Consider the following 133,055-nt stretch of genomic DNA (forward strand, 5'->3'; position numbering starts at 1 on the left):
ATGATCTCAGACAAGACACTAGGACTTCCCATGCTGCTCTTACCTCATCTATAACAAAGAATGGTGGTTGTTGTGTGAAGCTGGTGGGATTTGGATTAAGTGAAAAGAGATGGCATCTGGGAAGGGAGCCAGCACATGGCCTAGCATATTGGTGATGCCCCAGAATGGAAATTTCTTCCTCCCTTGCTTTCCTCTTCTTAGGACAAGAACATGCCCTTTCAGATGCTTCCTGCCAACACACTCAGACAGCCTCATTCTCATCAAAATTAATGATCCAGGAATTTACCTGTGTCTAAACACTCTATGATTGTATCCTTGGCAAAGAGGAAGCACTTGGCTGACGGTAGTGGTCCAAGGGTTCCAAATATTGACTCTTCTAATTTGTCTCAAAGAATATCCATCCAACTGCAGGTCAGGCCTCAAGCTGGAGCAGACTGGGATTGGGTAAGAGTCTCCCCTTCCCCATCATGATTTTATCCACTCTAATTGCCTCTCAGTCCAGACTTCTAGCCTCCCAAGTTTTCAGCTTCAAGTGATTCATCTCAAAGGCCACCTCCATGAGCCCCTCATCTGCTCTCTAATTGGAGACGGGGGGGTGCTGGAGGCCCCAGTGCCTTAATTGCATTTGTTAATGGGTAGGTGCAATTATTGCTGCCACACTCCTGCACACTGCCAGGCAGACAAAGATGATTAAGGGGATCTTTAAAACTCTAGCTCCCTGCAGCCCTCTCCACTAATTGAGCAATGGAGGAAGCGATATTGAGCTCCATCGCTCCTTTTTTTAAATTAACTCCTGGCTCCAAAGTCCTCCTTGGAGCAGTGCATTGGCCACATGGCTCAGAGCATTCAGTTCCAAACCCATCCATCACCTGTCACTTAGGCATGGGGCCCAGCCAGATCATCAGTGAGTCTATCCATCACCCACAGGCTGGGAGTGGGCTGGGGGAGGAGAGGTGCCTTCATGGCCCCCAGAGGGTGATATCATCCAGCCTGACTCTAGCACCTGACTTAACCAAGAGGTGGCCTAAAGGGGTTTCACTGTCCTTCTTAGCCTTAAGCATCTATGCTCAGCCCCGTTCTGGGTCATGGCAATTAGCTCCTGACTGGTCCCCTGCTTCCGAATTCAGTGTGTTCTCTACTAGGCAGCCAGAGTGATCAGCTAGAAATACAAATAGGATGAGCACTAATGTTAGAAACCCGCCAATAATTTCCCAATTTATTCAGAATGCAATTCAAGTTCCATGCCATTGCTTATAAGGCACTGGCGGCCTGATACCTCTCCATCCTCAGCCTGTCTCCCTCTAGTCCTTGCTCACTAACTTCTACATTGGTCTCCTAATTCCACCCTTCCAGTCATACCAAGCTCTTCCAGCCTCAGGGCGTTTGTCCTGCTCTTTCTTCTGCTTGGAAGAGGTGGTCTTCATCCTTCTCATAATTGGCCTCTTCTTCCATCACCCATTGCTTGAGAGGCCTGCTGTCCTTCTGTGACTCCCTTGCTTTAAGTAGTTTCCCACCTTCTTATTTAAAAACACAAGAACAACAACAACAAAAATCCTTGTTTGTTTCCTTCAAAGTAGATGTCACAGAGCTGAGGAGATAGCTCACTTGCCTAGCATGCACAAGGCCCTGGGTTCCATCCCAGCACCACACACACACACACACACACACACACACACACACAAAAAAAAGACAGGTTTTTTTTTCTTTCTTATTTAAATTTTGTTCTTTTGCTGTTTGTATTTCACTAGACTATAAGCTCCCTGAGGTCAGGATCCTTCTCTTAGTTCATCACTGTATCTCAAATGCCTATTGGAGTGCTTGACACTTTCTTATTAATCCAGCAAATATTTATTGGTATACTGTGTGTCAGACACTCTTTTAGGCACCAGTGATGGACAAAAGGGAAAAAAAAAAAGTCCCACATTCCTGGATCTCATGCCCTAGAGGGGACGGGAAAGATAGGAATAGACCATTAGCATAAGAAGTCAGTCACATAGGTAATAGAGCTCTTTCTACCAACCAAGGCTGGCTGTGATCAGGGAAATTAGATCCAGGTATCAAGAAAAGGAGAGAGAGAGGATATTGGGATGTGGGAGGTCAGTTATCAAGGTCGATTAACACTGAGGCATGGTGTTTTGTTCCCATGAAAATGAAGGCTGTTGGCTTCCAGCTTCCTTCTTCTGGAGTCCCTTTTCCAACCACTGCCACCTTCTGAGTGGATCTAGCTCTTCTCGGTGACACCCACTCTTCATGCTCCTCACATTTTCCTCATTCCCAGCTTCTGACCATGGAAGGCTGGTGCAGTCAGCTGAGCTTGGAGTTTGGCCTGTCCAGCATTCACTCCCCGTTCTTCTGAAAATTGCTTTCTAATTTTTCTTTGGGGACCAATTCCTACCCCCCATTGGATGTAGATTTGATAGGACTGCCAGTCAGTAGGCTGCTAGGCCCAAGCTCTTCTCGAAAACTGAATCCAAAATGGAGAGACATAAAGATTTCAAACTGGAAGCTAATTCATTCTGATGAAATAATCATCCGCTGCTGGCACCTACGCCCTCCAAGTCGTTCTGCTTCCTGGCCTTTCCCATCATGTGTTTCCAACTTTTCTTTTCCTTCGGAAGCTGCACAGACGTTCTTCAATACATCCATTTTGTTGTTGTTGTTGTTCCTGTTGCAGTGAGCTTGTTCCAATAAATCCTTCTTGTTTCTGATCATGGGAGCTGGTTTCTGTTGCTTGCAACCAGAGATCCTGACTGGCACTGACCATCCTGACTGTCTTGGAAGAGACTGATGGGGACAAACCCATCCTCTTGTTTGCTAGCTAGTAAACTTGGCCAAGTTGGGTGAAATTGATGATATGTTTTGGGGCCTCAATTTCTTTGTCAGTAAAACGAAGACAATGCTGTCACGTTCCTCATAATTATCATGAGGATTTAAAGACTTGAAGTGTGCATTTACAACTGCCTGGCAGTCCCCTCATCCCCTCCTCTTCCCAGCCTCTCACGCAAGTGAGGGAGGAGATGTGGTACAGCAGGGACAGCAGGTCCCACAGAGGTTGCTATGGGAACCCAGCCACATGTGCGGCATCCCTGGGGTGCCGGGAGGGGCTAGGCAGCTGCTGGGGGCCGGCTGCAATGACTCTGCCTTTTGGAGCAGAAAGCCTCAGCTGTTCCAGGGCTCCCAGGTCCCCCACTCAGCTCGGTTCACAGAACTCCAAACAGAGCAGCTGTTCAGCTTCAGAAACCGGAGGAAGAACTACTCTGCGCGCTCTTCGCGCTCTTTGCTTCCAGTCTCAGGGGAGGCTGGGAGTGAGGAAGAGCATTACTGGGCTCAGAATCCTCAGACTAGAGACAAGACTGAAGAAGCCATTTAGCCAATCAATCCAACAACAGACCTTCAATGATTCAGTTCTGGGAGCCCAGCACTGAACTGGAGGCAGTGAGGGAGGCAGAGAACCAGGAAACATTAATGGAAGGATTTCAGTGAAGACAAAAATAGAAATTAAAAATGGCAACCACAGCTATTATTTGTGGGGCACCCACCCTGTGTTCACCAGGCTGTTAAGTTCTTCCTTCTTTCTTTCTTTTATATATATATATAATATATATATATATATATATAATATATATATATATATATATATATATATATATTTTTTTTAGTTGTCAATGGACCTTTATTTTATTTATATGCGGTGCTGAGAATTGAACCCAGTGCCTCACACATGCTGGGAAGCGCTCTACCACTGAGCCACCACCCCATCCCAAAGTTCTTTATTTATATTCACCTCTACACCCCACGCCATGCACTCTGCTGGGAGGTGTCTGTGTGCCCTTTTTACCCGTGTGGACAAAGAGCTCAGAGAAGTTGCTGGGCAGGCCTAAGTGTGACCTAGCCAGGAAAGATTGCCTGAGTAATCCTAACTTTAGTCTAGTTCATCTATTCACTTCTATCAAAAACGTGTTGAGCACGCTGCATGTTTTGGGCTCTGTACACGCCATGCTTGGAGTTGGGTGGGATAGGCTCATGGGCACACAAGTGACCACGATACTGGCAAAGGGCCAGGAAGGGATGTGAGAGCAATGGGACAAATGGGACAAACCAAGGGATGTGAGAGCAGTGGGACAAATCCTTGAATGTCAGGGTGGAGTGGGGAGATACTGGCAGCACTGGGACTTCCAGGCTGGATGAGTGGCAGGTCAGCAAAGGAGAAGGTGGGAGGGGTGGAGAGAAGCAAGGGCGTTAAGCTTCCTGCAGGGCATCTTTATCCTGGGGGCCCCCAGCTGTGCAGGGGAGACTGTTCATGAGCTGAAGCCTAGCTGTATATGGAATGCTAAGTATCTGAATTGCATTCTGTAGGAAAAAGGAAGACCTCTGCAGAGTTGTAAGCACTGGAATCATTTGTTCAGATTTGCTGATATCCAGTTGCCTTCTGCCCTGGTGTGTTAGGATGGACTGAAATGTGAGCCAGAAGTGGGGCAGGAATCCTCTCTGGAGATGGCTGTCCTGTAGTCTAGGCAGGGGCTAAAGGGACTAAGGCTGTGGCAGAGAGGAAGAGGGATGATTAGGAGGGACACTTCAGGTGTGGAATTAGTAGACTCTTGTTGGCAGGAAACTGAGGTGAAACTGCTCCTTTCAGAAACAGAGTGGCTCTCTGCAGTGCTTGTGGGCATAGGGATGTGTCTGTCTACCCGCATGTCACATGAGTGCATGCATGAGAGCATGCACGTGTCTGGACACACTCTGGTGGTCCTCTAGGTACCTCTGTGTGTGGGAGTCTGTGCTCTCCAGCATGTCTGCATTTGCAAGTCTGTGCCTATGGCCTGGGTGTCCGCCTGCTGCTCCCAGTGCAGCAGTGAGGCTCAGCCCTGCCTGTTGTGCTCCCAGCTCATCGCAGGATTCTGTGTGCCAGGCACCCCCAGGGACTTAAACTGCTGCTTTAGAGACTCCTGCTGCTAAAGCAGGATGCATCTTCCATCCCTGTGTGATGCTGCCACAGGAACCCCAGGCAGTTCTTCAAAGGGAGCTACTGGGGGTGGAAAGAAAGTAAACATCAGGATTAAACCGGGAACCCTGCTCCTGGCCGGGGGAACCTCCCCGCAACATGCAACACCAAAGGCTTTGATTTGACAACTGCAATTTCCTCGGGCCAGGAACCCAGGGCTAAGGGGTTTCTAGGAGCTGCTGTCTGCCACCCAGCAGGTTCCCATAGCCTGGGAGTCCCCTTTCCACCGTGGAACAGGCTGCCGATGGCCTGCCCTCAGTGGCAAGGACAGAGGAGCCCTCCCTTCCTTTCTTCCTTTCCTCCATCCCTCCCTCCTTTCCTTCCCTTCCCTCCAGCACCTTCCCTTCAACTTTCTTCTCTTCCCTCTTCTTTTATCCTTTCCTCCTCCTCTAACCACCATTTCTAGAGGACACCCAGGGCTTTAAACTGACTCACCTCTGTGCGCTAACTCTGAAGTTCAGTGGGTCTGTGATCTGGGGTAAGGGTGCCTGTTTTAAAATATAGCTACTCGCATTTCACAGGGTTGTTTGTCGGGATTAAGAAAATCCAGGTACACAAGTGCCCATCACAGCGCCAGATATGCTGGAGGAGCCCAGCAGTTGGTAGCTAGCTTTATACCACTGTGACAAAATAACTGAGATAATCAACTTATGAAGAGGAAAGGTTTATTTGGCTCACAGTTTTGGGGGTTTCAGTCCATAGTCATTTGGCCCTAGTGCTTTGGGCTTACGGTGACATAGGACATCACCAGTGGAGCAAATGAGGCAGGAGGCCTGTTCACCCCATGGTGGCTAGGCAACAAAGAGACAAAGGAAGGCCCTGATCCCAATATCTCCTTCCAGGGGACACCCCCAATGACTTAACTTCCTTCCACTAGGCCCCACCCCCTAAAGGTTCCACTGCCTCTCAGTTGTGCCACAAGGTGGGACCAAGCCTTCAATTTATGGGCCTGTAGGGGACACTCAAGATGCAAACTCTGGCACCATTAGAATTGCCATTATTGTTGTATGGTGGCATTTGCCCATCTCAATTTGCTTCCCCCCAAAAGTAAACAAAGAACACAGTAAAATTCGTATAAAAAGGAAAGTACTAGGGTACTTAGGGGGGCTCAGAAGAGCAGAGGCCCAGCCTTCCTGGAAGACAGAGGGCAGGGGGATCAGAAAGAGCTTTCTGGAAGAGGTGACTCTCAAGTCTTAAGGACAGCTGGATCTCACCAGGTGAGCCTGGCCTCGGGTCCTGTGTGGGAAGTCTGCCTACAGGCTGTGATACAGGCAGGTCACGGGGTAACGGGCACCAGACGAAGGGTGCTGGACTGAGGGGCTGAAGGAAATCTTTCTAGCCTGAGAGACCCTTCCTGGCATAGCACAAGTCCAAGGACACGTCGACGCGGAGTATCAAAGCGTGACCATTGCAGCCCAAGTCAGGGAGCTCTGGGGCTGAGCCAGCTCCTGGACCTCCAGGCCTCAGCTGTCATTTCATTCACTGCTGTACACATTTCCACTGTGCAGATTACCATCTTTATTTATCCTTTCACCACTGATGGGCATGTGGGTAGTTTCTGGTTTATGACTTCCACAAATAACTGTATATGAACGTTCTTGTACATGACTTTCAATGGATGCACAGATAAACTTCTATTAGGTATATACCCAGGTTCAGGATTTCTGGGGTAGGTATGACTATATACAACTTTAGTGACACTTCCAAATGGTTTTTCTTTCTTTATTTATTTCTTTTGGTACTGGGGGATTGAACTCAGGAGCACTTAACCACTGAGCCACATCCCCTGCCCTTTTTTTGCATTTGATTTAGAGATAGGGTCTCACTGAGTTGCTCAGTGCCTCACTTCATTGCTGAGGCTGGCTTTGAACTCACAATCCTCCTGCCTCAGCCTCCTGAGCTGTTTCACTGGCTCCTGGCTTCAAATGATTTTTCTAAGGGGACTGTACCAATTCATCCTCTCACCAGCAGTACAGGAGAATTCCAGTTACTCCGGTCTTGAAATTTCAGCAGCTCTGTCCTAGCTCCTTCATGAAGTGGCTGTCCTAATTATTTAGCCTCTGTGTTTATATTGGGGGTTTTGCCTTGTTGATGTGTTGGGGCTCTTTATATATATGCAAATTGTTTGTCAAATTCCCATGATCTTGAGACTCAAATATCCCACGGAAATGCAGGGCCTGACATTACCAACAGTGAGTGGTACCAAACTGCTCTCTCCCCTCTCTGGTGTGGGAAACCCATCCAGAAAGAGTCCACCTCAGCAAGGTTGCTCTCTCCTTCTGCCTACCAACTCCCTCCAGCTGGGAGAAGCTGAACTATAAAGAGGATATGCAGAAAAGAACCAGGAGCCAAGATCTGAAGTTTTCACAGGGGGTGGGGGTTATGGAACGAGATAGCCTTCCTCTTTCTGGGCAGTAACAGATGGATAGCATCTGGCCTGTAGGTAAGGAGGTGAGTAACCCTAGATTGTGCTCAGGGAAGCTCACAGACTCAAGACTCCTGGCAGAGGCTGTAGGCAATCAAAGCACCTTCTCCCTTCCAGAGAAAGTGCACTGAGCCAGGGGGCATTAGAGGGAGATGAACAGGAAAAACCAGGGCAACCAGAATTCCTTGGGGGCAATGTGAATGGACAGGACTCATATCAGTGGACAGGACTCAGTGCAGGACTCTTCCTCTCCTCAGGTCTCTGACCCTTAGCATCATAAGTGCTCCGTATATCCCTTCAAGGAAGTAAAGGGCATGTAGAACCTTCCAGAAGGAAGCTCAGTGAGAGAAGGGTGTGTTAGTTAACTGTTCATCTCCGTGACCAAAATACCTGACAATAAACAGCTTAGAGGAAGAAAGGACATGGTTTTAGAGGTCAATCTATGGTTGGGTGACTCCATTACTTTGGGCCTAACATGAGACAGAGCATCATAATGGAAAGGCTTAGTGGAGCGAAGCGTCTGGACTCATGGCAGCCAGGAAGTAAAAGAGAGAGAGAGGGAGAGGAAGAGGAAGGGGCTGGGGAGACCCTTCCAGGGTACACCACCAGTGACTACTTCCTCCAAGTTGGTCCCACCTCCCAGTAGTCCTTTCATATTATTAACCCATTAGATGGATTAATTCACAGATGAGGTTAGACCCCTCACGATCTAATCATATCCTAAGAGCCCCGTGTTCATTGCACTGGGGACTAAGTCTTCAGCAAATGAGCTTTGTGGGACAGTGCGACTCCAGACCATAACAATGCCCATCAGCCTGGCCAGAATGAATGAAGCTCATCATGGTATGAATAATTGCTCTATTTCTTGAGCATCTACCTTTTGCCATACCAGGCTTGTCTACATACCAGCAGCTCATTTAATCCACTAAGAGTCTCCATCTTACAGATAGATGCAAGTAGGTAACTTGCCCAAGGTCAAAAAGATGGAATTCATATCCCGTTCCATCAGATTCCAAAGCCTCTGTGCTTTTCCTCTAAACCATGCAGCATTTTGTGAAAGGAACCATGGAGATGCTTCAGTACAGATCTCATTCTTTTCCTTCTAGGGAAGGAAACCTGGAGGCCAAAGAGAAGTGACCTTGGGAGGAGGAATGAGGGGATAGAAGTCACCAAAGAACCTCCCCCTGCCTGCAGACTGCCTCACCTCCTTCTCCTCTTCCTCCTCCTCCTCTTCCTCCTCCTCCTCCTCCCTCCCTCCTTTCCTTCTTCACAACAGTTCCCGGGCATCTACTGTGTGCTGAGGCCAAAGCCAACAATGCAGCTCACACTTCCCTGTAGAAGATAACCAACTGAGGGGGCCTGGGGCGGGGCCCCTCCCTCCGGGCTGTGCTCTGGTCTCAGAGCCCGGTGTTAGTGCTGCTGGGTGAGACTGAGCCACAGGCTGCGTTGCCAAGCACCCCTGGAGGTGCCTCCTTCCCTGCGTGGCTTTTGTTTTGTGAAAACTTGTTTTCAGGGGAATCTGCTGGCTTGTGTGTGTGTGTGTGGGGGGGGAGGCTGGAGGGGTGACACAGAAGCAGCTAGAGCTTCCTAACCAGAAAAGGGGCGGACTTGGGAGGAAGAGATGGTGTCCTGGCAGAACCTCAGAGGACAGTGTTCAGCAAGGCTAAGGCTGCTTGTCACCCAGGCTCCTGAACTTGGCAAAGATGCAAATAACACACACGTACACACACACACACACACACACACACATACACACACATCTGCAAATGCATGCACCCCCACACAGAGGCAAGAGATGAACTGGGAAGGGACACTGCCAAGCGTCCAGTTATCAAGGGACTAGGAATCTTAGGTGACAGCCGTGATCTTGGCAGCCAGTAAGGACCTACTCTGAACTATGTGGATTCTGAAACCCTTGCTGGAGCTAGAGGAGCCCCGCGGTGCACCCCTTCATCACCTCGCTCTCGGCCGTCCACATTGAAACTTTCCCAGTCTCTGAACTGTCATATTTCTGAGTTTCCTGGTTTGATCCTCCACTCCCTGACCCTGGGGTCGGCCTCAACCCAGAATCCATATCTGCTTTTCCAGCCCACACACCCAACCATGAGTCCTTTAGACGGAGGCTGGGGGCGATGATAAAAGGCCTCCTTCACCTGGAGGCTGTGAGGTGAAATGAGGTCATCCGTGTCCACCGTTGAGTGCAGTGCCTGGGACTGGAAAGGGGCTGACCATCATGAGCCCTGGGCTGACTTCCTTCCCCAGCACAGGGCAGCGGGTGTGGAGGGACATGGCACATTCATGGCTTGACCACAGACAGGTGCAGCAGTGGGGTCCTGGGCGGGTCGCTGAACAAAAAAGTGACCTGGAATCTAGGACATGTATGTGACCACACCCACCAGGCTGAGGGGCCTGAGATCCCCGCATAGGCCGCGGGAAGCTGCGCTGTCTCTAGGCAGGAATGTGCATTTTGGAAAGACTCTGCGGCCACTGTGTACAAGACAGATCTAAAGCAGGGACAGGAACCACGGGGCCACGTCTGTCCCTGGATTATGCAGGTGGCACTTCAGCATCTGGGCAGGTAAGTTATGGAGCAGGGGAGCTGGGCTCAGTGGCAGATGCCCATAGTCCCAACAACTCAGGAGACTGAGGCAGGAGGAGCACTTGAGCCCAGACTGGGCAACAGAGTGAGACCCCCATCTTCTAATAAATAAAATATATTTAAAAAACAAATAAAGGAGAAGGGGAGTCTAACCTATTTTCCTAACCTATTTTCACTATTTTTAGTGAGTAAGCAACTTTAACACACAATTAATTCTACTGTCAGGGAGAAAAAAGAAAAAAACTGCAAAGAGATTGCACAATAGAAAATCTACCAATGGAGCTCCGTAGGTGGGAGTGATTCCGGCACAGGAAAGAAAGTGTCTTATTTTGTGAGATCCTGACACATCTTCTCCCATTGACCCCTGGAGGCCTCTTCTTCAGCTTGTGCATTAATTAGGGCTCTTCATGCTGCAAGTAGCAAAAGAAACAAATAAAACCTCAGCTTCAGCCAGCTTAAACAGAAAAAGGAAAATGATCGGTTTGCAAAACTGAAAAGCCTAGAGTGAGGGCTGGTTTCAGGCGAAGTTTGATCTGGTGACTCTATGTCACTTTGGGCTCATTTCTCTCTGCCCTGTTGTATACAATTCAGGCTTCATCCTTAGGCCTCCTTTTGTGGAAAGAACCTCTGGCAACTCCAGGCTACTCTCAAAATGACCAGAGGTTGCATGGGGGCCTGGCTTCACATCTGGACTTTCCTCTTTCTAAGAAAAGGGGGATTTCTCTTCTGGCGAAGGATTCCCTTTTTCCCAGAACAGCCTCCCCTTTTCTCCCCTCACTCCCACCCACATCTTTTCATTTCCCATTAGCTCTGAGGGTCACATAGCCATCTCTAAACCTGCCAGGCAATGGCTTAGCCTGTCTTAGCCCTGTCACCCTGTCTCAGCCACCTGGATGACAAGGAGCCCTGCAGCGTGGGATGAGCTCTGGGGTAACCCCAGAGCCCGCTTTTTCTTGTATTCCTTTCCCTCTCCTTAGACTTAGCATCTCCCCTACCCCCTTCTGAAAGTGCAGGCTCGTCTCTGTGCCATCTTGGTTTTTCCTCTCCTATCTCGCCCTCTCCCATCTTCCTTGGCCACCCATTTATTGGTGACTGCTGAATCCACGTCTCAGTCCAATGGTGCTCCTGGGCCACGAAGTCAGATCCAACGCCTGCAGGACCTTCCACTAGGATGGACGTCCCACTGGGGCATGAAACCCAACACTCTAAACCTCGGTTCATTCTCACACCCAGCAAACCACCCAGCTCCACAGCTGCTTCTTTTGATGCAGTGTTAGCATTACCACTGATTAGGGACCTGGCCACCCTTGACTCCTTCCTCTCCCCCTTGTCCCCAAATCTAATCAATCCCCAGGCCATGAGTCTCATTCCCATCCACTTCTTCCTTTCCTTTCTATCCAGCCCCTATAAGGTCCTCAGCAAGGATGGGTAGTTTCCATTTTTCTGTGGCCCTATTCCATGCTCTGCAGAGCCACCTCGCCGCCCCTCTGGATGCCACAGTGGCCTGGCCCTGTGGGAAGACTTCATATTCTCATCACTGCAGCGCTGAGGAGAGCCCAGGACAAGGGTGCTTCAGGGCTTCCTCAGAAACCTGGAGCCTAACAAACGAATGAATGAATTCTTGCTGGGAACTGATCATCTCCGAGGGCCTGGGGAGACCAGAGGGGCCTCTGGCAACCTGTGCTGACCTCCCGGGTGTCCCCTGCCTCATTCAAACTCCCTGGCAAGGGTGTAGGGAGGCTGCTGCTGTGAGACCGCGGGGAGAGGAAAGAATTCTCCCACCCCATGAAGCCCTGGATCCTGGGTTCCCTGCGATCCGCTTTCCCTTTAAGCCCGAGCATGCGGCCCAGCTTCCACAAGAGCAGCTCAATGTTGAATCGCTCCACTTTTTGTCAACTAGTACATTGCCACAGGGGCTCTGGGAACAGAGTGTGCTTGTTCTTGCCCACCCCGTCACGGGCGGTAGGCATGTGGGTTAACGGCACCTAGGATTTTATCTGCAGCAGAGATGCTAAAATGTGCATCGGGGAGAGGAAAATGTGCCCCTGTGAAAGGAGTCTTAAAAGCTCACAAGCTCCATCCACCTTCTCCAATTTGGTGGAGACGGCAAATTGGTGGCAAATATAGGAAGATGGTTGTGTGCTCTGTGTTCCTCCAAGAGGTTTCTGTAGTCTCGTTGGCTCGGTCTTGCCACTCTCCTGTTAAATAAGAGCCTTCTCCAGTCCTTGATAGGCTTAGAAATAAGGAGAAGGAAGATGAGAACTTGGCTTTGTGGTGTTCCTGCTTGGCTCACTTGTGCAGGACACCTCATAAGCTTTACCTTATTTAAGTCTCATGGAAACCCTGACAACAAGCATTCTTACCACCCCCATTTTTACAGATGAAAAGACAAAAGCTCAGAGAAGTCCCCTGACTTTGCCTGAGGTTGAATGGTTGGTGAGTGGCAAAACTGGGACCTGATTGCAAATCTGTTTCCCATATCCCTGGAGGGACCAGACTGAGGACACAATCATGGTCACATCCAAGACCTTAGCAACTCTTGGGAGAGATCTCAGTGCCCAGGGGCTTGGAGCCTATCACACTACTTTTGACTCTGGTTCCCAAGGAGAAGCCTGAGTAGTAAACCTCACAGAACCCCTCTGTCTTCCAAATGGCAGGAATTTGAACTGCATATATCATGGTAGACTTTGTCAGATTTCTCCCTACATGCTCCGCTTTACATTATGCCCAATGGAACTATTTTTTTTTTTTTTTATTTAAAGAAAGTTACCAAGAAGAAAACCAAAAGTGAACCATAATATCACTGGTCAGATAAACTTGTCAACCATTAAAAATCTAAAAACATAATTAAAAATTCAAAAAACAGAGAAAGTTTTAGAAATTAAATACCATTTCTCTCAAAGGCTTCTTTGCTAATATTTTCTTACAATTCCTTTCAGTAAAAAAGAACAGGTATGATCCTGTAAGTATGACTCTCTTTTATATTTCACACAAATAGCCCCTTCGGTGTTCTGCAGCTTATTCTTCTTCACTCAGACACACTAGAGAGAATCTTTCTATTAAGTAGCACAGAGAAACCCACCTTTCTTTCCCTAATTGCTATGTGTTCAAATTTTTTGCTCATTAAAAAAAGAAAAATGTGCCCTGGGGTCTTTTTCTTATTAAATTCTTTATAAGTCAATCAGTTTTTCTTCAACTTTGTGTGTTGTAAATATATTTACCTTGTTTTTCACTTCCATAACTTCAAGTGACAGCATTTCTTCTTTCTAGTGTAATAGTCTGTTTTATGTTACTATAACAGAATACCTGATGCAGGATACTTTATCAAGAAAAGAGGTCTATTTAGCTTACAATTTTGGAGGCTGAAAGACCAGGACTGGGTGGATCAATCTGCTCAGCCTATGACAAGGGCTTCCCTTGATGTATCACAATATGGCATATAAGCAGGAAGGGCAATGACCAAGCAGAAAGGGGCAAACACATGGGGTGGCCTTACTTTATAACACCCTGTTCTTGTGGTTCTAATCTAGTCTCAAGAAAATTAGAACTCCTTCAAGACAGCATCAATCCCTGCTAAGGTGGTACCCCTTGTCCTAACCACCTTCATCCAGGCCCTACCTTTTAAAGTCCCACCACCTCAGCACTGTCACACTGAGGCCAAGCTTCCAGCTCACCTTTGGGGACTCCCTCAAACCACAGCAGGTAACCTCACAAGGACCACAGAGAAGGGGAAGGGGGCTGAATTAGCTTCCTACTGCTGCCGTATCAAATTACCACAAACCTAATAGCTTTAAACAGCTGGGATTTATTGTCGTACAACCCAGGAGGTCTGAAATCTCAAATGGGTCAGGGCCGAGAGCCTTCTCCGGGCTCTGGAGAACCCTTTCTCAGCCTTTAATGCCAACCATCTTCAGTGTCTCTGACCTCAACGTCTGTTCTTACGCGTCGTCGAGGCTCCGGACCTCCTCTTACGAGGCCCTGTGATGACACTGGCCACTCAGGTAACCCAGGACCATCTCCCCATCCCCTCGTCCTGAATTTGATCACAGCAGCAACGACCCTTTTGTAAAGTAACACAGTCACAAATCCCAAGGATTAGGACAGGGACATCTTTGGGAAGCCATTATTCAGGGAAGAAGAGGAGGAGGGCCAGGGGAGGGCAGTAATTTGCTCCCAAGTGGAGCTGTCCCCTCACCTCTGAAGTTCTGGAACTTTCTATACTCAGTGAGACCTAATCTTCCGAAAGGTGACATCCTTGCTCTACCAGGGCTCTCTCTTCACTAGATTCATTTCTTATTCACCTCCCCTCCCACCCTCACACACACAGCTTGGGGCAATTTATGGGAATCCAGGACCTGTGCCAAGAGATTCCCACTCCCAGCTGGGTCTCACCCGCTGGCTAGGATAGAGCTCCTGCAAGCAGTGGCCAAGCTTGGTTGTGGTTGTGGTTGTTACATCTCACAACATGCCTGGCACAGCATTTTATAAGTGAGGAGAGAGAGAAGGGAGGAGGCAAAGAGGAGGGAGGCGCTGCTCCCCCAGCCCTGCCCCTCCCCCAGCTCAGGCGGCCTCCTTCCCCTAGGTGATGAGACATCCCAGAGGACATTGCCCACAGGCAGGTGTTCAAGCAAAGTCTGTGGGACCATCATGCCCTGGTTGCCACTGAGCCACCAGTGCCCTATTTTCTATTTAGCAGAACCTGGAACCAGGAGAGGGGTAAAGTCCAGCCTCTTGGAATTCTGCTGGGAGGGGAAAGTGAGGGAGGCGAGGGCAGCTCATATAGAGTGGTGAGGGGCTCAGCTACTGGGTCTTATTCAGAAGGCAGGGGGATGGCCTGGGTGACTCTCAAGATCCCTACCATCTCTGTTCATTACCACGCTGTCCTCAACCTTGTAAATCTCTCTCCAGCTTCTTTGAATCCTTCAGCCTTAAAGCCGCCCAGAGTAGTTGGCCATGGATTTTGATTATAAAACAGCACATACTTCTTATTACTAACAAACAAACAAACAAACAAAACATTCAGGAAAGCTTAAATCAGCAGGAAAATATGATACCCAGCTGGGTACGGCAGCGCACACCTGTAATCCCAGCAGCTCAGGAAGCTGAGCTAGGAGGATTATGAGTGGAGGCCAGCCTCAGCAATTTAGCAAGGCCCTAAGCAACATAGTGAGACCTTGTCTCTAAATAAAAAATAAAAATGTCTGGGGATGTGGCTCAATGATTAAGTACCCCTGGGTTTAATCCCTGGTACCAAAATACATATATATTATGGAAAAAAACAGGATACAAAATTGTGTAATTTCAAGCATGTTGAAAATAAGTGTGATTGAGTGAAATGAGACTTCTTTATATATATAAATATATATATTTATATATATAAAGCTCACAATCCAGATACCTGGAGAGAACCATGGTTAATATGTTAGCCTATTTCCTTCTAGCCCTTTTATTTATCTGTTTGTTTATTTATCTTGCAGTACTGGGGCTAGAACCCAGGGCCTTGCATATGCTAGGCAAGTACTTATTACTGAGATACAGCCCCAGCTCTTTCTATTTTTTTATTTTAAGACAGGCTCTTGCTAAGCTGCCCAGCTGGCTTCTAGCTTGCCATCTACCTGCCTTGGCCTTCTTAGCAGCTAGGGTTTTAGCTGTTTGCCATCTGGTCGACTCTTCTAGTCTTTTTTCTGTGCATATGTATTTGTAAATTCTGGGACAGGGTTCTTCCTGGGCTCTCCCACTACCTCCAGGTGCTTTGTCCCCTGGGGCATGACTGCTTCCCACCCTCTGTGAGTGGCTGTTTGTGAGGGGGGCTGCTTCAGTACTGCCTCTCCCTGCAACCAGGGACAGCCTGCAGTTACCTGGACCTGAGGGAAGGTGTCAGACCTTCTCCAGGTGTTTTAGAATTGGAGTCCCATTTGGAGGGCAGCAGGCAGAGGAGGTGGCTCCTGAGGCGCTGTGGATTTTCACAGGTCTCCTGTATTGGTCTCTTTGCTTTCTCTTCCCTCTTCCTGTGCCACCTCTGGATTTTTACCTTCCCCAGATGTCCAGCCTGCCCCCTTCTGGGAACCACCTCTGTTCCTGAAACTATGGAGAGACTCTTGAATCCCCCCTGGGCCTCCCACATCTCCTAGCCTATGGGCTTCAATGGTCTCATCTTTCCTCCACCACTGCCAGTTGCTACAGAAGAGGGACACAGGGGAAGAGGGGGTTCTCAGGAGCAGGGCTGGAAGGTCTTCCCCTTAAACTCTAGCCATAAGCCCAAGAGTGCATCTAAAATAAGATATAGCTCACTATCCAAAGACTAATGTCTTCCAGGAAAAAAAAAAAACAAAACTATGTGATCCACATAAGACATTAATATTCCTCCTATTAACTATACGCATAATTCTATTTCCTATGAGCAAATACTCTGACCTTATTAGCCCAAGAGAACATTGACTTCCTCTCTCTGTCCAAGGCTGGATGACAAGACATCCTTCATTAACTTGACAAAAAAGCATATTGCACTCAAGTTGCCAAACCTTTTAATCGTTTGGAAGGGAAATAGGAGTGGGTGAGGGATGGCAGAGAGGGCAGGGTGAGAAGTCTCATTTCACTCAATCACACTTATTTTTAACATGCTTGAAATTACACAATTTTGTATCCTGGGTTTTTTTTTCCATAATATCATAAGCATTTCCTGAAGATTTTGAAGACTCCACACCCTGCCTTATATAAGCACCGTTTTAAATGAATGTAAAACATTCCATTGGAAAGCACAGCCATGGTTCTAGAGTCATTTTTAGGAAGAGAGAGTCCTAAAGACCGGAAGATCCAATATATTTCTGCAAAGAAAAAAACCTTAAGAGCCCCAAGAGGCAGCTTCGTAAGGGCTGGGGACTTTCCAAATAAATCGCTAATAGGAAACCGCTTACGTCAGATGATTGGAAATATCACTGTAGATTGTCAAAGCTGTGTGCAGAAGGCATTGAGGCCAGCCCTGCCTGTAACCACATAGAGTCAAATGACATCGTAGAAGGAGTTAAGGTAAAGTCTAAAGCCAGATACAAAAGATACAGCATCTATCTGGCTGGGGGAAATAGCTCAGTGGCATAGTGTTTGCTTAGCAAGTGTGAGGCCCTGGGTATGATCTCCAGTACCAGCAGAGGGAAAGGCTACAGTATCTGGGTTATTGTGCCTGCAGCTGTCAGACTACTCAATGGAGTGGAACTGAAGACATTTTATCTGGGACACTCACAGGCAGCTGTTTTACTAGACATAAGCAGACAGGATTGAAGTAGCAGATTTCTAATGTTGAACCCTGACAGTCAGTGAGATTGTGTAGTTGTATAGCCCTGACTACACATGATAAAAAGAAAGCAAATGGCAAAGATTTATTGCAACTGATTCAAGAATAAGATTTCACTTCTTCTGTTTTTCTTCACTCAGGATAGCCTCAGAGAGAAAAAGCCCTCTACTCAACTTCTGTAGCTTAGGGACCCCCAAAAACCTTTCTGGAGGCAGGAGGTGGACTGTCTTAGGTTCCCCAGCCTCTGTCCCCGGAAGTTAGGAATCGATGTTCCTTGGTCAGGACTTTGCAGGAAACACTGGCATGTGGACAATTCTACAGAGCATTTTATATCACCAGTTTCTTTGGTTTTGTTTCATTTTGTTTTGTTGAACAAATCTTATCTTCAGGTTTCATCAAGGGGAGTTGGTTAATAGGACAGAAATTTTGAAAGGACAAGGAACTTAATATCTGCCTGTCACAGATCTTCTTAAAAGTTGTCAGTTATCTGCAGGGGACCTTCAAAGGAGGGGTAAGCAGTTTATTGCCTCACTAGGACTCCCTATGACTCTCCTAGAGGGTGCAGCCAAACAGAGGTGACTTGGAAACTGGCAGAAAGTAAAGAATGGAACAACTGCCTTGTGACAGCACCAGCAGCAGCCACAGCCAGCCTGGAAAGATGTCTCTTCCTCGTGATGTATCCCCACCCCAGCATACCTCTGATCAGCCCTAGACCCAAGGTACATAGGTACCACCTCTACCTATGTCCTGTCCCTCCCCAGCACCAACTCTTCAGTGCAAGAGCCACCTCTTAACTGGTTTACCAGCCCCTGGTCTTTCTGCCTCCTCATTTCCACACCATGGCCAACCCAATCTGTCTAATCTGGGAACTGATATGGAGATGGTATAAAGATAGCGACACCTCCTTCCTTTTCTGGAAATAATCCAAAAGTAAAAAGCAGTTGAGAAATAAAATCACAAGTTCCATTTTTAGTGAAAATATCAGATACCCAAAGCACAAAAGGGGTGAAAGAGTCACCCAAATCAATGGAGCCTCAGCAGAGATATCCCAGGAGGAAGTGGAGCACGGACGCCTGTGGTCAATGTCTGGTGGCTGCAAAACACTCACCCGGAAAGGGAGGGGCATGCGTGGACGTGGAACGCAGACCTCCTTATTTGGAGGGGGTCAGTTACTGATGGCATGAGCTCTGCTGGATTGGGACTAAAGAGGGCATCACCCAGACAAGCTGTTTTTGCAGGAAGTGGTTGTCTCCGTGGCAACGGGAGGAGAGCCGAGCTGTGGCATTGGGCAAAGCCTTACCACTGGCAGGAGAGAATTCAGAGATAAGTGAACTTTCATCAGCCTTGGGTCAAAAGAAAACAAGAAGACAATGTTGGCCTCTCTCACACATGAGGTTCATGGGGAAAATAAAATTAAAAAAAAATCCCTTGTGAGGGGCACCTTGGCACACACTGTAAACCCTGTGGCTGGGAAGGCTGAGGCAGGAGGACTGTAAGTTCATAGCCAGCCTCAGCAACTTAGCAAGACCTTGTCTCGAAATGAAAAAGATATAAAAAGGTTTATGGATGTGGCTCAGTGGTTAAGCACCCCTGGGTTTAATCCCCAGTACCAAAAATAAAAAATAAAAATCCCTTGCTTCAGTGATGAGTAATTTATATGAAGATTGGCAAGGGAAAAGGGGGGGGGTGGCAAAATAAGAAAAAAACAAAACTGCAGGTAGAAAAAGATCCAGTAACACATATTTCCTGGAGAAGTAGAAATTTCTAACCAGAAAATTATGAGAATTTAGCAAAATAATCTCCACCCCCCAAAGAAAACACACACTTGAGAGATCTGAGAAGAAGTAATAAGCAACAGGAGGAAGTGAATCCTGAGCTGGCAGAGGTCTGAGAAGTGGTGGAAGAAAAAGAAAACCTTCTCACTTGCATTTTGACAATGAAGCCTACCATCTCGAAAAGAGTACAATGGAGAATAAACACTGTCAAAACCACAGAGAGAGCTAGCAAGAGCAATAAGGAAAGCAAGCACATTAAATGAAATGAAGGACAGATTAGAGAAAGTGACAGGTGTGTATGAAAGGCAAAAAGATTTGTTTGTGTGTGCATTAGGTGTCTCTGAAAGGGCACACAAGAAATTGGGAATGTTGGCTGTTCTCGGGAGGAAAATTGCTTTCAGGGTAGGGTGGAAGGGTGGGAGGAGGGCAGGGGTAGAAGGAAAATGTTTCACTTCCACTATTTTTTTTCAACTGTGATCTGTATGAATATATTAGCTCATCAAAAAAAAAAAAGAATTCAAATGAAGCACTCCCACTCCCCTCCATCGCACTTTGTTGAAAAATGGCTCATCAGTAGGGTGATCATAGAATTTATTGGCCAACAGGACACCTGAGGTTGAAAGAAGGAGCTACAGAAGGAGACCAGGACTAAGGTGACTGTGATCTGGCCCTGGCTTCCCTCACCAGCCTCACCCCACCTTCCAGCCCTCAGCTCCCACCTAGCCATCCTGACTCCAGGCAGCTGCCTTGATCCTTCCAGACTCTCCCCCCAAGCTGCTTCTTCAGGACAGCACTCTTCTGCCCCCAAGTCCCTCTGACACCTAAATTTTGGCTTATTCTTCATATCCTTTGGGTCCCAATTTCTCTCCCAGTGTTTGCATAGTTCATGAACTCTAAAATGCACCTCCCCCTGATTTTTTACAACTCTGACATTGGAATAGGTCTTACACTCCATGGTGTGTCACTATTCAATCAGCAGCAGTTGTCTTAATGATTCATAAATGAATGGGACATCGTCCAACAGAAGGCAGATTCAATGACCTGTGTTATCACACTGTACCCTAAAGCCAGTTCCATGACTTTTCACCAACTGGGGTATCTCCAAGGACAAGACTGTGTTATTTTTTTACAAAATTCCCAGGGGCACTTGCTGGAAACCAGTAGTTACACAATGAATGTTTTCTGAATGTATATAAATAAAGCATATAGCTTTACTAACTTCACTGAAAACATTGCAGTTTTCTATCAAGATCCTAGAGCTTAACTAACTCTACAAGACTTAAATGAAGCAGAAAATGTTAGGGGGAAAAAAAAGTCATCTAGGGGTAGGGGAACTTCTCCTAGATATTTCTGAACATTGTTTTCTCCTAAGCAGGTCTGTTTTTCTAAGGGCCTTCAGATCTCAAAATGTCCAAACTTGATGACTGAAAGAAATCAAGTTCCATATAGAATGAATATTTAGGTTTCTAACACTAGGACTTTAGATCTATACAGGGAAATAAAATACAAGTATTTTGTATATGTATGTATATCTGCTTTAGGGGAGAGGCCTAAGTAAAAATTATTTTAAGAAGTGCTCTAGTTGATTCCCATGATCTTGGATGCCTAGGCTATAGCAGAGGTTTGGAACTTTGGCTGCATGGTAGAACCACATAGAGTTTTGAAAACATTTATTACCCAGCCTCCTCCCCTATAAATTCTGATTGCATACATCCACATGCGTCCTAAGCATTTGTCTTCATTTAAAGTTCACTGGATAATGGTAGTGGGCAGTCAGGCTGAGAACCCAGGGCCCCACAACCTCTGGGATGATTGGAGATCAGAATTTAGAACTTGCTGCCTCCTATATCCAGGAATCAGGCATCAGGCTCCTACGTACAGCTGCCTGCTCATGTTCAAGATGAAATGTCTTCAAATCCAGTAACTCACCTAGTTCTGGTGCCTTCTGCATCTGGTTTATACATTCACCTTGGCTCCTCCTAGGATGGGCTTCCAGTGCAGAATCAAGTCTGAAAGGCAACCCCCACTGTAACATTCCAGCTAGATCTGGCCTCAAAACTGCCTATGTGCAGCTGTGACAACCTGGAGCAATACTTCCCATCACCTACCACAAGCCATTCTCCATTAGCAAATACTTGGAAAGTCCCCAGGGTATCATTTCCATTAGTGACTTCATTTTGAAATTCCATCAAGCCTACCAGGTGCTATATGCACACACCTTAAAGAAAGCAAGTGTTTTCCTCCTCCTCTAGCTCAAATTTTTCTAAAATCACTTCACTTGGTCTCTGAGGAACATTGAAGGAGATGAGAAGATTGGAGCTGCAGAACACCTGGCATGAACAGTGCCAGCATTTTTTTCCTATGACCAGTCCCTGAAGTCCCTGGTACTCTGAGACATCGTATCTTAACAGGACACAATAGGAGCTTCTTATCCAAGCTCCACACTCCAGTTGGAGCTGTGTGACTTCTGTGAGCCTTTGTCTCTCTGTCAGTATTGGGGTGAGGACTGGAGGTGATTTAACTAAAGCAATAAGTAGGGCACGGTGCACGTAGTAGGTGGCTATGATTGCTATTACCTCCCCTCTGCCTTTCAGTATTTCTCTTCCTGAGAAATGCTTATACTGGATATTTTTTTAAATGTCATTGCTCAATGAGCTAGAAAAGGCAGCCCTGCTGATTAGAATGCTGGTTTGCAGGAAACAGAGTAGTGGTGTTGACATTTGCAGAAAGCTTTCTAGCTAAACTTTAAACACTGCAGATCTAATCCTGCTGGCTTCGCCTGTTAGTGATATTTCTATGGCTTTAATGGACATACCAGTTCAATCAGACCCTCAGGGAAAGGGCAGGATAATTGGTTTCCTTTAGGGTTTCAGCAAAATCAGGTGGACACCAAATCCCTTTGAGCATGAAGGAAACAAATGTGTATTGAGCGTTACCTGTCTCCTGTACATAGGAGGTGCTCAATAAGTGCTGGCAAACTGAATTCTGTGAAAGAATGAATTTACTGCATAGGCCAGAGTGGACTGCATTGTTCTTCCATACTAATTGTTTGCTGTGGATAATTGGCTAATTTCAGATATCCATGTCTTTATTTGAGCACAGCGGTGTGTCAGGTCCCATGCTAGTTCTGGGGACATAACTAAACAAAACAGACAAGGTCTTTCTGCCTTCTGAGACCTCAGTGCAGAGAGGGGGACAGGGCGGAAACAGGAATATAGTGTGACAAGTCCCATGACAATGAAAGCCCTGGAGACCTCACCAGCCTGGCGGGGCCACTGGAACCGAGAAGCAGGAAGATGCGTGGGCAGTGGGAAGGCAGGTTGCTCTAGAAGTTAGCAGGAAGGAGGATGGGAGAGCTGTCAGCCCTCAAAGGAACTGGAAACAGGCTAGTAGAACTGGTGCTGGGAAAGGTGGGAGGGCAAGTGAGAGGGGGAGACCCCCACCAGCTTTGCCAACCTTGCCTGGTGGTAGACAGGCAGGTTAGTGCACCCTAAGGCACAAGCAAAATGTTCTGCTATTGCTTTTAAAATACTTAGTGAGGAAATCAGCTCTTTAGTAAAGAGTATGGCTTTAATTTTAAATTACACCCACAGAGATGATGGGTCTATGCGTTCAGGGCTGGTGAAGTTCTCCATCAGTCTCCACCGGTAGCTCCTTAAAAGCAACCAGAGCTACTGAAGCAAGTAGGTGGTAAACAAATAAAACAAACAAAATATCCAGCATGGCTTTCTCTGTCTCTGTCTCATCTGGTTCAAGGGGAAGCTGGTTCGCTAATGCTGATGGCTGTGGAGATGGACATGTGGTGCGACCTCTTTCCACTTTTCCACCAGTCTCCTGGGAGGACCGGGCAAGAGTTGGGTACTTGGTTCTATCTGGGAGCTTGTGCCTGAGAGCCTGAGATCTGGGGTCTGTCACATCTGGCCTGAGTCCAGGCTTCTCCCCTCACCCCACTCTCCTTCTCCAGGGAGGTTCAGGCAGGGTTGTGGCCCTGAAGCTGGATCTCAGGGTAGGGGTCCCTCTTCCCCACTGCTGGCAGCCACTTCCCCTCTGCTAGGACCTTTTAGGGGTGCAAGCTGGCCTGATCCTCTGGTTGCCGCCCCCTCCAGTCTCATCTGTGCCCAGGGCTTGATTCTTCCCTAGGCTTTTAATGTAAAACCTGCCTGGCCCCATGGAGCCTGGAGATTCCTGGTGGGATGCTGCTGTCCTGGCTGAGTGGGCATTGCCAGTGCCCTGACACCCACCCTACTCCAGGCTCACCATTATTTTCCCTTCACTTGCCTGGCGACCCCCAGCCCACCACCGCTCTGCACAGCACCCCAGCCCTTAGGTTGTAGACACCCCCCCACCCCTGCTAGCACTCACATCCCCATGTCAAATCAGGCTTTTCCCATCCTGCAGGCACCTATGCCCCAAAGAAGTGGCTCCTTCTCCTTCTCCTTAAAGTAAGGTGCCTGCAGTCACCATGACCATGCAGTCACATCGTTGTACAATCCTGTCTACCATCCTTCTTCCTTCCACCTTGTCAGCTTGCCTGCCTGCCCCTCTCTTTTTATGATTTTCCCTTGTTTATCACAGAGAATGCACAAATCCCTTTTCATTGTAAGACATTGAAACAATACATGAGATTTCAAAGCAAACTGAAAATCATATTGCCACTCCTCACCCCCAATTCCACTTCCCTCCTCAGGGGCAAAACCACCTAGTAGTTTGGTATACATGTTCCTCACATTCGCACCCATATGAATATACACATCTGAGGATATACAATATGGGTGTACCACATATAAGTATATATGTACAAGTACATATAACTTTGTATTTTTATTTAGTTGGGATGGTACCACAAGTGTCTCTATTTTCATGTACTAACATGTACTGCCAATAACATAACATACATGTTCTTTGCACTATAGCACATCCATAACTGTGGATTTATTGTGGTTTATAATGTCCTGTTATTGACATTTTTGGTGTTTCTAATTTTTTTTTTTTTGCTATTACAAGGAAGTGGTGACTATTGTAGTTATATCTTGTTGCCCAACTCATTACCCTCAAACTTAGAGGTTTAACACTATAATAAATATTCATTATTGCTGGCAATTATTTTTTCAGTAGTGGGGATTGAACCCGGGGTCTATGCATGCTAGGCAAACACTCTGCCAGTGAGCCACATCCCCCAGTCCTGGATCACAAATTTTGCCAGCCAGGAATTTGAGATCTGCTTGGCTGGTGGGTTGTGGCTCAGCATTTTTCATGAGGCTGCAGCTGGTGCAGGTGGGTCTGCAGTCACTGAGTTTACCGAGGGCAGAGGATCTACTTCCTCACAGGGCTGGCCAGTGGGTGTTGGGTGTTTGCCGTTGGTGGGAGGCCTCATCCCCCCACCCCTAGGGTCTTCCCTAAAGCTGATGGAGTACCTCCACAACATGGTGGCTGGCTTCCCTCAGGGCCATTCAAGAGAGAGCAAAGTAGAAACGGCAGTGCCTCTCTGACCCAGCCACAGAACTCCACCTTGTCACCTCCAACTCCTCTAGACATTAGAAGCGAGTCACTAAGTCCAGTTTTTTTGAGGGAAGAAGGTCAAAGGATTTGAACATGTCCAGGATAATCCTTCTACAGAATCTTTGTGTGCTTGTGTGACTATTCCCTCAGGATAGGTTTCTAGAGGTGGAATTGCTGGGTTAAGTGACATAGACAAAAATTATGAAAATTAAAAGTTGTCTATGTCAGAAATTATTCATTCCTCCTATCCCCTATCCATTCACTCTCTTTTTAAAATAATGAATCTCCTGAGTTTTAGCTGGGCAAGGTCAAAAATATGTTTTCCAGCCTCTCTAGCTGCTAGGTGGGTGAATGAAACTAAGTTCTGGCCAATGGGAAGTATAATGGGTGCTCAGTACCCCTGGAGTCCTGCATCCATGAACTCAGCCAAGAGCAGACAGAAAATATTCAGGGGGAAAACTGTATCTGTTCTGAGTGAAGTGATGGATTGTATTCCTTGACATTATTTCCTAAACAATACAGCATTACAACCATCTACTTAGCATTTATATTGTATTAGGTGTTATAGACAATCTAGAGAAAATTCAAAGGATATAGATTATATGCAAATATTATACCATTTTATATGAGGGAGTATATAACATCCCTGGTATCCTCTGATTTGGATCTTCAAGGCCCAGAACAGTCCTGTGCAGGTGCTTGCCTAGCTAGTGTGAAGCAGCCCTGAAGCTTCTGCTATCCTTCCCCTGTCCCCATGGATAAGCAGTTGTGAACAGATGTGGTGGTGGGAGCCAGCTAATTCCAGGGGGTGCTAGAAACACCCTTGATGATAGTGTTGCAGCACTTATAAAAATACTTTTATTCCTGGATAACCTTGTGGCATAGAGCCATCCTTCTTCCCAGAACTTTCTACGGGCTTAGACTTTAATGTTAAAAACAAAAACTTCACCAATTTTTTTGTTTAAGCCACTGTTATTTACAGATGACTTGCCCTCTAGAAAGGCCTTACCAACAATGTATGAGTATCCATTTTCCTCCTGGCCCACGCTGTATCTCACCGATTTTTATAAATTTACTAATCTGCTGGGCTCCATCTTCACTTATGATTTTTTTTTGGGGGGGTAGGATACCAAGATTGAATCCAGGGGCACTTAACCACTAAGCCACATCCCCAGTCTCCCCCAACAAACACACACTTTTTTTCTTTCTTATTGTGAGACAGGCTCTTGCTAAGTTGCTGAGACTGGCTTGGAATTTGTGACCCTCCTGCCTCAGCCTCCTGAGCCACTGGGATTACAGGCCTGTGCCACTGTACCTGGCCACTTATGGCTTTATAATCTCCTTCATGTGCTGCTCTACCCAATGCTAGGGACAGGCTGAAGAACAGTCTGATGAAATTTTTTTAAAAAGAAACCAACCATAATCTGTGTTGGTAGAAAGCACAGCAGTCTATTCAGACTGTTGCTTTGGGGAGAGAGAGTCCTCTAGCTAAGATGGTGCACAGCACCGCTGAAAGGCTCTGCAGAGATGCGGGCTTGCATGCAAAGGCCTCCCAGCCTGCCCAGGATGTGGAAGGACACAGTCACTCAGATGACTGCCCAGTGGGTGGCGCTGACTCAGGGACCTGGAGGAGGGAGTAGGATGGGGGGAGGGGGGGGCCGGGGAACAGTTAGCCTCCCAAGTCAGGGGCTCACAGATTCCTTAAGCTGCTCTGGTGAGAAGCAGGGAGAAGGGATGGAAATATCCAGAAGGGATGGCAAATGGCTGAGAGTGGGATTGCTCCATTGATCCCCTTCCTGCCACCTTCTGTGTTGACTTCTGCACGGAATGTCCTGTGTGAGCCCAGGCACTGTCTGTGGGGCTGGGATCCCTGAAGAACTGTAGGGTACCTGACGATGCCAACAGCATGGGCTTTGGTCCCCTCACCTGGAGAGTGACTCCAGGGGCAGGAGTGCAGGCCACTGTGAGGACAGAGGAAGTGAAGCCTGCCTGGTGCCTGGTGCCTGGGTCACCAGATCCTCTGTGAAGGCAGCTGTCTTATTCAAGAAAGCTGTGGAGGGGAGACCATCCCCCAGCCCCACTTCCTTCCTGGGCCCTCTGTCCCCTCATTGGTAACTCTCATAAACTTATTTTAATGCCCACCCCACCTGCAGAAAGCATCCTGCTTTGGTAAAAGATCGCATAAACTCCTTCTTACTGAGGTGGGAGGGCAGGTGGATGCCCTCGTTTTCCTGGTGCACTGGTACCTGAGTGGGGCCGTGCTGTGTGGGATTATACAAGAGGAATGAAAATCTAATTATGAAATTCCAGGCATCATCAAAGCCAAGTGGAAAGCATGCAGGCCAGTTGGGGGTGCTTCACGGATGCTATTGAAGTCGTAATTTTGAGGGAGCTGCCCGAGTCTCCTCTACTTCTCCCCCTTCCATTTGCTCCTGTCTCTTTGCTCCCCTTTCCCCCTCCTCTCCCCTCTCCTCTCTTTCCTCTGTCTTTTCCTTGCCCACACGGCCATCTGAGTCCCTGATGATTCAATTTGATTACGTTACCATAGGCAGGTGTGTGTCTTGTTTAGTCACATTAAAAATAAATCACTTGGCCACACACAGTCGATACATCAATCTGTTACTTCCCTCTGCTTTCCAGGAACAGATTGCTCAAAACCCAAACGACTGTTGGGTGAAATGTGAGCAAGGAGAGGAGTGAGAAGGAGGGAAAGCCCTTCCAAGCCCACCCTGCAGGCTTATGCACTCAGGGAGGGAGCCGGTCATGCGCACAACCATGCCAGTAGCAGAGTCCTGGCTGCATGCTTTGGACCAAGGACGGTGAGCTGAGAGGAAGCTGATTTGGAGGGGAGCTGCGATTTGGGTTCAGTTAACACTTACTATGTGCTGGGCCCTGTGCTTCCTTTTGCATCTTTCTTCTAAGGAGAATTTGGGATCCTGGCTGAGAAACTCTGGGCAATATCATCTTTCAGGACCTCAGTTTATTTAGACTAAATACCATTAAATCAGTTCCTAATCATTCTTTGGGTATGAAAGAAAAGTCTTGGAGTTAGAAAAATCTAGCTTTACTACTTTAGGCCAATTACTTAACATTGCTGAACCTCAGTTTCTTTATCCTTAAAATGGGGGTAGAAATCAAGAGCAAATGAGATTATATATTTAAGAGACCTTTTTAAAATAGGCAGCCAGGATCTGGTCATGGAGGTGCACACCTTTAATCCCAGCCACTCAGGAGGCTAAGGAGGGAGAATCCAAATTCAAGGCCAGTCTAGGCAACTTAGACTGCAAAAAAAAATTTTAAAATAAATTAATAAGAATAATATCACCATTAATAATATGGCAGTTAGATAAGATGGTGTTTAAGCCTCTTTCATAATATACAAACACCTCCATCCTCTTAGGTTTTTTAAAATTTTTTCAGGTGTGGTATCACTGTTCTAGGAGGGATGTGTGTGTGTGTGTGTGTGTGTGTGTGTGTGTGTGTGTGTCTATTTTCTTCTTGTTCTTGATGAAAATAGTCTGAGGGAGAGACAGTTTAGACTTTGGAGAAATCTTAGCATTATAAAAAACCAGATTCCAACCTCCACAAACTTCTCCTAGGATTCAGTCAAGAGGTTACAAAGGTCCCAAGATGTCCCGTGGTAAACCAGAACTCTGCTTTAACCACTAAAATGTAGTGGAGTGACAAAGGGACAGTTCTGCACTTAAGCCTTAAGAAGCCTTGTGTGTTTGTGAATCCATGAGCCAATATGTGAGAAGCTCAGTCTCTCTGTGCTGGAGAGACCATATAGAAAGGACCTGTGGAAAGAAAGACCTTGAGATCATACAGAAAGAGGGAGAGGGATGCTCCCAGCCTCCTGACAGACAGCCTTTCAGCACCCCCCTAAGGCACCAGCCAGGTGAGGCACCATCCTGGATGCTCTTGCCCACTCCTGCCCCCAGGTGACCTCAGTCCCAGCCTAACACTCCTGCAACACAAGAACTTTCCAGCAGATCCCAATCAATCTATGCACTTGTGTGAGATGATACAATGATTGTGTCAGCCCAGAGTCATGGTGTGTGCCTAGAGTCCCAGCTACCGGGGAGGCTGAGGCCAGAGGATGACTTGAAACTCATAAGTTGGAGGCCAGTATGGGCAACAGAGGGAGACCCCATCTCCAAATAAAACAAAACAAACAAAAAAGTTTGCCTAAGCCAGGTATGGTGGCACATGCCTGTATTCCCAGCTGCTTGGGAGGCTGAGACAGAAAGATCACGAGTTCAAAGCTCAGCCTCAGCAAAGGCAAGGCTAAACAATTCAGTGAGACCTTGTCTCTAAATAAAATACAAAATAGGGCTGGGGATGTGGCTCAGTGGTTAAGTACCCCTGGGTTAAATCCCTGGTAGAAAGAAGGGAAAGAAGGAAGGAAGGGAGGGAGGGAGGGAGGGAGGGAGGGAGGGAGGGAGGGAGGGAGGAAGAGGGGGAAGGAAGGGAAGGAGGGAGCAAAAGGGGGAGGGAGGGAGGAGGGAGGAAGGGAAGAAAGCAAAGGGCAGGTGACATTTCAGAGAATGGGGAAGTATTATAGCATCATAGCAAGAAAATGAGGAGCATGTGGAGAGGTGATGAGACATTTCAAGTGGAATATTAGTTGGATATAAAAATAGTGGGGCTCAAAGCGGTGCTTGCCATGCTAGGTTCTAGGTCTGCAGTGGGGAACCTTAGGAAAGTCGGTTAGTTCGTGATCCCATCTAGTGGCAATATAACTTGCTAATGGCAGACAATCCCTTCACAGCCGAGTTCTAAATGCCCATGATTGTAGAGTCTTTGAGGACTCCTCTTTGGCACCCACTGGTGAGCTCAGGAAGATGTACACAACCTGTTTATAGAACGCCCTTGTTTGCCTCCTCCAAGGACAGCTGAGGGATGAGGAGGGTGTCAGGGCCCCTCCTTGTGGCTGATGAGGAGCAGAGACATAAAAGGCTGTGGAAGCAGCAGCTGAAATCAGAGCTAATTGGTTGGCAATTAGCAGGTTAATGGCTCACATCAGGGATATGGCAGCCATATGGCAGGGAGTGACTTTCAAGTTTCCTCCTCTGTGCCTCTCTCCCCTCCTGGTGTTTGGTGGAGTTTTGAAGCTCTCCTATCTGAGAAGACCTGGGTTCTGCTGAGCTCCTTGACCCTAGGAGTCAAGGCAAGGCCAGAAGGTGAGGCCAGAACTAAGGAACTTGAACTTGGAAGAAAAGGAGCAGCTGGGCATTCCCCTGAGGAGCAGGGTACAAGGGCAAATTGGAGTGGGATGGGACAAGGGTCCCAGCTCTAGGCAGAGAAAGTCTAAGCAGAGAGCCAGGTGGCTCATGACAGCATGGCTGTCACATTTTAGAGCAGTGCCTTAATTCATGGTTCCACTCAGCTCATTGCATCTATCATCTCAGCAAACACTGTTGAGTTTTTTAGAATTGGTGAGTTAGGAACATGTTTTATTGTGACAGGGACCTAAGCAATGTAGATTGACATTCCCTTAGTCCATAAAGAACTATTGGGTGGTGACCTCGTGCTAGGGACTGTTTTAGGAGCTATGGACCCAACAGGGAGAAAAGCAAACTTCCTGCCCTCGGACAGCAAGAAGACTGCACCAATTAGGGCAGGTCCCTGAATGCCCAGGGATTCTGTGTCCTGGTGATAGGATGTCTCAGGTAGGCGAGAGGTCTCAGTCAAGACAGGAAGCAGAAGGAGGTGGCCCCCAGCCTCACCTGTTCCTTGCACAAAGAGAGTCAAAGCCTTCCTATGTCCCCCAGCAAATACTCCCTTATTTGTCATTGCTAGGGAGAACTGGGCACGTGGCTGTATTAACATGTTTGTGATTAGTTTATCTGGTCACTATTATCACCTGGGGCTCCCTGGACCAAGTCAGAGGTCAGTTTGCAAGGGAGAAGCGGGTGGAGATTGGGCAGGTGGTCAGGTGGACTGGCTGCCTCTGATTATGGGGTGAGACACTGGCAAGAGGAAATGTTCCATGGGAAAATATTCCATTGGGAATATTAAATCAATTGTTAAAAAAAAAAGCATTAGATACAGTTCCCGGTGAGACAAAAAGTGCTTAGTGAAGTAGGGTACAGTGACGCACACCTGTGATCCCAGCGATCAGGAGGCTGAGGCAGCAAGATCTCAAGTAGAAAGCCAGTCCTGGCAACTTAGTGAGGCACTAAGCAACTTAGACCCTGTCTCAAAATGATAAGTAAAAAAGAAAAAAAAAGAAAAAGAAAAAGAAAAATGGCTGGGGATGTGGCTCTGTGGTAAGGTGCCCCTGGGTTAAATCCCCAGTATCAAAAACAATTCTCTAGCAAGTGCCTCCTGTTTGCTAAGGTCTCTTCCAGTGCTTTATAAGGACCTGTGAAGGCCATAGACAGGATCCAGCCTCAGGGGATGGATGTCTGGAAGTGAATGAAGACTGACAAGAGATGACATGTAGACCTGAGACGATCTGTGCCCAGGAGACTGCGGAGAGGGATTTGGCGGGAACGGGTATCAAATAAAAGCACCATCCAGACAGCCCTAACAGGCACATTCCCTGCCTTTCCTGCCCACAGCCCTCCTGGGGAACCTGCGCAGCCCTGTGGGGGCCAGCTCCAGGCGCATCTCCCTCCCTGCCACAGCTGATGGGACCAGACATGCCCTTGTTTGAAAAGCTCTAAGTGGCTTCTCCATTGCTTCAGGTTAGAGTCAGAACTGCCCACGCCATATTCCCTTCCCAGCTGTCTCCTCCCCTGGCTTCAGCCCCTGCCCCAATGTGCCTCCGTGCCTCGAACAAGCCAGGGCCTGTGTGCACAACCTGGCCTCCCCCACTCTGCTTCCCTGTGGGAAAGTCCCAATTCTCTGACCCCGCCCCACCCTTGACTCCTGCTTCCTTCCCATGAGGCACTGCGCTGGCATCTGCATCAAGTGTTGGCACCATGGGCCTGTGTTAGTCAGCTCCTCTCCTGCTGTGATCGAAAGACCCGGCCAGAACAACTGTAGAGGAGGAACAGTTTATTCAGGGGCTCACAGCTTCAGGGTCTTAGTCCATAGAAGGCCAGCTCCATTCCTTGGGGCTCGAGGTGAGGCAGAACATCATGGCGGAGTGTGGTGGAAGGAAGCCATTCACATGGTGATCAGATGCCTACTGGGAGAGAGACACTCCACTTTCCAGACACAAAATATATATCCCATAGCCATGGCCCCCATGAGCCACTTCCTCCAACCACACCCCACGTGCCCCACTCACCACTCGATTAATTAACTGATTAGGGTGACCCAATCATTGTTCCTCCAAACTTTGCATTGTCTCACGGGTGAGCTTTTGAAGGATGGTTACATCTGAACCATCACAGGCCCCCGTGTTTCTCCCTTGCTCTATGCCTCGTGGGGCATCCGTGCTGCTTGGCCCATCACCTATGTTTGTGGGGAGCCTGGATGAATGAATGGCTCTCTCATGGCGAACCCACCTGATTTGAGAGAGGTTTGTGGGGGGAACGGGAGGGCGGCATGGAGAAGGGGTTTTCCTCGACAGCCTCAGTGGGCTCTGGGGAGCCGGTGATTTTGAGGCCTTCTCCTTTCTGCCCCGAAAGCCAACTCATTTCCTGCTCATATCACTATCTTGTCCTCATCAGCAGAGCTGAAATCCCTCAGGTACTTTTCCTTGTTCTCTTCTGAAGAAGAGGAAGAGAGCCAGCAACCAGAGGGCCTGGAAACATGGCTCAGATGTGACAAACAGGCAGGAGGTTTCAGTAGCAGTCAGGAGAGAAGAATACACATTATCCCCCCAATTCACAGGGCCACGCCGACCAACTGGAGGGCTGCTCCGATCCCCTCCTGCCTCTGGCAGCCAGGATCAGCAGTGCTTGGACACCTGGAGGGGGCTGTCGCTGTGCCCTGGGGCCCTCCCTGCTGAAAAGGGGTGAGGTAGAAAAGTCCTAACACCTGGGAAATTCTTTAATCGCCATTATCCTTGAATTAACATTGATCAAGGATTGGGACAGGCGGGGGACTAGGCACGGCTTTGACCCCACCTAACCAACCCCCACCCCAGTGCCAAGAGGATGATCAGGATTTATTGACCCTTCCCTGTGCCCAATTCTAGGTAGTTTGCACTCATCCAGGTCCCCACCTGCACCCCAAACCTAGACACTCACACCGAGGAACACACACCCCGGTTCATAGTCCCCCACATGGGGAAATAAAATGTGGCACTCAAAGCCACTGACGAAACTCTGCCCCTCTGTCTGGCCTGCTTGGCTCCATGCTTATTTTGCAAGGGCCTCTTCTGCAAAGGGCTTGTGAATGAAAAGAAATTAGATCTAGTTCTCACCCCAAGATGATTGTAATTACAATTTAATGAGCAGGGACATGTCTACACATAAAATTACAATAAACTAAGGTTTAAAGGACATAATAAAAACAAAAACAGGAAGAAAGCAATGTGCTGTAATAATTTTGTCATTCATCGTTTAAAAAGCACTTGCTGGGCCGAGGCCTGGGATCCAGGCCTGAGTGCATCTTGGGCCACCCTCTGGTCAGATGAGGGAGTCCAGGCAACAAAGCCTTGGAACAAACAAGCCCTAGGCCCCTTCAGACCACATCTCTCTCTTTCTTACATTTGGCTCCAGCCGGTGGAAAAAGGCAGGTCAGTGAGCCTTATCTCCAGCCTTTGGGCTTCCTGTCCTCTTATGGAGTCTCTCTGGCCTCCCTCCTCTGTGGTGGTTGGCAGAGGGCCCCAGGCTCCTGGACAGGTTGCTCACATGCATGGCTATCCACAGATCCCACACCCACAGCACTCACCTGCCTCAGAGCTCTGCTGGGTGATTGATGGGACTACTCTTGCTCCTGGTCCCAGAGAGCTCCTTTGAATAATAACTTGGCACAATCACTCTCTCTGTCTTTTTTCTCTCTCTTTTTGCTTTCCCTATTCCCTATTCATTTGCTCTTTCTAAGTCATCGGGCTCCTTTGAGTTAGAAGAAGAAAGAGCCGAACAAGGAAGAGGAGGAGGAGGAGGTGACACAGAGGAAGTGGGGAACCATCAGCCTCACTCCCTTGTTTTTCAGGGTAGGAGCTGGAGAGAGCTATCACTAGCCTTCCTTGTCTGGGGACTTTAAGGTGGAGTGCCAGTCAGATTTGCAAATGAAACCTCACCTCTGGTGAAGAAAGCAAGTGTGGGCCATCTGGGAGGTGGGGGGCAGGTAAGGCAGCTGCCTCCTCTACCCTGTAATTCTGGGCCTGCCTGGTGCAGGGATAGTGGAATCTCTCTCACCCTAAAAGTGGAGCCACAGAGAAGGTGGGGGCAGAAAGGGATGGAGGTTCAAGGCAATCACATTAGCTCACCAACACTTTTGTTGATCACCAGGCACTGGGGAGACAAAGATGAATAAGATGCCTGCCCTCAGGGAGTTCACGGGCAAGTTAAGAGGTCAGCACGATACCACTCCCACCACAGGACTGTGGGAGCAGGTGGGTTATTGGACAACGGGAGAGATGGCAAACAGTGTTTTTGTTTGTTTGTTTTTGAGGGAGGGTATCAGAGATTGAACTCAAGGGCACTCGGCCACTGAGCCACATCCCCAGCCCTATTTTGTATTTTATTCAGAGACAGGGTTTCACTAAGTTCTTTGCACCTCGCCGTTGCTGAGGCTGGCTTTGAACTAGTGATCCTCCTGTCTCAGTACCACCCCCCATCCTGGGTTGTTGGGATTACAGGTAAGGCAGCTGTGCATCACTGCACCTGGCTGCAAGCAAGTCTTTACAGATAATGATGTTGTGAAATCTCCATCTGGTGGTAGGTAAGGATGCTCCACATGTCAGGTTCTGCAGACACAGAGGCTTGAAGGTGTGAAATGAGGGAGACCCTTGGGGATGGTACTTAGAACAGGAAGAGCAGGATGGGCTTTGGCAAGACATGAGAGGCAGGCAAAGGCCAGGTAATAACACAGGTTATTAAAATAGTAGATCTTGATCAAATGCTTAATGGGGAGGGTTTGTGTGGCAGACACAGGAATTGGATGATTACAGGAGGTGAGCCACCAACAGGAAGATGTGTGATCAGACCCACAACAGTGTAGGACAGATTAGAGCTGCAAGGGGCTGGAGACAGGGGGCCCAACTAGTAGGCTGTAGCCATATTCCAAGCCAAAACCAGTTAAGGACCAAACTAAGGCAGGAGCAAGCCAAGGTAGGACCAATGGGGAAGTGACTAGGTCTGAGAAGCACTTAGCATGTCATGTTGACGGGGCTTGATGACTGGCAGGAGGAGGAGGATACGGGAGAAGACAGGAGTCAAGGTCACCACCTGGGGCTACCAGTTGAACAGGGGATCTTCCCAGTGGAGACATTCATGACACTCACCACCTGGTGGGTGGTGCTGCAGTTCCAATCATTGGGACAAAGACAAGTCATTCACTTCTCTTGAATGTTCTTCAGGGTTATATTTAAAGACAAGTTTAAATTGTATCATCCAGCCACAGTTGGGTGATTCTGAGATTTTTTTTCCCCCCAGAAGTGTACCATTTATCCCTGGTATATTTATCCTTTCTTCCTTCCCTCCTTCTTTCCTTCCTTTCTTCCTTCCTTCTCGGTCTTCCTTCTCCTTTGTCTAGCAGGCTATGCTCACCAACTAGGATGTTTAAGGATGGTGCTCTTTGTCCCTGGGTAGGACGGGGCAGCCCAGGTGGGTCCCTGCTGGCTGGAGGTAGGGAGGCTGGGAACTTCCCGAGATCACGTTCCCTTCCCGTCATCTCTGCTCTTCATCTCAAGTATTTGTCCCCCTTGGATAGATTTCCTCATAAAATAAATGTATTTTAAAAAGTAATCTTATTTTTAAAAGGAGAGAGTCATCATATTGTGAAGACAGATCATAAAAAGCAGAATCCATGGTCAGGGAGGCTGTTCGGCGTTGGTACTTGTTCAGTGCAGGCAGAGCGCCAGGAGTCTGGACCGTGGGGAGGCTGGTTGGCACAGTTACCCCTCAATGCCCCTGGCCTCTTCTGTCCTTCTGAAGCAGCCTCAGGCCTTCATGGGGTCTTTTGTTTTAATACTTAGACCATTTAAAGCAGGCAGCTTTGCATATTGAATAGGGGCACTGTGTCCAGGGGACTGACCCTCCACCAGAGGGGCCTCCCCTTGGCAAATACCTGAAATGCTTCCACTTGAGATTTAATGCTGAGGGTCATAGATGACATTGCAGGCAAGCTCTGCCTTTTGTTTTATTCTTCTAAAAAATGACATAACCCATTCATAAGTACATAAGTAAAAAAAAAGTATAACAACACATGAGTGGTACATGAAGTGTCTGGTATAAAATTTATACATTGGGAACATTATACAGGTAATACACCAGTACATGAGCAAGGTAAAGGGACTTCACAAACTCCCCCAAAGTTCCCACAGTGACTGCTCCATCCTTCTAACCCTCTTTTCCGTGCATTTCTTTTATTCCCACATGATGCATATACATTATTTATTTTTCATTGTATGCATAGGATCAGATCAAATTCTTGATACTTTTTTTTTTTTTGCTTCTACATGACATTCTATTTGAGGTTTCTTTTCAAAATTGAAACAACATACCCTTATCATAAAAACCTCAAACTTCATAGAAGGGTAAAAAGTAAAACAAAACAAAAATCAAAAGTAAAAGTCCTTTCCTTCCTGTCTCTCCACTCCCACCCCACAGAGCAAAGAGAAGTATTTTTGTGTCCTTTTAGGGATGCCTATGCATGTACAAGCATTTAAACACATGTGTCCTTAATGTGGTCACTTCATAGACAAAAAAACGAGAGCTCAGAGAGGCCAAATGATATATCCAAGGTCGCGCAGCACTAGCAAAAGCAGAAGCCGTGTTCCGACTTCCCGAAAGCAGTGGTTTTTTCACTGCGTACATGAAAGGTTTTGCCCAGAGCCAGCCTCAGCTGGTGCCTCTAATCTCTCCCTACTCTGGACCTTGTCTACAAAGCTGGTGACACTTTGCAATATGGCCCATGTCCCCCTCCCCTCCCACAAATGCCCCAGGCTCTCAGTGTATTAATAGACTGCACTTGTGCTGGGCGGGCAGGGCAGGTCCAGCTAATCATTTGTTTCTCTAAAACCTTCCTGGCTGTCAGAGTGTGGTCACAGCAGAACAGCTGGCAAAGACATTCAGGCAGCTTGTGTGTGCACTTTTGTTCCCCAAATTACAAATGACAATTAGATGCAGAAGACAATTCCATCTCATCCCTCCCTTGCCCTGATGGGAACTGACACCCACTTCAGGCCCATTCATTCTCTCTTTGTGCTTGATTTGGGGGCCACAGGCCTGACCTCCGGGAGCTCCCAGCCTGATGGAGGAGGTCAGGTGTGCCCTTCCATATGCCTCCCTTTACCTGCAGTTAGCTGGTGCTCCCTCCCTCCTCTCTGTGTCAGCCTTATCTATCTTGGGCCCAGATGTGTCTCAGCATTGCCGACATCTGGCTGAAAGAAGAAAAGTCAGTTGGCTATAAGGATGCATTTGTTTCTTGTTGACACCGGGATGGCACCCTTCTGGTCACCTGGGAAACATCCAGGTGGACACGCTCAGCCTGCTGGCCACTGGTATATTTGAACTTGCCACCTAAGTTCCTATGTTCACTGAGGGCAGAGCCTGGACCTATGTATGAGTTGTCCCCAAGCCAGACCTGTTCAACTCCACTCAACCTTGCAGGTGGACACTCTGTTGGGAGGAGAAAAGAGGAAAGCACAGAACTGAACAGCGGGAGCAGGTGGAGGGGGGTGGTGGGGGTGGTGGGGGAGGCAGGGACAGAGTGAGGTGCCAGGAGCGACAGAAACTGATCTTGAAAATGAACTCTCTCTACTGACTTCACGGTGCTGCCTGAGACTGAGCCTAGAGGCGTGGTCCTGAGAGGGGAGCTTTGCAGTGGGGTGGGGTCCTTCCTGCTCTTTCCTTTGATTTCCTCACAGGAACCAGTCTCCCTTTCCTGCACAACAGACCCTCCTGAGATCTCTGATTCTGCAGCGCCCCCTCGTGGGCAACTGGAGTCTGGCTGGAAAGAATACAGAACACAGGCACATCATCACTCGGCCAAGGGAATTTACAATCTTGTTTAAGGTTCTTCCACCTGCTCCCACCACTACCCCCCAAAAAGTACTCAAACAGCTGGCTGTGTGCAAATGTGTGTTTGTGCCAAGTGGAAATCTGCTCTAAGAGAGAAAATGACTGAGTTCTGCAGCTCAAGTGTGTTCTGAGACAGGACAAAATATAAAACAGTGTGTGTGTGTGTGTGTGTGTGTGTGTGTGTGTGTGTGTGTGTGTGTGTAATTCTGTGTTAAAGTGATGCTGCCAAGACTTCAAATGACTTTGGTACATCCTCTACATGCTCCAGTCTCAAGCTGGGCCACTCTCTTTCAAATACTTCTGAGTCCCAGATAGTGACAGGGTTTCCTTTCAGCCTTCCCAGGCCCAGTGCAGAGGGCCAGAGCAGACTTCACAGAAGGAAATGGGTTCAAACCGTGTGTGGCCTCAGGATGGCAAAGCCGAGGTCTGAGATTGGTCCGTCGGTCAAGTGCCCGCCCAGGCTTGCAGGTAACGCAGCATGACCTGGTGGAAAGGCCCCAGCAAAGGTCTCCCGCCAGGCTCACTCCCAGTCCACCTTCACCGTCACAGCTGTCACCTGCACATGTCATCAGCTCATTTCATGGAGGAAGACACAGACATGGAGAGGTTGCCATGGCCGCACAGCTGGGGTGGCTGAGCTGAGCGCTCTGTGTCCCCATCTGTTTCATGATCCCACAGAGGCACACAGGAGGGTGTCTCCATCTTCCCTCTCTAATGGTCAGTGGTCAGAGAGAAGAGAAGGGCCAGAGTGTGCGGCAAGGAGGGACACTGTGGCACATGCCAGGAGAGAGAGGAAGGGGGAGGGAACGAGGGGGGAAGGCAAAGATTCAGAGAGGTGGGGAAATATACCCTCCCACTCTCCCCGTGGGACTGGATTCTAGGAAGATACATGCTCCAGGTTTCATTCCCAGACCTTTGAGATTAGAACTTCTGGGTGTGGGACCAAGGAATCTACATTTTAAGTTTCTCTGAGTGGCAAAATATGTCGATATCTGTACCTTACTGTGAAATACATCAGAAGAAGGAGACACATTGGTGGGTGGGTAGAGGGAGGGACTGACAGGTCATACATGACAAAGCAAACACAGCAAAATGGTAACCAAGGAGTCAGAAGGTGGGTCGCACAGTGCACTGCACGATCCTTTCAACTTTCTGTATGTTTGAAAATTGCATAATGAGATGTTGTGGCTGAGTAGGTAGGCTGGGGATCACTATGGGAGGCAGAAGTCTCCCTCAGAGGACTTTTGGAGGAGCAGCTGTCCTGAGGTCCCCTCCTGCCTCCTCATGACCCCAGCCTCCAGCCTCATCTCCTCAGCCTCATGCAATCCCAGAATGCACAGCAGATGGGTTCTGTGGTCTGCCCCTTGGGGCCCCCCTGCTTTGTGTTAATCAGGATTCAGTGGTCCCGGGGCTTTGTCCTGCTGGGTGGGTGGTCTGAGGCTGGTCCACACAGGGGCACTTATACCCCTATGACAAAGCCAGTGATGGAGTGGATTTGGGGCACAGCCTCACAGAGAGCGGCAGCTAGAAGTTCTCTTGGAAGAACTTGAAGCCAAACTGCTCACAGTGGCCCTTCAGCACCTTGGCCAGAGCTGGGGAGCCACAGAAGAAGACCTGCACCTTGCCCTTCTTTGCAGCAGCCACTTTCTGGAACACCTGGAGTCAGAGGGTTGGAGAGAGCAGAAGGAGAGGTGGGGCTGGGATCAGAGACCAGTGCTGCCCCTACCTGGAGGCAGCAAGGAGTGGCCCCATTTGACCCAGGAGCTTGAGGAACATGGGTGGCACAGCTGCTGAGCTCACAGTGGAGTCTACCACCCGGCCACTCAATCACTTGCTCAACTTGTAACATGGCCCAGAAGTGAGTTAGGGCTAGAAATAAGTAAAACCAAGGCCCTCCACTTGAGAACCCCCTTCTGTGGGAAAAATACACTCAAATTGATGCAGCTTTGGCAACCAGAGGCTGTGTGCAGCTGCTCGGGAGCCCCTGGGCCATGTGCTATGATCTGGATGCCGCTTTCTTTTTTATTATTATTAATGAGTTAATGTATTTATTTATATAGGTATATATATGTTATATAGGTATATATGACAGCAGAATGCATTTTAGTTGATTGTACACAATTGCAGCAGAACTCTTCATTTCTCTGGTTGTACACGATGTAGTGTCACATCTTATGAGCAGTCATACATGTACCTAGGGCGATGATGTCCCTCTCATTCCACCATCTTTTATTTTCCCCCTGGTAAGGACCCTTTTTTACCCCAAATTATGTTTATAAATTGCCTTTTGAAGAAGGGCCCCTTTGACATCTGTGTACCACTCCCACGTACTGTCCCTTAGCCCTCATGACCCTGCCTCAGAGCATCTACAGCAGTTTTCAAAGCTGTGCTGTGGGCCACTGCCTGCAAAGACTGTGCCCCAATTTTTCAGGCAAGAAAATAATAATAATTAATAATAATATAATTGATAATAATTAATAATAATATATAACATTTAATAGTAATAATAATAAAACCAATCTGAGAAGTAAAATGGAAAGATCACAAACCACTTCTTGCCCATGGGCCTCAGTTTCCCCATTTGCAACAGGAGATGAATAAGACTTAATGTTTCCCCAGGACCCTGACCACCTGGGCTTTCTGGCTTTGGTTCATAGGGACTCAAGGCTGGAGAGGCCATTGAGGGCAGGTAGACCAACTTCCTCTTAACCAGATGGGGAAACAAGGAGGCACAAAGTGAGCGAGTGACGGAGCAGAATGTGGGTTCCCTGACTACCACTCCTGCCTGGACACCTCCTCTGAACTTGGATGTGAACTTCATGCTTTGCCCCTGGCTGCTTGACCCTGATCTCCCTGCTGCTGCCTCAGACTCTCAGTCTCACTGGCCCCTGCCCACTGTGGGGTTCCAGCTAGCCTTTACCTTGCTCCAGTCGGGCCGCCCAGGCTGGGTGCGTGTCTGGAGACCTGTAATAGAGTCCTTCTTCTCCTTCTTGGCCAGGAGGTCGAGGGCCATCTGCAGGCCAATGGCCTTCATGTCATTCTTGCCTAGTGCAGAAGTCATGTACATGTGCAGCTCCAGGAAGTGGTCTGCAGGTGACAGAAGAGAGTGGTACCAAATGGCTAGCACCTGTGTTGGGGACAGGGCAGGATGCTGGCCACTACTGCACCCTGGGGCTTGGCGGGACACCAAGAGGTATAGGAACTCACACCTTCAGCCAACCATGGTTGCCCAGGACTTGCCTCGTGACGGATGCTGTAGAGAGAAAAAATGGCCCGTGGCTTGAGCTGGGCCTCTGTGTGCATGGTCAACACAAGTTAATGTGCACCCTTGGCCTCCTGTGAGCCTCACAACCACTCCAGGAACTAGACCTTACTTTGACAGAAGGGGAAATAAATCCCAGAAAAGTCTTTGGGCTCCAGAGCTCCAGTGCATTCCTCCTGTCTCCCCTCAGTCTGCCTGGGGACACAAGTCACACACACATGAAAAGGTGACTTGGGTTGAGTGATGGCTCACACGGAAAGTACTACTGATGTCCAGGGAAGGACTGTGGCTGAGAGAGCTGCTTCCGGGAAGGGGCACAGACTGGGTCAGGCCTTGGGAGAGGGGCAAGGTTCAGAAGGAAGGTCAAAGGAAGGCATATTCCAAAGGGGGAACAGCATGAGCAAGGACAAGGGGCTGGAGCGAACGTGAAACTGGGGGACACCTGTGAGTGGCTGGCTGGAGCAGAGGAGAGAGGACTAGAAATGCAGATGCCCAGAATCTGAAGGTCTTGAATGTTCAGCTGGGAAACATGGGAAGGTCAAGGGTATCTGGGCGGAGCGCCACATGGTGAAAACAGCTCTTTGGGAAGTGGTGTCAGAGGGCTGAAGGGATGGGAAGTTGACCGGCACAGACACACTTTGGAGCTGAAAGAGCCCAGGGCGCTGAGATATTGTTCATTCAGGCCTCAGGGCAATTGGAGGTCCCACGTGGGCACCTGTGTTCAAGCTGCTTCCTGTTTCCTGGGTTGTGACACAAATGTTACGGTTTTCTGTGTGTATCGTCGTGAGAAAAAGATTGTGAGCACAGCTCTAGGGCTCATTCAAGCCAGAGATGACAGGGCCCTAAGAGGATACTGGAAGAAGCATTCATGAGCTGACAGTCACCCCGTCCTTCCCCTCACCCACCCCATGCCTCCATGAAAGAATGCGTGCCATCCCAGCTTGCTCTCTGTTGTTTCCTGTGCCACCATTAGCCTGGTTTCCATCAGCTTAAGGTCTCTGCCACTGTCCAAATGGAAACGGGCCTAGGAGGCACGGCACATTTGTTTCACGTGTCACTTAACTCTTAGTAGTGCTAGGTGGCCTGCAAGGGGGGAGATGCATTCTCAGGGGTGGCCTGCTGAGAGGACGCTGACCCTTCTTACACCCGCCTCAGAGTCAGAGGGGGAGAGGAGAGAGGAGACTTGGTGGCATAAGGGAAAAGAGAGCTTCCCTGGGGGGAAGCATAAGGGAGCGTCCCTAGTGTGGGGGGGAGTGTGTCTCACCCCCCCTCCCCAAGCAGCTATGTTTAAGACTGGCTTCCCATTTCCTAAGAAATCATCTAAAAGAAGGAAGAAAAAAAAAAACCATGTACACTAATATATTAATTTTAGATATATCTGAGATAGGGGAGAATTAGGAATAAATAAAATGTTTAGTAGCAGGAGCTTGGACCCATTATTTATGGCACCACTCACTCTGTCTTTCATTATATAACCATGAAAGACTTCCAATTTTTTTGAGGTAGTGATTAAACTTAGGGCGTTTTCCATGGAGCTGCATCCCCAGCCTTTCCTCTGCCCCCCTTCTCCAATTTTTTTTTAAAGTTTTAAAATTATAACAACAGTGAATTTTTTCCTGGCACAAATAATGCTTGTTTTTAAAAAAGCAGAGGGATGTGCAAATGTGTGATGTTCCTATTTCATTAAAAATAAGAGAAAATCTGTACTGTGTTTTTCTCCCAGCTCTCAGTGTGAAACATTAAGCGCTGGCCCTAGACAGGCATATGTCTGTATACAGAGAAGCACACAGACCTAGCGCTCCCAACTACTTAGCAAATTCAAAATTTCCTGCAGTATGTCTTACTGTCTTCTCCCTGCCCTTCCCCCTCCCCATCTACCACTACTCATAAAAAGAAGTAAAGAGGGGTCAGGGGGTTTTATGTGGCTCGTGGTGGGGATAGAGCCCCACCGACCAAGCAAAGCCACGTCTTGGACAGAGGGAACAGCAACAAAAAGTCCTTATAGGATACAATTAATTGATTATGTAGAAAAAACTCAAGTTTCCACAGAGCACCTGGATGACCAATTCCTCATCCTTCCTGCATATCACGGGAGACTCTGTCACAAAGACACCCCAACAGCTAGTTCCTAGCTAACTAGGAGAAGCTTTAATTTCTCCCATCCAGCTGTTACGTGGATGCCCTCCTCGCCTTCCATAAGACAATACAGAGGCCACAGGGCAGACTGACGGAAGTGAGAAGGAAACTGGGCCTTCACCCGCTGGCCACCACCACTCCTCCCCTTGGGAGGTCAGCCCAGAAGGGTTTTCCTGCCTCCTTCTTTTGCTGCTAGCAGCTGCCTCCCCTTCCCCACCAGCAAAGGTTCTGAAACTCTCAAAAGGGGCCCCTGACTTAAGGACACGCCTACAACCCTTACAGTTCCTGGGCTGCCTCTCCTCTAGCCAGAACCAACTGCCTCACCTGTTCTCTCCTCCCCCATGTCTATGCTCATAGCAAACAAATCACCCAACATCACACACAAAGCCCCCAAACCCCTAGCCCCATGGGAAGATTACCAGTAAATCAACAAAACGAAATATCATCACATCCTCCTTATCACACAGATGAGATCTGTTGTTGCTGTCCTTGCTCAGCTGGTTAAGGAAAAAGGAATCATTCCACAGTCTCTGAGGAATCCAAATGCTGTCTCAGGAAACATCAGGATAGAATGGGGCCAAGGGTCGCAGAAGGATGGAGAGAAAAGAAAGGAGCAAAGTGTTTATAGAACATGAGGAGGAAGGAGTGTCCACAATGAAAGGCCACAGTGTCTCCTCTTGGTACTCTTGTCTTGGCTGGCCCTTAATGGCACCAGTCTTGGCTTTGGGCTTCATTGGTTTGGCCTTCTGGTACAGAGGGAACAGCAACACAAAGTCCTTATAGGATACCCTGACTGGCATGGCTTTGACAATCTTGGGTTTGGGGTTTCTTGGTGTGGCAGCTGGCTTCCTCTTGGCCTTCATGACTGAGGTGGCTTTGGGCTTCTTCCTTGGGGTCTGAATGCCTTCTTTGGTGTGGCCACCTTCTTGGTCTTCCTGAAGGCTACTGACATCCCAGGGTCTTCACTCTTGGCCAGATGGAAGGACCCTGAGGTACCCATCTCTTTGGTTTGCTTAAGGACACTGGAGGCACCAGGTGCTGGATGCACAACTTGATCTGGGAGTTGGCATTCTCACCCACCTTGTCGTGGCTCTTGATATACCTCTGTATGGGTAGATCGGTGCCAGGAACCAGAGTGGTTCTTCTTGGCCTGAACAGCAGCCACAGTTATATCTGAACACTTGGGGTAGTCTGTGCATTTCTCGGAGGCCTTGGCCCACTTGGGTTTGGCTGCAGGAATGATTGTGAAGTTTTTAGGCATTATGGCCAACCTGGTCCTGCTGTTGAAGGCGCCTTCCTAAGGTCTAGCCCTTGTCAGAGGCTGAGCAAAGCCTGATTTGGGATCTGCTCTCAGGCCCCTGACTACCAGGCCAGATTAGAGTTTGTCAGGGCTGCAGGGGAGGAGTTACTCACTGCCTGTCCCCACTGGCATGGGTCATGAGTGGGCTTGCTGGGCCCACGCTGCATGGCCTACCCCGTGGCTCTGTGCTCAGCCTTTTCGCCTGGCTCTGGCTCTAGCTCTGGCTCTGCTCACACCTCTTTTCTGCCTTCTTTTTCCCAGCTCCGTGTCTCCCCAGCCCTTCTTTTATTCTTTATTTTGAGACAGGGTCTTGTAGGTTGCTGAAGCTGGCCTCAAATTTGCATTCCTCTTGCCTCAGCCCAAGTTGCTGGGATTACAAATGCATGCCACTATAGTTGGCTAATTTTACTACTATTATTGAGCATTTATACTTACTGAGGTAGGTGGACTCCCAGGGAGAAAGAGAAAGAGGTCCTTAGTAGAAGAAGACCCAATCTATGAGCATGATCAGCCATGCTTGTCTCTTTAGTTGAAGAAAGCCTACAGCATATGCTTGTATCCGATCAATCAGAAAGAAAACATCATCGATTTAAATGTGACCAGCTTCAAAGACCTACACTGATTTATGGCTACGCTACTTAACCAGGAAGAAACATTCTGAACCACAAATATCAAATGATGAACATGGGATTTGACGTTCATAACAAAAGTTTGCCTGTGAACCTACACTTTTCTTCCTTTATATAGGGAAAGTCCTATATATAGCAAGAGAGCTCAGCCCAGGGTGCAATACTGTCTTCTCTTTTCTGAGAAGCAAGGGGTATCTGCATCCTATCTCGGGGGCATGTATACCTTTGTTTCGCTGTCTTTTAATAAATATCTGCTTGTGCCTTGTTTTTGACAATGATGGAGATCAATAACCCACTCAGCCCAAGCTGAGATTCCCCTGCTCCCTAGGAGGGACTTCTTTGGATCCCTGTCTGGTGTCATTCCTTTAGTGACATGAAGAGACTGGCTTTCCTTTCCTTTTAGCTTTTGCCTTTTGATTGCATGGCATTCTCTGAAAACCTCAGTTCCCTTTGACCAAAAATAAACTGGGACACGCTCTGGAGGATTCAAGATGGCAGATTCGAGGAAGACTGAATTTCCAGTTGCTCCATGGCTCAGGATTCAAGAAAGCAGGAGTAGCTTCTCAGAAAGTCCGAGAGAAAATGGAAATGATAGTCGGGCAGAAGGAGTGGCTACCCATCCTCATTGACAGTTTTCACCACTTTAGTAAAGACCCCCTTTTTTTTTCCCTCGAGAATCTTTTTTCCCTTTTTTTTTTTTTTTGCAGGGGGCAGTGTGTGGTGGTAGTGATGGTGTATTCTTACTGTGCTGATTGATTTATGGAGATTATATATATATATATATATATATATATATATATACACAAATACATATTTTTTCTTTTTCTCATTTTTAGCATTTAAAAAATTATAGTTGTAGATGGACAGAATGCCTTTATTTTATTTGTTTATTTTTATGTGGTGCTGAGGATCTACTCAGTGCCTCACACATGCTAGGCAAGCACTCTACTGCTGAACTATAGCCCCAGCCCTTTAGCATTTTTTATGATATCTACTTTTCCTTGTCTTTTGAGGGTTAGTGGGGGGTTGTTTATTTTAGTTTGACTTTATTTGCTTGTTTCTTTTGTTTCTCTTTCTCTCCTGCCAAATTCTCTTGCTCTCTATCTTCAACTTTTCTCTATCTTTCCTCTTTTATATTCACCACTTGCCACATCTCTTTTGCATGCTCTGTTTACATTCTGAATAGTGTAAACTTTCTTTTATGTTTCTATCATCTTTTATTTTTTCTTAATGAACTGAATTTTTACCACCTTTTAGAACTATTTGGGTTTTATAACTCCTGCTCTATCATTTTTATTTGCAGTTGTTGATAATGTGTATGGCATAGTTGACACTTATTGTTTTCTTTAATATCAAATCTAATTCACAGCTTTTTGTTATTTTTGCTGTTGGCAATTGCTTCCCACTATTTTCTATTTTTGTAAAAATTAGTGTTGTAGATGTCATTATAGGCACCAGGTATTTATTTTAATGCTGTATATTGTTTGATTTGGGTATTTCTATTGTTTGTTTCCCCTTGTCTGTGATGTGCTGAGAATTTACAGGAACACTACAAATTCACAGGGTATAGACTGCTGCTGAACTAAACCCAGTCAAGAGAGAGTTCACCTTAATCCACGTACAAATTAATCACAATCAAATTTCTGCAATACTTAAATACAAAAAATAGAAGAGGCAAAAACCTAAAACTAAGAACCAGACTCTAAATAGAAATGTCTACATGGCAGGAGGTCTCAGGTTCCACTCATGGATATCTACTCCTGTAGCAAAAACAGAGAGAATTGACACAAAAGGTGTGGATACCACACCTATGAGAGGTCTAAATCTAGATCACTCTAAGACAAGAGGAGGCTGTGCCCTATAAAGGTCCACACAGGAGTGTGGAAGAGAAGTGCATCCCATCAGATATACAAAACCCAACACAAGAAGACAAGAAATATGAAAAATACAAGGTAATAAAATGTCTCCTAAAGTTCATAATTCACTAGCAACTGACTCCAGATATTGAAATGGATAAAATATCAAATAATTTAAAATAATTACAATGGTTACAAAAATGATTAATGAATAGAGCACACACAGACACAAATGATTGAATGAATTAGGGAAGTCATTACAGGATATGAAAGAGAAATTCAATAAGTAACTAGAGATATTGAAAAGGATTAAACAGAAAGTGGGCATCCTTGAACATATAAACAGTATTAAAAAGAAGAAAATAAGTAACCATAACCAAAATATACAAGAACTCTTAGATAACATCAAGAGAACAAATTTAAGAATCACCAGAATTGAAGAGTGTTGTGAGATATAGGCTAATACCATGGATAACCTGTTCATGGAAATAAGAAAGAAAAATTTCCAAATCTTGAGAATGAGGTGGACATCCCAATCTAGGAGGCATTAAGAACTCAAAATAGACAAGATCAAAAAGGAACCTCTCCACAACACATTATAATTAAAATGCCCAAGATAAAAAATAAGGATAAAATTCTAGAGAAAAAACATCAGGTCACGTTTGATTACTTCTGATTTCTCAGCACAAACTCTAAAATACAGATAGGCTTAGAATGATATATTCCAAGGCCTCAAAGAAAATAACTGTCAACAAGCATTGCTACATCCAGCAAAGCTATCCTTCAGAATCAAAAATGAAATAAAAACTTTCCAAGTTAAGCAAAAACTAAAAGAATTCATGACTATTAAGCCAGCACTACAGAAAACACTTAAAGAAACACTTCACAGAGAAGAATCAACAACAAACCCTATTGTTGACAACGAGCAACAGGATCAAATTAAACATTAGAAATAAATAAAAACACCAGGAAGAATAACATTGTATGCAAATGGTCTTAACTCTCCAATTAAAAGACGTAGGCTTACATAATGGATTAAAAAAGCAAGGACCAACTATATGTTGTTTTCAAGAGACTCAGCTTATAGGCAAAGAGAGCCAAAGGCTGGAAATGAAAGGATGAAAATTGATGTACCATGAAAATGGAGCCTAAAAATAAGCAGGATTAGCTACTCTCATATCTGACAATGCAAACTTCAAGCCAAAATCAGAAATGACAAAGGTAAAGGGAATAATCCAAGAAAATGTTATAATGAGAATAAACATTTGTGCCCCAAATGTTGGTGCACCTAATTACATAAAACAGATATTACTCAAATTACTCAAAGGTAGACCCCATTATCCTGATACTGGGTGATTTCAACACATCTCTGTCACCATTAGACAGGTCATCCAGACATAAACACAGTAAAGATTCTCTGGATTCGCCAAAATATTTATTAATCAAATGAACTTAACACACATCTATGTAATATTTCATCTAACAACAGCTATATATACTTCTCACAGCTCATGGAAATTTCTCCAAAATAGACCATATTTTAGATTACAAAGCAAATCTTAGCAAATACAAAAAGGTTTTATGTAATTCCTTGCATCTTATCTGATCATAATGGAATGAAAGTAGAAATGAACACCAAGAATACCTTACAGAAACTATAAAAACACTTGGAGATTGAACAATACAATTTTGAATGAATGGGTGATAGAAGAAATTAGGAGAGAAATTTTAAAATTTTTTAAATTAAGCAAGAATAATGTTACAACATACCAGACTCTCTGGGAAAATACAAAGGTGATTCTAAAAGGAAAGTTTTTACCTATGAATGCCTATATAAGAAAACCAGAGAGATCCCAAAAGAACAATCTAATGATGCATCTGAAGGCCTCTGAAAAACAAGAACAAACCAATTCAAAAACCAATAGAAGGAAGGAAATAATTAAGATCAGAGCCCAAATCAATAAAATTGAGGATAAAGAAACAAGACAAAGGATCAATGCAATGAAGAGTTGGTTCTTTGAAAAGATAAACAAGATTTATAAGTCCTCATCCAAACTAATCAAACAAAAAGGAGAATTCCAGACATAACAGAAATCCAAAGAAACTTTAGGGACTATTTTGAAAATTTATACTGCAATAAATTGGAAAAATGTAGAATAAATTTATATGTTTCTAGAAACATAAGCTCTGCCAAAACTGAATCAAGAGAATATAGAAAACCTAAACAGACCAATAACTATCACTGAGATAAAATCAGTAATAAAAAGCCTTCCAACAAAGAAAAGCCTAAGACCAGACAGATTCTCAGATGAATTCTACAAGACCTTTAAATAAGAACTAATGCCAATGCTCCTCAAATTATTCCATGAAATAGAAAGGAACACTTCCACATTAATTTTATGAAGCTATATCACCCTTATACCAAAATCAGATAAGGCTAGATCAAGGAAAATAACTACAGACCAATATCCCTGATGAACTTTGATTTAAAAATCCTTAATACATATTAGAAAATCTTGTTCAACCACATAGTAGAAGATCACACATCATAGCCAAGTTGGTTTTATCTCAGGGGTACAAGGATGGTTTACCATACACAAATTAATACATGTAATTCATCACAAAATTTATAATTAAGGATAAAAATCACATAGTCATCTCAATAGATGTAGAGAAGGTCTTTGACAAAATTCAGCACCAATTCATTATAAAAGTATTAAAGAAACTAGAAATAGAAGGAACCTATTTCAACATAATAAAGGCTATCTTAAAAAAAGCCAAAACTATAGTGAATGGAGAAAAACTGAAAACATTACCTTTAAAATCCACCCCTCCTATTAAGTGTCGTACTAGAATTTCTAACCAGATCCATTAGGTAAGAGAAGGAAATAAAAAGGATAAAAATAGGAAAAGAAGTCAAATTATCACCGTCTGCAAATGATATAATTTCATACTTATAAGACACAAAAAACTCCACCAAAAGACTGATAGAGCTAATAAGCAAATTCAGCAAAGTAGCAGGTTATAGAATCAATATATAAAAATCAATAGCCTTCGTATGTATTAACAACAAATATACTGATAAAGAAATCAGGAAAACAAATTCCATTCACTGTAGCCGTAAAACAAAACAAAACAAAAAATCCTAGGAACAAATCTAATCAAGGAGGTGAAAGTCCTCTACAGTGAAAACAATAGAACATTTAAAAAATAAATTGAAGAAGGCACAAGATGATGGAAAACAGTTTTCCCATGTTCATGAATAGGGAGAATTAATACTGTCAAATGGCCACAATTAGTAAAGGGGCCAAAAAACACACTGGAGCAAAGAGTTTTTTGACAAATGGTGCTGAGAAAATTGGTTATCCATATGCAGAAGAATGGGACTAGATCCTTATATCTCACCCTGCACAAAGTGAACGCAACACGGATCAAGGAAGACCTAGAATTATACCAGAAACTATTCAACTCTTAGAAGAAAATATAAGGTTAATACTCCATCATATAGGTTCAGAAAGTGATTTTCTCAAAAGGCCCTTTGCAGTTCAGTAAATATGCCAAGAGTTAATATATGAGATGGCATCAAATTAAAAACTTCTGCACAGTAAAAAAAAAAACAAGAATATGAAGAGAGAACCTGAAGACTGGAGAAAATCTTTTCTTGATACTCTTCTGACACAGGATCAATATACAGCATATATAAAGAACTCAAAAAACTTATAACCCAGAAAAAGAGAAATAACCCAGGTAATAATGTACAAATGAACAAACAAGACACTTCTCGAAAAAAGAAACACAAACAGCTAACAAATATGTGAAAAAAATATCAACATCTTTAGTAATTAGGGAAATGCAAATCACAACTACACTGAGATTTCATCTCACTCCAGTTAGAATGGCAGCAATGGAGAATAAAAACAATAATAAATGCTGAAGAGGATATGGGGAGAAAGGAACACCTATACACTGATGTTGGATTATAAACTAGTGCAATCACTATGAAATTCCTCAAAATATTAGTCCTAAAACCACCATATGACTCAGCTCTATCACTCCTTGGTAATTATTCTAAAACATTGAAGTCAATATACTATAATGACACATGCACATTCATGTTTGTAGCAGCAGAATTTACAGTAGCCAAACTGTGGAAGCAGTCTAGGCGTCTATCAATAGATAAATGGATAAAGAAAGTGTGAGATATATACACAATGGAGTTTTATTCAGCAATAAAGAATCAAGTTATGTTACTTGCAGAAAAATGAATGAAATTCGAAAACATTCAGTTAAGCAAAATAAGCCAAATTTAGAAAATCAAGGGTTGTATGTTTCCTCTCACGAGGGATCTAAGAAGAAAAAGGGAAACAAAGGTGGGGTGGAATTGCATGAAAATCAAAGGTAGATAGTAGAGGAAAGGGACCAAGAGGAGGAGGAGGGGAGGTCTCAGGGAAATACTGGGGAGTGATATTGGCCAAATCATATTGTTATATTGTGTGCACACAGGAGTGTGTAACAAGGAATCCCACCGTTATGTACAGCTGTGATGCACCAATAAAAACATGGGACAAAACCAAATTGGACAGAGGTGTCAGGGGAATACTCCAAGGGTATGCATCAGCCACACAGGGAACTATTCAGGACATGTCCCATCCCTGGGTCAGAGGGGACTAAGGAAGCTGTGGGGGACAGGAAGGACAGCAATGATAAGGCCCGATCCACTGATTTCTAAGCCATTTTCCTTGTTTCCATAGACAGAATAATATCCCTGAGGCCCTGTCAGAGCAGATTCTGGCCAACTTGGCAGAAAAGCTGACTCTATAAAGCTGCACATTTTGCATTCCAAGCACACAATGGCTTCTCCTCTGGCTCATTTTCTTTGACATTCTTTCCCGTGTAACATGGAAGAGTTGTTTTTGACCTGTTGCCTTTTCCTTCCTCCCCTTCCTTCTGTTTGCAGGGTGAACTCATATTGACCCCTCCTTCTACGTCTCTGCAATGAATCTTAACTTTCTTCATGGAGACTCCTCCTCAGCTTTTCACTTTCCTCACACACCCAGATCCGTCTCCGCACTTTTCTCTTGGAACAGCACCTGGGATATGAAGCTGTGAAGACTTTCAGTCCTTACAGATAAAGCCCTAAAGGGGAAAGGCCCCTTGGCCTAGTGTCGGATATTTCTGGGAAAGAGTATTCTTATTAGCATCATTTAATTGACTGAGTCACTGTTCTTCCTCTTAAATCAGCAATGGCTCTTCTAAGATGTATTTTGTTTTATTCATCACACCCACATCCTCTGAAAAAATTATTTACAAGGTTTCTATTTCATTTCTATTCTTTTTTTCTCTCCTTCTTTTTTTTTTTTTTTTTTTTTTTTGTGTGTGTGTGTGTGTATGGTATTGTTGGGGGCGGGGGTTGAACCCAGAGCTCCACTCATGCTAGGCAAGTGCTGAACCACAGAGCCACATCCCCAGCCCACTCATTTCTATTTTTAGGGAAATTAGTTACCTTTATAAAAACTCTAAAGACTCAATTGCTGTGCTATCTATCTTTGCCTCACAGTTATTATAAAGCAAGGCAGCTCTCCCTGTGTGCTCTTGGTAAGGAAACAGCATTTCCTGTGTGCTCATGGGTCTTTAGGATTCCCTCAGGAGACAGGGTGCCCTCTACTCAAGCAGGTGGCAACAGCAGACACACTAACATGGCCTAATCTGGGGGCAGGGACTCCAAAGTGTTTTAAGTATACTGGAGCCTTTTCTTTGTTTCTCTTTTCCTTTATATTTATACCAGCAGATTTTAAGTATTAAAAAAAATGCTCCATCTTGTTAAGATATGGTTAATTCAACATCTATCCCTGTAAATTTACCTTTGGGTTACATATTAATAATCAGCAGTATCAGATCCAAAGCACAGATCTTAAAAGACACCACCATATGATCCCTTGTTTAATAGAAGGCATGAGAAAGCTTATGAGTAAACCAATAAATTGTGATAAAATCCAGGAAGTTACCCTGGAAAAGGGTAGGAATCCTGCCTTGCTCTATCGACCCAGATTCTCACGAGGAACAGGTTCTCCTGAGGACTTACTTTATTAGTCAATCTGCTCCAGATGATGGGGGAAAAAATTCAAACACACACTAAGGACCCTCAGAACCCTATCAACCAACTTCTAAATTTGGCCTTTGGGGTTTTCAATAACAAAGGAAAGAATAAAAGAGACCATGAAGTCTTGAAAGGGGACAGGCAAGAGAACAAACCCAATTACTGGCCTTAGCACTGGGCAACAGGCTGCCCCCTACATGCCCCAAAACTCCATGTAAAAGAAAGAGAAATAGCTCAAGACCTAGCAGCTGCAAAAGAGCTTGGGCATTTTAGCCAGAACTTCCCCAAGTGAGGTCCACTATCCCTGAGTTATGTCCCCTCTATAAAGAGGGAAATTGCCCTCACCACTGAAGGGAGGGGAGGCCATCTGCTCCCAATATGGCTGCCCTGGGGGACTGGGAGGCCTGAGGTCTCTCAAAGCCACCTTTGATTAGCTGGCAATCATTTCAGAAGAGCCTTGGGTGACTCTTGACGTGGCAGATAGATATTAACTTCCTTTTGGATGTAAGGGCTCAATTCTCTGCTTTTCTCAAACCTTCTGGACTTCTTTCTCATCAAACTTGTGTTGTGGCTGATGTTGATGAAACCCCAAAGGTCAAATGATTTTACAAAATGCTTAACTTAAAAATTTAAAAGCTTAATTTTCACTCAAGATTTTCTGATTCTAAAAAAAGATTCCTCACTGGATCATCTCCTTCCTAAATAAAAGGACCCTTTTCGGGTTCTTTCAAGCACCCTCATAGCAGTTAAATTACAGGGACACACTTAATGGATTTACTTTTCGGAATTAAACCCCGTCCTCTTGAGACTCTACAGGATTTGCCTTTATCTGAAAATAGCCCTTCAGACCCCTTCAGAAGATGTCTCCTTAACTTGTGAGCCACTAGAAGATCTCTGAATCTTATTCAAGTGGAAAAAGAGCTGCTCAAGATAAGATCTCTTGATAAGATCTTAAGTCTCGCTTCCTAGCCTCACAGCGCTCTTGTTAGTGAAAGGCACTGTATTATGTTCTATTTGGTCCTTGTGTTTTTAACCTACTTGTAAATTTCACATCTTATAGGATGGCTCAACTTCACTTAAAGACGATGCACACTCTGGTGGATTCCAGTCTGTCTCCTCTGCTAAACCATGGTCTCTCTCCTTGTCCCCACTACAACAGACAGGCAGAGAGACCTTTGACCCCCCAGTTAGGTAGAAAACAAAGGCCTCCTCCAGCTTAAAGAAGCTATAGAAGATGGATCTTCCCCCTTCTGGAAGGGACCCAAGGGATCAAGGGATCCACGTTGGAGATGGGGAATGTGATAGAAAGGTTCTCAGGGGAAGAAAGAAACCCTTACTAGAAGGAGCCCCGGATCGATGAGCCTAACCAGCCATGCTTGTCTCTTTAGTTAAATGAAGAAAATCTCAAGCATATGCTTAGGCCTGATCAACTAGAATGAAAACATAATGGATTTAAATTCCATCAGATTCAAAGACCTATAATGATTGACGGCCAGACTGCTGAGCCAAGAAGAAACATTCTGAACCGCAACAGTAAATGATGAGCATGGGGTTTGATTTTCACAAAAGCTGGCCTGTGAATCTGCTCTGTTGGCTGTGCTACGGGAAAGTCCTATAGAGAAAAACTGGGCCCTGGGTGAAGCACTGACTTCTCTGAGAGGTGAGAGGTGTTCACCCTCTGCCTTTGGGGTATGCATACTTTGCTTTTTTTGTGTGTCTTTTAATAAATCATTGCTGTCCTTTGCTTTGAATGTATTCTGAAATTCTTTTCAATATTTTAAGTCAAGAACCTGCTCAGGCCAAGCTGGGATCCCATTGCTACCTTGGAGAGACCTCCTCAGATCCCTGTTCAGAGACATTATTAATGCTTCTACTATTACTAAATTTACTGAGTATCTATTAAGCTCCAGTTACTGTTCTAAGGGCTCTATATGGGACATGTTATTTGATCCTCATGACAAACCTATGAGTTGGGTACTAGTAGTATCCTTATTTTCCAGATGAGGAAACTGAGGCAAAGCAGTTAAGTATATGCCCAAGGTTCTAAAACCATTAAGGAAAAAGATCCAAACTGAGTGAATAAAGCTTAAGCTATAGAAGTTCAAAATTATAAACTATGATTTCATTCATTTAAACTTTGACGTATAACTGAAAATTAGAAGCCACAAGTTTCAGCTGCAATTAATGAGAAATCTTGAAAGAAATTTGATGTAATAAAATCATTGACTCAAGTGGTTCTGAGGATGCAAAACTCCAGTTTAGCTGTTATCCTTTGTTTACACAGATCAGGAAGAAGCAAATAGCAAAATATTTATGTACCAGTAACTAGAAGATTTATATTAAATCCAAACCTTTCTTCTAGCTTGTCATCACAAAATTGAGTTTCTAATGAATTAACGTATGTAAAAACATTGAGGATGAAGTCAATGCTCTATAAATATTTGCTATAATTGTTATTTACAAGAAAGGGCAAAGAGCTTTCCTGAAAGATTCCACGGTTTAACAGTTATCTCCCAGAGAGTGCTGACGTGAACGTCAAGGGTTTGACTGTTTGTCATAATGAACTACATCTGTTTGTTCCTTGTAGAAAACTGTGTTTGTTTACATGAACTTTTAAACGGTGTTTATCAAAGGAATACGCATTCACTCATGACAACTTGTGATAATTAAAAAGCCACATAAGATCTAGTTCCCAGGAACTCAAACAGTCTAAAAGCCTATACCAATTCTCTTGAAGTTAGAAACATATCTAAAGACATTCCTCTTTGTATGTTATTGCACAAGTAAAACAAAACAGCAAATAATGAATCTTAAAAGATTGATTTTAGAACGCAGTGCAAAACCTTTGTGTTTCTCAAAGAAACACCATGGAGACAGGGATGTGACCCAGAGAAACATTTTTTCATAGCTAGAAATGATGATAGTAAACACTTAGTAAAAAAAAAAATGTAGGCTACAACACTTGGGGGCTGGGGAAGGTGAGGACAGGGGAGGATATTCCAACGTTCATTTCTGATAAAAATATAAAAGAAGGGACCAAACTGTTAGAGATCCCCTGTGTGATAAAGGGTGCAACCATTGCCTTAGACACTCTCTACACTCTGACTGCCACCTCACCAGGAAAGATGCTAAGCCCTCATCCCCGAGAAACATACATGTTTCTTTAAGTTGACCTCAACTAATGAATCATGTATGATGAAAATTTGGGTTGGAGTAAAAAGATCCGTGTTTACCCTACAAACTTAAATGGCTGGAGATGTGTACAGATATATAAGGCCATGGTTCCCAGCAGGTGACAGAGGTCTGTCACTGCCAAGGAAACAAATGAAACAGGCCCTACATTGCCTGGCACCAGTCTCACGGAAGTGAGGAGACAGACTGGAGTGCAGGGAGGCCAAGTCAGCTAGAATTTGCTAGAGATCATACTGGAAAAGGGAACCGGAGAGAGGAAGAGGGGAAGGGAAGAAAGGAGAGACTTTGGAAGGGAGGATGAGATGGGGGAGGAGGAGACAAGGGAAGGAGAAGGGACCCTGGAAGAAAGGAAGGCGGAAGGCAGCACAGTCACTAGCTCTGGAATTCTGCATAAAGTTTCCTCTGAGTCTTTGGCTGAGTGATGGTCTGTACACGTGTGAAAGAAAATTACCAGAAAACACTAAGAAGAATAATACCTAGCGTTCCAGCAGAGCTGGGAATTTGTATTCCTACCAAGAAAGAGTGGAGAGATGGTGGGATATATGGACACTAGGCAGACTCCTCAGAAGTGTGTCATCTTAGTTCTAGGGCTAAATATGTGAAATTCTGCTCTGGACACCCTCTAGCAAAAGCTAAAAGAGAGTCTTTAAAGGATCCACAGAGTCCTACATTACTCAGCTGTGCACCAGAACAAAGTACAGTACTATTAAAATAAAATGTCACAAAATCTAAAAAACAAAACAATTTAAAACTCAAAGTGCTTGGTATCCAACAAAAAATAATCATATATACAAAGAAGAAGAAGGAAAAAAAAAGGATTTGTCTTGGAGAAAATTAGTAACTAAAAACGTCCAGAGATAACAGAGATGATGGAATTAGTACACAAAGATGTTGAAACCATATTATAAATGTGCTTAATAACATCAAAGCAAAATAAACAAAACAAATACGACAAGGAGTGAAATAGGAGACATAAAATGGAACTTCTACTGAAGAAAAATACAAGAACAGAAATGAAAAATACATTGAATAGAATTAACAGCTATTCTAAATCCTCTGATTTTCCACGTAAATTTTAGAAGCCGCTTGTCAACATTTAAAAAACATGTTCAAATTTTGATTAGGATGGAAATAACAGAAAAGTCTCTGAAGAAGAAAATATCTTTGAACTTAGAGGCTTAGCAAAGAAAGACATAGCAATAAAAACTATCCAAAATGAAAAGAAAGTGGGGTGGGGGTCAGGGAAAGAAATACACTCTCTCAGTGACCTGTAGGATAATATCAAATGGTCTAACATATGAGTAATCAAAATGACAAGAATGGAAAAAAGAAAAAAGAATGTGAAGAAAAAAATGGCTGACAAACTTCCAAATTTGATAAAAACTCTAGGCACTAGAAGTTCAATGACTTCAGAGAACAAGAAATATAAACAAAAACATACAAAGAGTCATCAATAAAGTTGCTGAAAAATAGTGAAAAGGGGAGAAAATCTTAAGTGGTAAAAAGAGGAAAAATTACTAAAGAGGAATAAAGATAAGTACAAGAGTTATCTTGTTACTTGTTAGAAACTATGCAAGCCAGAAAACAATGGAGGGCATCTTTAAAGAAGCAAAGAAAAAAATTAACTGATGACAATATCGTTAAAGAATCAAGGTGAGGTCGAGCACAGTGGAGTACACCTGTTATCCCAGCAGCTTGGGAGGCTGAGGCAAGAATATCAAGAGTTTGAAGCTACCCTCAGAAATTGAGCAAGACCCTCAGCAGCATAGTGAGACTCTATCACAAAATAAAACATACTAAGGGCTAGGAATGTGGCTCAGTGATAAAGCACCCCTGGGTGCAATCCTCTAGTACCAAAACAAACAAACAAACAACAACTAAAAAAAAAGAAGGTGGGGAAAAAGACTCCTGGAGGAAAATGAAAAGCTAAAGGAATTATCATCTGCATTATTTTAGATCTGTGATACAGGAAATGATAAAGCAGAAGGAAAATTATCCCAGATGGGAATCTGTAAATACGCACAAAAAATGAAATGAACCAGAAATGGTAAGTATGTGTATAAATATAAAAGAGGCTTATTTTAATTTAAAAAAAATTTTAAAGACGACCTTAGATAATACCTTTATTGTATTTATTTATTTTTATGTGGTGCTGAGGATTGAACCCAGCACCTTGCACATGCTAGGTGAGTGCTCTACCACTGAGCCACAACCCCAGCCTGTTTAATTTATTTTTGAAAGATAATTGACTATTTAAAGCAAAATAAATAACAAGGTAGGACTTATAAAACATGTAGTAGTAAAATGTATGACTAAGCACAAAGAACAATAAAGGAGAAATTATGGTAAGGATAATGATATGCAATAAGTAGTGTAATAGTATTTAAAGATAGACTGTAGTGTTAAAGATGTATATTTTAAGCCCAGCAACAACAGGAATAATGAAATCAAGAAATATGGTTACTAATTAAATAACAGAGAGAAATGATATTACAAAAACATACAATTAATCCTAAAATACACAGAAAAAGAGGGGGAAAGGAAAAAAGAAGAGAGGGACAAACAGAAAACAAAACCAGGATGGTAGATTTGAACAAAATTATATCAATGATTATATTAAATATAAATGGGCTAGAAACTCCAATTAAAAGGCAAATATTATCGAATTGCATTTTTTAAAAGAAAGAGTAATAGGTTGTATAGAAGGAACTCACTTTAATGTAATAATGCAGACTGGTTAAAAGAATGGAAAAATAAATATTATAGCATAACTAAATTTTTTTAAAAAACTAGAATGGCTCCATTGATTTCAGAAAAAAATAGACTTCAAAACAAGCTATATTATCAGAGATGAAGGATATTATATAATGAGAAGGTGGTCGATTCATCAAGAAGTCATAAAGATCCTTACAATGTATCCACCTCTGTTGTGCAATGAAGACTTTGGCCTTTGTCTCTGGTTCTTGGAGTGAGACTAGAAATCCTTGGAAAAAAATTAACTGGGTATTCATATGTAAAAATTAACTTCTACCTTTAACTCTCATCCTATACAAAATTGATTTTGAATGGATAATTATCTAAATAAGTGCTTCTAAAAAGAAGGCAATTTTGCTCAAATATATTATTATATTTGATAATATCTGGAGGTATTTTATATTATCATGACAGGGATAGGGTACTACTGTCTTCTAGTGAACAGAGGTTGAAAAGTTGCTAAAATCCTAAGATGTATAGGAATTATGCATATAATAAGAAATGATTGGGCCCAAAATGTCAATAGTGCCAAAACTGAGAAATTCTAACTTAAATGAAGAACTGAACTACAAAATATATAGCAGAAAACACTGGAGAAAATTCTCATGACTTCCAGTGACCTAAAGATTTTAAATATAACACACAAAGAAGAGAAATAAAAGAAAAGATTGATAAATTGGGCATCATTAAAAAGTAAATTTGTTCTTCAAAAGACAGTTTAAGACAATGAAAAGACAATGTTTTGTAAAACATCCATCGAATAATGGATTTGTTTCCAGAATATATAAAGAGTGCTGACAACTAAGTAAAAAGAAGACAAACATCTGGATTTAAAACTGGGAAAAATACTTGAACAGACACCTCGCAAAGAACACGTAACAGCTAGAGGAAAAAAAGAGGGATAAAAAAAAGGGATTTCACAAAAATAGAAAGCAGACGAGTCAAGTAGAAGGGAATCAAGGGGAGGAAGAAGGGAAAGAAAAAGGAAAGTACTGGGAAATGAAATAAGCCAAAAACTTCTGTATGTGTACAAATATGACACAAAGAATCCCACTTTTATGTGTAATTATTACACACCAATAAAAAAAACCCCACAAAGAACATGAAATAACAAGCCCACAAGAAGATGTTCAGCATCACTAGTCACTAGGGAAATGCAGAAGAGCACATTAGATCACTCACATCCACTAGAAAGGCTGAAACAAAAAATGCTGATGAAGATGTGGAGCACTGGGAACTCTCATTCACTTCTGATGAAAATGTAGAATGGAATACTTGCTTTGGAAAAGTAGCTCAGCGATATTTACTCTATTGAACTTAATACTTGCCACAATACTCAACAGACCCACTCCTAAATATTTACCTGACAGACATGTAGATAAAGATCCAAACAAAAACTTGTGTCAAAATAATTAAAAAATGAAAATATTTCTACTGTCCATCAACAAGTGAAAGGAAAGACATATAGCATATTTGTAAAATGGAATACTATTCAGCAATAAAAACGAATTCAACGGTTTATGGATACCTGCAACAATGAGGATAATTCCCAAGGTGCTATGATAAGTAGAAGTGGACATTCATATGATTCCATGCATATAAAATCTGAAAAGGCCAGATTGTCGGGATAGAAAGCAAATTGGGGATTGCCAGGGCTAACGGTCAGGGGAGGATGTTGACTGTCAACATAGGATGGGGATGGGAAAACCTTTTGGGTAATGAAAATGTTCCATAATTTGGTTGTAGTGGTGGTAACACACCATATGCATATGTTAAAATGTCATTGTATTTATTGTACAAAAGATTTTTCTAATTTTATTGTATGTAAATGATGCCTCAAAAAACAATCCAAAAAAAACAATTCCATCATGCTTCTTCTTAGAAGCATGATGGAATGTGTATCCATGAGCTCTGCTCTCAGGGGAGCTGAACTAGAAGGTCAAGGTGGGGCCTGGAGATCTAAAATTTAGAAAGTGTCCATTCTAAATTAAAAGACATCATAAAAAAGAGCTGTTATGAAAATAAAGAATATACATTTTTATAAAATGTGAAAAAGAAAAGAAAAACTTGGAAAACATTCTTTAATATGTTTAGAGTAATCTGGACCACTGGATGGAATTATGAGTGATTCCCCTCCCTTTTTTTTTTTTTTGGTACAGGGATCGAACTCAGGGGTGCTTAACCACTGGGCCACATCCCCAGCCCTTTTTTGTATTTTATTTAGAGACAGGGTCTCACTGAGTTGTTTAGGGCCTCGCTAAGTCTCCGAGGCTGGCTTTGAACTTGTGATTCTCCTGCCTCAGGCTCCTGAGCCATTGGGATTACAGGTGTGCACCACTGTGCCTGGCTCATTTTCCTTTTTTTTTTTTTTTTTTTGCTTAAAAAAAAAAAACTTTACAAAATATTAAATTATAGTGGACCTTCCCCATCTTTCATAGAAATGGAACAAACACTTTTTAAAAAAAACACTGAGTTCATATTAAAATGGTTCATCTTATGGTATGTGAACTTTACCTCAATAGATTATTTTTTAAAAAGAGACCTTGACTCCTCAGTCCCTCCCCACAGGCTGCAGGACCTGTCCCTCTCCTACCGTCTTGTGCCTCCTGGGCCTGGTCCATCTCCAGTTTGGTCAGCAGGCTCACGAACCACTCAAAAGACCTCTGGTCTCGGTTGATCCAGATGAAATCCACCTAGAGAGAGGGTCTTTGGCTCAGAGGAGGGTCTCCCTCATTCACAGCGTGCTCACATCTGTGGTCCCCGGGCCCTGAGGACCCCCAGTGTCTACACATGGTCAGAAGGGCAGACAGACACACAGAAGTAAAGAGACTCGCCCAGTTTCCAGAACAGCATGACCAGGACCCAGGTTCCTGACTCCAAAGCTAGAGTTTGTCTTTGTAAGCAGTGTTCTGAGATATCAACTTGGGAAAGACAGCTGTGCACAATTACTGTTTAGTTCCCTGTGCACAATAATGACTTTCCAAAAGTCAAACATGTTTTCATCTCTGAAAACCACCACTGGGTCATGGATGACGGTAAGCATGAGGCTTGGAGCTGGGTCCCTGAAGGTGCTTCTTTTCAGGGCCCAGCAGGCTCTCAGAAGTGACAGGAATGTTGATGGCAGAGGCCTAGACATTTAGGAGGGACCAGGAGAGCTGGCATTTTGGAGGGGAAAAAAAGAGAAAGAACAACTTGGAAGGAACAAGGGGGTCCCAGCAGAGGAGAGGTAGGATACCCCTCCCTGCCTCTGCACAGGAGCACTGGCTCCTGCTCCGGGAGGTGTTGGGGAGAAGGTCCGGAGGTCTGCCTGCGGGAGGTTGCACCCACCTTGTGCAGCTTCATGTCGTGGTCCTGGAGGCCCTCCATCCAGGAGTGCTGGCAGCTGGGGCAAACGTGCTTTCTCTTTTGGTGCCTGAGGGGAAGCAGGAGGAGGGGGTTTTTAATTTGGGGGGTAATGGAGACTTTTCAGGACCCTGGAGAATAGTGTAGAAGGTAGGAAGTAAGGATGGGGAGGTAGAGCCCACCCTATGAGGAAGGGGAGATGAGAAACAAAATAAGGCAGAGGACAAGGAGGAGAGGGAAGAGAAGAGGGGAGGGGGAGAGGTGAAAGGAGGGGTTAGAAAGTGGGAGCATCCAGGGGGGTCTCTGTCAGGACAGGCCCAGGATGTGGGCAGGGCCAAACCCTGTGCACCCACCTGTGCATGATGCTCTGCAGGATGGAGGCAAAGGGGGTGATGCCGATACCTGCCCCAATGAGCACGGCGTGCTCCGAGGCAAAGATCCTGCGGGTGGAGGTTCCATAAGGGCCATCGACGTAGCACTGTCACAGGGGGTGAGAGGAAAGAGGACTGTGGGGAGAGCTGCACTCCCCCGTCTGGAGGAAGGTCCCCAGGGCCTCAGCACCCTTTTATACATAGGCAGTCAATCATCTCCTAGGCTCGAGCCCAGGTCTCAGCGGCTCCTACTCCAGCCCTCTTTCCACAGGCTGAGCTCGCAGCACACTTCTGGAGAAAGCCCTAGAATGTTAGGATGCAGAGCTGGTGACCAACCAGCATCCCTGCTGAGCCCCTGTCACTCCAGGGGGTGTGTTGTGGGTGCCAGGGAGGCAGGGAGAGAGTGCACAGAGCCCCCCCTCCCCCACCATCCCTGATCCTGGAGAAGAAACAGGCAAGACAGGGCACCCGTGGGTTTAAGAACAGGAGGAGGGTTTGGTTAAATAGTCTGGATACCTGGAATTCAGTCCCGGGGATTAGAGGAATGGAGGGATCAAGAACCAAAGTAACCTCCTCACAAAGGCAAAGACGGCATTTCCTCAGAGGAGGAAGGAGGTCTCCATCACAGCCACTTCCTGGAGCCTCTTACCTTGATGTTGCAGAATCGATGGTTCTCAGAGGACATCTCAGAAGCCTGCAGGGAGTAGAGCAGAGAGCTGAGTCTGGGAACCCACAGCGCTGGGCATTACTTAGAAGCTTGCAAGCTCTTGCCAGTCTGAGCAACTGTATTGAAAGGGAATTGCTTTTTCTGTCCAAACCATTTCAGGATCCTGGATCCTTTTTAAGAAGGAATATCAGCAGGGTGCTGGTAAATTGGCTCCTAGTGGGGGGCAGGGGGGATCTCAATCACCAAGAGATTAGCATATGTCCATTTCTGTGGCCTAAGTACCATTGGCCCTCTGTATCCATAGGGTCTACAGAACATAGACTCAGCCCACTGTAGATTGATAATATTTTGGGGGAAATTGTGCCTGTAGTAAACATGTATAGAATTTTTTCTTGTTATTATTCCCTAAACAATATAGAATAACAACTATTAACATATGTAAATGTCCATTTAAAGTATATGGGAAGATGTACGTAGGTTGCAAAATCCACATGATTTTATTTATGGGCTTCAGCAGATTTTAGTAGCCAGGAGGGTCCTGGAACCAATCCCCCTTGGACACTGAGGGACAACTGCACTGCCATCATAGCTCCCAACATATGACCGTGTTTAATAACTAGCTCACAAAACGGAGAATTTAACAATCAACTTGTAGGGTTCAGTGTGAGTCAGCTCCAGAGCAAGGCTGGGGAAGACTCAATCACACCTTTAGCTGCATGTTCTCGTGTCTGAGATGGAATGTTCTTTTCCCTCTGTCTAGAGCCCCTTTGCTCTTCCCTGGCTGTCAAATCCCTGTGCCTTGGTCCATGTCCAGCTCATTTGAAGCCACATCTCCTCTTTGAGGCTTTGCCCTGATGCTTTAAGAAAGAAAGGCACCGAGGGCCTGGGGCTCTGCCCTGGGGCTGGTGCCGGCCCTCTGGGTGGGGTCGGGCTCTGCCTGCAGTGCCTGACTACTCCAGACCCAGCATAGGTAGACGGCCAGACACACATGCAGGTCAACACCCTTGCTTCTAGAAGGTGGAGGAAGCAGAATGCAGCACAGGCTGCAGAAGCCTGTGATACCTCCCTCAGAGGAGTTGAGGCTGAGGGCGTGGAAAGGACTGCCCAGTTCCCAAGAGTTCTACGTAGAGTCTGGGTCTCCTGTGACCCACCCTGTGTCACATTACACCATGCTGCTTCTTCATCTTGGGGTGGGGACTGCTTAGTGTTGGACATAAACTGCTTGTGGGGGTTTAGGAGGTACCTGGGAGAGGGCTGCTCCCCTTTCAATTTTCTCTAATCCTTCTGATGGCAAAGAGAAAGACTTCAATTCTGGCCAACACATCTTTAACAGCTCCTTAAGACTAATTTCTTAGAGACTGCTGATAGACCTCTCCCGGACCCCTCTCTGTTTTCTTTTAACAAAGTGAGAAGGGAGAAGTGAAAGTGAGAGAGGGAGTGTGTACCTGCGGGGAGCAGGCCAGTGCCTCAACAGGCAGAAACATCGAGAAGAATTTAATACCATGTTTTCATTGTTTTTACTTTAGAGTTAGCATGTTTATGGCACACAATACTGATTTTCCATTAAAGATAGCAATCTAAGGAGTCTTTTTAAGCACAATTTAGAGTACTGTGGTGATGTAAGAGAATATTAAGTAGAAAATATTGCTAATGAGGTGTGAATGTGGCAACAGTTACAAGGGTGGAGGCAGATGGTTGGCTGCAGAAACCCCACTTCCTGTGGGTCCTGCCTGAGAGTGGGCTTGCCCTGAAGCCAAGGATGCCAGGCCAAGACCCAGCACCCCTGGGCACACATGTCAGCCTCCACTTCCCTCGCCTTACCAGATCCCCGCCCTGAGAAGAGGCTCCCCACCATGCTGGGGTCCCTTCTTCAGTCTTTATGGGGTCCTGGTCTTTGTCCCCCTGGCACTGTAGTTCCTCGGTCCCGTAGGACATCAGCTCCATAGCGACATTCTTGCTGGAGGACTCAGCATCCTGTGCTGAGGTACAGGAGTGGCTGGGCTGTGGTTGCAAATCCTGTTTTGTTTCAAAACAGAAATTGCTTTAATATTACAGAGTCAATTCCTGTTAGTTGTAAAAACATCACATATTACAGAAATAATTAAACAATAAAATGAAAAAGTACAGGATGACAGCTACCATAAACATTTTCTCTGCTCTTTAGACACTCTTTTCTTTAAAAAAAATTTTTTTTTAGTTGTAGTTGGACACAATACCTTTATTTTATTTATTGTTTTTATGTGGTGCTGAGGATCGAACCCAGGGCCTTGCATGTGCTAGGCAAGTGCTCTATCGCTGAGCCACAACCCTAGCCCCTAGACACTTTTTTCTAACATACACATGTGTATGGGCACACATACCCACACACACACAGACACATGCACACACACACTTATTTTATACCAATGGAGCATCCTGCTTTGCAACCTGTCTTTCCCACTTCTACACTCTGACTAGCTTTCCATACTAACAAGTTGAAATTTCCATAATCTTTCTTAGGCAACTTACTATTCCATTATGAGGGTGATCAGTAATTTCCCTGGCTGCCTTCTGTTGCTGGGCCTTCTGACTCTCTTCATTTTCTCATTATCATGAGCGACCATGCGATGTGGAATAACACATTTCCTGTCATTATCCCTAGACCCTAGTTTACTTCTCTGCATAGCATTTGTTGTTGCCTGACATGTTACATGTGCATTTCATCTGTTCATCGAATGCCTCTGCACCAGAAGGTCAGCAGTGCTGTCTCTTTTGCCTACTGACATATCTCTAGCATCTAGAACAGAACCTGGAGAACAGTAGGTGCTGTGCTCAGTAAATATTTGCTAAAGAAATGAACAGGGCTTTTTGTGCACCTGTCCAATTAGCTTTTTAGCATAAATCTCTAAAAATGGAATTGCTGGGCCAGTGGGTGTGCATATTTAAAATGCTGACACATATGGCCAGACTGCCTGCCAGAAAGACTGTGCCAATTTATTCTGTGGCAGCAGGGTCTGAGGTCCCACGGAAACAACCTGAAGTGTGTCTTCCTGCTGGTTCCCAGTGTGCCATGGCTCATCCGGTTTGCAAGTCAGCTTCTTCCTTCAGGAAGTTTCCTCTGATTACTGGAAGAGAACTTTTCTTTTTTTCTACATTTTCCTCCACATCTCACAGTTTTGCTTTTGGCACCATTCTGGAAGGATCCTTTCCTCTGGCCAGACAGGATTCTACCTGGTGCCCCCACTCCCCCAGCACCCATGTTGAAGGCAGGGCTGGGACCTGCAGGGGCCAGTGAGTCCTCCTTCTTTGACCTTCAGATATATTAACTAGTCTCCAGGCCAAGAGGCAGAGTCTCGTGTTCAGCTATCCTCAGCTTCCTGGTCTATCTTTATTTCTCTGGGAGCCGCACTGATCCATCTGCATTCCTCTCTCTCCCCACCCCCAGTACTAGGGATTGAATCCAGGAGACTCTATTGTTGAGCAACATCCCCAGGTCATTTCATTTTTTATTTTGAGACAGGGTCTTACTATGTTGCCCTGGCTGGCCTTGAACTTGCCTCAGGCTCCCAAGTCCCTGGGATGACAGGCATGTGGGCCACTGTGCCCAGACGCTGTTTCTCCAAACCCTCCCTGGCACTAGCCACCTGGCAGCTTTATGGGCTTCATCAAGGCTCCAGAGGTAACAGTGCTGTTACTGCTGGTGGTGACGATGACCCAGGGGCCCACCTGGGCCATGCTGCCATTTCCCTCAATACTCCATCTGCATTCTTTGGGTCAGTGCTTGATGGGATAAGATGAGAAGGGTGAGCCATGGAGGAAAACTATCTCCATTTCAAAGAAACATAACAGGCTCAGTTAGGTTGACAGACAAGACAAAGACCATGCAATTAGAAAGTACTGTCCAAGAGACTTGGAGGTCAGAATGTTTCTGGTCTCAGTTTCCCCCACTCCTTCCACTGCTCCCCACCCTTTCTAATGCAGGAAATCAGGATGGAAGGATCTGAGGTGGTCAGGCTTCGAAGAGGCTCTGGGACCACACAGTCAGCCATTGCCTAGCCCACTGATGCTGCCGTCCAGACTGTGTGCCCAACAGCTGCTCCTGCTGACCAGGAAGAAAGTGACTTGGTCCCCAGGGTCTGCCTCCATAGAGGGCCCTTGCAGCCACCTACCTGGGGTCTCCTCTGACTCCTTCTCATCCTCAAGCTCCTTGACAGCCTCTTGGAATCACAGCCCACAGGGTCTGACACCTTGAAAGACTCATACAGCCTGTTTGTCCACTGGCCTTGGGACCGGATGTGGAGCTCGATGGTGTCTGAGGGAGAGAGGGAGGTGTCTGTGCTGGCCTCCAGAAGGGAGCAGGGCTTGTCTCACTGGAAGCATGGCCACTGGGCCTCAGTGGTTTGAGTCCCAGTTTGAATGTCCTTCCTCAGGACCAAAGTAGCAACCATAGCACTGGACTTGGATCTTTGACTTCTCTAGTGCAGCCTTTGATCCTTCTTGATGCAGTCAACCCAAGCTCCATGGGGGCTCTGTCCCCTCCAACAGAGGAGGGGTGAGAGTGCCCCTAGCAACTCCCTAAGGGTAGGGCTTCTGCCTCATTCATCAGGTCAGGGACTCGCCAATATGGGGCTCTCCCCACACCGTTACTGTACAAGTAGGTGCTCAGTTCATAGTAGGAGCAACTGCTTTCACTGCAACCGGGCCTGAGGGGTAGCAGGTGCTGACTAAGGTACTCTGTTTAGTGAATGACTATGAATGACTGGTGCTAAGGTGGTATGGGGTGGCATAACCCCTCTGCTGGGGGTGCCAAAATGAACCTACCACTTCAGAGCAACAACACCTGAGAGATCTACTCTGATCTCGCCCTGTTGCTTTTTATATTTTACTTTTTTGAACTATAGACTCTTTTAGCAGTCCTGTGAAGGTAATGGATAGCCTCCTTCTCAAAATAAGGCTTTTAAATACATAAAGTAACATGCATAGAAATTACAGATGAAAACAATTATAACGAGATAGTCACCAAAATCAAAACAATTGTGATTTAAGAACGCATGTGCTCTTAGATCAAACATGACAGGAAATCCCCAGGAACTACTGATCACTGAAGTAATGAGGAGGTAAATGACATCCTGAGGTAGCAGCAACTGTATATGATAGAAAAAAAATCTGGCTTTTATTTTGAAAAAATAAAATACAAGTATTGTTAGTGTGACTGCATATGTAATTGCAGAAGATGCTCCAATTCAATTTAGTGAAAATAAAAACATCTCCTTTTTTCCCAGTCCGAGTTCATGAATAAGCATGTAACCTGGTTTGACTGTATTTTATAGAAGTGGAGAGAGGTGAGGAGTCCCTGAACTTTGGGCCTGCAGCCCTGATCCTGTAGCCCTGCTCCCTTCCCTCTCTGCCGTTTCCTCCCTGACTGTCCCACCCCTGAGGCAGGTCAGCCAGCTCTGCATCAAAGCTGGCCTGCGCACCAGTTCCAGCAGACTCATTGGGCTCCTGCAGGAGGATGAGAATAGACAGGAAGTCCCTTCTCAGGACTCAAGAGATGGGCAGATTCCAGGCTGAGCCCCTGATAAAACCCTTGCAAGAACTGGTCAAGGGACACGGTTGGTAGGAACATGGTGGAGGGAAGGGATTGAGCCGCCCTGTGCCCCTTGCCTCTGCACCTGCAGATCTCACCTAGTCGGAATACTCCATCTCTGAGAGTGTAAGAGGACCTTTATCCAGCTGCTTTCTGCGGAAATCACCAGCGCTGTGACCCCGTAGGGCTCCAGGCCTCAGCGTTCCAGTAGGACGCCTGGTTGGAGCAGGACTCAAAGCTGGAAGTTCTACCCCACACAAGGCTCTGCGAGCACCTTAGCAGAATCACCTGTCAACACATCTGCAGATCACCAAGACTTAGCTCTGCTCCCACACAGGACACTCAGCTGCTGCCCACCACAGCACAACACCATCGCCAGGCTCCCCCCACCTCACCAACACCCAGGCGCTGAAAGCAGACCTCCGCCACCTTGGCTCAACATTCTAGCCATATTAGCTGGGCGCAGTTTCCAGATCGGATCTCCAGGGGCCAAGTACCAGGTTTCCAACCTTCCCCCCTCTCCAGTGGCGGTAACCCAACACAGTAGCTGCCCAACACAGGTGTGCGGTGCAACCAGGGAGCTGCCCCCACGAGCCCTGAGGTGAGAGTTTCCTCAGTTGGGAACTGCTAGGGGAGAGGGAGAGAGGGCTAAAGTCTGGAGCCTAACAGACTAGTAACTGGGAAATCTCCAGGTAAAAGAAGGAGATAGTACCGGTTGCTCAAGTCATATGAGCGGTCCCCAAAAGAGACCCGTGAGGTGCGGTCTCCCTGCAGGGACTGGCGGGTGCCACTCCCCACATCCAGGCAACCTGTGCCAGGACCAGTCTTCCCACCCTGGTTACCTCCACCATCTGGAGGACAGAGACACCAGCTTACAACAGACGACCCCACCTATTGAATGGGGAGAGAAGCAGGGAAAGATACGGATCTCTAAAGCTAGCTACAACCCTGGTTTCTTCCTTTGAGTTTTTTGTTTGTTTGTTTTTTGTCTTCTACCCCTCCGGCCCTTACATCCTTAACATATGTGAAACCAAGAAGTTTACATGAACTAGGTCTTTGAGGACTGAGTCATCTGAATAATATAATATAGAGCTGTTGTATATGCCCTTTTTTTCTTTTCCTTTTTATTTTTTCTTTCCCCCTCCAAATTTTACTGTTTTGACATCCGTATTTCTAAATACATGTGTGTTTGTTTTATGTACTCTACTGTCATCCCACGTACTTTCCTACCCTAAATTACTTCCTGTCTATTCTCTTGCTACTAACCCTCTTCACTAGATTTCTCCTTCACACTTCCTACAACATATTAACTCTAAATCCTCACATCCTACCTCCTCAACAAACCGTCCTACACCCCACCCCCAGTTTATTGTCCACTGTAAGAAACTGTAAACCTTTTTACAAAACTACTGATTGTATTTTAGATAATAATTGAATCTAACATTTCTATACATTGAGACTAAACTGTAAATGTCTTAATAACAACAAATTGTTCAAAGGTGGTATATTGTTGATATTGGGATCTGTTAATATTGTCCTTCCCCAAAAAAGTGAGGTCTTGACACCCTACAAGAGCACTTCAAACCTATAGGATAAAACACAATAACAATCAAGACCCACAGAGCTGGAAAGGAAGACAATGAGCAACATGAAAAGACAAGGGAAGAAAGTGCCCTCAAACAAATGAAGACACCACATCATTAGAATCATTGGCAGCCACAGCAGGAGAAAGGACAGAGAAGGAGTTTAGGATGTACATGGTTAAAATGTTCCGTAAACTCAAGGAAGATATAAGAAAGCAAATACAAGCAGTGAAAGATCATTTCAACAAGGAGCTACATAAACAAATTCAAGAAGCAAAAGATCACCTCAACAGGGAGATAGAGGTTCTAAAAAACAAAAACAAACAAACAAAAAAAAAAAACAGGGCTGGGGTTGTGGCTCAGTGGTAGAGTACTTGCCTAGCATGTACGAGGCACTGGGTTCGATCCTCAGCACCACATAAAGAAAATAAATAACTAAAATAAAGGTATTGTGTCTAACTACAACTAAATATGTATTTAAAAAACCAGAAATTCTTGAAATGAAAGAAATAATAAACCAAATTAAAAGTTCAAATGAAAACGTCACCAACAGAGTAGACCACTTGGAAGACAGGACATCAGACAATGAAGACAATATATATAATCTTGAAAAGGACATTGACCACATGAACAGAACATTCAAGAAATATGGGAGAGCATAAAACGTCCAAATTTAAGAGTTATTGGGATAGAGGAAGGTATAGAGGTCCAAACCAAAGGAATGAACAATCTATTCAAGGACATAATATCAGAAAACTTTCCAAACATGAAGAATGAATTGGAAATCCAAATTCAAGAAGCCTACAGTATGCCAAATGTACAAAATCACAACAGATCCACACCAAAGCACATTATAATGAAAATGCCCAACATACAGAATTAGGAGAGAATTTTAAAAGCCACTAGAGAAAGGAATAAGATTACATATAGGGGAACACCAATTAGGATATTGGCAGATTTTTCATCACAGACCCTGAAAGCTAGAAGACCCTGGAACAACATAAATCAAGCTCTGAAAGAAATCTTGTATCCAGCAAAATTAAGCTTTAGATTTGAAGATGAAATAAAAACCTTCCATGATAAACAAAAGTTAGAAGAATTTATAGCTAGAAAACTGACACTACAAAACATCCTTGGAAAAATACTCCATGAAGAGGAAACAAAAAACAACAATGAAAATCAGCAGAGGAAGGTAGTACCTTAAAGGAAAAACTAATCAAAGAAGAAAATCAAGTTAAGTTAAATAACAAAAATAAACAAATATGGCTGGGAATATAAACCATGTCTCAATAGTAACCCTGAATGTTAATGGCTTAAACTCATCAATCAAAAGACATAGGTTAGCAGATTGAATTAAAAAAAAGAGATCCAACAATATTTTGCCTCCAAGAGATTCATCTGTTAAGAAAAGACATACACAGACTGAAGGTGAAAGATTGGGAAAAATCATACCACTCACATGGACTGCAGAAGCAAGCAGGGGTTTCTATCTTTGTATCAAATAAAGTAGACTTCAAGACAAAGTTAATCAAAAGGGATAAAGACAGACATTACATACTGCTCAAGGGAACTATACACCAATAAGACATAATAATCATAAATATATATGCCCCAAACAATGGTTCAACTATGTTCATCAAACAAATTCTTCTCAAGTTCAAGAGTCAAATTGATCACAACACAATAATCTTGGGTGACTTTAACACACCTCTCTCACCACTGGATAGATCTTTGAAACAAAAGTTGAATAAAGAAACTATAAAACTCAATGATACAATCAATAACTTAGACTTAACTGACATATATAGAATATTTCAACCTGCATCAAGCAGATACACTTTCTTCTCAGCAGCACATGGATCCTTCTCTAAAATAGACCATATACTATGCCACAAAGCAACTCTTAGCAAATACAAAAAAAGTAGAGATACTACCATGTTTTTTATCAGATCATAATGGAGTGAAATTGGAAATCAATGACAATAAAAATTAAAATTAATCCAACACCTGGAGACTAAACAATATGCTACTGAGTGAACAATGGGTTACAAAAGACATCAAAGAGGAGATTTTAAAAATTCTTAGAGGTAAATGAGAACATAGACACAACATATCAAAATCTCTGGGACACTATGAAAGCAGTTCTAAGAGGAAAGTTCATTACATGGAGTTCATTCCGTAAAAGAAGAAAAAGTCAATAAATAAATTACCTCACTTTATATCTCAAAGCCCTAGAAAAAATAGAACAAATCAATAGCAAAAGCAGTAGAAGGCAAGAAATAATTAAAATTAGAGCTGAAATCAATGCAATCAAAACAAAAGAAACAATTGAAAAAAATTGACAAAACAAAAAGTTAGTTCTTTGAAAAAATGAATAAAATTGACAGATCCTTAGCCATGCTAATGAAGAGAAGGAGAGACAAAATCAAATTACCAGCATACGTGATGAAAAAGGTAATATCACAACATATACTACAGAAATACAGAAGATAACTAGAAATTATTCTGAAAACTTATATTCCAATAAAAAGAAGGTATTGAAGGCATCAACAAATTTCTTAAGACATACAACTTGCCCAGATAGAATCAAGAAGAAATACACAATTTAATATCAAGTGATGAAATAGAAGACACCATCAGAAGCTTACCAACCAAGAAAAACCCAGGACCAGATGGATACACAGCTGAGTTCTATAAGACCTTTAAAGAAGAACTAATACCAATACTCTTCCATTTATTTCAGGAATTAGAAAAAAGAGGCAGCACTTCCAAACTCATTCTATGAGGCCAATATTACCCTGATTCCAAAACCAGGCAAAGACATCAAAGAAAGAATACTTTAGACCAAAATCTCTAATGAACATAGGTGCAAAAATTCTCAATAAAATTCTGGCAAATTGAATACAAAAACATATCAAAAAAATTGTGCACCATGATCAAGTGAGATTCATCCCAGGTATGCAAGGTTGGTTCAACATAAGGAAATCAATAAACGTAATTCATCACATCAATAGACTCAAAATAAGAATAATATGATCATGTTAATAAATCCAGAAAAAGCATTTGACAAAATACAGCACTCCTTTATGTTCAAAACACTAGAAAAATTAAGGATAACAGGAACATAGCTCAACATTGTAAAGGCTATCTATGCTAAGCCCTGGGCCAATATCATTCTAAATGGAGAAAAATCGAAGGCATTCCCTCTAAAAACTGGAACAAGACAGGGATACCCTCTTTCACCACTTCTATTTAACATAGTTCTTGAAACACTGGCCAGAGCAATTAGACAGATGAAAGAAATTAAAGGGATATGTATAGGAAAATAAATTAGCATTATTTGCTGACAATATGATTCTAAAACTAGAAGACCCAAAAAGCTCCACCAGAAAACTTCTAGAACTAGTAAATGAATTCAGCAAAGTAGCAGGTTATAAAATCAACACCCATAAATCAAAGGCATTTCTGTATATCAGTGACAAATCCTCTGAGAGGAAAATGAGGAAAACTACCCCATTTACAATAGCCTCAAAAAAAAATAGTTGGGGATCAACTTAATAAATGAGGTGAAAGATCTATATAATGAAAACTACAGAACCCTAAAGGAAGAAATCAAAGAAGACCTTAGAAGATGGAAAGATCTACCTTGCTCTTGGATAGGCAGAATTAATATTATCAAAATGACCATATTAGCAAAAGCACTATACAGATTTAATACAATTCCACTCAAAATCCTAATGGCATTCCTCATAGAGATAGAAAAAGCAATCATGAAATTCATCTGGAAAAATAAGAGGCCCAGGATAGCTAAAACAATCCTTAGCAGGAAGAGTGAAGCAGGTGACATCACTATACCAGACCTTAAACTATACTTCAGAGCAATAGTACCCAAAACAGCATGGTATTGGCACCAAACCAGACTGATAGATCAATAGTACAGAACAGAGGACACAGAGACTAACCCAAAAAATTACAATTATCTTATATCAGACAAAGGCACCAAAAACATACACTGGAGAAAAGATAGCCTCTTCAACAAATGGTGCTGGGAAAACTGGAAATCCATATGCAACAAGATGAAATTAAACCCCTATCTCTCACCATGCACAAAACTCAACTCAAAGTGGATCAAGGACCTAGGAATTAAACCAGAGACTCTGCGTCTAACAGAAGAAAAAGTAGGCTCTAATCTTCATCATGTGGGATTAGGCCCCAACCTCCTTGATAAGACTCCTAAAGCACAAGAATTAAAACCAAGAATCAATGAATGGGATGGACTCAAACTAAAAAGTTTCTTCTCAGCAAAAGACACAATCTGTGAGGTGAATAGAGAGCCTACATCTTGGGAGCAAATTTTTACCCCTCACACATCAGATAGAGCTCTAATCTCTAGGGTATATAAAGAACTCAAAAAGATACACACACACACACACACACACACACACACACAAAACACCAAATAACCCAATCAGTAAATGAGCCAAGGACCTGAACAGACACTTCTCAGAAGAGGATATTCAATCATTCAACAAATATAAGAAAAAAATGTTCATCATCTCTATCAGTTAGAGAAATGCAAATCAAAACTACTCTAAGATACCATTTCACTCCAGTCAGAATAGCATCTATTATGAAGACAAACAACAATAAGTGTTGGCAAGGATGTGGGGGAAAAGGTACACTCATGCATTCTGGTGGGACTGCAAATTGGTGCAGCCAATATGGAAAGCAGTATGGAGATTCCTTGGAAAATTTGGAATGGAACCACCATTTGACTCAGCTATCCCTCTCCTCGGTCTATACCCAAAGGATTTAAAAACAGCATACTACAGGGACACGGCCACATCAATGTTTATAGCAGCACAATTCACAATAGCTAAACTGTGGAACCAACCTAGATGCCCTTCAGTACATGAAATTAAACCCCTATCTCTCAGCATGCACAAAACTCAACTCAAAGAGGATCAAGGATCTAGGAATTAAATCAGAGACTCTCTGTCTAATAGAAGAAAAAGTAAGCTCTAATCCTCATCATGTGGGATTTAAAAAATGGATTTGGGGCTGGGGATGTGGCTCAAGCAGTAGCGCGCTCGCCTGGCATGCATGCACGCTGGGTTCTATCCTCAGCACCATATAAAAAATAAAATAAAGAAGTTGTGTCCACCAAAAACTAAAACATAAATATTCAAAAATTCTTTCTCTCTCTCTCTCTCTTTAAAAAATGGATTAAAAATGTGGCATAAGTACACAATGGAATATTATTCAGCAATAAAAGAGAATAAAATCACGGCATTTGAATGCAGTTGGAGAAGATAATGCTAAGTGAAGTTAGCCAATTAAAAAAAAAACAAATGGCGAATGTTTTCTCTGATATAAGGTGACTGACTCATAGTGGGGTAGGGAGAGGGAGCATGAGAGGAATAGACAAACTCTAGATAGGGCAGAGGGGTGGGAGGGGAAGGGAAGTGGGAGGGGGTTAGCAATGATGGTGGAATGTGATGGACATCATTATCCAAAGTACATGTATGAAGACACGAATTGGTGTGAACATATCATATATACAGAGATATGAAAAATTATGTTCTATATGTGTAATAAGAATTGTGATACATTCTGCTGTCATGTATTTTTTTTTAAAACTGGTCAAAGGACTGGGTTGTGGCTCAGTGGTAGAGCACTTGCCTGATATGTGTGAGGCACTGGGTTCAATTCTCAGCAACACATATAAATTAATTAATAAAATAAAGATTCATTAACACCTAAAAAATTTAAAAAAAAGAACTGGTCAAATACTTGACATGTCCATAAGATAAACATCTTGGTATCCAACCCCAGAATACCATGTGGCCACAAGAGAGAAAAGCTCTACATTCCCCAACATGCAAAGACCTTCAGAACATCCTGCCCATTGAGTGAAAGTGGGCTGCAAAGCTATGGGTGTGTGACCCCAGGTATGCAAAACCGTCTTGAATCTGATGATCTGTGTTGGAATAGAGAGATCTGGAAGCCTGTTCACCAAAGGACTGGCACTGATTTTTCTTTGGAAAAAATTAGTTGAGGGATTTTAATTTTCCTCTCTACATATTTCTCAATTGTCTGAATTTTCTGAGAGTATACACATTTATTTTTAACAAAGCAGAAAAAGAGAAATATGGGAAGAAAATGGCATGTCCTCTCCAACCCCGAGCCTGCCTTTGTCCTGTGGTCACAACCCAGGTGATTCCAGGGTGGAGACTGTGCAGCTCCACGTGGGGAACCTGAGCTGCAGCAACTGAGCCAGAGGCTCTGCTGGCGGGGCTGGGAGGCATCCTGGGAGGCATTAGGAGCTCAAGCTTCTAGTGGTGTGAGTGAGAGAAGCCCTGGTGCTCTTTACCCCTCATTTAGCTAAGCAAGGCTCTGCTGTGACAAGTCACCCAAGATCTTTCCTGGCTGGAGCAGCTGTGCAAGCTACCCTTGCCTGCTGGAGGAACCACCTGTGGTAGGAAGGCTAATTGCTGGCCTGGCCAAGAGAGAAGGGGTCAGGGGCTGGCCCCAAGAACAGCCCAGGACCTGAAGGAAGCATGTGCATGGGTGCGAGACAGAGGACAGCTGGGTAAAAGGAGGACAACTGAGCAGTCCTATGGGTGCTGGGGACTCAGAAAGAAATGGAAATTCAGGGCTAGGGAAGAAGAATGCAAGGGCTTCAGCTGCCTTAGGTCTCTATAATGCTCATGTCCAGGTGGGAGTGTGGAAACCCACTCCCCTTGAAAATGCCTCGTTCTCCTCTGAGCCAGCTATTCCCATGCTTAAGAATCATCTATGGCTCTCAACTGCCTGAATCATCTATCCCAATTCCAACTCTGCAGTCAACGTTTTCCTTGGTCCCATCTTGGCTCTAATTTCCTTTGCGGGCCACATTGCCTCTCTTTCTCTCCCCACCCATCCTTCCTTCTGAAGCCAGAATTAAACAGGCAGTCAGTATAGATAGGTAAATCGAGTCAGGTCTGATCAAGGAGGCCAGACTGTCCCCTGAGGGATTGAAATGTTACTTCCTTCAGAGCCCTTCCTCTGCCCTTATCAAAACCTGCCCCTGCTGCAGCCTGTTGCCAGGGTAACCTATCCCAGGAATTGCCCCTCTTACAGGGAGCATAAGGTTGTTAATTAATGTGTCTTGGGCTGCTCCGTCCTCCCTTCCCCCTTCAGCCCACCTGTTCCTGTTTCCCACCTTTAGGCCAGCCACCAGCCTTCCAGGGCCTGGCCACAGTAGGCAGGAAGGAGAGAGATAAGGGGAAGAGGGCAGGAGAGCAAAGGAAGCCTGGACATAAACAGGGCAGAACACCTCGCTTCTTGGGATACTAGCTGTGGCCCCCTTCTCCCTCCCGGGAGAAGTCTATGTTACCCCTTTTAAAATAAGCCCTGCTTTATGTGCTGGCCTCTGCGTGCTTCTCTCATGTCATACTTCAACATGTGGGGAGCAGGACTCACCAATAACCGGGTTATCACCTCCCTACTCCCTGCCCATCCAGGGCCCATGTTCCCTGGTCTTCCTCTTTTTGCTTGTTCTGGCCCCTCTGCCTCTTCCCATACCTCCTCTCGTATCTAGTAAACTCCTATTCATCTTTTGAGTCTGAGAAGCCTCCCCACTTATCCCACCAAGCTGGCCCCTGCAGAACCTTCTGGGGCAGCTGCTATAGCCCTTGCCACCCCCCTCGAGCAGTTTTCATGTCTTCCCCATTTTTGAGGGAGCTGAGGACAACTTTCTGTCTCAACGTGGGTCAGCACCATGTTCCGAGCCCCCAGGCTGCAGCAGGCCCACGGCAGGCACTGGGCCAGTGTGTGGTGAGTGGTGGGCACTGCCGTACCTTTCTGCTCTGGAGCACTGCTGATGGTGAAGGGGTGCCACTCATAGCGAGCGATGGTGGGGATGTTCAAGTACAAGTAGTCCCCAGGCCTATAGTGGAAGAGAGGGGGCCGCTGGATGATGAGATGAGTGACCTGAGAAAGAAGAGGGAGGCCAGGTCATCCTCTCTGTCCTGGAGCTGCCATGGGCATCAGAGAGAGAGGGCAGAGCCTGGGCCACCCCCTTCCTCCCATGGTGACACTGTCTCTGCCTTTGAGTGGGACTCACCCTGAAGCCAGCCTGCTGGCCTAGAGATGGGTGACACTCAGGGGAAGGACAGTGGCGCTGCGCTAAAGGGTTTCTACCCCACTTCTCCCTCCTGGGCTTGAGACTTCCATAGCACTTCCTGCCAGCACCTGGCTGGCATCCCACTGCCATGGGCTTCTCTCCTTGATCGACAGCATCCTCCTGGACACTAGCTCTAGTTTTTTGGGCACTTACTATGTACCAGAGCTGTGAGGAGCACAGTGAACAAGAGTGCGAGGCCCCACAGCAATCTTCTGATATAAATACTGGTCTTCCCCACTTTAGGGACAAGAAGCTGAGGCTCTGAGAGGTTAAATAACTTGCCCAAGGCCACCAGAGGCTGTCTGTCTCCAGTGCCTGGTCACACAGGGCACCTCATCATTCGGCATCCTGAGTCCTCAAACTGAAGCTGTCCAGAGCTGACCCGCCAGCTTTTTCTGCCTCCTTTTTCTCTGTCAATGGTGCCACTCTGACACCTGGGAGATGGCCTTGGCTCCTTCCTTACTCACCCCAAAATGCAGTGCTACCTCTTGAGTTTTCTGTGGTAGGTGCCCCGCCCTCCCATGGCTGCTGCCTCAGGGTCAAGGCCTCACAAGCTATGGGCTTCGTATTGGCTAGTGCTTCCCAAGGGGTCTTCTCCGAGACACTTTCCACAGAGCAAATAAAGAAATGTAGCTAGAGTATGAATTGTCCATGTTTGCCCCACTTCACCACCATCTCCTCCTACAAGTGCAGGGGTTCCGGCGGCCTGCAGGGCGGGGTCCAAGCCTCAGAGGTCTCTCATGGCCACACCCTGCCCACTTCTCCAGCTTCTCCCTTGGTTCCAGCCATGTCAAATTCCTAGAGGTCCCTTAAGTACAGCGTGCCCCTTCACTACCCTGGGCCTTTTCTGAGCTATTCTTTCTCTGACCAATACCCTTTCTCAACTTTCATAGCTAGAAAATTCTTATGCAACCCTCAAAACACTGAGGTGCCATCACCTCCTTTATTGATTGATTGAAGGCTTCTCTGACGTCCCAAAGACAGGAGTTTAATACTTCCTTACACTCTGCTTCTCTCTCCACTACAGCTCTGCTCTATGTGAAAGGGCTGACTCCCTAGAGAGCAGGCAGTGTCTGTGTGACTTGTCACAGGGCCTGAAACCTTGCAGCCACTTAATATATTCTTATAGAGCTGAATTGGGATTTTCTCCCTTGTCCTGGCCTTTTGCTGTCTGTCCCATCATTCTTCTTCCTAAAGGGTCATACCTGAAAGGCTGGGCCGGGTCTCACAGGGTGTGGGTTTCCTCCACTACCCTGGGCTGCAGTTATACCAATGTGTACTCCTTTGGGGTCTAACAAGGTGCCCAGCGCTCTGCCCTATCACCCGCCACTCAGGGTTAGAGGAAAAAGCCCCCCCTTGCACCTTGGAGGGGAGGAGGTTGACTTCCACAATACTCAGGGGGGCCATGCGGGACTTGATCAGCCCCATGGCCTTCTCTAGGAGGAACAAGATGCCGGGGACCAGAAGCCACTTCCAGAAGTTAGGCCCATGCAGGATGAGAAGGATCCACAGGGGCAGGTAGGACAGGTGGGTCCAGTAGAACACCTGTGGGGGTATGAAGTGGTCACTGCCAAGCTTGAGGCCTGAGGGTGGCACAGAATGAGGGCTCAGGGCCATCCCCAAAGCCCAGAGCCTTGACTTTCTCTCGGGATGGGGATAGGTAAGAGGCTGAGGTGACTGATGCATATTGCTTCTTTGTTCTGGGGCTTGATGGAGGGAGTCTGGAAGGGAAGATTCTGACACAGAGGCAAACATCTGAATGTGCCTGGCCATGTTCTGGGCAAAGCAGAGTGAACACCAAGGTCCCTGTCCACTGGCCCCTACTCAGGGAGAGGGGAAAGACAGCAGTGGTTTCCTGGGAGGGGAAAAGAAGGAAGACAGTTTAATGCCTGCTCCACCACCAGCTAGGGGACCTTGGGAAAGTGCCTGACTTTTCTGAGAATCAGAGTCCTCATCTGTCAAATAAGGATGTGGGTTCCTGCTTCAAAGCCTGTTGCTGCCACAGCGGGGATCCATGGCATCTGTTCCTGATGTGGCCAGTTCAGTCCAGGACACAGTTACGGTCTCCAAACCAAGCTGGCCGCACCTTCTAAATCTTGAGCAGACTGGAGGCAGGAAGTCAAGAAGGAACTGACATTTTCAGAGCACTATGTGCCAGGTATGGGACCAGAAGCTTCGCATATACTACCTCTTGAACTTCCTAAAATAATGTCAAAGGTGAAGGATTAGACCTTCATTTTATTGAGAGGAAACTGAGCGAGCAGAAAGTGGTGGAGTGGGGATTTGGACCCTGGCGAGCCTGAGTTTCTTTCCCCCTGTGCCCTCTGAGCCTGACTTATACCAACTGGGGCAAAGGGGTAAGGTCACAGAAAGGCAGAATCTGCCGTCTTCAGCTGGCACATGTGAACTGGGCCCGTCGGCAGAGCCCAGATGGCACACAAATAGCATGCAGACCAGCCCGGGGCTTCCTGAGCTCTGCAGCAAGTCAGAGGGGACACAGCAAAAAAGGAAAGTGGGTTATATACAAAGATATGAAAAAGTGTGCTCTATATGTGTAATAAGAAGTGTAATGCATTCCGCTGTCGTGTATTTAAAAAATAAAATCAATTAAATTAAAAAAAAAAGGAAAGTGGGAGCCCAGCTTGGAGAGAGGCAAAGGGGTCAGGGCTGGGGCACCTGGAAGTGGCCGCTCCTGCGGACGCAGGGGCTGGAGCAGATGACCATGAGCAGCAGCAGCAGCAGCAGTGCAACGCCCGTCGGGGAGGCTGAGCCGTGCACCCAGCCGATGCCAGGCCACGTGGTGAGCAGCAGTTCCCAGAACTGGAAGGGGCTGGCCCCGGACTGAGCCAGGAGTGCTGCAGACAAGCACAAGACCGCTCTTGCACCTGCCTTGCCTCTGGGACCCTCTGCATCAAATACTGGCCCAGGCGGGGACTTTGGCTCAGAGTGCTGGCCCACCTTGGGCCCCTCTGCTTCCCTCTGCAGGCAGGCAGGACACCCAGGGGCTGCACCCATGTTCAGAGCTGGGAGCTGTGCAATCCAGGGGTTTGTGAGGCCCAGGTTCCCCCCAGCCCTCCCCTAGACCACTTACCGAAGTTTACAACATGGGCCACAGTGTGCACAAGGGATAGTCCCACCACCATGTAGCCCATGAGCTGGTGGAACTGGATAACGTAGTCCAGGGGCAGGACCTGAGTCAGCCACGTGGCTCGTAGCCACGTAAGGCAGCGCCTAAGCATCAGCACCTGCGGGTAGAGTGGCAAGAGCCCTGCCCAGCAGCTCCCACTTGTCCTTTCCCCAGCAGGGTATGCCTATGTCCTCCTGAGCTGCCTGGACTTCCTGAACAGACCCCCGCTGCTCCCCAGCCTTTGGTGCTCTCTGAGGTCCACAGCTGGGTCTCTAAAGGAGAGTCTCCAGAATCACGCTAGAGTGCCTGCATGTGTTGTTTTCTATGGAAACAAAATGAGAAACGTAGAAACTTTCACTAACGTTGAACATGTGCATTGACAAGGTACCTCTTCAGTGCAGATGTCAGATGGACACTTGGCACGTGCAGTTCTCAAGGTGTCCTGGGGGAAGACCCCGCTTTCCAAAATGCAGAGCAATTGGCGCAGGCTCCTCACTTTATCATTGCGATTGGTGGGTTTATGTGTGCCTAGATATGTGGACCCACAGACTACAGTATCTGCTTTAACTAAATGAAGCTAATTACGCCCCCCACCAAGGGCAGGCAGCTTAAGAGGATTCACTGCTGGGAAGCTGCAGAGTGGAAGTAGCATAACAAAGCAAGAGTGAGAGATCAAGAGAATGAGCCATGTGCCGCACATTCCTGGCATGAAGTCTGTCAACTGGTTATGGGGTTGAAACAAAGCCCACTCTGGCAAGAAGCTGATAATTCCAGGAAGCATGTTTAGAATAGAGATGTGCATCCCTGATGGTGAAGGGGAAGTCTGGCCTTACAGTGATATTGTGCCATAGCTGTATTAGCTAAGAGACTAGTTCATGCATATAGTAAAGCATATGAAGGGTTTTTGTTAGTTTTGTTTTAATTGCAGGCATGTGAGATACAAAATGCTTGGAGACCAATTCCATGGTGCAGAGGATCACATTGGGACTTAAATTAGAGGTGACCTGAAGCTTTTTTCTCTCTGAATGGAGCCCTGCAGAGGCTTTACCAGAGGGTTGTTGTGAGACCAAATGAAATGTACTTATCACCATGCCTGATACATAGGAAGCGCACCAAATTGCCAGTTATGTTATTCCTTACTGGCCGTGCAACTGTGGACAAGTCACTGTCCCTCCCTGGGCCTCAGTTTCCATCTCTGGGTGCTGGCCCAGGTGATTTCTAAGATGCCATCCTGCCCTGCTATTTCTAGGTGTCTGTATGTGAGAACCCACATTCTCTCCCAACATGCTTCCCTGCAACATGCCAGTGTAGCCCTACCGCAATGAAGCTGCAGTTGAAGTTGAGGCACTGGCCACAGCCTTTGGCCACCATGATGCTGGCACCAAGGGCCCGGTGTGCATTGGCTGCCAGCACAAAGAGCAGCACTTGGAGGCCAGTGTAGGTGGCCAGGCAGAGCAGCTGGTTGCGGTGGTTGTGCCAGTAGGCAGCTGTCAGTGGGCGTGGCCTGTGCAGAGGACGACGGTTGGCAGGTGGTGTCAGCCAGCAGGCAGCACTGCAAGACAGGGGACTCTGCTCAGAGGGATGCAGTGGGGCAGGAGAGGGGAAGAATCTGTGTGGGCTGTGAGGGTCACCTAGAGACCCCCACCTGCTGTGGCCCACCAACTCTTTGCAGCTGTGCAAGTAAGCCAGCTTCCTTCCACACTAGGAAACAGAGAGGTTGAGACTTGGTCACTGTCACACAGGTGGAAATGGAATGGAACTCTGGTGTGTTGGATGTCACAACCACAGCTATTTTTTTTTATTATTATCTCTGTTTACTTCTCCCATTTTAAAAAAATGGCAACCAAAAAGGAGAGAAGAATCTGAGATACACTTTGATAAGTAACTCACAAGAAAGTTAAGACACAAAAAGAATGGATTGCAAGATTGGCACTTTTCAGACAAACTTGGGTCTGCGGTCAGGCTCCACTCTTATTTTCTCCACAGGATTTACTAATTGTGTACTTTTCTACTTTATTTGTTTATTGATATGAATTGCATGTCTCCAAAATGTCTCCCAGCAGAGTTGAGAACTCAGTCCCTGCCAAGCACTGCCCTTATTTTGAATGGAGCTTGATGTGTGGTGGCTGTTCAGCCAATATTTGTTGCTAATTATTTGTGTGATCGTAGGCAAGTTATTCAGAAGTAATTTTAATTTACTTTTGAAAAAATAGGCATTGTTATAAAATGCATTATTGCATGTGAAAGTGCCCCCTGCACGTAGTAGGTGCTTAATACTGTGAATTGATTCTGAAGAGACCGTGCAGAAAAAATGGAGGCAAAACCATAGCTGCTCGCGGGACAGATCTTTATTCCCTGGGAAAAGGGCACGTGGGGACTACGCTGGGCAGGCGCCCGCCCCGCTCGGGACCTGGGTCTAGCCCCGACTCGGGCAGCGCCCGAGCCCCCGCAGCGTACCTGATGGTCAGGTTCTCCATGACGCCGGGGAACTGCTGCAGCTCGTCACGGAGTTCGTCGAAGGTGATGGCACCGCTGCAGTCCTTGTCCGCGGACTGGAAGAGCGCCAGCGTCAGCTGGTCCAGCTTCTCCTCCGGCAGCGAGATGGCGCTCTCGCGCAGGCACGACAGCAGCACAGTGCGCAGCTCGTCGGGGTCGATGGAGCCGTTGCCTGTCTCGGGTGAGGACAGAGGAGAGAGAGGGCGGAGCTGTGGCAGCCCTGCAGATGCCCTGCACTCACATTGTATTGGGTAGCGGGTGTTTTCTCGTCACCCACCTTCAGTTTTCTGCCAACCATTTCCCTTTAGGCGCAAAGACAAAGCAAAGGACCAAATGTCACCTTCGTGCAGCTCAGAAACCTTTCATGCCTCCCTACTGCCTAGCTCAACAGAAATGAGGGCCTCCTCAAGTCTGGAGAATCTTTGACCTCAGTGGATGGCTTTCTCCAGAATCAGTGGTATCCTCGCCAAGTATCTTTCAACTTCCAAGATGATCTGCCTAGAAAAAGTACTTGCTTTATCTGTAAGTAGCTGTGCACTCAGACTTCATTATCCATGAGGCCAACGGAATATGGGATGGTGTTGAGGAGAAGGGCCCTGTTGCTCTCCAACGTACAGCAGAATGTTTATCATGTTGTCTCAGAGAGTCCACAGCTGGGCACTCCAGCCCAGCCATGTGGCCTTATGTGGACATGGGTGGTTAAAAGTGTGATGGACAGCCCAGTGCACTGGCACACACCTGTAATTCCAGTTACTTTAGAAACTGTGTAGGAAGTTCGAAAGATCAAAGCCTGATCAATTTAGTGAGATACTGTCTCCAAATAAAAAGTAAAAGGGCTGGGGATATAGCTCAGTGGTAGAGTGCCCTGGGTTCAATCCCCAATACTTTAAATAAATAAATAGTAATGGGTAAAAGAAGTAAAAAACACCTAAAATAAGAGTTGGAACATTTTTTCTGTACTTATGTTCCATTTTTTAAAAAATGTTCATTCTTCCTAAGCAGCAGGACAGGATTGGGATGAATGTTTGCTTGCACTGCTTTAGATGTAGACCCAGCCACGGTAGCATCCTGCTTCTGCCCCTTGCTGTGTTATGGTAGCTCTAAGTCTTTAGAGTATAGACTCTCTCTCTTTGCCCATCTATCATATGGGGATAATAATTTCTCCCTCCAGATTTGGTTCAAGGATAATGGACAATTGTGAAACATCTAATACAGTGTCTGAAAGAAATTGCATATACATGGGAATTTTTTTTTCAGAGGGGAGGGGTTACCGGGGATTGAACCCAGGGGCATTTGACCCCGGAGCCACATTTCAAGCCCTATTTTGTAATTTAGAGACATGGTCTCACCTCACTTTTGCTGAGACCGGCTTTGAACTCAGCCTCCCAATCTGCTGGGATTTTAGGTGTGTGCCACCATGCTTGGCCACTCAGTTTACATGGAAATTCTTACTGGTATTGTGATCATTATTTGGGCCCAAGTCAAAGCCCCAAATCACATTACAATGTAGAGTCTAACATACCACTTTCTGACTAGAAAACCACCAGCTTTCTTTCTCCCACCTTTGTCCTGAAGTGGAACCCCCTTCTCCACTGAAAAGTCTTAATTGGGCCTCTCCAGAAATCTTCACCCAGACTGATTTTAGGACTGTCAGCAAAAGAGACTCTGTAAAAGAGTCCAATGTAGATAAACTTCCTATTTTCATGTCGCCCTGTTTACTTGGCCACTGGCCGAGAAGATACCAGCCCTCCAGGTGCTGGACACCCCCTTACTAGTTTTTCACAAACATATCCAGAATAGTACTTTGAAGAAATGTGCAAACAAGGTTCTGGCCTTGAGCTGGGCTTCACAGAGATGTCTACATTTTTAAGATAAGAGAAGTTACCAACTGGGCTCCATGGTAACAGCTGGCAGGGGGAGAATAGAAAGGGGAGAAGAAGCTCTCCCCTTCTTAGGTGTTGTCCTTGAAGAGTTAACTTGCCCAGAACAGTGAAAGAAAAAGCTGCTTTTATGTGAACTTCTGCATACTGTGAACTTCTGAGCCCCTCCCCTTACATGCTGGGTATAAAACTCTGAAACCCCCTGAACTCAGGGTTCAGGGAATTCATTGATTACAGCAAAAGCTGTGCCCTCTGAACCTGGCTGCAGCCAAATAAAACTCTTTCCTGCTATCTTCAGTGCCTTACCTCGTTTATCCCTACAACAGTCCCCCAAGGCAAGGTATACATTTCTTCTTCCTCCAGTTACAGACGGACCCCTCCTTATCAGGTCATTGATGACTCCCCAGGTGTGAGCAAAATTTGATATTTAGGAACAGCCAGTGATGAGGGGCCCCGGGAGACTGGGAAGGGGACTGAGGAAGATGCTCAGGAAGTAGGCATGGTCAGCAACTCTGGGGGTTTCTCTAATTCCCATTCCCACCTGACCCCATCTAGCTAGACCTCATTCCTGGAACCTGCTCCCCAGTTGCATGGGCTGTTGACCATGCCTGCTTCCTGAACATGTTGGCATCGACATTTAAATTTTTTGGAATGCAAATCCAGTCCTGTCATTTCCCTGCTCAACACTTTTTGATGGCTCCCCATTGCTCATTGAACTGAGACTCCAAACCATGGCCTTTGCACTTATTAAAGGCAAAAATGGGAAGAGGCACTTAACAGAACACTCTTCTCCCAGCCTCTACCAGAGCCCCTCCTGTCTTCCAGCTCCTCCTTTCATTCTTCACATTAGCAAATGGTGGTACTGCTCCCCCCACCCACCCGCCATAAAAATCAAAGCAGAATAAATCAGCGTCCACACTCTTCTGCAGAAAAAGCTAGCACTCCAAGTGGCTGGCTCTGGCCCCGAAAGTTTAGATGTGTAAGCTGAGAAAGGTTCATGTTGCAGAGCAGGGAGCTTATTTATTTACAGGGGTGCCAGCGACCAAAGAAGGGGCTTTGGCTGTCCCCTGTGCTGAGAAGATTAGTCTTCCTCCCTTGCAGTAGAGTCTAGGCCGGGTGAGCGGAGGCCATGCCCCTACCAGGAAGCTGCTAGGCTGGGCTTCCTAGCTCCCTGTATTTATCTTTCGTTGTTCTTAATATTTAAAAATAATTTTGAAATCTCCTGCCTGAACACGTAATATAAGCCTTCCTAGGAATTTATACTAAGGAAATAATCAAATAAATCACCAAAGATGTACAAATCAGGATGTTCGTTGAAATTTTGTTTATAATGCCAAAGAGGAAGGGTGGTAGGCTGTAATTCTCCATTTAGGTAAAGGAATTTAAGTAAACAGAACTTAAACTGATAATAACAATTTAATAGCCGATTTCTTTAATTATCCTGTGTTTAAGCACTGTTCTGAGTTTACATAAATTAACTAATTTATTCCTCCTCTCAACCTGGGTATATACTATTATCATTATCATTATCCCCATTTAGTAGTTTAAAAAATGAGATAAACAAAATACCTCAATAAGTAACATGCTAAAATTCAGAGATGAAACTGATATTGGAACCTAGGTAGCTCAGCTTCAGAGTCTGAGCCCTTAACTACTAAGCTAGGCTACACAGCATATGTGGGAACCATGAAGCCGCACTCAAAAACAGTGCAAGAACCCATGTGAGTTCCCACAAGTAACAAGTAACAGTATTAGAAAGGAAGTGGAGAACTTGGAACAATTGTCCATTGCTTAAGGAACATAAAACTCTGCAGCCTTTGTAGAAAACAAGGCAGTTCCTTGAAAAATTAGACACAGGATTATGATGTGATCTATCAATTCCACTTCTGAGTATGTACCCAAAAGAATTGAAAAGAGGGACACAAACGTATTTGTATATTAATGTCCATAGCAGCATTATTCACAGTTACCAAATGACAGAAACAATATAAGGGTCTGTTGACAGATGTATGAATAAACAAAAAAATGTGGTGTTTGTGTGTTAGTGTGTGTGTGTGTGTGTGTGTGTGTAATATTATTCAGACTTAAAAAGGAATGAAACCTGTCACATAATACAACATTGGTGAAACTTGAAGACATCATATTAAATGAAACAAGCAAGACACAAAAGGACAAATATTGTCTAATCCCACTTATATGAGATATCTAGAGCCGTCAAATTCTCAGAGACAGAAAGTAGAAGGAGGGGGGAGGGGAATGGGGAATTAGTGTTTAACAGTACAGAGTTTCAATTTGGGAAGATGGAAAGTTCTGAATGCACTTAATGCCAGTGAACTTCACCGTTAAAATGGTTATAATGGTAAATTTTATGTTATGTATATTTCACTATGATAAAAATGATGTTGTAAAACAATGTATTCTTACATGAAAAATATTGATATTGTTTAATGAAAAATAAACTAGCATGGTCCCATTTTTTTAAAAGGTTGTGGGGTGTGTGTGACCATAGAAAGAAGTTTGGTAAAATGTTATGGGAGGTGTTAGCTTTCTTTACACCATTTTGAGTTATCAGACATGTTCATGGTGAGCTTCTATTATTGTGATGATAAGAAAAAAAGCAACAAAGTGATTTCTTTTTTCAACCAAAGAACAGAAGGAAACCACCAGCTTCTGGGTAAGTGGAATCAAAGGCATGTGTTTCCTGCCCCAGAGGGGCAGAGATGGGGAACTTCAGGAGGGACAAGGAAGCCAGCCTCTCCTGAGGACCTAGGCTCAGGCCCAGGCTAGGTCTGTAGAGCCTCATGGAACTTAGCATTGAGACGGCTGGCTTCTTCCAAGGGCCCCGTCCTCTCCACCCAGCCCGTGCCCAGGAAGAGCCCTCACCATCCACGTCGTACACCTGGAAGAGGAATTTGAGTTTGTCCATGGGGTGGCCGCGGGTGAGCAGGGTGAGCGCCTCCTGCAGCTCCTCCAGGGTGATGGTGCCATTTCCATCCAAGTCAAACAGGGTAAAGAACCGCTCTGCAAAGAAGGACTGTGGAGGGGAAGCGGGGGAGACCCGGGTGGCTGCAGACCTGCATGCTAGAGCCCCTGTCGGCCTTGCAGTCCAGATCTCTGGGTGGCCCCTTACCCAACCTGGGAAAAGGGCGGGTTCCTTCCAGAATTTGTCTCCTCCCCTTTTGGGTGTCCACAAGGGGTAAGTGAACTTGACAGGGACTTATACAGTAGACCCAATCGACATTGTGCTTTTCTGGTTCTTAAGGCTCTCTGCAGCCTACACTTATGGCTTGTTCTTAAGAGCTGACTCAGTTATCAACAGTCATGCACTGTGCAGCCCCTGCTTTCCAGGCCTGGCAGAAGATGCTGGAGACACACACAGGAATTAAGGTGGGTGGGGCTTGGAGTCCTGAGATGCCTCCCTGGGGGGGAGGGAGGAGCTTGTCAGCCTTGGCTTCCTTCCTTTCCCCCTGGGTTCCTAGGGTAGTGCCCTTATCTTTCTATCACCATGAGTGACCTTTACCTTGAGGTGCTCACAGCCTCCTGTTTTGAAGGAACTGAATCATTGGCCTGAGTGGGCCAATTGTTCCTTCCCTGTGTTTTCTGGGTTAGGACTTGCGACTGTAGTTTTCCAAGCAGTGCTTTCTGATCCACCTGGGACACTCAAATGCTCACTGGCCAACCCCTGCCAAGGACACGGCCACCATCCCATGTCAGCTCAGAGGACAGTTGGCTCTCTTTTCTGCTGATAAGTGCATTGTTTTCTTGGCAGGGAGGCCTGCTTCGGTTCAAAAACTTTTCCCTGGAAAGAGGCTAAAGTCAGAGCATCAGCTTTACCCTCAAGGCTAGAGGGAACTGAGAGGCTGTACTATCTCTCAATATTTCTGCTGACTTCTACTTTGTGAGATTTCTTTTCTTCTTCCTCCTTTGATTTCTTTTTTGTACTGGGGATTGAATCCTGGGGTGCATCTCCAATTCTTTTTTGTTTTTATTTTGAGAGAGGGTCTCACTAAATTGCTGAGTCTGGCTTTGAGCTTGTGATCCTCCTGCCTCAGCGTCCTGAGTCACTGAGATTACTGGCCTGAACCACCGCACCCAGCTCGTGTGTTGTTGGAAAACCCCAGAAGGCCATGGCTACTCAGAGGGATGGGAGGGCACCAGCACCCCCTTGCCAGCCTTTCTTAGCTGTGGGGCCTCAAGTCCAAAGGAACCCTGGGGAACTCCCTGGCTCTCCTGTAAGGCCTCTGTCTTGAGAACCAGCTGCTCTTCCTCTATAAAATATAAATGCAGGGCCCCTGCTTCGGGTTGTTACTTGCCTCTTTCACATTCAGTGCTCTTTTGAATTCTTGTAGGTTGATCTGCCTGTCTTTTCCGGCAATGTTCTTGAACTGCTGTGTCACCCACTGAAGCCACTTGGCATCCTCCTCTGCACTTGTGCTGGGAGACAAAGGAGATAAACTTATGGGTCTGGGGTGGCCCTGGGCTCCAGAGGCCCCATGGTGGTGCCAGGACCTCTGCTGCGCTCTAACTCAGGCTCTGGGCCTCGCCTGAAGTACGTTCAGCTTTGACTGTGGGTTGGAACCTCTGCAGCCGGGCCTTTTCCTCCCCAAGCCACCAGCCCTGCCTCCCCACTATGGGGGCTGGCCAAGGCTTGCATCTCTATAGGCTGTGAAAAGACAGGGCTCCCGTGGGACGGACCCCATGATAGGGATCACTCCAGATGATGATGGCTTTTCCACCTCACCTTCACACAGCTCTTCCCTGCTTTCCCATCCTTCCTACCACTCCTGCTTCATTGGATCTCTGGTGGGCCATGGCACTTTGCAGAGAGGAAATGGACTCAGAGCAGTTAAGGTTCTTAGTTAAATGTATTCAGCAGGTTAGACACAGAGACAGAGCTCAAATTCAAGTCTGTTCTTTCATCCTGGTATGCCCCAGAGCCTCTGGTCCTGTTCCAACACTTCTAGAATGAGCCTGGCTCAGCCAGGACTGCAGGCCCAGGGTGCAGTCTATGCGGCCACACAGCATTGACCATCTCCCCTCATGCCCTCTGATCAGAGTTTAGTGAGGAAATCAGGACACCCCTTTCTGTGACACAGTCACAGGGCTCTTAGCAATACAAGAGGTCCCGTGGGGTTCTGGTGGGGGGATTGCTAGGAGGGGGAGGGGAAGAGTTATAGCCTCTGCCTAGCATGTGTCCCAGCATAATTGTAATCCCCAATGGAGTGACACTCTCCAGCTCACTCCACCCTTGCCAGCTGCCTCTGCTGCCTGCCAGATGGTGCCAGGGTCCCCAGCCTGCCTTGGAGCCCTTCTGCCTACCCATTCCGTGTGACCCTCAGCATCCTGGGGCTTCACTCCTTCTTGGCTTCCTCTGCCCCTATCTTCTATTTACCACTCTTTCCCTGACATTCCTACTCCTGAGCACTCAGGCACCTCCAAGAGCACGTGTCCAGGTCAGGCCCAACCCCCAGGAGCTGAAGGGCAAGCCCCTGAGCAGCAGACCCTGAGAGGTACTGAGCACTGGGGCTTAGAAAGGTACATTCCAATGATGACACCAGAGCTGCTGGTTGAACCCTCAGAAAGAACTCCCAAACCTCCAGAGAGGGCTTGTGAGCTACCCTTGCTTGCTTGGCAACTGTACAAGTTATCTGACTTTTCTGTTTCTCTCTATTTGATCTCTTTATAAACATGTGTTGGAGGGCTGGGATTGTGGCTCAGTGTTAGAGTGCTTGCCTAGAATGTGTGAGGCAATGGGTTTGATTCTCAGCACCACTTACAATTAAATAAAATAAATGTCCATTGACAACTAAAAAAAATTTAAAACAATGCATTATATGTTATATATGTGTGGTATGTATATGAGTATATATTTATATATAAACACACATATATACACACATATACATACACAGTACACTAAAGCATATATATGTGCACACATACATATGCTTTAGTCTATTGTGTATGTTTATGTGTGTGTATTTATGTGTGTGTTTATATATGCATGTGTATATTTGTGTGTATATACAATAAATGTATATTTTATTGTGTGTGTGTGTGTGTATGTATGTATGTGTGTGTATATAAATAATGTATGCCTAACTCCACCTTCCAAATTAGCAAGTCTGGTGTAGATTCCTATTTCCCAGAGTGGACACAGAGAGATTTCTTCCCAGGGACCCTGAAGTGACTCAGGGCAGAGCTGTGACTAGGTCCCAAGCTCTGGACCCCTCAGGTTCTCTGTACAGACCACCTAACCAGGTGCTTGCTGCCTCCTCATCTGTAAACATATGGTTCTAGTGAGCCACTGGGGCTGTGCACCAAGAAGAGGGTTCTCCAGGCAGCCTCTTCCAAAGGCCAGTTCAAAACCCCTAGGGCCCACTTCACTCTGGAGCAGGAAGAGAAGTGGGGACTTCAGAAAAGTGCAGTAGAAGTGGCAGGGGCTGTGTCAACGCCCACACCAGCCTCCCACAGAGACAGGGAAGCTTCTGCATCCTCCAAGGCAGGAACGCAGGCCTCCAAATTGCCAGGCACTTCATTCCTCCACATATTGTTCCCTAGCCCGTTGTCCCTTTAAAGCTTTGGGATACCCAAATGCAGTAGGTATTGTTATTATTAAACCTGTTGGGCCATCACAGAAACAAATTTGTAAAAATGGAAGGGAACTTCCAATCAGAGCTTCTCATCTCCCAGGGCCTCAACATAAGTCTATTTTAAGATTTGGCTTCTCTGAGTTTCCTAGATAGTTCCATGCCAGCCGCAGAGAACCACTATGTCAGCCCCAGCTCCACCGGCTCCCCCTCCTATGCAAAAAATCAGCCTAAACTTTCCCTGACAGGAGCTCACTACTTCTGTAGCCACCAGGTCAGCATAGGTGCCCCTGTGCCCTTGAGTTTCACAAGTGATGACTTCCCACATGTGATGTGTCCCACGACCATCACATCTCCCTCTGACAACCTGTCATCTTCCAGCAGTTTCAAGACAGCCCTCCACAGCCCCAAACACCATCCTCCTGAAGAGCAGTGGCTCCCACATTGCACAACCTGCCTGCCAGAAGCAGGGGAGCTTGTGAAAATAAACAGTGTGACGCATCAACTCCAGTGTGAGCTGGGCACCTGCACATTTAACCAGCACTCTGGATGCTTGTGACCAATTCAGGGTAGCCGAGGCCCATAATTGGAAAAGTACTGCCCTGAGAGTTGAGCAGAACTTTGCCTCTCAGGACCCCTCAGTGAGTCACTCCACAGAGCTGCGAGAACTCTGGAACACAGTAAATGCTGGCCCAGGGAGGCAGGGACTGGATTGCACCTCTCTCTTCTCAGAGATGAGATCAGTGTGGCCAGCCAGCAGAATGTGAATGAACAGATAACTCTGGGAAGGGGTTAGAGGAGACTAGGACAGGGAGTGACAAGGTAAGAGCAGAACTCAGATCTCCTAACTTTTGCCCAAAGCAGACCAGCCACCCTTTCTAGATCTCCCACAGGAAAAGAACCCCACCTTTCCCTGTCCCTGTCATGGAAAGCTGGACAAATGAGTCACTCACCCTCTGCAGCCTTCAGAGTCTGGCCCAGCTGGTTCTTCAGTCAGCCTCATCCTCTCTCTGTCTTCCAGACCACAGGCCACAGCCACACTCCAGCTCCTCCTCCCTGACTTTCCTGAAGACCTGCTCACAGCCACAGCCCTCAGCAAGCCATGTGCTAGCTGATGCCTTGCTTGGTCCAGAGAAATTTCAACCAGAAGGCTTGGAGCAGGGGTGGAGCAAGGGTTTTATAGGGAAGGATGTTGGCTGTCTTCCATCCAATCCAGGGTCTTTCACTTTTCCTTCCTCAAAGAGACAGCTGTGCAGTGAAGGGGTCGGGGGTCATGGAAAACTTACCAACACCCTACATCCGGCTCTGCTTAGTGCCACTTTGTAACCATAGTATCAATTCTCAACAAAAATGTTTGGGCACTTACTCTGAGCTGTGTACTGAGCTAAGAACTTTCTATGTATTGTTCACTTTAATACATCACACAGCCTGGCTTGGAGGGCATCTCTAGCATCATGCTAAAGGGAAGCTGTGGAGAGGCAAAGCAGCATGTCCAGGTGGCTCAGCATGAGTTTAATGTGTGCTGGGCTTATTCTGGAGACTGCTGTGCCTATGCATGGAGCTAAATTCTGCCCCAGCGTATGTATAAAGATATATTGGAATAATCAGGTGCAGAGGTTCCCAGCTCAATGAGCCTGGAGTAAAAATCTCCCACAGGAAAAGAACCCCACCTTTCCCCTGTCCCTGTCATGGAAAGCTGGACAAATGAGCCACCCATCCTCTGTAGCCTTCAGGGTCTGGCGCAGCTGGTTCTCCAGGCAGCCTCATCCTCTCTCTGTCTTCCAGACCACAGGTCCCAGAAAGGCTGCTGACCAGACAACAGCCTGTGTGCTGAAAGCTCTTTTTAAAAAAGCCCCAGAGAAATTGTCTACTTCCCCAGATATGGTCACCGTGCAACTAGAATTCAAAGTGCTTTTTACTTTTCCTCTTGCCTTGCAAGAGATGAGCTCCAAATGATAACTCTGACCATCTGGTGCAGATTAGGACCACCTAGTGGAGATTTTAGATGTCTCTGGTTATGATATTATGATGATACATATTTTCATATTTTCACCCACAATTCCTGGCTTATAACTCTATTTTCAAAGTGGGCCAGAGAAACTAAAATTTCTCTTCCCCAAGGGAAACTGTAGAAACTATCATTCCCTCAACTTTCTGTCATGGAGCAGGTCATAAAGAAATTCTCTGACCTACTTTGTCAGATCATCAGACCCCCATATCTCAGAAGGAGTCCCACTCCATACTCAGCAAGAAGGAGTGCTGCGTAGGGAGGCTGAGTCGAATCTGGGCAGAAGGGCCTCACAGGGTTTCCCACTCAGTCTAGTATATGTAAATCATAACTTCTCTCTCTCTCTCTCTCTCTCTCTGTGCTGGGGTTGAACCTAGAGCTTCACACATTCTAAGCACATGCTCTAACCACTGACCTATACTCCCAAACCAGACCATAACCAGATCATGTCCCAGCATACTTTTACATGACTGTTCAAGCTTCAATGGTGCCTACACAAGAAGGCTTCCATGAAAGCCCTGAAGGCCAGTGTTCAGAGAGCTTCCAGCTATCTGGACATGTGGCAGTTACTTGAAGCCATCATGCCCTTTGCTTATGCCTTTCCCTATGCATCTCTTCATCTGTACTTTTGTAATGTCCTTTATAATAAACCAGTACACGTATGTGTCAGTCACCTATTCATCACTCTGACCAAAATAACCTAACAAGAACAACTTAGAGGAGGGAAAGTTTATTTGGGGCTCATGGTTTCAGAGGTTCAGTCCATGGTCAGCCGGCTCTGTTACTCTTTGCCTGAGTGAGCCAGAGCACCGTGGCAGAAGGGCTCAGTGGAGGAGAGCACCGTGGCAGAGGGGCATGGTGGAGGAACGCTCTCACATCATGGCAGCCAGGAATCAGAGAGAGAGAGAGAGCAAGCAGGTGCCAGGTAAATATAAACCCCAAAGGCACACCCCTAGTGACCCAGCTCCTCCAGCCATGGCCCACCTGCTGATCTCCCATACAGAAGTCTTTTCAAACTATTGATCCATCAAATTGATTAATCCACGAATTCGGTTACAAGCTCTCATGATCTGATCAATCCACCTCCTGCATTAACGCGGGAGCTTTTGAGGGACATCTCATACCCAAACCTTAACAATGGGTTCCCCCTGAGTTCTGTGAGCAACTTTAGAAAATTAATTGAACCCAAGGAGGGGGTTGTGGGAACCCTAATTTATAGCCAGCCTGTCAGAAACACAGGCAAAACACCCTGGAACTTGAGATTGGCATCAGAAGTTGGGGGCCAGTCTTGAGAGCTGGGCCCTAGATCTGTGAGATCTGATCCTGTCTCCAGGTAGATGGTGTCAGAGCAGAATTAAATCAGAAGACACTGCAGAATTACTTGTTGATTACTACTGAGAAGAAGTCGCCACACATTTTGGGATTGCAGAAGTGATCTGAATTGTGAGTGTAGCGTAGGAGAAACTAAGCTAAAGTTTGCTTTTTCTACTCAATGGTTAACTTCTAAAATTAGGGAATAATTACTGCTTTTCTTTGTTTCTTATTTGGGGAGGGTGCCAGGGATTAAACTCAGGGGCGCTCGACCACTGAGCCACATCCCCAGCTCTATTTTGTATTTTATTTAGAGACAGAGCCTCACTGAGTTGTTTAGTGCCTTGCTTTCTTGCTGAGGCTGGCTTTGAACTCACGATTCTCCCGCTTCAGCCTCTGGAGCCACTGGGATTACAGGTACCACCGTACCCTGCTTTGTTTCATTTTAAAGAGTGGTAAACTCAAATTTCCTCCATATTAAAGAGCTCCTGGGGTAGTTGCCACACCAGGACCTCTGAGCCATCAGTGTTCATTCAAACCCCTTATTTGCCTCTTATATACCTATGTGCAAAGGCTCAGCAGGTTCTCATTTGCACCAGTCCCAGTACAAGACAAGGTCTGCAAATCAGGGACATGCTTCTGGAAATGCTCTCTGGACTTAGCCAGAGAGCAAATCCACTGAGCCCAAAGGGTTTAAGACAGAATATCAGCAGGGTTTCCAGAAAATTCCCCCTTCAACGGGGCACTGCTCCAGGTTTTAGACTAAGATGACAGCATCTCAGAAGTCCCAGTTTTGTGATCTTGAGGCTTGATTTATTTTTCTTAGAGTGGAAAAGACCTTCAAGGTCATCCAGTTCAGCCAGCCTTCTCTAGCTTCAGTCCCTTCTCAGCTGTCCCCAGAGTACCTGGTGGTCACCAGCTGTGACTTGTACACTTCTGGTCATGGGGTGCACACTTGCTTGGGAAACAGCAGTTTGTGGGGCCACTTGGACTATTCAAATAGTCCTTCTCATACTGTGATGGAGAGAGAAATAGAAAATCATCCCATTAAATTATTTCAGAAACTGTGTGTAGGAAATGATTCTTTTGAGGAAGTAAGGCAAGCAGTAAATCTGAAGTGCGTTTTCAAGCTATCTTCAGTTAAGGGGGGATATCAATAAGGAGAAAAGGGGAGAAACAGCTGCCTGGGTCCCACTGTCATTGTCCTCACCTGTGTCTTGTGTCCTACTGGACTGTAAACTCCTACACGCAAGGTCTGTGCCTCACTGACTTTGAATCCCAGGAAAGTCACGTGTACCCAGCCTGGCACTTTGCACATTGTGAGCACTCTGTGCACCTCTGTGGAAAGAAGACACATGACTCCATTCAACAAATAGTAGCAAAATACTTACTATGTGCCAGGTGCTAGCTGGGTATCCAGGGGTGAGTAAAATAATCCTGCAGTATACATGCAGGTATAGGAATGGGTCAACAGGGAGCATCAAGAAGGGAACATCAGGATGACTCGATTTGAGGTAGGTGGAGGTGCATGAATAAGTTTGCCAGATAGGAAAGGAAACAGTCCTGACAGCAGGAAGATCATAAGCAAAGGTGGAAGATGAGTTCATACAGCCAGACACAGCTCCTATGTAGCTACTCATGGGAGGGACAAGTTTGAAAGCAGAGCTGGAGCAGGGACAGGAGTCAGAGCAGGTAGGAAAGCTAAAAGTTAGGGCTGCCCTGAGAGCCAGGAAGCCAGGGAAAAAGGTCAAGCAGATGCTTGCCACAGTTCTAACAGAAGTCTAATTCATATCCTACATCTGGGTAAAATACAAGCTTTTAAAAGGAAACCAATGAACACTGGGAAAATGTATTTCTCATATCTTCCTTTTTATTTGTTCTTTTTAGTTATACACGGCAGTAGAATGTATTCTGGAATATTATACATACATAGAGTATAACTTATTATAATTAGGACCCTAGTCTTATGGTTGTACGTGATGTGGAGTTACCCTGTTCGTGTGTTCATAAATGAGTGTAGGAAAGTTTTGCCCGATTAATTCTACTGTCCTTCCTATTCCTCTCCCACCTCCCTTCCCTTCATTCCCCTTTGTCTAATCAAATGAACTTCTATTCTTCCCCTCCCTACCGTCCCTTGTTGTGGGTTAGCATCCACAGATCAGAGAGAACATTGGGCCTTTGGTTTGGGGGATTGGTTATTTCACTTAGCATGATACTCTCCAGTTCCATCCATTTGCCAGCAAATGCCATAATTTCATTCTTCTTTAAGGTTGAGTAATATTCTACTGTGTATATAAACCACATTTTCTTTGCCTATTCATCTGTTGAAGGGAACCTAGGTTGGTTCCACAGTTTAGCTACTGTGAATTGTGCTGCTATAAACATGGATGTGTCTGTGTCACTGTAGAAAGCTGATTTTAACTCCTTTGAGTATATGCTGAGGAGTGGGATAGCTGGGTCAAATATCTTCTTTCTAAAAATCCTATTGGAAGGGCAGACACCCTTCCCATAATTTTTTTATATGTTAACAAAAGTTAAAAATAATAATTACAGAAAATCAGAAAAATACTTAGAAATACAAAAAAAAAAGTGAGAGAGAGAGAGAGAGAGAGAGAGAGAGAGAGAGAGAGAGTTTTAAGCACTATAATCCACTCACCCAGATAAACCCATTCCTGAAGTTGAATGTTTCTTCCTAGGCACGTGCAGAGGCAGCTCAGCCTGGAGTTCAGGGTGGTGCTGTGGCTGATGAGCTCATTTGCATGAGCTGGGCTGTCTTATGGGAAAGGGGACATTTGAGGAGAGAGCTGGCATGGAGGGCTGGGGGTTCACCTGGGGAGAGGGGAGGAGAGCATGGGTCTGTTCCCCAGCTCTGCTCTCTGAAGAAAGAAGGGGATGCTCTCCCTGATACTCAGGGAACTCAGGATGGTCACTGGTACTGTTTGGACCCTCAAGGGTCTGGACTTTTGAAGGCCCAGGAGGTCACTGCTGCACTGGGAGGTGCTTTCCAAAAGGAGATCAGCTACAGGACAAGAAGAAAGAGATGTCCTCAAACAGCTGCCAGGAAGTAGATAGCCCAGGAACACAAGGGCAGGATGTGAGCAGGCTGGCTTCTGAGCACACGTAGGACATCCCGTTGGTCACCCCATAAACAACTAGGGTAAATTGGGAGTGAACTGAGGGAGATCGGGATCCTACAGTCAATAAAAGGTGGGCACATAAATGCTGATGTCACTTCCTTCCCACCCTCAAGCTGGAGTCAGAAAAGTAAGGAGCAGCAACTGGGGACTCGTGGTCAAGACGCACTGAGCGCACTGAGGCCTCCTCCGCCGTGCTATGCACAAGGCCACAGCAGAGAAAGCTGTTTCAAAAATCTAAAAGACCAGCTGCTCTCAAAAATAAGATAAACGTTTCTGTTGTCCCGAGATTGGAAGAAAGAGGCAATGACAAGGAAGACAGAAGCTTTCCTGGGTCTTCCTCAGCTCTGGGGGCAGAGCAGGTGGAGGCTGCTGGGAGCCACCGATGAGAAGGGATCAGGGCAAAGAGCTCACAAAACCTGGGACTGGCCTTTGCCTGGGATGATGGTTTCTATTTTGTACTCGGGAAGAAAGGAGAAGATGCCCTCGCCTAGCCAGGTGCTGGACAAGGCCAGTTGCTGCCTGATGAACGAGACCATGATACCCTCAGGATCTCCCTGGACAGAAGCCTCAAGCCACCAAGGAAAGGGCCACATAACTGTGGCTCAGGAAGCAGGGTGGAAGCCACCACTGGACCTCTACATGAAGACTGAGCATGTACACACACACACACACACACACACACACACACACACACACACACACCATTACCATTCCAAACCACCCAGCAAACTGGGATTCCAGAAAGACCAAAGTTGGGGGAGGGGAGAATGTTAAGAAAGACAGCCAATCAAAACAACCACAGGGAGAAGAATTTATATTTTAATAAATGAAAATACTAGAATTTCGCACTGGGTGCCTGTAATCCCAGCAGTTCAGGAGCCTGAGGCAAGAGAAGGATCATGAGCTCAAAGCCAGCCTGAGCAAAGGCGAGGCCCTAAGCAACCCAGAGAGACCCTGCCTCAACATAAAATATAAAAAAGGGCTGAGGATGTGGCTCAGTGGTTGAGCACCCCTGGGATTCAATATCTGGTACCAAAAGTAAATAAATACATAAAATAAAGGTATTGTGTCTTCTTACAACTAAAAATATGGGGAAAAATTTTAAAAGACTTTGATAAATATAATAATTCAATATTTATACATTTATTTATTTAGTACTGGGGATTGAACTCAGGGGCACTGGACCACTGAGCCACATCCCTAGCCCTATTTTGTATTTTATTTAGAGACAGGGTCTCACTGAGTTGCTTAGCACCTCACTTTTGCTGAGGCTGGCTTTGAACTCGTGATCCTCCTGCCTCAGCTTCCTGAGCTGCTGGAATTATAGGCATGTGCCAGTGTGCCCGGCATCATTCAATATTTATAAAGGAATTTAATAAGTAGTTTATTTTTAGGTGAAGTACAATTGAAGAGAGGAAGTAGGACTCCTGAGGCAGCACTGAGGAATTTACCAGGAATAATTCTGTAACTTTTTCCACTCACCAACATATGTTAAATATTTGTCCATACTATTAAATATGAGTGTGTCAAAATGTGATACTCTAGTACTCTATGTTGGGGCATTGATTTTCTTATGCCACACCACAACCATGAACAAGTTTGTGAGAAATCTTGAGATGAATTCTTTGTCCGAGTTCCCAAAGATTTCTCCAGAATGGATTCCCCAAAGGGGAATTGCTAAACTGGCCAAAGTCTTGATATAGCTAAAATAGCTTCCCAAAAACCTTGGACGAATTTTTATTCCCACCCAAGTCTGTTTTGCCAATACTTGGTAATATTAGGGATGGGTTTTTAAAATATTTGTCCTGTTAGACCACAAAAAAAAAAATCAAAAAACTATTTTATTGCTTTTAAGGAAGTAAAACATCTTTGTAGGAGGAAAAATAGCGAAGTCCTCATTTCCTTATTTCTTAGGTAAAGTGAGTCATCTTCCACTGTAAGGGAAAATGACTTAAAAATCCTGCCACGCTCACAATTTGTTTGTGGTCTGTTGTTTTGGTTTCTGTAATAAGGTACTTTTTTTTCCCCTACATTTTCCCAAAAAGTTATAATATGTTTTCCTCCGCCCCTACAGTAGATGGCCATCTTAGGCCTAATTTCAGTCCTGAGCCTGCAGCCTGAGGGGTTTCCTTGTTTGGTATGGGGGTGAGGTACAGCTTTGGCCACTTCTATCTGCCAGGATGCCACAGGAGTGACCCGCCTGGAGCCTGCCTCCCCTCAGCTCTCAGGATCTCCGTTACCCCTCCTGGCCCTCCGTCTCTCTTTTCCTTTCTCTGCTGGATCATTCTCTCTCCAGACATTGCCAGATTTTTCTCTCTTCTTAATAGCAAGACTTCAGGGTTGGAGCTGGAGCTCAGTATAGCTCAGAGTGCTTAGGAAGCCCAGAGCCCTGGGTTCAGTCTCTAGTACTGGGGAAGGAAGGAAGGAAGGAAGGAAGGAAGGAAGGAAGGAAGGAAGGAAGGAAGGAAGGAAGGAAGGAAGGAAGGAAGGAAGGAAGGAAGGAAGGAAGGAAGGAAGGAAGGAAGGAAGGAAGGAAGGAAGGTTCTTCTTTCTTTCTTTCCTGTTGTCTTAAATCCACTCCAGTAAGACTTCTGTCCCCCAAAGAAATCTCTCTGAATGAAATCACCAGTAACTTTTGAACCCAGCCTAATTCCATCTGAAGATTAGGAACCATCTCGTCACAAAGTCATGAAGAGTTCATTTCTGTTTCACTGGAAAATACTAATATTTCTATTTGGCCTGATCATACTTTGATGTTTTAAAAACTTGCCTGGGATTCCTGCCCGAGCTTTGAACTCACCCATGCCCGGCTCTCCTTGACCAGATAACCACCCTCCCTGAAATCCCAGCTGCTCCTCATTAACTCTGATGTTGGAATTGGAGTCTGCTCCCTACCTTGAGAGGTTGAGCCACGTAGATCATTAACCTGCCATCTGCCTTGTACTACGCTTGCCTGAGCCCTGTCAGCTCTAAGTTCCTAAGACACCCTGCTTTGTAACTTTTGTGTCAGCTGCTGTCCTCTGGGTGGGGTGGCCGCTGGTCAGCCCTCTTGTGTATACCATATAAGCTGGCTTTAATTAGGTTTGAAATTGGAGTCGGTGGTCTTTTCTTTGTGTCACGGGTTCACCATAACCTCTCCTGGCCAAACCCAGGTGGAGGTGGCTCTCAGCCCTCACAGCCTTCCACAGAGGTGTGTGTTCGTTCCTTCTTGAACCAGCTCCTTCCCTTGACTCCTGGGACCCATCCTCTACAGGTCCCCTCCCAGCCCCCCGTCTCCTTCTCAGAGTCCTCATTACTGATGGAAGCTGTGTTCTCACCTGACCTTCAAAAGCTGGGCCCGGCCTTCGCACCTCTTTTCCCGTGTAACCTGACTTCCCCGTAGAGCTCATCTAACTTCGTGGTTTTCAAGATCATCCGCAGGAGAACGTCTGCCATTCCGGCTCCAGCCCCAGTCCTGGCCCAGAGCTTGGGCTCATGGTCCTGCTGCTTACCTAACACTCCCATTTGGGTGTCAATATGCATCTTTTTAAAAATTATTATTTTGTTGTTGTTGTAGATGGACCTTTATTTATTTATTTACACGCGGTGCTGAGGAGAGCACCCAGTGCCTCACACGTGGTAGGCAAGCGCTCCAGCACTGAGCCCCAGCCCCAGCCCCCTCCATGTGCATCTTCACATGTCTTGAACTGGACCTGAGGTGTCCCTAACTCTGAGTCATCCCAGGGTTCTCAGCAGATGACACCCTCCTGATTTGTCTAGAACACTTGTATTTCCCTCTTTCTTATGGACCTGGCACCTGGCTCACAGGCAAATACTATTGCTTCTACATTAGAAATGCATCCAGCATTCCCCACTTCTCACCCTTTCTGACAAAGCTACCACCACCCACACCCAGACTACTCTAAGCCTCCTAACCTGCCTCCTCACTCCAACCTCACTGCTCAAAGTCTCTTCTTTCTTCAACTGCTGTGGAGATCCTGTTTAAATGTTAAGTCAGATGAGGTCACTTCCCTTCTTTGAACCTTCAGGCAGCTTCTCACTTAGAATTTTCCCCAGAACTCCCAAAGCCCCTCCATGACATAGCCTCATGGCCTGTCTGCTCTCATCTCTTGCTTATTCCCTTGGTCACATGGTCCCAGCTATAGTGCTGTCAGTATTTCTCCAACACATCGATCGCATTTCTACCCCAGGGCCTTTGCACTGATTACTCCTTTGCTTAGAACAGTCTTATCCCAGAGATCCACAAGGCTCACTCCCTCACTGCCTTCAACCTTTGTTTATATCACACCTTCTCAATGAATTCTACCCTATACCCTGGCTTAAAATCAGATCTCACTCACCCCAACTACTGTCCCTGTCCCCCCGCTCTACTGTTTTTCCCACAGCACATACCATCTTCTAACATGCTCTAGAAGGTGCTTATTTAGTGGGTTTATTGGGTTTGCCTGCCTCCCACCACTAGTTCATTCTATGAGGCTATATGAAGATATGGTCCTGAATCTGTTTTATTCTCAAATGAATCTGGAGAGACAAGAAGAGTTGCTGGACAGTTATTGGAGTCACACAATATTATGTGAACCAAGTGAGCTGGCTGCAGCAGTGTCCTATGGCATATCTCCTGACTCCAGTCAACGGCCCCACGCCCCAGGCCAGCTGCCTGAAGGACAGGCACAAATCAGCAGAGGCCAGTTCTGCTCCTGGCCTGCAGCCTTGCTGTGAGACTTAGGCCAGTCACCCCCTCCCCTCTACGGGGCCCATTTGCTCCATGGAGATAGCTTTCCTGTGCTCTCTGCCTAAGGACACAGTGTGAGAACAGACATGGGGTGTGTGTGTGTGTGTGTGTGTGTGTGTATGTGTGTGTGTGTGTGTGTGTGTGTGTGTGTGTGTGTGTGTGTGTGTGTGTGTAAAGCCCAAAGAGTTGTTCCTGCACATTATGCAATCCATGTCTGGGACAGAGGTGCAGTGGGAACTGCGTACTCATGAGGCTCTCAAGATACACCCTACCCCCACCCCATGGGGTTCTGACACTCAGTTTGGCCCTCCTGGGGTTAAAAAAAATGCAGAGGTTCTATTTTCTGGTTTTCTGCAGATATAGGTAAAGTTTATTCTAATGAGATAAATGAGGCCTATCCCCTCCCCAGCCCCACCCTGTGGGGCTGAAATGAACTTCTTATGGAAAATAGGGCAGATATAAGTTCCTCCAACATCATTCTAGGTGAGTTCTATTATTATTTTGAACTGATACACAAAAGTTTCAGAGAATACTGCATTTCCACCTTTTAGTCTGCGGCCAGCGCAGACGGTAAACGGTTCAGTCACGTAGGAAAATTCTCAGGGAGTTTGAAATAAAGACACAGACACACAGTTTTACCTTTAAACCAAGCTCCAGGACAGCTCCTCATGCTCTCTGCCTCAAGCTCCCAGGGGGCAGCGAGGTTTTACAGAAGAGGCTAGCAAGAGAGAGCAAGCAAGGAAGAGGGCTTTTATTGAGGAACTAAGCATTCTGGGGAAAATCCCGTCCCATGAAGGTCAAGAGGGCAGTGTTGCAAGGTCAGGTGAGGTGACTGGGTCTTTAGGATAGTGGTGAGACACACATCCACACGGACACGTTCTCGAACCCAAGAAGGGTGGGGAAAGTCCTGCCACATTTCTGCAACTGGACGCCTCATCACCCAGCTGGGGAGGAAACTCAGTCACGAGGGAGGATGGTCTCCCACATCCGCCCATTTTTTCTTATCTTCTACTTGAGCCCTAGCAGGCCTGGACGCATCTTCCTCCTCTCGAATCCCTCGAGGGTGTGGCCAGCAGTGGCAGCTCCACCAGGAGTTGCTGCTTTGGTGCTTGTTGGTTTCCTAGGCCTTCAACTTGAAGGCAAACTTAGTAGACCTGTCCCACAAGCAGCCTTGGGCTCACGGTGAGCGCAGGCAAGTGTGAGATGTCTCTCAGTTGCAAAATTCTTGTGCAAACGTCATCTCATGAAATCCCAACCAGACCTGCAGGGGGTGGGCTTCTGCAGGTCAGGAAGGTTGTCAGACAAGCTGCGGGGCAGAGATGCTGTGTGTGTGAGTTAGCTCAGAGCCTGAGCCAGAATGATCAGCACCCAGCCCCTCCCCTCTGTCTGCCGCAGAGACACCTCCTCTGTATTAGGTGCCCCACTCATTTCCCACACTGAACCCTCGAAGGGGCTGCTTCTTCTACTGGGATGCTTCTGGGAGCTGTCAACCCTCAAAGTTCGCCTCCTGGACATCTTTGGCATTGCCTCCGCCCCAGAGTTACCCTGCGTTCCTGCAGCTTTTACTAACTGGCTCACAAATTTGGCCTGACGTGCCGTCCTGCTGTATCTCATACTGTTGCTTTTTAAGGTAATTGGCCATGGGCTGTCACTTAACTTTGTGTGTATCTCTTGTCTTCTCAACTAGCCTGTTAGCTCCAGGGAGGAAGGTCCACCTCCACTCATTCACTACTTCACTCGAGCATTCATTGAAGAATTACTTCATGCCATCCCAGAGCTCCGTCAACAATCAGAGCTTCTAATCCTTGTTTATTCTTTATATCCCCACAGCAGCAGGTATAACCTCCCTGAACCCAGCGGACAAGACCTAATAGTGACAGTCTCTGGCCAGCAAGTTCTAGCCTGTCTCTTTGATTTCATCAAAGTCCATCAGGGACTTTTTTACATAGAAGAGCAAGAAAGAGGGCTGAGGTTGTGTCTCAACGGTAGAGAGCTCACCTAGCATGGGCGAGGCCCTGGGTTGGATCCCCAGCACCACATAAAAATAAATAAAGATATTGTGTCCAACTACAACTAAAAAATAAATATATAAAAAAAAGAAAAGCAAGAAAGACCACAGAGACTTCTATGTGAAGTGGATTCTGAATGGCAAACCCAGAAAGGAATCCCACTGGGCCTGCTCCTAGGACCCATTGGGGGCCCCACACATGAAAGGGTCCCAAGTCCGTAAGTCCTCAAGTGGACTTAATGCTCACCAAAAGAATGTTGGTAGCACAGATGGGGAAACTGAGGCACACAGAGGTTTGTGGCTGGGCTGGAACTGGACTCCCAGCACTGTGTTCTTTTCCCAGTACCTCACTAAAGCACGATTTCCAAGGAAGTTGAGTGGGCTGTGAGGGCAGGTAAGCTAGATTATTTAGAAAGAAAGGCTAATGGAGGCTCAGATGTATTTAAATAAAGGACATGTGTTTAGTGACTGTAGTGATCGCCGCACAGTGCTGAACACATTACAGTGCTGAAAGAACACAACACGGAGTCATCCATACAACGGCATGCTAGAGACACCTTCCAAACCTTCAGGCCACAAGCTGGTGTGTGGACACTGAACACAGGAGGCCTGGGAGGCCAGGCCTGAGTCCTTGGGTCCTCAGGAGCAATGGCTGCCATGGCGACTAGAAGGTACAAGACCCTCTGTCCAGACTGCCAAGTCCTTGGGGGAAAAGAGAAGTCCAGGAAGAAAAGAGAGTTTAAGGACACGACAACACCAGACTTCTGCTCAGTCTTGCTGAAGGAAGGCCCTAAGAAGACTTTAATTTTCTTTTAATAAGAGCAAGACATGCACATAGTGAAAACTGAGACAGTACAAGAGAGTAAGCAAGAAAAAGTCTCTCCCTCCCCAGTCCCGCCCAAACAGGAAGAATTTGTTCACTGCTCCTTAGGGGACTGGAGAACCCTCATTTGACTGTAAATAAATGTAACCCTCATTTGACTCCTCCAGGGAGGGGGAGGGGTGGGCTCTGACAGCTTTTGTTCTTTCCTGGTAGATCAAAAGCAGCAATAAATGATACAAATTAATTTCTTGGTGAATTGATGTGCTACATTAAACTTTCAATAAATTCTTCTCCTTTAATTCAGGTATGTTCTGATAGAGTAAAAGGAAACTACGGTGAGAAATAAAGGAGAGCGATAAATCAGCTTTGGGGGAGGAGTGGGCAGGAAAAGGGAACACTTGGTGGCCCCTGAAGGTTGAGCAGTTCTTCACGAGGTGAAGAAATGAGGAGAGCGATTAAAAACTTGGCTCTAGAACTGTGGTCCAGAGGTTTCCACACTGAGATTGCCACGTGGCTGTGGTCCCAACCCCTCTGCATCTCCAGGATTTAAAGAGCAGGTTCAGGTGAACGCAGAGCCTGGAGTGAGGTGGTGCCCCTGCCAGGACACATTTGCTCAGTGAGGAGCCTGTGATGTGCGCATGTGCCCGAGCCACCAGATGCTCACTACTCTGGCCCTAGGCCCAGTGATCCAGGAATGGTAGGGACTATTGTCCCCAGGAAGTCCCTTTGCTCTGACTGTGGTCCCTCTGTGTGAGAAAGAGGAAGAAAAGGGAAAGGAAAGGGTTGGGAGAGAGGAAACAAAAGAAGGCAAGGTGGGGAAAGGCAAGGAGAGCACTTCAAGTCTGCTTTGGGGACAGTTTCAGGTCACCACCCTGAGACCAGAGAGGGGCAGTCTTCAGGGTCTAATATTTCCTTCCTCTGGGATTTTCAAGATCTTGGCACCTCTTAAAAAAGAGAAAGCAAGAGTAATATTTTTATTTCTTCCAACAAAATGCCTATATTTGTAGTTACTGATCTTATTCCAAGAACCAATTCCTAGGAAGTTGGATTCAGACATAAATTTACAGAGTTTTGGATCAACCTGAGATTTCTTCCCCACTTAAGCCAAGAGGCACCACACCCACCCCCTGCTCCTCCCCTTCTGCAGAGTCTCCACTCTCTAGCCACCTCCTCAAGTGGAGGGTGGTGGAAAGGGCCTTGTCTTGGGCAGTGGGGGACTTAAGGTTCTGGTGCCAGCTCCTACTCCTGGGTTGCATCAAGGAAACTACCTCTACCCCCTGGGCCTCAGCTTTCCCATCTAGAAATGAAAAACACCACTAGATCATTCATAGAAAAAAATCTACATACACAAATTTGAGAGGTCAGTTCAAATTTACCTACATGAGTAAAAATGACTTTTTAAGTGTTTGCAAGTCATTGGAATAAGGAATGTCTAAGGCATCTCTAGACTCTTCTAAGCTCAAAGGTGGGCATGGAAGCTTCTTTCTGTAGCTGGGTGCCCATAGCCATCCCCCAGTTCCCATCATGTCTTATACATGTCACCTGGGCGCCACACAGCATGGTGGTGTCTTGGCAATTGGCCCTCACTGCAGGTGTTTTTGATGACCAGAACAGTGGAACTCAAGCTAGGATGCCAGGAAAGAGGGACGAGCAGAGCATGGTGTAGAGGTGGCCAAGGAGGAGAGGCTCTGCCCAGCCTTGGAGCTGTGCCCCACGCTCTCAGGAGAACACTATCCCACGGGACCCCTCCAGGAAGGAAGGAGAAGGAAGAGGAACAACCACACACCAGTGCAGCCTGAGAGGGGCTGGACTTGTGGTGTCTCAAGGGAACCCAGTGAACTCACAAGGGCAGGTTTAGCAGCTCTTTTTTATTTTTTAAATTTTGGTACCAGGGAATGAATCCAAGAGTGCTTAACCACTGAACCACATCCCCAGCCCTCTTTAATTATTATTTTGTTATTGTTTTGAGACAGGGTCTTGCTAAGTTGCCTAGAGCCTCATTAAGTTGCTAAGGCTGGTTTTGAACTCTGGATCCTCTGCCTCAGCTTCCTGAGCCCTTGAGATTACAGATATGCACCATCATGCCCAGCAGCAGCCCCTTTTAGAGGAAAGAAAAACGAGGAACAGGGAAAGGAAAGAGGTGGGCCTCGGGCATTAAGGAAAAGGCCCAAAGGGCCAATTCTGTGGGAGGTGGTGTGAGCAGGAACACCAGGACAATGACCCCTGGTATCAGCTGGGGTCACATGCACTTGGCTATTTCTGCTTCAGGAAAAATAATTAGGATTTTTTCACAGGAATTTGAGGGAAAGAAGGTGGTTAAGGGCAATCAATAACCTTTTGAATGAGCAAAAACGAACAGCGTGTTGTGGGCCAGGTGCTTCCTTGTGTGTTATTTCACTTAATCCTCATATCCATGTGGTTGGAAGGCCAGGCCAGGAGTGTAGCATGGGCTACAGGAACTCTGGCTCAGAGAATCTCGGTGACCTGCCAGGGTGGGGTACAGACTGGTTCGAGGCCAGTTCTTCTCACTCACTCCAGGTCTCCATCCTCCACTAGAAACACTTGCTTAACATCTCATTGTCCCACAGAGGCCTCTGAGGGCAGGACCCCCTGCTCATAGTTATCATTTGTTCTGGTCCCTGGATGCAGAGCAGATACTTAGAGCCAAAGCACAAGCGTTTTCCATCCCATTGCAAATCAGTTGAAATCACTTTTGGGAACTCTTCTTTTTCATCTCTTTCTTACGTTCTCCAACTGTACGCTCTATGTGCCAAAACTGCCCTACAGCAGAACAACTTCTTGGGGCTCAAGTGGTAGCTTGCTCGCCTGGCATGTGTGAGGCACTAGGTATGATCCTCAGCACCACACATAAATAAAGAAAAAAATAAAATAAAATAAAATGTCACACACACACACACACACACACACATACACACACACACACACACATACACACACACACACACAAGAACAACTTCTCTCCTTCCCCTGGCCCCCCTTCCAAGAGGTGACATGGTTCATAGAGTTTTGTTTATGTACAGACATGTGACATGATTGCCAAGCTGCCCAACCACACCACACACAGACATTTGCACACAGGGATGCACATCTACCCCCGTGAAGTCTGAGTGAGGCCTGTGGGCTTGTTACTGTGATTTCCTGGGTTGAATACTGGAATAGAGGTATTTTAAGAGTCACTGAGAGAATCTGGGTGAGGGTACAAGAGACCTCTCTCCCGCCCGTGTCTCGCATGGGCAGTGGGAATGGGATCCCCTCAGTGGAGTGGGCTGGCTGAGAAATAAAGCTAAGAAAAATAGGACGGCGAAAAAAACACAGAACACAAAAAGTAGTTTCAAAGCGAGGTCAGGATGAGGGGCTGACCACACAGATCATGCTTCTGACAAAATGGAGCCCTCGAGGGTCTGCTGTATTTATGTCAGGAGACATCAAAGGGATTCTATAGAATGTTCTTTTCCAAAAATGGTTAAATGTGGGCTGTTCAGTTCCTAAGGGGTTACGCCCATCTCCAGTGCTACTATGAGGAACCTTTCTTTCTAGCAGAGCAGAGGAGAAGGTCATGTGCATCGGGCTGTCTGTCACCGTGGGAGAGGCATGGGAAGTTCCCAATGCCAGGCCCATCCCTCCCTGGCTTCCATGCCAGAGAAGGTCCTCACATGTACCCCAATGGCTTCCCGCACCTCTCTATGCAAGGTTTGTAGCTTCCTGTGAATCTATAATTATTTCGACATATAAAGTTGAAAGAGTAAAGAGTTTGGAGTCCTCTCCATCCTGGTATTATTTTCCCAGCCTCTCATGTATGGCACGGCCAGAGAGGCACTCGATAAACAGGAGCTGAAGAAACAGTCTCTCCTTTCTAGGCCTCAGCTTTCCCCTCTGTACAAGAGACCACTGGTCGAAGCAACCTCTGGAGGAATTTCCTTTGCTTACATTTTGTTGTTTGGACCACACACAGCACACCAGCTCCTCCTCGGTGAACTTTTGACACCCTCAGCAGAGAACTCCAAAGGCCCAGGACAAAGATCCACTCATCCTCTGGCCTGACCCTGCTCTCACATGGGGCACACCCTATGACCCAGATTGGCCTGGCCCTGTCTGCTGAGGTAATGGTGATAACGAGGCACTTGTGTAATCATGGTGGAGGTTGGGCATGCAAGCTGATGGATGGGCGTCCTGAATTCTGAATCCTGTGTTGTCGTGCCTAGTTGCATATACTCAGGCTCAGTTTCCTCACCTGTGAAATATAATAGCACAGGGATCACAGAGTTTGCTGAGGATTGGATGAGTCGATCACAGAGAGAGCAGGCTTGGGTCTGTGCCAGACTTAATGGTGCCTGAGGCTTGTCTTAATCATTCAGAAGGACACAGAAGTAACTGTTGTGAAGATTTGCTGTACACATGGCATGCCATGTGGGGCCCCATGGGGCAGCACCAGGATGATCAAGGGGCAAAAAGGAGAAAGTGTGAGGATGGGAGCTCTTATTGTGGCTTTTGCTGATGTTCCTGAACCTTGACCTCTTCTTCTGTGAAAGGGATGATCAAAACAGCCTTCACTATTTAAAGTGGTTTTCTTCACTTTCATCTGACCTGGCCTCCACCCACCACGGACTGTACCTCGTCTCAGTCCACGCTCTTTAGGCAGAGATGTGGCAACCCTTTAGTGGTTGAAGGCCCATATCAACAGATCTGTGACCCCAGAGAGACTCTTAGCACTGAGAGCTTTTCACCGAAGAGTCTCAGTTCTAATTTGTCCATCTGCAAGCCCAGTTGGGCTTGTGGTCCAGGATGCAGAGCAGCAAGACTCAAGGAACCAAGAGGATGTGCAGGAGAGAAGAGCAGAGTGGCTGGGTTCACTCTGTATGTGTGTGTGTGTGTGTGTGTGTGTGTGTGTGTGTGTGCTTGTGTGTGAACAGGTGTGTGTGCATTAAAGCTGGTGGCGAGTGGGCAGCCAGACCCTGCAGTGGATGCATTAAAGTGTCTAGAACACAATTCTAAGTATTCCCCTCACTGTGTCCACCAGAAGAAAGATCTACTCTGGAGCATCTCTAGGACCCCATAATGATCATCAGTTAATGACAGGCTGCATGGTCACTCCCTAGTGCTTATCCTGATGGAAACTTAGCTGAAACAGAAATGGCTGCTTTTCTGTTTTCCCTCTCATCACAGGGCAGCCATCATTCACCTGGGACAGGACAGAGCACTGGGCTCAGGCAACACCACTGTTCATACTGCATTCATTGAAGTCCATGTGAGGGCCCTTGAAGACAAATAAGAAGTGAAGGACTCTTTCATCCTTGAAGATGATCTGTTTTGGACATAGGGTAAACAACTCATCCAGATTTGCCTGGGCCTTTCCCCATTCGGCACTAAAAATCCCATCTTGAGAGACCCCTGGTCTCAGGCAAACCAGTGGTTGTTCCCTCAATTTGGACACTGCCACAAGCCCCTTCTGAGGGCTGCTGAGGGTGACATGGAAGGGACCAGAGGTCTAGTGCAGGATTTATCAGTGGTCTTACCAGGGTGGTCCCAGGCACATATGCCACACGTGGCTTCCTGAGTAGTAGAATTTAGTACCAACAACTGGGTCAATCTCCGCAGCTCAGATTAGATCCTTACCAGCTGAAAACATTCAGAAAGTTACCAAGGGACCAGAAAATCATGCTTATGGAATGATATAAGGTCAGAGAGGAAATCACGAACTTCTTTTGAAGGCAGGATCTTGGCTGAAAAAAGAAATGTGACAGAAGCCCCAAAAGGTCAGGCATACTTGTTTGTGTATGTGTATGTGTATGTGTGTGTGTGTGTGTGTGTGTGTGTGTGTGTGTGTGTGTGTGTGTGAGAGAGAGAGAGAGAGAGAGAGAGAGAGAGAGACTGGGGCTTGAACCCAGGGTGCTCTACCACTGAGCTACATCCCCAGCCTTATTTATTTATTTATTTATTCATTCAGTTTTTGAGACAGGGTCTTGCTAAATTGCCCAGGCTAGTCTCAGCCTCTTCAATTACTGGAATTTTAGGCTTGCACTACCTGCCCAACTACCATGTATGTTTTTAATAAGGAAGACAAGAATAGACTCCCATTCTCAGATGACTGATAAGATTATTACACAGCCTCCATGCTCTGGTGATGATCCCTGCCTCAGGATTGCCAAGTAAAATGTACCAGAGGATATAGGGCACTGTCAGAGTAATATCTGGAATACAAGGAAGACTCTGGTTTCTGTGGGAAGGATGGAAGTTAAAATCTCAACTAAGCTTTTCCACCGACTCCTACCTGCCCCAGAGTGCCACTCTTCTGAGCTCCAGGCTCCTGTTAGTTAGTATGGTTGACATCTCCTTCCAGTACATCATGACTGTATACCAGAATATTCTGCCATGTTTACAAGATCTGGGAGACTGCAGACCAGGAGAAAAAGAGGAAGATGGTAGTAGAACAGAGGCCAATATTTGATGACTTGCTCATAGCAGTGCCTCCATTGAAGGGACAGAGGGAGAAGGTATTGAAAGCACAGTAAGCACTGGGCTTAGTATCAGCATGAGCAAGAAGTACCTCAAAGTTTACATGACACCAGTCAGAGACAGAGGTGAAGAAGAGAGCCCTGAGAATGACAGGGGCCACAGCATAAATCAAGTTCATCCTTGCTAATTTCAAAGTCTGCCCAACTCTTTTTGGTGAAAGCACGAACACAGGTGGCATGGTTGTTCTGCACCACGATGGTGAGGATGGTGAGGGTGAGGCCTAGGGGAAGGGAGGACTACAGGTCCAGGCTGTGAGCAGTGCTGGAATTAGACCAGATGACTCAGCCCATCCCCAGTGCTAGAGATAAACCCACCGGAGATAAGTACTCTATAAAGAGTCTCTGGCAAACCCTAATAAGAAGCTGACAATTCAGACCTGCAGGGTTCTGGGGCAAAGTCCTGCCTGTGCAGCAGAGACACAAGGACAGCTTTAACCTAAACACCTAGTCATGGAACATTAAGTGACCATGAAACGAACAACCCATTGCGAGGTGGATGTTGTCAAATTCACCATGTTAAAAGATTGGATGGTACAGCAGGAACCCATCATATAGTGGAAATGGCACATTTGGGATTGGTTCTAAGCAGGCACAGAAGACACAAATAAACTATATAAACAGTGATCAAACTTCCAAGACTCCATCATCTGCTGTTAATCAGTGCTTCAGCTCAAACCGTCTAGAAGTTCCCTTATAACCAGATAAAAGAGAATGAAAGCACCTGGGTCTAATTTGGGGCTGGGTCAGCATGGAAATTGGTCTGAGCCGATAAGGACTGCCGCAGCAGCTAACTCCAGGGGGTGTGAGCCTAAAGTACAAGGTTGGATGCTGGGGGTAGCTGTGGACCCTCTCAGCTGGGAGAGTTTTGAGAAGGACATTTAATTACCATTTCGTATGGATCAGTCTCTACAGCTCAGATTAGATCCTTACCAGCTGGAAACATTAGTGAAAAGTGACCTCAAAGGTACAAATGAAACTAGGAAATCTTGGGAAAATAAGTGTAGTTGTTCTATAAGGGTGGGTATAAGTGTGAGGAAATTTGTTTCTCCATCAATATCTACCTGAGAATGTCCACTTCAGAGGAGATACTAAACAAAACAATGAAGAAGACAGTCACTAGTATCTGTCGTTGGTCACCTCAGTTCTTAGAAAATGGTTTCATCAATGAAGTAGACATAGTATCAGGGGTGAGGCCGTGTGCTCAATACTACAAGTTCCCTTTCACCAAAGCTGATCTAGTTATTGATGCCAACTATCTGATGATAGAACAACCCAGATTGAATCTTTGCTGTCAACAGGATACCATCTCTTGAACAGAACAGGCAGATAATTAAATCAAATTCCCTCATCTGCAGGGGACGGTGATTCATCCTTCCTGGGCATGGCACCTTTTCAGGATCTGGGCTTTTGTCTCCTGCCCACAGTACTTCTGCCGACATTACCATTAGAATGTCTGCTTTACAAACATGGGATCCTGTGTAACATCACTTTGGACTAAGTTAATTATTCTCTGGTACAGGAGTTACAACAATGGGCACGCAGTGTTGGGATCTTTTGGGACTAACATACCTTTCAAAGTGACTCAATTCTTTGGCTTTTTTCAGAACCTAATGCAGTGGCCTCAGCACTGGAGAGTGGCTTGGACAGTCTGCTAGGTTGTCTAAATGAAGACTAACTCAGTCACAACCATGTTGTTCTTAGACTTGTTCTTTTCCCAGTCCTCTCCTCATAAGTAGTGCCACCATGCCCCAGAATGGAATTTCAGAGAATCCTAAATAATATGAACCTTCTAGATCGATATATATATATATATTTTTTTTTGCAAGGGGGGGAGGAGGGTGCTGGGGATTGAACCCTAGACTAACACTCTACCAACTGAGCTATAGCCCCAGCCCAAGAGTGTCATATTTTTAAGGTAGGAGGACAGAACTCATTTTAACTGGCTTTTATCTTGATATAAACATTTTACATTTCAAGTATTTGGAATTAATGATTACAGTCCTCCGTTTGTACACTTTTCCTGGTTTCCACAAATATTAGGAGAATGCATAAGCATGGTTTAATGACAAGTCTCCTGGAATATGTAAAGATTCAGGGATATGGGAAACCCCTGGCATACATAAAGGGTCTAAAGGTCAGAATGGATCTAGTATGTGCAACCTGCTTAGTATCCCCTCTTTATCAATCATATTCCCCAGGACAGCCTGGAATACTCCTTCACCTTGAGGTGGGAGGGACCAGCATCCTTGGTCGTACTCCCACAGGTGATGACAGCAGAGGGAGGATGATGAGAGCCACAGCCAAAGGGGCCCCAGCAAACTTCCAGCTGCCGGCTGATGATCCAGCTGCCAGCAAACTTCCAGCTGCCGGCTGATGATTGGCTCACAGTGGCCCCAGCAACATCTAGCTGATTGGCTCCTCTGCGGTGATGTTCATTGGGCTGTTTCCCTGCCCTTCAGACTGCCAGCTGATGATTGGCTCACAGTGGCCCCAGCAACATCTAGCTGATTGGCTCCTCCACGGAGCTGCTCATTGGGTGACTTCTTTGGCTCTGCCCACGCAACCCAGCCAATCGGCCTCAAGAGCAGGAGGATTGTGGGAGGTTGAGAGGCTGGTGTGGGGGTGAGAGGCTTGTGGAAGCCGGTGGTGGCAGTTGGGCTCTGAGGGTTTTTTCCCTGAGGAGCTGTTTTGTTTGGCGTTTGTAGTTCTAAAAATAAAGTTAGTTTCTTTTGACAAGTGGCTCCTGATTTGTGCCAAGCCAGACTTCGGCATTTGGTGGCTCGCACGGGGAGCGACTGAGGGTAAGTAAACTGCTTGCCCCTGAGGGCAGGGCGAGAGGATGGGTAGCCATTCTAAGTTTACTCTTTTGTTTTGCTTCATTTTTGTTTTAACTTGCCTGTCCCTGGAGATGAGTGAGAGGGAAGAAAAACCGCTCACATTTGAGGAAAAACTATTTGCGTCTGAGGAACAGATAGGGAGAAAGGACGGATGCACACGTCAGGAGGATAGAAAGGCTGATATAATGATTTTGTGTGGTTCCATTTTTATTGGATTCTGTCTCGGTTTGTTTTGGTGTTATCTTGGTGGGTTGTATTATAGTAGAAATACGGGATCAGCAATTAGTAAAAAACAAACCGAAAGAGTGTTAAGTAAATTGTTAGAGGAAGGAGTCTTCCCAGTAAAATTAAGAGCAGTCAGGGCATACGTTGATATAATACAAAAATATAGCCCATGGCTTTTTAAGGAGGAGTTGTTAGATATATCACAATGGAACCATCATGGTGAAGATTTAAAAAGAATAGAAAAGAACAACCCAGGGACTCTGCCAGTTGGCACATTGCCATTGTGGACGTACATATCTGGTTTGCTTAGTCCAAAGCCTTCAGTTCAGACAAAGGTAGAGGAAGGAGAAGACATATTGATACAAGTACAAGAGAAGGTCTTTCGAGCTAGTGAGACAGAGGAAGGAAATTTAGAGCAGAAAAAGCCATCAGGGGAAAAGTTACAACAGGAGACTGCTAATAACATCTTTCTATCACAGAGCGAAAGTGTCCAACCAACAGCACCACCTCTACCAGAGGGCATAAGTGTCCAATCAACAGCACCACCTCCATATGCTAGGAGAGCCCCAAACCCCGCAGTTGATAGTTGGGATCCTGAGACAGGATCTCAAGTATGCCCTGTATTTGAGGTAGGAGGGCAGCGAATTCACCAGGGTTTAAATTTCACATCAGTGAAGGAGCTAAAAGAGGCTGTAACAACCTATGGTCCTCAAGCACCCTTCACTGTAAGCTTGGTCGAATCCATTACCAACTTAAACATGACGCCAGCAGATTGGGCTAATGTTTGTAAAGCTGTGTTAACTGGAGGACAATACCTGTTACGGAAGGTTGCCAATGAGGAATTTTGCAAGGAGACGGCTAGTCGAAATGCAGCAGCTGGTTATACTCAGAGAAATCTAGATATGTTGTTAGGAAAGGGACCTTATGAGGATCGGCAGCAACAACTTGCATATGATCCTGGTGTATATTTACAAATTGCTGTAAATGCAGTTAAGGCATGGAAGACTTTACAAGGACATGGAGGTTTACAAGGTCAATTACCTAAGATAATACAAGGAGCTAATGAACCTTACGCTGAATTTGTAGATAGGCTTATTCAAACAGCTACCAGAGTTTTTGGGAATACAGAACAAGCAATGCCATTAATAAAACAAATGGCTTATGACCAAGCGAATCATTGGTGCAGAGATATCATTAGACCATGGAAACAGGAAGATTTAAACACATATATTAAATTATGTAGAGACATTAATGAACAAGAGCAAGTCATGGCAGCTGCAGTAAAACAGGCTTTAGATTCCAGGCCAAGAACATGCTACAATTGTGAACAAACAGGACATTTTAAAAGGAATTGCCCCATAGGAGGAGGGTTTAACAAAACTAGGTATCAAAGGAGTAGAATACCGGGTATTTGCCCACGATGCCGTAGAGGGAGACATTGGGCTAATGAATGCCGTTCTCAAACCACCATAGAGGGTACTCTATTATATTGGGCTAATGAATACCGTTCTCAAACCACCATAGAGGGTACTCCATTATCAAAAAACGAACAAGGACAAAGTGTTTATCCACAATATCGTGGACAAAGGCATCGGGCTCCGTTGCCAAAAAATGGACAGGGGGCCCCAATGCTCCGGGGCCCCAAACCACAAATATATGGAGCACTAGAGGAACCCAGCAACCCCAGCAACCCCATCAGGGCAGTGCCCAGGACATCAGATCCCTCATCAGACAAACCAGAGGGAGCGCAGGGTTGGACATCTGCGCCTCCGCCAAATCAGTACTAACTCCAGAGATGGGAGTTCAAATCATTCCCACAGGGGTAAAAGGACCTCTTCCCAAAGGAACAGTAGGCTTATTATTGGGACGCAGTTCTTCTATGCTAAAAGGACTTATGATAAGTCCTGGGGTAATTGATGCCGATTATGAAGGTGAAATAAAAATTATAGCCAGTTCTCCAAAGGGTATATCAATAATTTCACCAGGAGATAGAATAGCACAGTTACTAATAATACCAAGCCTACATGATAAATTTTCCAGTCATGCTATAGAAAGAGGTTCCAAGGGATTAGGCTCCACAGGTGTAGATTGGGCTATGCTTTCTTTAAATTTAGATTCTCGCCCCATGCTAAAACTAAATATTCAAGGACATGAATTTAATGGGCTACTGGATACAGGTGCAGACCTTAGCATTATCTCTCGTCAAGAATGGCCAAAACATTGGCCATTACAACAAGCCACTCAAACGCTTCGAGGCCTAGGAGTGGCGACTAATCCCGATAGAAGTGCAATGCTATTAGATTGGAAGGATCCTGAAGGATGTGAAGGAACTATACAGCCATATGTATTGGATCATCTTCCCGTAAATTTATGGGGATGAGATGTCCTAGATCAATTAGGTTTGACATTAACAAATAATATCAATCAAAATGCACCCACTATTATGGCTAGACAAGGTTTTAGGAAAGGAAAAAGATTAGAAAAACAAGAACAAGGTATAGCAGCACCAATACAAATAGATCAAGGAACAGACAGACATGGGTTGGATTTTCACAAAGGGCCACTGAGACAATAAAAATTACATGGAAATCAGAAAGACCAGTATGGGTTCCTCAGTGGCCCTTGACTAAAGAAAAGATACAAGTAGCCCATGATCTGGTCAAACAACAATTAGCGGAAGGACATGTACAACCTTCTGTATCTCCCCATAATACTCCCATTTTTGTCATCAAAAAGAAATCTGGTAAATGGAGATTATTGCAAGATTTAAGAGCCATTAATAATGAAATGGTCATTATGGGACCTGCTCAATCGGGGATTCCTCAATTGTCTGCTTTGCCAAAAACTTGGTATGTTTTAGTTATAGATATTAAAGATTGTTTTTTTTCAATTCCAATTCATCCTGAGGATAGTCCACGTTTTGCATTTACTATCCCTGCACTAAATCATGAAGGTCCTGATCAGAGATATGAATGGAAAGTACTCCCTCAAGGGATGGCTAACAGCCCAACTATGTGTCAAATTTATGTTAACAAAGTAATCCAGCCACTTAGAAATCAAAATCCTGAACTACAAATATTTCATTATATGGATGATGTATTATTAGCACACAAAGCTAAAAACACGTTGCTAGAATGTTATGCCACACTTACAAACTTATTAAAAAATTATAATCTAGAGATAGCAATAGATAAAGTACAATTAAATTTTCCAATTAATTATTTAGGAGTTCTATTATCCTCAACCATGGTCCGTCCACCAAAAATTCAAATATGAGTAGATCAACTCAAATCACTTAATGACTTTCAAAAGTTATTAGGAGACATAAATTGGATAAGGCCTTATCTAGGTATTCCAACAGGAGAATTGGGACCTTTATTTGATATCATAAAAGGTCCATCAGATCCAAATTCACCCCGAATGTTAACGCCTAAAGCAAGAAAGGCATTAAAAATCATTGAAACATATATGGAAAATATGCATTTGGATAGAATTGATATAAGTTTGCCTTTATTATTTATTGTACTACCAACAAAATATATTCCTACAGGAGTATTTTGGCAAGAAGGTCCATTATTATGGATACATTTATCTTATTCTCCTAACACTATTCTTACTAGGTATCCTGAGGCTGTAGGACAATTAATACTCAAAGGAATAAAAGCAGCAAAGGGAGTGTTTGGAATTTCTCCCAATAAAATTATTACTCCATATACTATGAATCAAATTGATGAATTAGCTAATGAGTTAAATACTTGGGCAATAATCATGTGCAAATCTAATGTTTCATTTGATAACCACTTACCATCTAATCCTTTATTGTCTTTTTGGTCATTGCATCCTGTAATTTTTCCAAAAATGACAAGAAAAACACCTATCATGAATGCTCCAAATATATTCACTGATGGGTCAAATAATGGTATAGCAGCAATAGTTACACCTGATCAAACTTTTACATTTTTAGTACCCAAACAATCAGCTCAAAAGATAGAGCTTAATGCCGTATTACAAACTTTTGTGATGTTTAAAGATTCTGTATTTAATTTATTTTCTGATAGTCAGTATATAGTTAATGCTATAATATCCCTTGAAGATGCTGGTAGGATTTCCCCTTCTTCTACTGTTTTCTCTTTATTTTCCACTATACAAAGTTTAATCTGGGACAGAAAAGATCCATTCTTTATAGGACATATCAGGGCACATACAGGATTGCCTGGAGCCCTTAGTTTGGGCAATGATTTAGCAGATAAAACTACACATGACATACATATTTTCTCTACACTAGAAGAAGCTATAAATTTTCATAAAAGATTCCATGTCAATGCTAATACTTTACAAAAGCGTTTTAAAATAACTAAGGAACAAGCTAGACAAATAATAAAACAATGTCAAAATTGTGTGACCTTTTTACCACAAGTTAATCTTGGAGTCAATCCTAGAGGATTGATACCTAACCATATTTGGCAGATGGACGTCACACACTTGCCAGAATTTGGAAAATTAAAATATTTGCATGTTACAGTTGATACTTCTTCTGGATTTTTGATGGGCTCCCTTCATGCCAGAGAAAAAACTAAAGATGTTATAGCTCATTGCTTACAAAATTTTGCCACTGTGGGCATTCCAAAACAGTTAAAAACAGATAATGCCCCTGGTTACACGTCTACTTCTTTTAAACAATTTTGCTCATCATTTGGCATTACTCATATAACAGGAATCCCATACAATCCACAGGGACAAGGCATAGTTGAAAGAGCTCATCAAACTATTAAAATGTACTTATTAAAGCAAAAAGACGGAATTGGGAAGGGGTATATATTCCCCAAAGATAAACTTAAAATAACCCTTTTTACTCTAAACTTTTTAAATTTGGATTCATCAGGACTTAGTGCTGCAGAAAGGCATATGTGTCCAAAAAATGTACATAAGCCCAAGGTACTTTGGAAAGATATTCTAACAGGACAATGGAAAGGTCCTGACCCAGTAATTGTCTGGAGTCGGGGGTCTGTTTGTGTGTTTCCATAGGAAGAACAACAGCCGATTTGGATTCCAGAGAGATTAACCAAGGTTCTGACCCAGTGATTGTCTGGAGTCGGGGGTCTGTTTGTGTGTTTCCACAGGGAGAACAGCAGCCGATTTGGATTCCAGAGAGATTAACTAAGGCGATTTCTACAGACCAAAAAGAAGATGATTTAGCTCAAATCCATAACAGCTGATATCCAAAATTCCAATTTGGCTATCCTTACATCTGCGACAGAACCAGGATGCTTTTTTCAATATCTATTTTATTATTGCCCTTTCCCATATCATGAAGTTCTATTTTGTTTTTTTTTTTTTTGAGCTCATACTGACCTAGGTTAATGTTTTGCTGCTCAGTTCTATTTTTTTTTTTGACTATATAGAGTTTTTAAACATTGCAATAGAGATTTTACCTGTAAAAAGTTATAAGGCCTTTATTATTATGTTATGTGTTGTATGTATTATATTATGTGTGCACACTTGTGTTTTGTGTTATATGTTTGAATGTACGTATGTCCATATATCATATATGATGAGCGCTCATGAAAAAATGGATCCAAATATTTTTTTTTTATTTCACGTGATTTAAATGGTTTAATTTAAATTGGGTAAATTTAAAACTGTTAAGAATTATTTTAATATGTAACAAAAAAGGAGGTTAACAGATCTGTTTGTTTACTTTCACCTTTCCTTTTCATTATATTTAATAATTCTCTTCAAGATAATGTAAATTGTTAAGAAAATTGTTTTCTTTTAGTGCCTTCTGGAATGTTACACAATTTTCTCTTTAGCCATTATTGCCAGAATTCCTATCTTCATCACAGTGCCAGTGAAGACAATGTAAATTGTTAAGAAAATTGTTTTCTTTTAGTGCCTTCTGGAATGTTACATAATTTTTTCTTTAGCCATTATTGCCAGAATTCCTAACTTCATCCTAGTGCCAGTGAAGACAAAGATAAAACTAATCTACAGCTTCTGCAATAGCCATCACTGAACTGCTTGCAGAACTTGCCTAGACTATGTGTCACTTGTATGCATTGTGAACTCACTTGTATGGATTGTGAACTATCTGTTAGTGCATCAACTTTTGGTAGTGTTGGGGTATTTTTGCTCGTATTCTTGACGACAAGAGCCGTCAATTGGCTTGGTGTATCTTCCTCTTTTCTGCTTGTCATGATCATTCAGCTAAAATTTGGGGGCCAACAGAGGTGAGGCAAAGAACCTCACCCCCCCACTGGTACAAAAACCTCTCCACAGGTGTGGCTGTATACTGGACCGGTAGTCAATGACGGGTAAGATCCAATTACAATGGTACCAACCTAAGACAGGAGGCTGATGCCCTGAGGTCAGCTCATCCGAAGACGGGTAAGGACCATATGTAGTATTGGACAACCTAAGGCAGGCACGGTCCCTAAGCCACATGCTTGTTGTTTAAACAGAGAGGGGGAGATGATGAGAGCCACAGCCAAAGGGGCCCCAGCAAACTTCCAGCTGCCGGCTGATGATCCAGCTGCCAGCAAACTTCCAGCTGCCGGCTGATGATTGGCTCACAGTGGCCCCAGCAACATCTAGCTGATTGGCTCCTCTGCGGTGATGTTCATTGGGCTGTTTCCCTGCCCTTCAGACTGCCAGCTGATGATTGGCTCACAGTGGCCCCAGCAACATCTAGCTGATTGGCTCCTCCACGGAGCTGCTCATTGGGTGACTTCTTTGGCTCTGCCCACGCAACCCAGCCAATCGGCCTCAAGAGCAGGAGGATTGTGGGAGGTTGAGAGGCTGGTGTGGGGGTGAGAGGCTTGTGGAAGCCGGTGGTGGCAGTTGGGCTCTGAGGGTTTTTTCCCTGAGGAGCTGTTTTGTTTGGAGTTTGTAGTTCTAAAAATAAAGTTAGTTTCTTTTGACAAGTGGCTCCTGATTTGTGCCAAGCCAGACTTCGGCAGGAGATCATGAGATTAGGTCCTCTGTTTATAGCGGGCCAGTGGGATTGGGAAATAGCAGAAACGAGGTGGGCACAGTTACTGCACAGGAATGGAGTGGCACACAAAGGGTTGGGGCCTCGTGGATCTCTGCCAATGGCTAGGTAATCACTGGATCCCAAAATGTGAACTAGACTGTACATTCTACTAAAAGGCTGTTGGATATGTCCATGGAGGAAAACCCTAGATTTGGGGGACAAAAGTCTGTCTTGAGCCACTGTTTGGGGATTTACAGCCTCTTATTCATGTCCCATACTTAAGCTAGTCCACAAATCCCTGGCTAAAAAACAGGGTTTAGAGGAAGGACTTATAATGTGGTCATAGATGTATTCTCTCAATCTCCTCCACATCTTCTCCAGAGATACCTGTAGTAATTTAACAGGGTAGCTGAGTACTATGAAAAAGAGAATACCCACAACTTCAAAAGGTTGTTAGAGACAGAACCTAATCCTGACACCTAGCATGCCTGCCAGGGGGGGCCTTGAGTACAGCTAGGAAAGCAAAGCAAAACCCCTATAATTGCAACCCCACTGAGATAGTAAACCAACAGCAATGCCATGTCCCTGGAATTGCAGAGATCAATGCCATCCTCAAAGACATGAGATACACAGGGCTGGTAATTCCTAATGCATCCTCATTTGATGAGTGCAAAAAGCCAGATGGGATGTGGAAGATGGATGAAGATTATCATAGACTTCATAAGATGGCAGTGTCATAGAAGAAGCCATCAAAAGACTACCAACCAAGAAAAGCCCTGGACCTGATGGGTATACAGCGGAGTTCTACAAAACCTTCAAAGAAGAACTAATACCAATACTTTTCAAACTATTTCAAGAAATAGAAAAAGAAGGAGCTCTTCCAAATTCATTCTATGAGGCCAACATCACCCTGATCCCAAAACCAGACAAAGACACTTCAAAGAAAGAAAACTATAGACCAATATCTCTAATGAATTTGGATGCAAAAATTCTCAATAAAATTCTGGCGAATCGAATACAAAAACATATCAGAAAACTTGTGCACCATGATCAAGTAGGATTCATCCCTGGGATGCAAGGCTGGTTCAATATACGGAAATCAATACATGCTATTCACCACATCAATAGGCTTAAAGACAAGAACCATATGATCATCTCGATAGATGCAGAAAAAGCATTTGACAAAATACAACATCCCTTTATGTTCAAAACATTAGAAAAACTAGGGATATCAGGAACTTACCTCAACATTGTAAAAGCTATATATGCTAAACCTCAGGCTAGCATCATCCTAAATGGAGAAAAACTGAAGGCATTCCCTCTAAAATCTGGAACAAGACAGGGATGTCCTCTATCACCACTTCTATTCAATTTAGTTCTCGAAGTACTAGCCAGAGCAATTAGACAAAAGAAATTAAAGGCATAAAAATAGGAAAAGAAGAAATTAAATTATCGCTATTTGCAGATGACATGATAATTTACTTAACAGACCCAAAAGGATCTACAAAGAAGCTGCTAGAGTTAATAAATGAATTCAGCAAAGTGGCAGGATATAAAATCAACACGCACAAATCAAAGGCATTCCTGTATATCAGCAACAAAACCTCTGAAATGGAAATAAGGAAAACCACTCCATTCACAATATCCTCAAAGAAAATAAGATACTTGGGAATCAACCTAACAAAAGAGGTGAAAGATTTATACAATGAAAACTACAGAACCTTAAAGAGAGAGATAGAAGAAGATCTCAGAAGATGGAAAAATGTACCCTGTTCATGGATAGGCAGAACTAACATCATCAAAATGGCGATATTACCCAAAGTTCTCTACAGGTTTAATGCGATGCCAATCAGAATCCCAAAGACATTTCTTGTAGAAATAGATAAAGCAATCATGAAATTCATATGGAAAAACAAAAGACCCAGAATAGCAAAAGCAATTCTAAGCAGGAAGTGTGAATCTGGAGGTATAGCGATACCAGAGCTCAAACTGTACTACAAAGCAATAGTAACAAAAACAGCATGGTACTGGTACCAAAACAGGCAGGTGGACCAATGGTACAGAATAGAGGACACAGAGACTAATCCACAAAGTTACAACTATCTTATATTTGATAAAGGAGCTAAAAACATGCAATGGAGGAAGGATAGCATCTTCAACAAATGGTGCTGGGAAAATTGGAAATCCATATGCAACAAAATGAAATTGAATCCCTTTCTCTCGCCAGCCACAAAAGTTAACTCAAAATGGATCAAGGAGCTAGATATAAAAACAGAGACACTGCGTCTGATAGAAGGAAAAGTTGGCTACGATCTACATATTGTGGGGTCGGGCTCCAAATTCCTTAATAGAACGCCCGTAGCCCAAGAGTTAATGACAAGAATAAACAAATGGGACCTACTTAAACTAAAAAGTTTTTTCTCAGCAAGAGAAACAGTAAAAGAGGTAAATAGAGAGCCTACATCCTGGGAACAAATTTTTACCCCTCACACCTCAGATAGAGCCCTAATATCCAGAATGTACAAAGAACTCAAAAAATTAAACAATAAGATAACAAATAATCCAATCAACAAATGGGCCAAGGACCTGAACAGACACTTCTCAGAGGAGGACATACAATCAATCCACAAGCACATGAGAAAATGCTCACCATCTCTAGCAATCAGAGAAATGCAAATCAAAACCACCCTAAGATACCATTTCACTCCTGTAAGATTGGCAGCCATTATGAAGTCAAACAACAATAAGTGTTGGCGAGGATGTGGGGAAAAGGGCACACTTTTTCACTGCTGGTGGGACTGCAAAATGGTGAGGCCAATTTGGAAAGCAGTATGGAGATTCCTGGGAAAGCTGGGAATGGATCCACCATTTGACCCAGCTATTGCCCTTCTTGGACTATTCCCTGAGGACCTTAAAAGAGCACACTATACGGATACGGCCACATCAATGATTATAGCAGCACAATTCACAATAGCTAGACTGTGGAACCAACCTAGATGCCCTTCAATAGATGAGTGGATAAAAAAATTGTGGCAGCTATACACAATGGAGTATTATGCAGCACTAAGAAACGACAAAATCATAGAATTTGCAGGGAAATGGATGGCATTAGAGCAGATTATGCTAAGTGAAGCTAGCCAAGCCCTAAAAAACAAATGTCAAATGTCTTCTTTGATATAAAGAGAGCCACTAAGAATAGAACAGGAAGGAAGAGCATGAGGAAAAGACTAACAGTAAACTAAGACGAATGGGGGGAGAGAAAGGAAGAGAGAAGGGAAAACATATGGAAATGGTAGGAGACCTTCAGTGATACACAAAATTATAAGAGGTTATGAGGGGCAAGGGGGTGGGGGGAAAAAGGGGGAGAGAATTGAACAACAGCAGAGGAGGTAGAGAGGGAAGATGGGAGGGGAGGGGAGGGGAGGGGGGATAGTAGGGGATAGGAAAGGTAGCAGAATACAACAGTCACTAATATGCCATTATGTAAAAATGTGAGTATGTAACAGAAGTGAGGCTGTATTATGTATTTGGGGAGTTCAAAACCCAATTGAGTCGAATGTATGAAAGATGATATGTCTTGAGCTCTGTAATGTTTTGAACAATCAATAAAAAATAAATAAATAAATAAATAAATTTTTTCTGTCACCATAAAAAAAAAAAAATAAGATGGCAGTGTCACTGGCAGCTGAAATCCTAATTATACAATGTTGGAATAAATCAACATAATCCCTCACTTCCTAGAAAATGGATTTTCCCCTATTTTCTCTCAATTAAACAAAAACTTAGAAACAATTTGACTTCATATAGTAGGGACTATAGCACATCATAATACCATGGCCCAGAAGGATCTGGACATCCAGAGGACAGGATGTTGGCCCAGTACTCTGGTGTCATAATACTAAGTGGACCTGTGAGTAGAAAGTAGGAAGCATCCTGCGTGCCTTAGTATATGTGACACATGTGTGCCAGCAGGTGGACATAAACCTCATAGTTCAGTAGCCTGTCATATGAGTGAAGTTTCTAGAAGTTCAATGGTCCAACGCATATCAAAATACCATCTTTAAAGTGAGACACAGTTGCACTGTCACCATAAAGGACAAAGCACCAAGCACAGTGGCCTTTTTGGACTATGGAGGCAACCTATGTCACTGCTAGTCATGCTGCTGCAGTCTACTTAGTGGGTAAGGTCTCCACATGACATGACCATCTATGAAGAAAATACCAAAGAACCTCCACAGACCTCCTAGAATTAAAAAGAGATCACAGTAAAGTCACAGGATATAAGATTAACATGCTAAAAACAATCTCATTTTTACACACAGACAATGGACAAGAGGAAACCAAAACCAGTAGCTTGGGAAGCTGAGGCAGGAGGATCATGAGTTCAAAGCCTCAGCAACAGAGCAAGGCACTTAGCAACTCAGTGAGATCCTGTCTCTAAATAAAATATAAAAAGGGCTGGGGATGTGGCTCAGTGGTTAAGCAACTCTGGGTTCAACCCTGGTACCCAAACAAACAAACAAACACATGTATAGGATCTGTATGATGAAAGTTACAAAATACTGATGAACTATATCAGAGAAGACCTAAATACATGGAGAGACATAAATGTGTTCATGAATTGGAAGACTCACATAGTGAAGATGCCAATTTTCCCCAAATTGATCTATGTTTTTAACATAATAACTATCAAAATTTCAGCAAGGTTTTTTTTTTGGAGATAAAGACAAGCTAATTCTAAAATTTACATGGAAGGGGAAAACTCTAGATTAGGCAAAACAATTTTGAAATGGAATAAAATGTAAGGAATCATTCTTCCTAGTCTTAAGACTGACTATATAGCTAGAGTAATCAAGAGGGTACAGCACCTGCCCAGATCAATGGAGAACCCAGAATTATATGTGCCCAATTAATTTTTTACAAAGGAGCACAATATTTCAACTGAGGATGGATAGTTCCCCACCCCTAGATGATGCTGGAACAATTGATCATTTTAAAAAACTGAACATTGACTAATGCCTCACACTTACAAAACTTAACTCAAAATGCACCACAGACTTACATACAAACATAAAACTCCAAACTTTCAGAAAAAAATATTCGAGAAAACCCTCAGCACCTAGGACAAGGCAAAGAATTATTAGACTCAACACTAAAAGCACAATCCATAAAAGAAAAAAAAATTGATCAAGTGGACTGCATCAAAATTTATAAGTTTTGCTCGGCAAAAGGCCCTGTGAGGATAATGAAAAGACATTATGGACTGCAGGAAAATATTTTAAAATCTCATATCTGACAAAGGATTTATATCTAAACAATGTAAAGAACCCTCAAAACTCAATAACAAATAATCCAATTGGAAAGTGAGAAAAAGACATGCAGAAACATTTCACTGAAGAGGACATCAACAAATAAGGATGTGGAAATGAGCTCATGAAAAGATGTTGGACATCACTAGGCATTACAAAGTGCAAACTGAGAGCACAACAAGCTATCACTACATACCTATCAAAAAGGACAAAATAGTGACACTACCAAATGTTAGCCAGGATGCAGAGAAATTTGATTGCTTATCCATTGCTGGTAGGACTGTAAAATGGTGCAGCCATTCTAAGAAGAGTCTGGCAGTTCCTTATGCAACTAAACATGCGACTACCATACAACCCAGCAACTGCAGTCTAAGGTGTTTATCTCTGAGAAATAAAAACACATTTATGTTCATACAAAATCCTGTACATGGGCTGGAGATGTGGTTCAAGTGGTAGCGCACTTGCCTAGCATGCGTGAGGCACTGGGTTCAATTCTCAGCACCACGTAAAAATAAAATAAAGATTTTTAAAAAAAATCCTGTACATACATGTTCAGAGCAGCTTTACTTAAATAGCAGCTCAAAACTGTAAACTAAAGTTCTCTTCAATAGTCAATGTTTAAACAAACTAGTAAATTCATACCATGGAATATTACTCAACAATAAAAAGGAGAAAACTCCTTTGAATAAATCTCAAAAGAATTATCAGCAAATTGTTTTAGTCAGCTTTATTGCTGCTGTGACTAAAAGGACCCAACCAGAAAAATTTTAGGGGAGGAAAAGTTTATTTGGGGCTCACAGTTTCAGAGGCCTCAGTCCATAGACAGCAGTTCTCCATTCCTTGGATCTCGAGGTGAGGGAGGCTATCATGGTGGAAGAGCGAGGCAGAGGGAAGCAGCTCACATGATGATCAGAAAGCAGAAAAACTCCATTCTGAAGATATAATACCCCATAGCCACACCCCCAATTCGCACCTCCTCCAGCCATACCCTACCACTTCAGTTACCACCCAGGGAATCAATTCACTGAATGAGTTAAGACTCTCACAAAACAATCATTTCTCCTCTGAATTTTCTTGCATTGTCTCACACATGAGCTTTTGGGGGACACTTCACATCCAAACCATAACAATCAACCTCAAAAGAATACATGCTGAATGCTTCCTTTCATATAGCATCTATGAAATAATAGAATTATAGAGATGGAGAACAGTATGTGGTTATCAGGGGAAAAGGAAGGGGCAGGGTAAGGAGGCAGATATGGTTATGAAGGGGTATTATAAGGGAATCTTGTGGTAATGATGAAGTTAAGCATGTTGATTGTGGTTGTGTGTTACACAAAGCTACATGTAATAGAACTACAGAGCTTTTCACACACACACACACACACACACATACACACACACGCACTTAAATGTGAATGAGCTCTATAAATTGTACCAATGTCAATTTCTTACATTTTTTTCTACTGTTATGCAAGATGTTGATATTGGGTGAGTCTGGATTAAAGGTGCACAGACCATTTCTGTACATTTCCTTTCAACTTGCCCATTTCAAATGGGGTCTAAACAAAACAAGGATTCTGTAATAGGACCAGGGTGCAGTACAAGTTCCCCTAGCTCTTGGACCTATAATCCAGCAGACCCAATGATACTGGACATGTCTATGGTGGTAGAGATGCTATATACAGACTTTGGCAAAACCATTAAGCACAGAGCAAATCATAAAAGTTTTGGAGTGAAGCCACACCCTTCACTGCCAATAGAGAAGAGCAGAACCTGACTTGTCACTAGGCCCTGGGGGTAACTAGAAGCCTAACTAGGGGACAACAAATGAACATGAGACCTGAACCGCTATCATGAACTGTTCATGACCTAAAGTCATAAAATCAGACAAGCATAATAGTTAGCACAATAGCATAATAATGGTTTACATAAGACCCAGTCCAAGGTCTGAAATGCCCAAGTAAACTCCACCAGACTCCTCTATGTACCTGCTTTTTTTTTCCCCCCAAGTGCTGGGAATGAAACCCAGGTCTTCACATATACCAGGCAAGTGTTCTACTATTGAGCTACATCCTCAGACCCCACCTGCCTATTACAAAAAAATACTTTTAAACAGGATCTTGCTAAATTGTCAAAACTAGCCTTGAACTTGTGATCCTCCTGCTTCAGCCTCCCATAGAGCTGAAATTACAGGTAAGTGTGACCATATCAGACTACCTCCTGACATGAACAAACTGCCTATGGTGGGGAGTTCCCTAACATCACTAATGCAAGAATAAAAACAGGTCTGTTCCACAGGTGCTGGCATCAGTCAGAAGTAGGCAGCCACAAACCTGTTGTGGTTGAATTGTGTCTCACAAAATAGATACTGTAGATTCCTAAACCCCAGTACCATAGGATGAGACCTTATTTGGAGGTAGGATCTTCAAAGGTAATGAGGTCATTAAGATGGATACTAATCCAATTAAAATTAGATCTAAAGGTGGGTGTCCTTATCAGAAGGGAAATTTGGACACAGATCTATGCTCAAGGGGAAGCCCATGTGAAGATGAAGGCAGTGATCAGGGTGAGGTTTCTATAGGCCAAGGAGCTCCAAAGGATTGCCAGCCAACACCAGAAGCTAGGAGAAAGGCCTGGAGCATATGCTTTACTCTCAGCCCTAACAAAGAACCAAACCTTCCAAACCTTAGTTTTGGACTTGGATCCTCTAGAACTGTGAGATTAGGAATTTCTGTTGTGTAAACCACCTATTTTGTGGTATTTTATTATGGCAGCCCCAGCAGACTTATACAAATATCCAGGATGATCCTGAAAATCAGTGTTGAGAAGTCCTCTCAGAGGGCACTTTGTGCAGGAAGAGAGATGGCCTGAGGTGTGGATTAATACCTGACCATGGGCAGTGACTCATGGATAGGGATTTTTTTTAAGTGTTTTAATAGAACACAACCAAACCCACTGCTCTAATTTCACATGCAATTCCTATTTTGTTACCTGGTTTACCCTGCCCAACCCATTTTTGAAGCAGCCAACAGAGTGGTGGTTGGATTACATGACATGGAGGGAGAAAACATGAAAATATTCACTAATATTCACCCTCAAAAGGAAAGCATACTGGAACCACCCAGTGAACAGCTGTCACACCTGACGAGCTCCAGATACTCTTAGTTCTATAAGCCCACATAATCCCTTGTTCAATGAGCCCAAGTCAAGGAAAAATCAACTTTTTTCTATTAAGAATACTTTTACTAAAATATAGGAGTGTTCAATATACTTTGAGCTAAATGTCTTTAAAATACCAAAATAAAAGAAAAACACATTAAATGTACTTAAATTATAAAACGGTTATCTAGAAAATTAAATTTTTATGGAAACAATTAAAAACATCCTATCATATAAGGCATAACTTTTTAGTTTTACCATGAATGTCCAAATAAATTTAGCAAGATATGCTTAGATGAATTAATATATTCTACTATTTATACATTGTTTTGAATTCTCTTACTATTCCAATTTTGGAATTACTACTCTAACCAAAATTTTTATATTTAAAATATAAGAATATAAGAAGCAATTTAACAACATTCTTTTAAGAGTAGAAATTTTGTATGCTTTTGAAATTAATATCAGTTCAAACTAGGCTGCTATAAATTTAAGATATTAAATGTAATTTTTCTTGTAACCATTAAGAAAATATCTTAAAAGTTACATAAAAGAATATAAGCCAGGTAATGTGGCACATGCCAGTTGTAAGGAACGGTAGAAAAGCTCCGTCCGTAAACTTAACAAGCCAAAAGAACCATTTACCTGTCTGAGATTTTATTAGAAGAGAAGGGGGTGGAGAGGGAGGGAAGGGGAGGGGAGGGGAGGGAAGGGAAAGGAGAGAAAGAGAGGGAAAAGAGAGAGAGAGGAAGAGAGGGGAGAGAGAGAGGAGAGGGGGGGAGAGAGAGAGGAGAGGGAGAGTAAGAGAGAGAAGAGTAAGAGAGAGAGAGGGAGAGTAAGAGACTAAGAGTAAGAGAGAGAGCACGAACAGGGTGTTGATATTTATGGGCTCAACTCGGGATGAGGAGGAGCAGGGCGAGTGGGCTGTTACTTCTTCACTGGCGGAGAGTTCACGCCACTTCAGGGATTGGAGGTGCGCCATTCAAAATTCGAGCCATTCACAGGGATTGGAAGACAGTTTTCGAGCCATTCAGTGCCTCATGGACCTGAGCTCCTGGAAGAGAAGTGCTCCGGGTGCCATCTTTACCAACACCTGTAGTTCCAAATACTCAGGAGACTGAGGCAGGAGGATTGAAAATTTGAGACCAGCCTGGGCAACTTAGCAAGTCCCTATCTCAAAACAAAAAAATTTTAAAAAGGGCTCAGGATGTAGCTCAGTGATAGAGTACCCATGGATTCAATCCCCAGTACTATAAAGAAAAAAATAAAGAAGGAAAGGAAGGAAGGAAGGGAGGGAGGGAGGGAG

General features: G+C 45.0%; 1 protein-coding gene and 1 pseudogene across 3 annotated transcripts; both read right to left on the reverse strand.

Annotated features, from left to right (window-relative positions):
• Positions 1-35,004: 35,004 nt before the first annotated feature.
• Positions 35,005-93,854, reverse strand: Nox5 (NADPH oxidase 5). Of its 3 annotated transcripts, none has more exons than XM_078049396.1 (17): positions 93,648-93,676; positions 89,625-90,538; positions 88,988-89,138; positions 84,186-84,400; positions 83,046-83,280; positions 81,693-81,846; positions 81,278-81,456; positions 79,964-80,146; positions 78,276-78,408; positions 67,434-67,576; positions 65,107-65,301; positions 63,268-63,312; positions 62,601-62,725; positions 62,233-62,317; positions 61,499-61,598; positions 40,600-40,766; positions 35,005-39,335 (listed from the first exon to the last, which is right to left on the reverse strand). In XM_078049396.1, exons 3-17 carry the CDS (start codon positions 89,096-89,098, stop codon positions 39,204-39,206), a joined length of 2,202 nt encoding a protein of 733 aa, XP_077905522.1. In that variant the 5' UTR covers positions 89,099-89,138; positions 89,625-90,538; positions 93,648-93,676; the 3' UTR covers positions 35,005-39,203. The 3 variants fall into 3 exon arrangements, with proteins under 3 accessions (XP_077905522.1, XP_077905521.1, XP_077905520.1); XM_078049394.1 differs by having other exon boundaries at positions 35,767-39,335; positions 84,186-84,396; positions 90,418-90,538; positions 93,648-93,854; XM_078049395.1 differs by having other exon boundaries at positions 88,988-90,538.
• On the reverse strand, positions 40,773-45,750 carry LOC144377704 (histone H5-like; annotated as a pseudogene).
• Positions 93,855-133,055: the final 39,201 nt, after the last annotated feature.

Source organism: Ictidomys tridecemlineatus, chromosome 5, assembly GCF_052094955.1.
Source record: "Ictidomys tridecemlineatus isolate mIctTri1 chromosome 5, mIctTri1.hap1, whole genome shotgun sequence".
NCBI lineage: Eukaryota > Metazoa > Chordata > Mammalia > Rodentia > Sciuridae > Ictidomys > Ictidomys tridecemlineatus.

Excerpts from the sequence above, each read along its gene's own strand:
- Nox5 (XM_078049394.1), bottom strand. The coding sequence starts at position 93,697 with ATGAGGCTGACTGAAGAACCAGCTGGGCCAGACTCTGAAGGCTGCAGA. Across the intron at positions 62,726-63,267 it reads ATCGATTCTGCAACATCAAG|TGCTACGTCGATGGCCCTTA; the intron begins GTAAGAGGCTCC and ends CCCCTGTGACAG. Across the intron at positions 40,767-61,498 it reads GGCCCAGGAGGCACAAGACG|ACCACTTCCTGGAGCTGCAC; the intron begins GTAGGAGAGGGA and ends TGTCACCTGCAG.